This window comes from Hyperolius riggenbachi, chromosome 5 (assembly GCF_040937935.1).
Source record: "Hyperolius riggenbachi isolate aHypRig1 chromosome 5, aHypRig1.pri, whole genome shotgun sequence".
Lineage (NCBI taxonomy): Eukaryota > Metazoa > Chordata > Amphibia > Anura > Hyperoliidae > Hyperolius > Hyperolius riggenbachi.
The window spans coordinates 62351285-62495463 of record NC_090650.1 but is presented as its reverse complement, the minus strand read 5'-3'; the positions used below and the strand labels follow the sequence as shown (position 1 = coordinate 62495463).

The following is a 144179-nucleotide window of genomic DNA, read 5'->3' as shown; positions in this document are numbered from 1 at the left end:
GGCAGTGTGGCAGCAGAAGGTAATTCTGTGTACCCTGGCAGTGGGAAACACAGACAGACAGCAGCAGCAGGAGGAATGGAGGAGTAGTGTGAGTGTGGCAGCAGGCAGGCAGCGTGACATAATAGCCCTGGCACCTAGCGGTGATACCAGGGCTGTAAATAAACACAACAGGAGGTCCCAGACAGCGGTCGTGCAGCCCACATCGTGTCCAATACACAACTGGGACAACACAGTTTTCAACCCGGGCACCTCAGAAAAATTAAACCTTTTTTTTTTTTAATGGTTTTTTGGTTTTGTTTGTACAACCAATTACACAGATATATAGCTATTGTTTGACGTAATAGCTGGTGGCAGAGTGGCAGCAGAATGTAATTCTGTGTACCCTGGCAGTGGGAAACACAGACAGACAGCAGAAGGGCAGTACACAGCAGCCCACTGTAGGTGTAAAATGTGTGGCTGCAGGCAACGTAATAGTCAAACTGAACCAGGCTGGCTTAGTGAGCAGGAGCCAGGAGGTGGTAAAGGGTGGTAAGGCACATTAACGATGGTTCTTAGCCAGTTCATGTCCCCCTCTCGCCGACAACAGGGGCCAGGAACTCGCCTTCCACCCACGCCTGGTTCATCTTGAGAAACGTCAGTCTGTCCACAGACTTGTGAGACAGACGTGAGCGTTTCTCGGTGACCACGCCACCAGCTGCACTGAAGCAGCGCTCGGACAGCACGCTGGAAGGGGGGCAGGACAGCACTTCCAGGGCGTACTGCGCCAGCTCGCTCCAGATCTCCAGGCGCTTGACCCAATACTCCATGGGATCAACAGGGGCATCGCTGTCAAGCCCGCTGTAGGACCCCATGTAGTCAGCCACCATGCGGGTCAGGCGCTGGCTGTGACTGTGACCGGAGGAGGATGCTGCTGCATCATGCACCTCCTCTCTAGTCACTGCTGCCGGAGCCTCTACAGTCCTGTAGAGCTCGTGGCTGAGAGACAGCAGGTCTGTGGGGCGCTTGCTGCTGGATGCAGGCACCTGCTGCTGCCTCTGTGCTGGCTGCTGGACAGTGGGGGTGGAAGGCTGGGGGAAGGCTTCCTCCAAGCGCTCAACAAGGGGCTGCTGCAAGCTCCTTATTTGTTGCGCTGGGTCTCCTCCTGCGGGCGGCAGGAACTGGCTCAACTTCCCCTTGAGGCGTGGGTCCAACATCATGCTGATCCAGATGTCCTCCCTCTGCTTCATCTGGATCACCCTGGGGTCCTTGCACAGGCACGCCAGCATGTGCGCTGCCATTGGGAAGAGGCGGGCCACGTGTGCTGGCACCTCGACGGCAGTGCTGTCCTCCTCATCCTCCTCCTCTGCCGCCTCATCCTCTCTCCACCCCCGCACCAACTCAGCTGTGCTGTGCTGATCCCCCTCATCAGCAGCAAGGTCAGGGACCTCCACCAAGTCCTCCTCCTCCTCCCCCTCAGAGGTGGACTGTGCAGCTGCTTGCCGCTCCTGCTGGTCCAAGGCTGCCGCTCCCTGTTCCAGCAAAGCATCGAGGGCCCTGTTCAGCAGACAAACCAGGGGCACCCACTCGCACACCATAGCATGGTCCCTGCTCACCATGTTAGTGGCCTGCAGAAAGGGAGCCAGCACTAAGCACACCTGCTGCATGTGCCTCCAGTCATCATCGGGGACGATGGACGGGATGTTGCTGGTCTTGTCCCTTCTCCGAGCGGCGGAAACAGTGGCCAGGGCAAGGTACTGGTTGACAGCGTGCTTCTGTTCAACCAGACGCTCCAACATCGCCAGGGTGGAGTTCCAGCGAGTCGGAACGTCAAGGATCAGCCGATGGCGTGGCAGATCCAGCTCCTTTTGCACGTCTTCCAGGCTCGCACAGGCTGCAGCCGAGCGCCGGAAGTAACGCACAACGTTCCTTGCCGTTTCCAGCAGTTCGCCCATCCCCTGGTAGGTGCGCAAGAACTTTTGCACCACCAGGTTCAGCACGTGGGCAAGACAGGGGATGTGGGTCAGGTTTCCCCTGTCTATTGCGGCAACCAGATTGGCCCCATTGTCGGCCACCACCTCTCCGACTCTGAGGCCTCTGGGGGTCAGCCAAATCCTCTCCTGCTCCTGGAGTTTGGCCAACACATGGGTTGCCGTCAGCTTGGTCTTCCCAAGGCTGACCAAGTGCAGCAGCGCTTGGCAGTGGCGGGCCTTCACGCTGCTGCTGAGGCGGGGGGTTTGGCCAGGTGTGCCGGAGGATGGCAGAGGATCGGAGGAACCTGCTGCAGTTCCCCTGACCCTGCGGGGTGGCACCACCCACTGTGTTGCTGCTGCTGTGCCCGCTGCTGCTCTCCCATCCTCACCCCCTTCCACCAAGCTGACCCAGTGGACAGTGAAAGACAGGTAGCGGCCTGTCCCGAAGCGGCTGCTCCAGGAGTCCATGGTGACGTGGACCCTTTCACCAACCGCATGCTCCAGCCCTCACTCCACATTGGCCATCACAAAGCGGTGCAGTGCAGGAATGGCCTTGCGGGCGAAGAAGTGTCTGCTGGGGAGCTGCCAGTCTGGGGCTGCACAAGCAAGCAGCGCACGCATGTCGCTCCCCTCCTGCACAAGCGTGTACGGCAGGAGTTGGGAGCACATGGCCCGTGCCAGCAAGCCGTTCAGCTGCCGCACGCGACGGCTGCTGGGAGGCAGAGCCCTAACCACCCCCTGGAAGGACTCGCTCAAAAGGCTCTGGCGTGGCCTTTTGCTGGCACGGGAATCAGCAGACACAGCAGAGGAGGCCACTGAGGACTGGCTGCCAGAACAGGTCTCAGTGTCGGCGGCAGGAGTTGCAGAGGGGGGAGGAGCAGTGCGTTTCCGCACTCCTGCTGGTGCTGCTGGAGGAGCAGGAGGTCGGGTGGCTGCTGTTGCTGCTGCTGCTGAAGGCTGTGCAGTGATGGGTGTGGTGCCACTGCCAGCACCAGATGCCTTCAGCCTCTGGAACTCCTCATGCTGGTGGAAATGTTTTGCAGCAAGGTGGTTGATGAGCGAGCTGGTGCTGAACTTTAAGGGGTCTGCACCTCTGCTCAACTTCCGCTGACAGTGGTTGCAAGTGGCGTACTTGCTGTACACTGTGGGCATGGTGAAAAAACGCCAGATTGGTGACAAAAACGACCCCCTACGGCATGGAACCGCTGCTGCCTGTCTCCCTGTGGTGGTTGGGGGGGGGGGCTTGGGTGCGGCTGGTGGTGGTACTGGCAGATGCTGCTGCTGCTGCTGCTGAGCCTGAGACACCAGCAGGCTGTGGGACCTGCCTACTGCTGCCAATGCTTGCAATGATGCGCCTCCTTGCAAGGCCCACAAGCGCATCCTCCTCCTCCTCCTCAGAGCTGCTGAGGACGACATCCCCTGGAGGTGGTGGCACCCAGTGTTTGTCTGTCACCACGTCATCATCATCATCATCATCCTCCCCCTCCTGAAACATGTCCTGCTGGGATGATGACCCCCCAAACTCCTCTCCTGATGCATGGATGGGCTGCTTGACTGTCGCCACAGTCTTGCTGTCCAATCCCTCATCCCCCAAAGTGCCCATCAGCATCTCCTCCTCCAAATCGCCAACAACAGCAGACAATTGACGCATCATGCCTGGGCTCAAAAGAGTGCTGAGTGACAGGTCGGCGACTGACGGTGAACTGGCCTCCTCCCCAGGCCCTGCTGGGCGGCTGCTGCGAACAGGGGTGGTGGTGGTGGTGGTGAGGGTGGAGGCCTCGGATGCAGAGCTGATGGTGGGCTGCTCATCCTCCGTCATCAGTTGCACCACAGTGTCTGCATCCTTTTCCTCAATGGGACGTTTCTGACCCGGCTGGAGGAAAATCGGAGCAGGTGCTACACGCTGCTGCTGCTGCTGTGTCTCTGCAGCGTGAGTTGCAGATGCTCCTGCTGGGCGGCGCCCAAGGCATCCACGGCCAGTGGCTATGGGAGGAATGTTAGCCACTGACGCTGCTGCTGCAGAACTGTGCATGGTGGCGCGGCCGCGGCCGCGCCCGCGGCTTGCCACAATGCTGCTCCCTCTCCTCCTGATTCCCTTGCTGCCCTTCCCCTTGCCCAAACCGCGCTGGCTGCCACTTCCAGACATCTTCGATGTTTTGGGCGTAAACACAAAAGTTTTTGAAAAGGGCGGATGAAAAGTGGGGTACTTTAATGGAGTGGGTTGGTGGGTGAGGTGACTGAGTGAGTGTCCCGACTCCCTAGTACAGTAAGTAAGTAGTAACAGTCAGGAAGTACAACTAGCAGTTACAATAATCAGTAGTAATCACAAGGAAATAGAGTGTGTGTACACTACAGACAGTGAGTGCACGCACGCGCAAACACGCGCAGGAGCTGGCCTATGAACAGAGAGTGAGTGAGTGTCCCTAGTACAGTAAGTAAGTAGTAACAGTCAGGAAGTACAACTAGAAGTTACAATAATCAGTAGTAATCACAAGGAAATAGAGTGTGTGTACACTACAGACAGTGAGTGCACGCACGTGCACACACGTGCAGGAGCTAGCCTATGAACAGTGACTGAGTGAGTGTCCCTACTACAGTAAGTAAGTAGTAACTGTCAGGAAGTAGAATTTACAATAATCAATCAGTAATCAGAAGGAAATAGAGTGTGTGTACAGTACACAGACAGTGAGTGCACACACACACGCAGGAGCTAGTAGCCTATGAACAGTGACAGTGAGTGTCCTAGTACAGTTACAGTATATAACTATTCAGAAGGAAATAGAGTGTGTGTACACAGACAGTGAGTGCAAGCACACGCAGGAGCTAGCCTATGAACAGTGACAGTCAGTGAGTGTCCTAGTACAGTTACAGTATATAACTATTCAGAAGGAAATAGAGTGTGTGTACAGTACACAGACAGTGAGTGCACACACACACGCAGGAGCTAGTAGCCTATGAACAGTGACAGTGAGTGTCCTAGTACAGTTACAGTATATAACTATTCAGAAGGAAATAGAGTGTGTGTACACAGACAGTGAGTGCAAGCACACGCAGGAGCTAGCCTATGAACAGTGACAGTCAGTGAGTGTCCTAGTACAGTTACAGTATATAACTATTCAGAAGGAAATAGAGTGTGTGTACAGTACACAGACAGTGAGTGCACACACACACGCAGGAGCTAGTAGCCTATGAACAGTGACAGTGAGTGTCCTAGTACAGTTACAGTATATAACTATTCAGAAGGAAATAGAGTGTGTGTACACAGACAGTGAGTGCAAGCACACGCAGGAGCTAGCCTATGAACAGTGACAGTCAGTGAGTGTCCTAGTACAGTTACAGTATATAACTATTCAGAAGGAAATAGAGTGTGTGTACAGTACACAGACAGTGAGTGCACACACACACGCAGGAGCTAGTAGCCTATGAACAGTGACAGTGAGTGTCCTAGTACAGTTACAGTATATAACTATTCAGAAGGAAATAGAGTGTGTGTACACAGACAGTGAGTGCAATCACACGCAGGAGCTAGCCTATGAACAGTGACAGTCAGTGAGTGTCCTAGTACAGTTACAGTATATAACTATTCAGAAGGAAATAGAGTGTGTGTACACAGACAGTGAGTGCAAGCACACGCAGGAGCTAGCCTATGAACAGTGACAGTCAGTGAGTGTCCTAGTACAGTTACAGTATATAACTACAATACAAAATACAATCACTAAGTAGTAAAGGACAGCAGAAATACTGTCTAATACTATCTAATACTGTCTAATACTGTCTAAATACTAATGAGAAATAAACTAACAGAGGACAGGAGGACAGCTGCCCACACAGGCAAGGCCCTGAGGCCTAAAGCTGTAAGCCTGCAGCAGCTGTCTGAGTCTCTCTCTATGTAACACAAAAGCTACTAACTAAAATACAATGTCTATCTAACTAACAACAATATAGGTGTGTATAGGAGGTGTATGTGAGCAAAAACGCTAGGTAAATGACCACAATAGAGCTCTTGCTAAGCCAAAGCACAAAGGAGCAACTCTCTCTCTATGCAAGTCTCAGGCAAGGACGGAGAAACGGAACATGGCGGCCTCTATTTATAGGGTAGGGGCTGGCCAGGGTCCCCCTCTGTGATTGGCTGCCGTCAGATGGCCTGGGAGCCCTCTGATTGGCTCTAAGGACATCAATCTGGGCTATGACGCTATTCGAGCTCTGTATTCGAGCTCGAATAGCTCGAATAGTGAATGGGCTATTCGGGTTTACTCGAATAGCCCATTCGAATAGCTGCAGCTATTCGGAGCTCGAATACCGAGCTCGAATAGCTGGAAAAGAGCTTGAATATTCGAGCTACTCAAATATTCGAGCTCTGCTGAGCACCACTACCCATAAGTCCGTCGTCCTCCCTGCGCTTCAAACAGCTTGCACACGTCCTATTGGAAGCATTGCAAGCCTCACTATGCGTGTTATAAACTGTTCTAATCACCTTTTTCCGGCACCAGCAACTCATCAGCAAGAGTTGCACACACGACTCATCACAGCAAGCAGGAGATAGACTTTCTCAGGCTTCTTCAATATTCACGTTATTTATTCAGGAAACAGAAATACAGATAGATACAGTTCATCATATCCTAGCCACGCCAATCTTCATGTTGCGTTACAAGCTTCTTGATTAAACTTCCTGCTGAAGTCAATCAGGTACCTTGTTTCTAAACTACGTTACACTAGACTACCTATGTACAGCATACATTATATCAGATTACATATAGAATGAAAATACTTAGAGGTCCTAGTCAGCATTTAGAGCTAGTGTGAAAGTAAGAAGCAGAGTGAGCTCCGATTGCCCACCCAGGTTTTAATACCGACTAGGAAAGAGTTAAATGTAACATCATCTTCGCCATCCTAGACCAGACTATTGGTTGAGCCCCCTCGTGGTGTCATAATACCCACCTACTCGATTAATATTCAATGTCACCTTTCCTTTACTTACTGGAATCTGGTATTTTGTTAATCATGGCCTATGTTGATTGTTCTTGTGGTGTACGTGTTGAGGTCAGTGTAGGCCTGTGGCCTTCTTTCAGGAACATGTTCTCTGATGTTCTCAGTATCTTCTTGTTTATTCAAGCAGACACTGAGATGCCTCTGCCTGCATCACAAGAAACTCTATTTATGTAAAAGACATACTCTGCGGACAAGCCTTTTTACCTAAACTCAGGCCAAGTAACTGAGGCCTACTTAAATTCTAACAATGCGCACTTCCTCCTTCAAGCAGAAAGGAGGAAGTGCATGGTGGTAAGGATTGTAATGCATCCTGCAAGCTGTCTGCAATGCATAGAGGACCGTGTACATATTGGTATCCCCTTCAGATCCAGCCACACGCCTAAAGCAATTAAGGCTCATTTAAATCACGAATTCGAGTCCTTAGGAACTCATAACTACTTGTGAGCCCATGCCTACTCCCGAACATTAAAAGTTTCCACCTACTGGTCTATAGTTTCCTGGCACTGATTTTTTTTTCCCTTCTTGAATAAGGGGAAACCATCAGCTGTACGCCAGTCATAAGAAATTGACCCACTTGAAAGAGAATCACAGAAAATAATATAAAGTGGCTTAACGATAACTGAGTTAATAGTACAAAATACAAATATTACGCCTATTGTTAAGAGTTGTTTCTAAAAAGTAAAATAACCCCATTTGGATTTATTTTTAACATTTAAAAGGCGGAAGGCAATGTTAATAATAATCTAGACAAATATTTGTTGAAAGTAACTAGAGTAACGCTTTTGGTCCCCTATTCTGTGTATTATAGGTATGTAGGTACTGATTCCATTCATCTGTTTTCAGCTCTTTACGATACTTGCTCTCTCTTCTAAATGTTGTTTTTTCCAATTATTTTAGTTAAAAATGACCACAGATGTAACAAAGCACAAGAACATTCACAATCCCAAGTGTTAATTTGTAGATATTCCAACAAAAGTAATAAGTAATATCCGCACTGCAGAAGTGAAGCAGAGATTTCCTTTAATCCGAGGATAATAAATACTATTTTGTCCCCGGCATGTGGTGTATCTATTTAGAAAGCTAATAAAAAGCATTGTTGTGGCAACAGCCAAAAGCCATCATTCCACGGTGATTAATGAGAGCGTGTCTGAGTAAGGAGAGCCGAGGAAGTTAATGAACTATATCACAATGATAGCACTCTGAACGCTTTGTATAGGGCTCTGGGGGTCACATTAATAAATTACGTGTTTATTCAAAAGAAATGTCTGTTTACATAGGGCTTGAAATGTGTTCTGATGTGCTTAAAGAACAATATTATAATGATCAGGCTATTTAATTGGCAAACACATTTGAATTTCAGATTTAATATTATGGCCATTAACATAACCATCTCACAAAAACTACACAAACAAAGAAACAGAAAGCAGATGAAATTGTTTGTTTTTCATTATTTATCTTTTATTATTTTGTATATTTATTTATGTTTTGATTATTTTTAATATGTATGTATACAGTAGACAATTTGGGAGTCAGCAGCTAGTGGACAAAATGGGTGCTGCCATCGACATCAATACAAAGTATGGGCAAGCAGGCTCCCAAGTGGAAATTTGGTGCCTGATAATGTATATCATTACTGCAAGTGAATGATAAAATATTACTTTTGCAATATCTGACTTCCTTCATTTTAACTGCGTAAAGTTACCTTACATTTATATTTTGTAATATACAATTTTTTAATATTCTTCAAATATAATGTATAGGTTTTGCTATATATTATTTTGTTTTATTTTGTATTTTGTTTTATTTAGAATTACTTCCTTCATTCTATTTTGATCAACTCCTATAAACTTTGCATTGTTGTTTATAGTTTAGTTCATAGTGGGAGGGTTTTGAGGTATGGTGAGGTTTGTGCAAGGAGGGGTCGGTTAGGGTTAGGCATCAGGAAGGTTAGGCATCTAGGGGTTTTGCAAGGGGGGTTGCTATGGTTAGGTGTCAGGAAGGGGGTTTGTGTGTGTGTGGGGGGGTGGTGGTTAGGGTTAGACATCAGGAAAGTTAGGCATCTAGGGGGGGTTGTTCAAGAGGGGTTGGTTAGGGTTAGGAGTCAGGAAGGGGGTTTGTGTGGGGGGGATGGTTAGGGTTAGGCGTCAGGAAGGTTAGTCATCTAGGGGGTTTGTGCAAGGAGGGTTGGTTAGGGTTAGGCATCAGGGAAAGGGTTTGTGTGGGGGGGATGGTTAGGGTTAGACATCAGGAAGGTTAGGCATCCAGGCAGTTTGTGCAAGGGGGGCTGGTTAGGGTTAGGCATCAGGAAGGGGGTTTGTATGGGGAGACAGCTAGAGTTAGACATGTCTAACCCTAACCATCCCCCTACACAAACACCCTTCCTGATGCTTAACCCTAACCGACCCACTTTGCACAAACCCACCAGATGCCTAACCTTATACACATACATTGTATGACCCTTACAAGAAGGACCCTCAGGATGTGAGGGTCACAGTGGGTTTGGCAAGGGAGGGGTGTGAACACTGGGGGCCGCATCAAAGTCTTGCTGGGGGGCCCAATGATTTATAGTAATGCCCCTGAACTTATCTTAAAAACTGTAGCTCAGTAGCAGTTGCATTTTTCATACTAGAAGTGACTTAATGTAATGTGTGTGTTTATATACTTAACATTCCATACAATCTGCAGCTTCTCATGTGTAGATTATGGAACCATATTAATCCCTTCATACAAACTATTAATATAGGCAACTATTAAATATTGACCTGAGGAGTCAAAACATGCTCTCCAGAAATGACTTCACAGCTCAGTGTGTTCTGGTGAGGAATCCCCAAGTAATAGGATAAAATCGCCAAACATCAACAAGAGGAATGTTACAGTGATAGTAACCATGAAGAGACATGCCTCATTCCTGGAATTCCATGTATGTGAATGATTTGTTTATATTATGGAAACCCTCCCTTTATCCCACCAACGTCAGATTTTTCAGGGAGTGTGGAACATTCCGCTACAGCTATTCAGCTGCAACAATTCTCAGAGATGGGATAATTCACCCGTACATAAAACATAAAGTGCTACATGTAAACTCTGGTTTCCTCCCACATCCCAGAAACATACACATAAGTTACTCGGCTTCCCTATAAATTGGCACTAGACTAAAATGGCCATATAACTGGGGTAGAGATTCGATTCTGAGCCCCTTTGAGGGACAGTTAGTGGCAAGGTTTTATAAATGGTAAAGAGTGCTGAAGAAATCAGCGCTATATAAATACTAAATAATAATATAGGTAAGAAACTAAAAAATGTCCTTTCTACCAATTAGAAGTTAGGACCATTGAGAGCATACATTGGAGTCCAGCTTCATGATATCTTAGTTTAAAGCAGGGATGTCAAACTCAATAATGTAAAGGGCCAAAATCTACAACCTATTCTAAATCGCAGGCAAAATTTTTATTAAAGGAAACCTCAGACAATGAGGACAGAAGAAATTATACTTATCTGTGCCTTCCTCCAGCCCCATGAACTCTGATGGCTCCCTTGTCGTCCTCCTGGGTGGCTCCATTTGTCTGCAAGCCTTCCCGTTAGTCTCTATGCATAATACCTCGGGCTCCTGAGGCATGTCAAGTGATCAAGTGAAGGAACTATTGGCGGGGACTTGGATCCAGGGAAGGGGCCTCATGCCAATTTCGCTGGGGGAAGGGAGGTCCCGTGGGTTATTGCTGCACTCTGTCTCAAACTGACAATGTTCAGTCAGCTCTCAAAGGCCACATAAAATGTCAAGAGGGCCACATTTGGCCCATGGGCCTTGTGTTTAACATCTGGGGTTTAAAGGGAACCTGAAGCAGGATGTATGGAGGCTGCCATATGTATTTGCTTTTAAACAGTACCAGTTGCCTGGCAATTCTGTTGCATTCTAGTATCAGCAGTGACTGAATCACACACCTAAAACAAGCATATAGCTATTCTTGTCAGAAACATCTGATCTGCATGCTTGTTCTGGCTAAAAGCATTAGATGCAGAGAATCAAAAGGACAGACAACTGGTATTGTTTGCAAAGAAAATAAATAGGGATGGGACGAATCCACAATTTTTTCGAATCCGAATCCGAATCTGAAAAGGTTCTCGAATATCTCAAACCTTTCAAATCCCGAATCTCACGAATCTTGTACAAAATAATTGTGTGATATATGGAAGAAACATAGTAAGGTACAGTACATTGTGCCCCTCAAAAAGACAAACAGAATGCGAGTATATTACTACTTTTCTTACTGTAGCAAGATGTCTGTGGTGGTGTCTCTTTCCTACTTTGGAGGCAGCTTGTGTGAGGCTCAGGCAACAGCAGCCATCAGCGAGTATCTGGCTTGTGTGGGACTTGGACTGCAGGCATTCATAAAGGGAGAAGGGTAGGAAAGGTTCATTAAGTTCAACCACCAAACCTTTTCTCAAAGAACAAGCACATGATAATCAAAATGACAGTATAGGTAGCTTCTGGTAAAGGTGCCCCCAGTATAGATAGCCAGGCATAGGTCCCCCCAGTATAGATAGACAGGTAGATAGGTCCCCCCCAGTGTAGGTAGCCAGGCATAGGTCCCCCCAGTATAGATAGCCAGGCATAGGTCCCCCCAGTATAGATAGCCAGGCATAGGTCCCCCCAGTATAGATAGACAGGTAGATAGGTCCCCCCCAGTGTAGGTAGCCAGGCATAGGTCCCCCCAGTATAGATAGCCAGGCATAGGTGCCCCAGTGTAGGTAGCCAGGCATAGGTCCCCCCAGTATAGATAGCCAGGCATAGGTCCCCCCAGTATAGGTAGCCAGGCATAGGTCCCCCCAGTATAGGTAGCCAGGCATAGGTCCCCCCAGTATAGATAGCCAGGCATAGGTCCCCCCAGTATAGGTAGCCAGGCATAGGTCCCCCCAGTATAGATAGACAGGTAGATAGGTCCCCCCAGTGTAGGTAGCCAGGCATAGGTCCCCCAGTATAGGTAGCCAGGCATAGGTCCCCCCAGTATAGGTAGCCAGGCATAGGTCCCCCCAGTATAGATAGACAGGTAGATAGGTCCCCCCAGTGTAGGTAGCCAGGCATAGGTCCCCCAGTATAGGTAGCCAGGCATAGGTCCTCCCAGTATAGGTAGCCAGGCATCGGTCCCCCCAGTATAGATAGCCAGGCATAGGTCCCCCCAGTATAGATAGCCAGGCATAGGTCCCCCCAGTATAGATAGCCAGGCATAGGTCCCCCCAGTGTAGGTAGCCAGGCATAGGTCCCCCCAGTGTAGGTAGCCAGGCATAGGTCCCCCCAGTATAGGTAGCCAGGCATAGGTCCCCCCAGTATAGGTAGCCAGGCATAGGTCCCCCCAGTATAGGTAGCCAGGCATAGGTCCCCCCAGTATAGATAGCCAGGCATAGGTCCCCCCAGTATAGATAGCCAGGTAGATAGGTCCCCCCAGTATAGATAGCCAGGCATAGGTCCCCCCCAGTGTAGGTAGCCAGGCATAGGTCCCCCCAGTGTAGGTAGCCAGGCATAGGTCCCCCCAGTGTAGGTAGCCAGGCATAGGTCCCCCCAGTATAGGTAGCCAGGCATAGGTCCCCCCAGTATAGACAGGTAGATAGGTCCCCCCCAGTGTAGGTAGCCAGGCATAGGTCCCCCCAGTATAGATAGCCAGGCATAGGTCCCCCCAGTATAGGTAGCCAGGCATAGGTCCCCCCAGTATAGGTAGCCAGGCATAGGTCCCCCCAGTATAGGTAGCCAGGCATAGGTCCCCCCAGTATAGATAGCCAGGCATAGGTCCCCCCAGTGTAGGTAGCCAGGCATAGGTCCCCCAGTATAGATAGCCAGGCATAGGTCCCCCAGTATAGGTAGCCAGGCATAGGTCCCCCCAGTATAGGTAGCCTGGCATAGGTCCCCCCAGTATAGGTAGCCAGGCATAGGTCCCCCCAGTATAGATAGCCAGGCATAGGTCCCCCCAGTATAGGTAGCCAGGCATAGGTCCCCCCAGTATAGATAGCCAGGTAGATAGGTCCCCCCCAGTGTAGGTAGCCAGGCATAGGTCCCCCCAGTATAGGTAGCCAGGCATAGGTCCCCCCAGTATAGATAGCCAGGCATAGGTCCCCCCAGTATAGATAGCCAGGTAGATAGGTCCCCCCAGTATAGATAGCCAGGCATAGGTCCCCCCAGTGTAGGTAGCCAGGCATAGGTCCCCCCAGTGTAGGTAGCCAGGCATAGGTCCCCCCAGTATAGGTAGCCAGGCATAGGTCCCCCCAGTATAGGTAGCCAGGCATAGGTCCCCCCAGTATAGACAGGTCCCCCCCAGTGTAGGTAGCCAGGCATAGGTCCCCCCAGTATAGATAGCCAGGCATAGGTCCCCCCAGTATAGGTAGCCAGGCATAGGTCCCCCCAGTATAGGTAGCCAGGCATAGGTCCCCCCAGTATAGGTAGCCCGGCATAGGTCCCCCCAGTAAAGGTAGCCAGGCATAGGTCCCCCCAGTATAGATAGCCAGGCATAGGTCCCCCCAGTATAGATAGCCAGGCATAGGTCCCCCCAGTATAGGTAGCCAGGCATAGGTCCCCCCAGTATAGATAGCCAGGTAGATAGGTCCTCCCCAGTATAGGTAGCCAGGCATAGGTCCCCCCAGTATAGATAACCAGGCATAGGTCCCCTAGTAGGCCGCCCGCCCGCCCGACCTCACGTAGGCCAGCACCCGACCTCCAGCCGACCACCAGCCGACCTCCACCAGCAACGTCCCCCACCAGCAACGTCCCCCACGGGTGCCCCCGGACATACTGTACCTGTCGCTGTTCTGTCTGTCCACGCCTTCCGATCTATTCCGTCCGTCCACGCCGGGTCTTCTCCGTGAAAGCGACGTCTAGAGGCAGGGCAGCGTCAACGTCATCACGCGGGAGCGGGAGCGACGCGCGGATGGACGCGAGGTCGGAGGTGGTCGCGATGACGTCACAAGCGGCGCAGGTAATGTATACGCGTGCGACGAAATGTTGCGGCGGGTTGCGCGGATTCGTCGGATTCGAATGCGCGCAAATGGCCTGGGGATTTGAATCCACGAATCTCGAATCTTTCCTAAGATTCGATGGATTTGTGGATTCGCCGGATTCGAAGTCCCATCCCTAAAAATAAATATATCAGCCTCCACAAGGTTATAATAAGCCCCTCATCCTTGCCCCTGTCCTGCAGACTCCTTTCATGTTGTAGAATATGCAGGCCAGTTTAATTCAGGTGGCAGAACCCAACTGTTACAACTTTGGCCACCGGCTCCGGTGTTCCCATGGGCAACTCAGCACACAAGTGACCCCCCCCCCTTTCTCCCCACTAACAGAGCTCTCTGTTAGTGGGGTCTGATCACTCCAGCTGTTTTTTTTTTTATAAATATTTTTTATTTATTTTTTAATAAATTTGGCAATTTGCCTACATTTTTTACTATTTTTTTTTATTCCCCGCTGCCAGCCAATCACCGTAATTAGCTGTCATAGGCTTCAGCCTATGACAGCCGATCACTTTCCTGCCTACAGAGGGGACAGCCGTGTCACACAGCTCTCCCTGTACAGCACTGACTTAGATCGCAGCGCTGTACAGGGTTATTAGACGGCGGTTTTGCTGGATCACTGCTGGGAGACTGAAGGCGGGGCAGAGCTCCGTCATCAGAGCGGAGATGCGTGCAAACCCTTTTCCCAGCCATTCACGCCAATCGGCGTGGAGTGGTCCTGGGGCTGCCGCCACGTTCACGCCAATTGGCATGGAGAGGTCGGCAAGAGGTTATCTAATAAACAAAAGTAAGGCCTTAGCCGGTTACCAGAAAACTACTAAAGCCCTAGAGGTGTTACATGTGTATGTATAAGTGTATAGCTACAAGTGAATGGCTGTTCAGTGAGTTTAAGAATTTCAAAAGTTCAGTTCCAAAGGGAAAACATATTTTTTATACTAATCAACATGATTGATTTGAGTATTTGCCTGGTTCAGTGTGGAGTTTAACTAGGCTTAAAACAAACCTGAAGCGAAAATAAACTTATGAGATAATGAATTGTATGTGTAGTACAACTAAGAAATAGACCATTAGTAACAAAGAAAATATTCTCGTATTGCTTTTCAGTACAAGAAGATTTAAGAAATGTCAGTTGTTATCTATGCAAAAGAGCTTCTCTGAGCTTTTCCACCCAACTTGGGTGGAAGTCTGTCCTGTTTTCTGAAGCACTTATCTCAACCTATCTCTCACTGTTCCTTCTTTGCTTAAAGTGTACCAGAGACCTCGCTATGCAAAGTTTTTTTTAGTTACCCGGGGCTTCCTCCAGCAACCATAAGCACAAATGTGTCCCTCGCCATCCACCCGCGTGCCTCGTCTGCAATAATCCCCGGTAACTGGTTTAGTCGGGTACAGCCTGGGTCTTCTGTGCATGCACAGACCTCCTGCACATGTGCAGTAGACCAAGACTGCCGCAACTGAGCCAGATACCAGGGATGATTGCCACTAAACGGAGGACTGCGGGAGGACGGTGAGGGAGGCATCCGTGCTTATGGGGTTGGAGGAAGCTTTGGGTAACTAAAAAACTTTGCATTGCAAAATCTCTTTTTTACTTTAAGGCTTTACTGCAGGAAAGGTAATTAGTCTGTTTTATACCTTAAAATACAGAGCGTGGTTTGCAAACTACAAATATGACAGAATGATGCAATGTTATAAAAAAAAAGCTATATAACTGAAAATAAAAATATGAGACTCTTCTTATTTACTACTAATGTTCTATTAATTATCCTTACTACACATACAATTCATTATATCATAAGTTGTTTTTTTTCAATTTAGTGTCACTTAAAAACCAAACTAACCTTGAATAACTGTTCAGTCGGCATCATGATATTGAAAACTTGCAGCTGGAATCCCAAAGATGCAATTACTAAGAGCAAGCTTTGGTAAATTAGTTGAGTGATACATTTGAGAGTGTATTTTTATCGATTTTTTACATTTAAAATGTAACTTTTTACCAAGATATACCTCGGTTTTATTTAACATCGGACACTAAAATTTAAATCCATACAAGGTGTAGACTTGTTTCTTCAACTCAGTTAATATCACAGATGATGAGAAATGAGGTCCCCACCATGACGACCTCTTATTTCTTGTATTGATTGGTTGAGCTGCAGTTCATCTCCACATATTGATTTTATTTTTTTTATTTTCATTTTTTTTTTTTACAGAAAAGTCTTTTCTAATTTCATCTTCTTTTAGATCGTATCCTTCTGACAGAGCTCCTAGGCTCTATACTTTATGATATGATTACCTAGTAATCCTAGTCATTTCAACACTATTATTATTATTATTATTATTATTATTATTGATTTATAAAGCGCCAACATATTCTGATATGCTGTACACAGTAAGAAACAAACAAAGGGTACACAATAATGTAGTATGGTATTCACCAAATATCAGGGCCGGATTTACCATAAGGCACTGTAGGCACGTGCCTACAGGCGCCTGATGATAGAAAGGCGGTTCACTCCCCTCCTTGAGCACCTCCCACTTTCACTTATTTATACTATTCTGTGCTATAATTTTTTCTCTCAGTTTCTTATGCTTGGTACACACTATGAGATTTTCTGGTCGATTTACTGTCAGATCGATTATTTTCAACATGTTCGATTTGCTTTTCAATCAATTTCCGAGCATTTTCCGATCAGTTTCCGTTCACTTTAATAGGAAATGCTCGGAAATCGATCGGAAAAGCAAATTGAACATGTTGGAAATAATCGATCTGACAATAAATCGACCAGAAAATCTCATAGTGTGTACCCAGCATTAAGATGATGCCCCTTTTACACCTAAGCAGTGCGGTAATTGCATGGCCAACCCCCCCCCCCCCCCCCCCACATACACACATGCACAAATGCAAGGCAATTGTTACGCCCACCATCTACTGTAGCTCTGTACATAGTACATAGTACAAAGCCAACAGTGGGGAGCATGCATACATGACATGTTCAACACATTGTACAATCAGTTTGCTTTGTTTGACACATCACCAGTTCTAGTACATGTTCATATGATGAGTTATAGCATAATAAGAAACACTAAGGGGAGGTCCCTTCCCTTACACTCACGGATGAGATTCAAAGGCCGAAACGGTTCTGGCCACTTGTTAGTGTTCCAGGAAAGGATCGGTATCATGGTTAATATTCATTGAGAGAAGCACTGTCTTAAAAGCTTGCTATGTAAAAAATGGCATTTATCAGGAAATCAATTGTTCTTTTGCAGATTATTTGCAGTCATTACATTCAAGTAATACATCTTAAATTATTCCTCACACGGCCTATTCAATAGTAGCTAATCAGCTTTCAGTTCATAGTAGTCAATAATGAGCAATCTAAAGAAAGACAGATCCGAGATGGATGATTGATGTGTGGTTGCTATGGATACCACACATTACTTACTGCTCCTTGTTTCAGAGTACGAGCGTTCTATTCAGGCTCCTTTAAATTCTCTCTAATGAGCTCATCAATGCTTGAAAGTGGAAGTGAAAGAATCCTGCAGTTCCAGGGCTTATTTCATGTGCTGGTGGCTTTCACTTCAGGCTCCTTTTACACTTGTGTGGTGCGATTCTCCCATGGTAAGAGAGCCTGCCACAGGAGAACCATACTGCACCAGAGCCCCTTTCACATTACCCTGTGGCAGATAGGTCTGACATTTTATGATTGGCCTATATACCTTTTCGCTCTGTCTCCATGTGTTTGTATACAGGGGATGGGTGACCCATTAGAATAGAGAGGCAGGCTTCCGTTTGTTGGTAGCTTTTTGATTGGCTGTGTTCTGTTGAAATGCCGTGCTTCCAGTTTTCCGGTCGCCCAGTTCGCTCCTTAGCCAGACCTGATTGGGGAGAACTGACTTGGTGCCGTCTTCCATCAGGTCTGGCTTCCCTCTGGACAGTGTCACGCCTCTATGTGAGCCGGCCTGATCCTGATTGGTCGACACAGTGCTGTCCTTTGTCTTGATTGGCTGATTGTTTGGAGCCTTTATACTGTATAAGGTGCAGATTGTTGATTTAATTTCTCAGGCTACACTGACTTGAGAAAGGGAGGATACTCCTCCCGAAACGTTGTCTCTATGGCATGTTAGCCTATTCTATTTAATGCACTTTGGATCATGCCTTAACATGTAAATAAAATAACTTATACTTTGTATAACAGATGGTGCTGGATCATCTTTTGGAATTGTAGGAGACCTTACCTGCATAATCTTTTCATAGTGTTCAAAATCTGTTGGCCTTCATACTACACTCGGGCAGCACGGTGGCGTAGTGGTTAGCTCTCTCGCCTTGCAGCGCTGGGTCCCTGGTTCGAATCCCAGCCAGGGCACTATCTGCAAAAGAGTTTGTATGTTCTCTCTGTGTCTGCGTGGGTTTCCTCCGGGCACTCCGGTTTCCTCCCACATTCCAAAAACATACAGATAAGTGAATTGGGTCCCTCTAAAAATTGGCCCTAGACTGCAGTACTTACACTACATAATAAAGACATATGGCAATGGTAGGGATTAGATTGTGAGCTCCTTTGAGGGACAGTTAGTGACAAGATATATATATATATATATACACTGTACAGCGCTGCGTAATATGTCGGCGCTATATAAATACTAAATAATAATAATAAAAAAAAAAGTGGTAAAATAGGCTAATAATTGGCCGGTCAAAGCTGGATGTGTGTACGCTCCCTAACACAGTGTAGAAGTGTGATGGATTTCCTAATATTCCTCCTCCTTATCCAAAATGCAAAATTAAAAAGCTGGACTTAAAGGGAATCTGAAGAGAAAATAAACTGATGAGATAATGAATTGTATGTGTAGTACAGCTAAGAAATAGAACATTAGTAGCAAAGGAAATACTCTCATTTTGTTTCCAGTACAGGAAGAGTTAAGAAACTGCAACTGTTATTTATGCAAAAGAGCTTCCCAGAGCTCTCTGACCCAACTTGGATTGGAAGCAGTCCAATTTTCTTAAGCACTTCAAAGAAACAGCGAAACAAAGCTTCAGATAAGGTTTAACTGCAGGGAAGTTCAAAGGGTCATTACCTCTGCTCTGTTTCAAAGTTTAAGATACAGTGTGTTGTTTGTAATTGCAAATATGACAGAATGATGCAATGTTATAAACAAAACCTATATAACTGGAGATAAAAATATGAGACTATTTTCTTTGCTACTAATGTTATATTAATTATCCGTACTACACATACAGTTCATTATATCATAATTTTTTTTTTTTTTTTTGCTTTAGTGTCACTTTAACCTGGATTCCATTTCAGTTTAGATTGTTGTACTTTAGTCTCCACGTACACAAAATGTTATTTCAGTCTAACACCTGCAAAATATACATTTCCTAACTTGCACGAGCTCGGAATTGTTTATGTCTCATGATTCTGTTTGTGCAGATTTCCTGGAAATTTTGAACATCTTTCATTGTAATCGCATCACTTTATTGTTTAATTCAGCGTATTCTGACTCATGCTTCTCTGTAAAGCTATCTCAGAGAAGCCACAAGCAAACTCAGGCCTGCATGTGTTAGGAAGTACTTTTCTAGTGAAATCCCCAAACGACCTCCAGTCCTCACGTACGGTGGGCCAGCAAGAACGGGCATGCCTGTTATTCTGGATATGCCAAATGCCATGCAGGTCCGGGCATAAGATGAAGTGATGGAATGATCTTTTGATTCATCATTATGTCTTTCTTTATAGCCATGCATGGGTGCAACTATATGTAATTAACATTTTATGACACTGAGAGGACATTATGTTATTTTTATATCGAGCACAAGATACTGAGTGGTCCCAGACATCTGTGATCATAATCTAATCAGTGGTGGCGCCACACTGGGGCATGCTGGGGCACTGCCCCCCTTAGCCCGGAATCACTGTGCCACCCTAAGTGCCCCCCCCCCCGAGCAACATGCAGTTAACTGTTTCCAGGCTTCAGGAATGTAAACTGAACAGAATAGGGTCTGTATAAAACTCTCCATGCCAGCCTCAGTTACAGTAGATAGTGTTTTTTTTTATATAACATTGCATAATTCTCTAATATTTGCAGTTTACACACTACTCAGCATTCTAAATGATTTTAAAGGGCAGGCTAGTGAACTTTTGAACTGTCCTCTGCAAGAAAAAAAACAATACAGTGACTGACACTTGAGATAATAAGCTTCAGAAGACAGAGCTCTCTGCGACTTTAAAAGTCATGGAGCTCAATGGCATTTTTTGCATAGATAACAACTGGAGTTTCTTAACTCTTCTTGTACTGGAAACAATATTAGACTTATGTCTCTGCTCCTAATGTTTTATTTCTTAGCTGTACTACACATACAAATCATTATTAGGGATGCTCATTCGGATTCCCCGGAAATGCAATTTCCGAAATTCCGATCGGAAATTGCATTTCCGCGTCGGAATGCGGAAATTGGTAATGCAAGTGCCGTAGGCGGATTTCCGCCGGAAATTGTGGAAATTTCCATCGGAAATCGCGGAAATTCCACCCGATTTTAACATCGATTTTCTCAAAAACTATAAGGTCTTTTTGAAAACCTTTTTTTGCATTTTGTTCACAAGATTCAGTTTAATAAACCCTGAGTCTAGGACTTAAGGGGGCTTTTCTATTAACCGCTAAAGTCGGCGGATTTTTACTGTAATGTAAAATGCAGAAAATCTGCATCTGCCTGTTTTCTGCATTTAACATTACAGTAAAATTCCACCGACTTTAGCGGTTAATAGCAAAGCCCCCGTAAGTCCTAGAAACACCAAATTTTCAGGGTTTATTAAACAAAATCTTCTGAACAAGATGCAAAAAAAAAGTTTTCAAAAAGACCTTATAGTTTTTGAGAAAATCGATGTTAAAGTCGGGCGGAATTTCCGCGATTTCCAGCGGAAATTCCGCATTGGAATGCGGAAATTGGTAGCGGGAAGCGGAATCGGTAATTGGTACATGCCGGAATGCGGATTTACCACGGAATCGGAAATTGGCATTCCAACCATCCCTAATCATTATATCATATTTTTTTTCCGCTTCAGTGTCTTTAAGTAAACCGAGGTTCTTATCTATTTGCCATAAATACCTCACAATCCTTGAAATATTTCTTGTAATTAATGTGTTTGGATGACACTTATCTTTGCACAAATAATCTCTCTACCTCCTTCTGATTGGATGTTCTAACATTGTCAGTTAACAGGAATAGAGTCCGAAGAAGGCTTACTAGCTGAAAGCTTACTGATTTTCTTTTAAATTAGCAAATTAATGGTGTTAACTGGATTTAAAACTTCCTGTCTGTAAAATACAAGCTTTAGTCTGCAGCGATGCTTAGCTATAAAGATAAGGAACTGCGCACACAGTGTTTCTCTTCCTCCTGCTTCTTCCCCCTCCCCTTGCTTATAGAGTCACAAAGGCTGGGGGTTGGAATGATTTGTTTGTGATCTGTCCACACAGGAGCAGCTTGCCTAGCAAGTAAGGAATAAAGCATGTAAGCTTTATTCCTTCCATAATAGCACCATCATTTGGACAATCTGCTCTGCTGAAAAGCTTCTGAGTTCTGTTTGTGATATTTACATTTGGTTCCTATCATTGCTGAACTAGTTAGCCTTCATTTTATCACCTAAGTTAGGAAAAAAATATCTAACGCTTGCCATACAAACATTGATTTTGATCACCCAAATGGTACCAGCCAGCCATCGTTCCCCCCCTTTGTGCCCCTCAACAGATTTGAAGTTGGAGCCGCCGCTGACCATAATTGCAGGCTAGAAAATATGGAGTATGGGACACAGCGATAAGTTTATACTCAACTTTGGAGGCAAGGAGTGCCAAATAGCATATATGAAGAATAGAGCGTGCGGCAGCAGCCAGGAAGAGCAGATGAGAACCAAGGCAGTGCTGGAGTGGGTTAACATGTTCTACTGTGCTGTTCTGCAACACAGGAAGCAGGGCGAGGAAGGGGGGGTGTGGTGCATAAGGGGTGAAGATGTTTTTTGGCAACACTTTAGGAAGTATTTTCTTCTTTGCTGGTGGCTTAAAAGGCACTTTATTTCCAATGTGAAAATATCATCTAAAAGAAAATGTAGGAGAAAAGGTGAATTGGATTGGACTCATTTCCCTTAAAGGACTTACGAGGCGAAATTCATAAAAAAAAGTGAAAAGTGAATTACCTCATTGCAAAAGCAGACCTCAGGGCAGACAAACAGCACCTTGCTTGTCATTATTGCTTTATGAGCCTAATCCAGTCTTCATTACAGGTCCCGGCCCTCCCCAGGGTCGCCTTATAAGAATCGGCGCTTTAAAAATTATCTCCTGCGCAGCTCTCATAGCCGGAGCTGCGCAGGATTACAGTCCCGCTAGTGTCCGCCCTCTTTGTGCGATCTATTATAGGTCATGTGGGCGGCTCCACATGACCACCCACATGACTTACTACACAGTGCCAGCTAGCCGCGCCCCCTCAGCAGAGAATACAAGTGCTGAGCGAGCGAGTCCTCACCAGTAAACCTCTGATCTGCTGCATGCTTGTTCAGGGGCTATGGCTAATAGTATTAGAGGAAGAGGATCAGCAGGATAACCAGGCAACTGGTATTGCTTACTCGGAAAAAATATGGCAGCTTCCACATCCCTCTTGAATTAGTTGTCCTTTAACTTTCAGAATTTATTTGTCAGAATAATGTGAATTCCAAACTCAAAATTGTAAAATTTCAATGTAAAATTCAGAATTTGGATCACTCCCTAGTAGTTACACTCCTGTCCAGGCCCGGATTTACATCACAGGAGTCTATAAGCACAGATGTCCTGGCACCCCCTAGACATCGCCCTTCATGAACCTACAAACCCCCACCAAACTGCAAGTGGTCTGGCCCACATGTCATTTCTCCCCAAGTTCCCTTGCCAGTCATAGGTAGCTACAGGAGCCCCTTAGTATTAGGTAGCCAGTGCTATCCTCAGTATTACTAGAAATGCTACCATCTGAAGGGAGATCTGGTCAGTGAAATTCCGAGACCCAGGTGAGTAACCTCTCATAACTGAATGAGTAAATACACTCCGATTGGGACTTCGCATAGGTAAGGCAGGAGGGAGGCACTATAGGAGGGGACTAAGTTGCCTTTCCATCATCAGGCGCCTGTAGGCACGTGCCTATAGTGCATTATGGTAAATCCGGCCCTGCTCCTGCCACACAGGAAGTAAAGACAGAAACAGCATAAGACCCCCGAACAGATGTCAACCACATTTTACATTGTCAGAAGCTAAAATTTCCCTGTGCTCAATATTTTAAGAACAGAGTCATCTGGCATTAAGTCTTAACCACGAACAAAAAGAACACATAGAAAAAAAAAATCAATGCTAAAATACCAGCGTTAGGGAACCAGTGAGAGAACGCAGCATATGGAGCAGTTTTACCTTCACCGACCCTGGAAATGCACTTGGGATTCAGTCCACAGCAGTAATGTTGGAAGTATGTGAGATCAGCTGAACTTGCTGTATTAAATCAGATCATATACACCAGCAAGCGTTCCGTAGGTCAGAGTGATGGAGACGTACAATGTGTTAATGACATACAGCGCTTGTTAAATAGCGTTGGCCTCTATCCAAAATGAAATTGATCTGACCAGGTTGGTTTTCCTGCCATTGAAGAGCAACAGGGGAGATCTGTAACTAATGCTTGTATTACATGTTCGTCTCCCCTTTCTTTTGTTATTCTTCAACATAAATAAAAGATTATTTAAACATACAAACTGAAAGATCTTATTCCCTAAAATATTTCATCGCCATAGGGGTTCGTGTTGGGAAAGTACGAAAAAAACTCTCGTGAGATTGATTAACACTATTGGCAGAGATGTGTGTTTCCTTCACCGCTGGTGATAGTTTTTGAACCACTGACCTAACTTTCCGCACCTGTCATTCACCGGAATCCTGTTCTCCTTACTGTAGACAGGGGCATTGGTGAAATAAAACTACTAAATCCTTGTGGTTCTGGTACTAGTTCACCATGACTTAACTATGCACTCAATGAAATGCTGATCTCCCAACTGCAGAGCCATATTAATCCATACGTTCCACTGATGAAGGCCAATTGAGCCTGAAACAGCTGTCTGCAATGCAAATTGGGTTAGCAAGGCTGTGTAAAATGAAACTATAATCAGAGGTTCTGGATGTGCGCTTGGCTTTTTTTAGGGGCATAAAGGAATGATTTTCTTATTCATTCACTAAGTAGGGGTGATGCATCATGGGAGTTCTTCTTTGCTCATACATAGGTGACATTTTCCCATCTTATCAATAAAATGCCTTTGAAGTGACCAGCAAGCAAGAAAACACTCAGAATAATTGTAACAATACTCTTTCATCTATACTTTGGTATTTTTTTCCATTGCAGAGTGCTGAAAAGTTATTTTAAACAGAAGATGAAAATTATATCCTAAAAAAAAATAAATAATAAAACTTAAAGAGACTGTAATTAAAAAATGAGACCCTGGAGGGTACTTACCTCAGATGGGGAAGCCTCTGGATCCTATCGATGCCTTCCCCGGCCTCCTCCATTCCACGGTGGTCTTGCTGGGCCCCTCCGAAGCCACAGCCGACAATTTGTCAAGCTGTCGCGCAGGTGAAGTAGCGTCTGCAGTATTTTCCTTTCCCAGTGCAGTAGTGGCTCTCAGCTCGGGATAAGGATGGAAATAGCCCTCCCAATCATGTCTGCTCTACTGCGCCGGCGTCTTGCACCTGCGCAGTAGAGCGGACCCGACTGGGATCGGCTATTTCCACCTGATCCTGAATCGAGAGCCTATACGCCTGTGCTGGAGCCGGAGAAGGTAAATATTTACAAAGCCGCCGTTCGGAGTGGCCCAGCAAGACCACTGTGGGACGGAGGAGGACAGGGGTGGGGAAGCCTCAATAGGATCCAGAGGCTCCTCCCTCCCAAGATAAGTACCCCCCCAGGGGCACATTTTCATGTTACAGGTTTTCTTTAAGGTGGCCACTAACCATACATTTTGTTGAAAGATGGAATATGAACAATCCTTTGAATGAACGGTTGGAAATTACCGTTTGGGACCACTAATGCACAAAAATCTCCTAGATAATCTGATCAGATTGACGGGATTGGTTCAAAATTTGATTTCGAAGATTTTTATTCCATTAGTGGCCACAAACAATCATTTCCGATCATTCACATAAAGAATCATTTGTAAATGATCAGTAAATTGTATCGTTAGTGGCCACCTTTAGGAGAACAATTGATTTGGATCAAGCCTAATATCCTTTAACCTTAATACATATGGAGTTATTTGTATTTTGTCATTATAGAATAATAATATATTATATTATTGTAGCCACCTAGCTGTCATATTATCGGATTATACACTTCAGTGGCCATGTTTATTTAAAGAGAATCTGTATTGTTAAAATCGCACAAAAGTAAACATACCAGTGCGTTAGGGGACATCTCCTATTACCCTCTGTAACAATTTCGCCGCTCCTCGCCGCATTAAAAGTGGTTAAAAACAGTTTTAAAAAGTTTGTTTATAAACAAACAAAATGGCCACCAAACCTGGAAGTAGGTTGATGTACTGTATGTCCACACATAGAAAATACATCCATACACAAGCAGGCTGTATACAGCTTTCCTTTTGAATCTCAAGAGATCATTTGTGTGTTTCTTCCCCCCTGCATCTCTCATGCACTGAAGTTTCAGGCTGCTCTTTTTTCTCCTGCAAACAGCTTTGCCTTTGTCTGTAATTCCTCAGTATGTGAAAGCCCAGCCAGCTCAGAGGACAATTTATCCAGCTTGTAAAAGATAAGAGAGAAGATAGAAGCTGCTCTAACCTAAATAATACACAGGCAGTGTGCATAGAGGGGCCTGGAAGGGGGAATTCATAGCAGAACCACAACACTGAAGAACTTGGCAGCCTTCCAGACACAGGCTGACAAGTCTGACAAGGGAAAGATACATTGATTTATTACAGAGACTGTGATAGCAGAAAGTGCTGCAGTAAGCCAGAACACATTAGAATAGCTTTTGGAACTTGTAGGATGATAAAAAACAGGATGCAATTTTTGTTACGGAGTCTCTTTAAGGACATTTGATCTACATTCTCCTTGTCCAATAAGTTAATTATAACGAAAACTAAATCCTAACACCCAATTAAACTGGTTTTCAACTGCCTAATAGAATTGCTGTGTGTAATATATTGCTGGCATTTTTACACTGGATATTTGATATCACAGTATTAGGCATTTTAATGTTCTGTTTATTCCATGTATCTACCCAGAGAGGAATTTTACTGCAGCATTCCTGGATTAGTATGTTTCTAATTTGTCTTAATCCTCTTGATTACATCAAGACACGCCTGTCTCTTAAATGTATTCTGCCATGAAGTAACATTATGTGGCTGTGCCATAATTATTATTTGCTGTTATATTCGTATCATATATAGTACAATAGCGAATGCAAAAGACTTTTAAACCAGAAACAATTGTACTTGTTAAAGTTAAAGTGTAAGGCCTCGTTCGCATCTGCTGCGCTGAAAAACGTGTTAAAGCACGTGGTAAAAAACGCATGCGCTTGTGCGCGCTTTAGTGCGCGTTTTGGTGCGTTGCGCTGCGCTTCTTTAAAGCACGTTTTGCTTACTGTAGCAGCAGCAGTTGTCGATAAAACTTTGTTTTTGTATGTAAATGTATTTTTTCTCCAATTAGGGGTAAAAAACGCATGCGCTTCTATGCGCTTGTACGCGCTTCTATGCGCTAAAAAAAGCGCACCCATTCACTTGCATTGATGTGCGCTTTCCAGCTCGACGCACAGAAATGCATGCAACACTACGTTTTTGTAACGCTGCTCAGCGCAGCACATAGATGTGAACCAGCTACATTTAGTTACATGGAAAAATAAATACCTTGCTGATCGCACAGGGCAGTGCGCTGTGAAAAGCACACAGAAACGGCCCTGATGTGAACGAGGCCTAACTGTGGGGCATAAAATCAAAAATCAATTCCTTATTTTTTTCTGGTAAACAAATAATAAGGATACTAACCAGGCAATCCAAACGTTAAAATCACTATTACTTTTCTTGTAGATAAATGATCATTCCCCAGTTTACCTAACTCATATTTGGTACACTCAAAATTTGGTACACAAAAAGGAAGTTGCAGGGCATGCTGGGTTGTGCTTTTTTCCTTCTCTACCTCAGACTTAACTAATGCAGCCTGATTGGCTGAAGCCTCTTTCCCCCTTGTTTTCCCCTCTCACACCCCTGTTCCTCTCTAATTGGCCAATATTGCACTTTCTATAGTGAAGGGCGGGCAAATCAGACAGAGGAGAGTAAGTAAGGAAATGACATCTGGATTGGTTTTAAAATAGCCACAGTTAGAATGGGAAATGCTAAGAAGGATTTTCTCTTTTTTTTACTGTAGAAAAATCACGAAAATCAAAATGTGGACAGTGCAATACATATGTAAGTAGAGCAATTATTTATCTAATTATATATGTGGGTTTTTTTCTGAAATAGTATGGCTGACAGCTTCTCTTTAAAGGAACTCTGAGGTAAAGAATAAATAGGGACCCTGATTCAAATTCCGCGGAATTGAAATTGCTGCATTTCTCATCGTAAATCCGAATTTCAATAAAAAAAATTGGAGATTGGAAATTGGAATTCCACGGAAATCCGATTTACCGCAACTCGGTAATTTTAGCCCAATCACAGAACTCGTAAGCATTGGACCAATCAGAGAATGGAGAATTTTTCTGCAAAATTTTAATTTTAGACCAACCACAAGACTGATTTTCCGCTTTTACCAGTTCCTTTTTTCCATTTTTTCTTCTTTTTATCTTTTTCTTTTATCCATTTGCTGAGGATAAAGTGGAGAAACGGTTACAGCCTCTAACAAGTATGAAATACTGTCTTTGTTAAATTTATATCCGAGATGGAAAACATCGCTTTTCATCAGAAATCACAGACTTGTCCTTTCATACAGCACTAGGGCTAAGCTATGTGGTTTGAGACAATAATTCTGCAAACAGTGGTATAACAAAATTTGGAGGGGGAAGTGGGGGTTGGACATGAGGAACAGCTGGGACCCATAAGGTCTTATCTCTTCCACCTTGGAATGGTTCTCGTTTAGATAAGTGAGGGAGCTTTGTCATAGACTGCATAATGTTATACAGTTCAGTGTAGGTATCTAGGATCTCAGATGTCTTTTGTATTTTGATATAATATCCTGCTGTACCTTGATGGGATTTTTTGGGGAGATTACAATGCAGGAATTATTTGCTTCTACAAATACTGCATGTGTATTTCATAAGGGCGCTGTCCTTCCTCCATTCATAGTTAATGTGTCTATTCATCATTGCTAAAAGATTTGTATGACCTTCACTCTTGAAGGTAATACCGTTCCTGCGGTTTCATAATTCATGAGACATCATTTTACATGCAAACATTTTAGAATATTTTCGGCTTAAGTGCTTCCAAAACCTCTTTGCGATGTGATGGGATGTACAGCACATGACAAAGCCCTAACGAGATGGCCGCATAATAGAAATAGCATGAAGTAGTGCTGAGAAGCGAGGCCTATCTTAACATCAGCAGTAGGGATGGTCGGAAATTACCAGCAGAACAGACATTTCTGATATACCGATCGGAAATCGACATCGGAAAATCCGATTGACTGCAACTCGGTAATTTTAGGCCAATCACAGTCCATGGAAGCATTCAATGCATCAGGGAATGCAGAATGTGGCCACGGTAATTATAAACCAATCAAAAGACTCGGATACTACTGAGTACTTTCAAGTCTTCTGATTGGCCTAAAATTTACCAATCAAAAGACTTGGATACTACCGAGTACTTTCGGGTCTTCTGATTGGCCTAAAATGTCGGAGGTTTTCCAATTTTTGTGGTAAATCACCTCTTTCTCTGATTGGTCCAATACTACTGAGTATTTCCAATTGTCCATTTTCCAATTTTCCATTTTCCAATTTACCATGAAATCTCGGAAAATCCGAAATACTCGGTAGCATTGGAGCAATCAGAGAATGAGATGCTTTACCGCGAAAATTGGAAAACCTCTGAAATTTTAGGCCAATCAGAAGACTTGAAAATACTCATTAGTATCCAAGTCTTTTGATTGGCCTATAAATACAGTCGCAATCCGATATCCGTTTTAAAAATTCTGCATTCTCTGATTGGTTGAATGCTCCTGAATTCGAAAGTATTTAACCAATTAACTGTTTACACATATATTGTAATGTAATTTTGTAAGTAATGGTTTTTAACCTCCTTAGCGGTAATCCTGAGTCAGGCTCGGGACAGAAATCCACAGCTCAGAGCGGTAATCCCATGTCTGAGTGAGTTATATGCAGGAGCTGCTGCAGGTCTCTTTGTGGTTTGTTTGTTTTTTCCTGTTTTGCACGACTTGTAGACGCTAAATCTGGGAATAATCATAATGAGGTTAACGAAATCCATAATATCGTGCAGGTGCGTAACTAGAAGTCACCGAGCCCCCCTGCATGAATTTGGATGCCCCCCGCTCAGGGTCGTTTTGGGGGGGCGGAGGGGCCGCAGCATGAGGGAAGAGCGTTGGACATTAAGAAAGCCCCTCCCCCCCGCAGGTGCAGGGGCTGCATCCCCAATTGTTACACCCCTAATATCTTGCAATGTTCATATAAATTACGTTCCATCTGCAAAATATTACAAAATTCGTAAAAACCCAATATGTTTTGGGAAATTGGAAATCGCATTAAAGGGTAACTGAATAGAGGCCAAGGAGAAGTAAATCATGACCTAAACCAATAAGGGGAGATAATCCATGACATAAGTTTGGTGAATGAACTCCTATGTCATTGCATGCCATAGACTGACAGGGAAAATGAACTCTAATTTCCAGAGTCTGCTCATCCTGAATAGTTGCTTAGTGTGGAAAATGTGATACATATTTCAGGTGTCATCTGGATCATGGCAGGAGACTGAAATGGTTTTATATGTATACTAGAAGCTTTTATCAAAGACATGATGTGGCTGTCGCTAACACAACTGGATCAGTATAGCAACTGACACACATGCAGAGCCTTGAAGCATTGTTATAGTTCTACTTGCTGTGGGATGTTTGTTTGTGAGTTCCCGAAGTGAGTAAAGACAATACCTGGTTTCCCAGAGTGCACTGGAAGAAGAAGGCATATGATGACCTACTCTAAGCTAAAGCTAAACATCATTGGGAAGGTGGGATACCATACCAATATACAGCAATATATAGCTACTAGCCATCCCGCGTCGTAGCATACGCCGCATCTTCTATCTATCTAATAGAGTACGTGCCTCAACCTTGAAGCAAGAACAATAAAGGTGGGTACACACATCAGATAAAAGTCTGTGGAAAAATGAAAGATCACAGACTAATTTTACCCCCTTCCATGTAGTATCAGAGCCACACCTACACAGTCTATTCTATTGAGCTGCACTCCCCATCAGATAGAAATCTTTGCAAGATGCTGCACACACAGATGCTGTACACATTCAAAAGATCAGTATCTGCAAAAGATCCGTTCCTGCAAAAGATCAGTACCTACAAATTCATTCATAGTCTATATTTTCATGCGGATTATTGTGGACATTTTTCTGCATAAGGGCATAGGCATCCGCATCCAATGAATTTTCGATGCTGGTCGAAAACGCAAATATTTCTGAAGATTTTCGTGAAAATTCGCCCAAAAAAACGAAAGCAGGATTTTCGATGCGAAAATGACTTAGCCGAAAATTCGCAAGCAACACTGCTACATGCTACATTAGCACTATCCAGGAGCGCCACAGGAAGGATTCCCAATGCCCCCTTTTTATACAACCGGAGGGACCGCGGGGTCCCAGGCTCTCTCACTGCCTGGGAACCACAGCGGCACCCCGGAGGGGGAGGCTAGGTGCCGCAGGCGCCCCCCCCCCAAGCGTGGCCAGCGCAGGGGAGGGCCGTCTGCACCCACCTCCCAATATTAAAAACAGGCACTTACCTTAACGTCTATTGCGTTCTGCTACATGCGCATTAATTTTCTCATGGAAAGCATTTTTTGCAGTTTGTATCCTTTGGAGGCAGGTGGTGGATGGCTTGCTCCGGTGGTGTGAGCCCTGGAGTGAGTTGTCTGCACCTGTCCTCCCCCCCCCCTCTGGAGTGCTGTATGTGAGCCAGCCCTGAGCTCTAAAGCTCGGGGTGACCCATGCTTCACTCCTTACTCATGTGGTGCCCCCAAGTTAATGCGCATGTAGCAGAACGCAATGGACGTTAAGGTAAGTGCCTGTTTTTAATATTGGGAGGTGGGTGTGGACGGCTCTCCCCGACGCTGGCCACGCTTGGGGGGGGGGGGTCGCCTGCGCCTCCCCCTCCGGGGTGCCGCTGTGGTTCCCAGGCAGTGAGAGAGCCTGGGACCCTGTGGTCCCCCCTGTTGTATAAAAAGGGGGCATTGGGAATCCTCCCCATGGCGCTCCTGGATAGTGCTAATGTAGCATGTAGCAGTGTTGCTTGCGAATTTTCGCCTCGAAAATCCTGTTTTCGTTTTTTGGCGAATTTTCACGAAAATCTTCAGAAATATTTGCGTTTTCGACCAGCATCGAAAATTCATTGTATGCGGATGCTTATGCCCTTATGCGGAAAAATGTCCACAATAATCCGCATGGAAATTCAATCTATGCGGACGTTTATACGGAAAAATGCCCGCAATAATGCGCAAGAAACTTCTCTGAATGCGGGCGCTAATGCCCTTATGTGGAAAATGTCCACAATCATACGCAAGTAATGCGAAAATGACTGGCCTTAGGCGAAAATTAACGTGAAAAAATTAGATGGAAAATTTGCCTGTCAAAACGAAATTAGGCGAAAATTCGGTAAAAATTTATCGAAACAAATTTTTGCATTTTCGCTCATCACTGGCATGTAGCAGGGCGACCACTTTGTGGTATTGGTTTTTTGACCCTGCATAGTTTGGCATGCAAAAGCAAATGCATATTTGCATGAGCATTGCCTCATGAATAGCCAATTAGGCCAGATTTGCAAAGCCAGACTTGCTAGGGTGTAGGCCTCTTTTCCACGGACAGTTGATAGGCAGTAAAATGCCTCTCAAACTCTTACAACTGCTCACTACTGCCTGGTAACAGCTTGCTGCTGCCTGGTAACTGCTTACTGCTGCCTGGTAACTGCTTACTGCTGCCTGGTAACTGCTTGCTGAGCACACAGCTCAACAGTCCGTGGAAAAGAAGCCTAAACCTTGGTGTTTGAGCACGCATACATTTTCTCATGCAAAGTACTTCTTCTTCTTGCTTGAAGGTTGAGGCACTTACTCTATTATATATATAGATAAGAAGTGTTAAACTCTGATGCTAAAACAAGGAAAGGTAATACAAAACTGGGAATAGTTCAGTGTACGCTTTTAAATGTTGTCGCAGTGCCCCTTTAAAACCTCACCAGGAAGGGATTTCTAGGTAGGTGATGCATGGCCACCCTGTCACTCTATAGTAACATAATGGTGGAATTAGGTAACTCCCCCCCCCCCCCCCCCCCACACACACACACACAATAACTGCAGTAGGCAACCATTAGTTTAAAGGGAACCTTAACTGAGAGGGATATGGGTGTTTCCTTTTAAACAATACCAGTTGCCTGGCAGCGCTGCTGGTCTATTTGGCTACAGTAGTGGCTGAATCACACACTTGAAACAAGCCTACAGCTAATAGAGTCTGACTTCAGTCAGAGCACCTGATCTAACAACAGCAAGAGAAAAGCGTCCGGGCACCAGTGGATTGCAGAAAACACCTTTATTCCATCCTCAGTACGAAGATTAAAAGTTCGATGTTATAGCCTAACAGTCTGTTTCGCAAAGTCTAGCTCTGCTTCCTCAGAGGCTATAACATCGAACTTTTAATCTTTGTACTGAGGATGGAATAAAGGTGTTTTCTGCAATCCACTGGTGCCCGGACGCTTTTCTCTTGCTGTTGTTACATTGGATCTTCAATCTGGAGGCACAGTGGGTACACCGTCCCCTCAGTGGTCAACCAATATCTAGTGCCAGTCCGCCCTTTTGCTCTTCTTTTTCAAGAGCACCTGATCTGCATGCTTGTTGAGGGGCTGTGGCTAAAAGTATTAGCGACACAGGATCAGCAGGAGAGTTAAGCAGCTGGCATTATTTTAAAAAGAAGAATCCATATCCTTCTCAGATAAAGTGGAACATCAGCCTAAACAAACATACTGTCATTAAGTTACATTAGTTATGTTAATTAAAATAGATAGGTAATATAGGGCCTTATCCTATTCAAGGTGATAAGTAGCTTGCAGATGCGAGCTACTTATCACCTTGCCATCGCGCGAGGATTACCGGCAAATCCTATTGCCCATATCCTTCGCGCGATGGCCGATCGTTAGGGAGCATTACTCAGGCGAAAGCCTGAGCGATGCTCCCTTTTACCGAGCGATGGGGAGTGAGGTTTACGCTGTGGCGCTGTCCATCAGCACCACGGCCTCACTCCCCACACATGCGCACTCGCCCGGCTAACATCCGCCGCCATCTTCCGCCGCAGCATCTGGGGGTCTCCTTTAATAAGGAGACCCCCAGAGCTCCCCGTCGGGTCGCCGCACAGTTTAGAAGCCCCCGCGCAGCTCTACACCGGCACCCCTGTCATACGTACCGCCGCCGATCACCCGCCGCCTATCGCCGCAAAATCCGTTGCGTAATTACAGTGTATCTAACACTGTAATTACTGTCCGCATCGAAGGAGCCCGGGCAAAGCATCTTTGAATCTGCAGCCTGGGCTCCCCATTGGTCCGCTGTCTGAGCCATTTTATTGGTTCAGACAGCGGACCAATGGGGAGCCCAGGCTGCAGATTCAAAGATGCTTTGCCCGGGCTCCTTCTATGCGGACAGTAATTACAGTGTTAGATACACTGTAATTACGCAACGGATTTTGCGGCGAGAGGCGGCGGGTGATCTGCAGCGGTATGTATGCCAACAGGGGTGCCGGTGTAGAGCTGCGCGGGGGCTTCTAAACTGTGCGGCGACCCGACGGGGAGCTCTGGGGATCTCCTTATTAAAGGAGACCCCCAGATGCTGCGGCGACGATGTGCGTTAGCTAGTTTAGACCTGCTTTTTGCAGGTCTAAGCTAACGCTCATGTCTGCCGGGAAGCATCGCTTCCCGGAGACATGATAAGGGTAATTGGATTCGGTGTTAAGAACTCGCTGGGTGATTATATCGCCCAAGCGAGTTCTTTTCCGCCTGGGGGGTCTAAAGTTTAATTAGATTAGGCGATGCCCCCATCGCCTAAGTTTAGTAACTCGCCAGTGCTTAGCGCTGGCGAGTTCAGCAATAGAATATGGCCCATAATCTCTTACCCACCCTGTTTTAAAAGAACAGGCAAATATTTGTGATTTCATGAGGGCAGCCATATTTTTGTTTGAAAGGAGGTGACACAGGGAGCATAAGACACAGTTCCAACTGTCCTGTGTCCTGATCATCACTCCCAGTTGCTAAGGAACGAGAACAACATCAGAAATCCCATCATGCTTTGCATAGCATCAGGGGGAAAATGCCTGGGCAGTTTTCTTTGAAGAGGCGGAGCTTAGCTTATGTGCAGCTAAAAATGAGGCTTTGGTAAGAAAAAAAAAGTTCTGATGCTGTGAAACTGTTAAAGAAACACAAAGCCTTTTCAGTGCTGCTGAGTAGATTTTTAGTCTGGAGGTTCACTTTAAGGTTCCCTTTACGGGGCAGACTTGCAGGCCGCATATAGCTGGCTCTTGGGTCCTGCTCCAGTTTCAAAGTTTCCCACTATGGATGCACTGCCTCTGCTAATCAGAACATGTTAATGTGGCTCACAACCCACCCTTATTCTTTGGGTTGAATAGTGGATGGTGATTCAGACTATGGAGACGGGTTATGATTTGAATGCAACTCACCTAACAATGAACTCTAATGTCCATGTATGTTAGGCCTTAAAGCTCTTTTTTCCCCTTCATTTTAATTCTAAACCCTATTACTAATATAAAATGACTATGCATGCCCTTTAAATAAACAGAAAGAGGAAATTAATTGAAGAAATGGATCTACGTGCTGACATATAACAATATGTAGCAGTCACTATTTCTAATGTAAAATGCTAAACTTTTCCAGCTTTTTTATACCAGCTGAAGATGACCTAATAAAACATTTTCTAACCTTTATTCTTTGTTCACCAAACTACAGACCTTTACAAATCCATGTAAAAATCAGACGCCACATCAAGTATTTCCTCTAAAGTGCAGAGCCTACTCTAATCTAAAACTACTAAACCCGAGACATTTATAGCATCGAATAAACTTAGTGTAATCCTTCCTAAGGATGCTCATCTCTATTCTGCACAATGGAAATTTGCGCATTTCCAATCAGAAATTGGCATTTCTGATCAGAACAGAAATCAGAATTCTGTGGACCGGAAATCCGATTTACCACAACTCAGTAATTTTAGCCCAATCAGAACTCGGAAGCTTTGGACTAATCAGAGAATGCAGAATTTTTCCACTAAAATCGGATAACCACGGTAATTTTAGACCAATCACAAGACTGATTTTCCAATTTCCCTAAATTTTTTTGTTGTTTTTTTGCATTCTCTGATCTAAAAAAATGACAAATAAAATTCTCCTCAGAAATCAGAAAATCGGAACAAAAAAATCAGAAATAAGGAAAACCAGAAATCGGCATTGGCGAAAATTGGAATTTTTATGCAGAATCATTCAGAATTTTAGTCTTTATCTCCTTAAAAGGAATCTAAATAAAATATGCGCTTATTATGTTAAATGCTTGTTAAAAGGAGGAATTAAGGTGTCCATACATTATCCATACATCGATATACAGCAGATTTCATCATAATGGTTGAATCTGGCAGAGATCGATGCTGCAGTATGGCCGCCTGATTGCTTTGCTTGATTCAATGAAGCAGGCATACTGGAAAGATCTCACACAAAAAGGCTAGGTTGGGTGTATGGCGAAGACGGCGTTCAATATTTTGATGATTTACAGACCTGGCCAGTCTCCCCCATGTAATGTTTCTCCCCCACAGGCCCATGGCGAGTGTGGAAGCAGCTCACTTAATGAGCACTTGCCTCCTTTAGCGTCTTCTCTCCATTGCTGCTGGGGGAGCCTGTACCGCATAACCCTGTTCCCCACCGAATCTGCACAGAATCAACAGTGTTTCCCCACAGGTGAGTCGGGGAGGAAATGCTGCGTATACTTTCAATTTTTTGCCGCCCAAATTGCACTGTGTTCTTTTACACGCCTTGGAGATATTTGCAGCACATACCCAAATGCGTAGTCGTGCATTGCACAGCTAAATGATCTGCATGCATGCTCGCATCATTTAAGTCCTTTAGGACCGCGGCACGCCAATGGGCATGCATGTGGCAGCAGTCCCAGAACCGCCTAACGCCGATCGGCGTAATGTCCTGGGGCTGGCTTTTGCAGGAGATCACATGCATGCTGCGCGCACATCTCCGCTTTTCAGTCTTCCATTGGAGACTGTTAGACAGCGAAACCGCAGTCTATTTACTATGTACAGCACTGCGATCTAAGGCAGCGCTGTACAGGGGACAGCTGTGTCACTCGGCTGTCCCCTCCAGATGGACAAAAGGGATCCTCTGTGATAGGCAGAAGCCTATCACAGCCGATCGCACTGAATGGGAAGGAGGGGGGAAGAGGGGAAAAAATAGTAAAAAATATTAGGAAAATAAAGAAATAAATATTTACAAAAAAAAAAAAAAAAAAAAAACACCTGGGTTGCTCTGTTGGTGGGGAGAAAAGGAGGGGGGGGGGGGGGGTCACTTGTGTGCTGAGTTATACAGCCCTGCAGTGAGCCCTTAAAGCTGCAGTGGCCATTTTTGTGAAAAATAGCCTGGTCTTTAGGGGGGTAAAGCCTGTGGTCCTGAAGTGGTTAAAGTGTCAGCGTACATTCTGCAAGATGCACTCCGGATAGTGGAAACTGGCCCTTTTCGCATGACAGCCAATACAGCGCATACAAAGCAAGGCAACTTATGTACATCTGGAAGCTGTACTCCTGTGTTTTCAGGCAGCTCATTTGGAGGCTCATAACCAGGGCCGGATTTGTCCTCTTTACTGCCCAAGGCCACTGCCACCAGCTGCCCCCCTTCAGTATAGGTAGCAAGATGACCTCTTCCCCAGTATAGGTAGCCAGATGACCCATCCCCCCTTTCCCTCCAGTATAGGTAGCCAGATGACTACCTTAATCCCTCCTCCCCCCCCCCCATTTCAGTATAGGTAGCCAGCTCACCTTCACACTGCAGCAGACATCAGTGTCACTCATTCCTCTACTTATCTCCAGTGCAGAAGCTTCCTTTTCCTTTCCATCTTGCAAGCTTGCAAATGCTGTACCAGTTTAGTCTGCTGCTTTGGTGCCCTTGCTCCCGTGGTGCCCTAGGCCATGGTCTAGGTGGCTTTGGCCTAAATACCGCCCTGCTCATAACCAGGGCCGGTTTAAGCAACAATGGGGCCCCAGGGCAAAATAAACCTAGGGGCCCCCCCAACATATGCCCCAGAACAAAAATCGGCATTAGGGGACCTTTTTTGCAGCTGGTATAGTGAGGGTGTGAAGTCCCAATCGGTCGGAGCTCCACATTCTGGCTATCCCAGCCTGCATGGGGGACAAGGGGTTAAAAAGTTTCAGGAGCGGGGACTCCACATAATTTTTTTTTTTTAAATTCCCGCACTCTAAACATAAAAAAAAATTGGGAAAATAGAAAAAAATGCCAGGGATCTTCATACAGCCATATTGCGGCTGTATAGCGATCCCTGGCCAAAGCGCTGCGGCTGCGTATAGGCCCCCTGGAAACCCCGTCAGGAAATTTATTGCGCTTTTGTTTGATGCATGTAAAATTACACTACCGTTAGGCTTGCTACTAAAAGTGACATTTACCGCATTTAAAAGTATACTTTTTTCCTTCGAAATTTTAAACTCAATTTTCTCAAAAACTATAAGGTCTTTTTGAAAAATTGTTTTTTTCTCTTATTCCTAATGATCTCCTTAACATATCTTGCAAATTTAGGGTTTCTAGCATTTAAGGTGGATTTGCTATCAACCATTAAAAGTTGGCAGGTTTTTAAATGTGTATTTTTTTTCCTTTGAAACTTTAAAATTGATTTTCTCAAAAACTATAAGGCCGATTTGAAAAAAAAAATTCCTCTTGTAGCCACTGGGGGCCCCTACAAGCTCTGGGGCCCTGGGGCAGCTGCCTCCCCTGCCTCTATGGTAGCACTGGCCCTGCTCATAACACAGAAGGAGCTGGCATGCCCTTTTCTTATTTGCATTTCTGTTGCTCCTTTATGCCTGATCTATGGCTTGACTCTTTATTTAACAGCTATGAATCAAGCTGCATAAAGTTGCAGATTAGAGAAGCAAATATTATGGAGTTGAGATGAGAGTGCTTGTTTTGTAACTCCAGTTCTAAGATTAGTATGTGTCAGTTCTACATAATATGCAGCTGAACTGAAGAATTGCCCAGAGGCATTCAGCACATATTACACCAAATACTGTTGCCAGTGTTAACAGAATATAGCTTGATCCATTTTAAGATGCCCTTTATTATTATATGCTTTATGTTGTCAGTGAAGTTTATTCTAGTCCATTTTTAATACAAGTTTGCACTGATTTTTTTTTAAATATTTATTTCTTGCAGTTAGTGTTCAGTTAGCATTTATATCATTTTAGTCACAATCCCTCTAGTTGTGCTGGAGGGGTCTGTAATTTGCAAGGACCAAATAGGGGGAAAAGACCAAGGTATACTACGCTGACACAGGAGAAGGGTGCCAAAAAAACTAAAACAAAACCCCTACCATGTATATTCTGTAAAGACTTGGCTTTAGAATAAGCCATGGTTATCTACAAAAAATGTAAGCAGCACTGAAGCCAGGGACAAGCAGAGTTGTCGCCAGGGTAGGATGAAGTTGTAGAGCAACAACTTCCTGGGATCCAGAGTACGGTCCCCAGGCTTGGATTTACCTCACAGGAGCCTATAGGCACAGATGTTCTAGAACCTTAGACTTCTCCTTCATGAACCTACAAACAACCACCAAACTGCACCGTAAGTGTACTGGCTGTCCCTTCTCCCTTACTTCCCTTGCTCGGACTCATAGGTAGCTGCAGATGAACCTTAGTATTAGGTAGCCAGAGGTGCCCCTGACTGAAGGGAGATCTCGTCAGTGGAATTCTGTGAGCAAGGTGAGTAGCCTCTCATTTACACTCTGTTCAGGATTCTGCATAGGTAAGGCACAAGGGAGGCATTGGGGAAGGAGGGAGCTGCCTCTCCATCATCAGGCTCCTGTAGGCACATGCCTACAGTGCCTTATGGTCAATCTTGCCCTGAGGGTGGCTAAAAGCAGGTATGCTGCCATCAAGCTGTTCTGACCAAAATCATGCTCGCCATCTACACCAGTGTTCTGCATGAATAAAGAGGGAAAAATACTAACTGGCTGCCTGGGCACCACTTGCAATTAGAAGCATGTGAAATACCGGCAACCAGCTGAGTGGAGGGCCGATTGGTCCAGAGGAAGAGGTCAAAGCAGCTCTCACCTAGTTCCCTCTGCTCAGCTGTATGCACATCTTGTCCCAAGCTGCATTTTTCAAAGAGAGGTAAATCTTTTTAAATTGACTGGTTTATGTTATATAAAAAATAGTTTTGCGTTACTGTCAATGTTTTGTAGAAAGCACAAGATTAAAAAACATTGCAAACACAGAAAAATACTCACTACCCACAGAGGATGTCTATGTCAAGAGTCACAGAAATGAACCTTAGAAATTGACCTCAGTGATTTTGTAACAGTGTGTTCAGCATTAAAGGGAGCATAGAGAGCTGTAAATTGAAGAATTGGCATCTATTCTATGTTGTCTTTTACGCTTCCAGAAACCACAGTGAGGGCGGAAAATAATGGTTTCCCCTTTCAGTCCTTCCATACCCAAATACAGCACACATAGCAGACCTGTGTATGTGTATAGCACATCAGCAAATGTAAAATAGTTTGTATTTCGTGAGGAAAAGAAGATAGTAAACCATGTTTCGCCTTTTACACAGAGCCTTGTGTGTGAAAAAAGGATGCTCTTTTTGCCAGAATAAAATTTGAATTAAATTTCACCACAAATTTACTGATAAAAGTGAACTACTCAGATTATTGACAGCACATGATATATCATCATGTAATGCTCTATTCAACAAAGACTAAGGGCCGGTTCACGCGGACGGCAAGCCGCGTCGCCCTGTGACATCTCGTTCAGAGGGTGGTGGTACAGCGATCGTTGGCTTGTCCTTGTGATCTGTGGTTTTCATCCCAGCAAGGGGACATGAAGATGCGATGACTGTATGTGGCCAGCATTGGTTCATCAAAACTATAATATCCAGTTTTACTTGTACTGGCTGGGAAGCTGAGATGTAAGAATGCACTTGTGCTGATCTGAACCCTAAACAGAAATCAAAGATTTCAAGATGAATTAATAGACCTAGAGACCACAAAACAGAAAGCAACAGACAAGCTGATCTATGTTATCGATCTCATCTATACACACGTATAACTTAAAGGAAACCAGAGATGAGTACATGTACAAGTTTTATAAATACCTGGGGCTTCCTCCAGCCCCATCCGTATGGATCGCTCCCATGCCGCCGTCCTCAGCCTTCTCCAGCTCCGGTACTGGGTCCCGTAACTTTCGCCAGTTGCAGCCAGTCTGAGCATGTGCAGTGCGCTCCTCCGTCTTTCCATCTCTCCCCGGCAGTGATGGGCTGAAATTTCGCATCGAAATTTGCATTTTTGCATTGTAATCGTAATGCGAAATTTCAGGGAAAATCATAATTAATTTTGTAGGTAATAGTAGTATCTCATAATTTTGCTTAATTTTCCGCGTAATTTTCATGCAATTTTGTGATATTCTGTGCCGACTTTGGCAGTTAATAGCAAAGCCCCCAAGCATGCCATTGCTATCAAAATTGGTACATATGTATATCAAGGAGAATATTGAGTACAAGTCATTCTTTCAAGTTTAAAAACATTTTTCTTTGCATTTTTGAAATTGGTTTTCTCAAAAACGATATGATCTTTTTGGAAAATTATGTTTTTCCCTTGTACCCACTATTCCCATTAACATAGGTAGCAATTTTGGTGTCAGTAGCATATATGGGGGCTTTGATATTAACCTCCAAATTCTGCACAAAATGACGTGAAATTTTGTGAAATTACGCAAATGTTTATGCAAAATTATGAATGACTATGAAATCAATTTCGTTTGCAAATCGTAATTACGTAAAGGCGTAATTGCAAAAATGTACACGAAATTTTGCGAAATCGTAATTTTGCTAATTACGATCATCACTGCTCCCTGCGGCTGGGAACGTTCTGCCCACGCAGAATGCTCCTAGCCACTGGAGAGAGACGGAGGAGCGCACTGCACATGCTCAGACCAGCTGGCCGAAGTAACGGGACCCGTTGCAGAAGCTACAGAAGGCTGAGGATGGCGGCGTGGGAGCGATCCGTGCAGATGGGGCTGGAGGAAGCCCCCGGTATGTAAAAACTTGTACTTTTAATCGTCTCTGGTACACTTTAAAGGAATACTATCAATTCACATATTTTTTTCAATTGACACAGGAATTGTTTGGGAAGTGCTGCTAAGGGCTCTTTCACATTAGGTTGTCTGCCTGCGGCGTGTCGTCGGGTATCTGCGGTGCGACGCAATCAGCGGCGGTAGCTGGCAATTAAACCCGACGGAAAACGCCGGCTCGCGGGTGCGTTGGATGAAAAACTGCGCCCGGGTGCGTCGGAACCGCAACGCATCGAAACGCAGCGTCGGGTGTGAAAGGTAAAATGAAAGTCTATGGACTTTCATTTTACCTTGGTTAACGCAAACGTTAGCCGTTTGCGTTAACGCACAAAATCTGCCCTAATGTGAAAGAGCCCTAAGTACTGGTGTATACATTTTAGTACATTTAACTTCTTTGTTTACTGTTAGCAAAATACTTTCAAACTTTACTGACGCCAAAACTGATGGCTGACTGAGCCATGAGGCGAGGGGAAATTCCCGTCACACTTGATCAGTTAACTCTATCTGTAGCTCTGTGTGGGAGAGAGATTAAGCTCCCAACAGCTGCAGCTGCCTGTGTCCTGTGTTTCTGACTGACGTGTCTGAAGAGAGCAGAGGAAATGTAACTAATTGTCACAGCTTTTCATACTGTTTTTGCTTTCAGAGTTTGATATGTTTGATATTTGCTTTCTGTAGTCTGATATGCAACTCTGGCTGTGCATTGAAGCAGACACCCCTTCTGCAATTGATTTGTCCCAATATAGCTAAATCCTACCCTCAATAAATTACAGCTTTTGCCTCTGATATTTAACATGAAAAGTAGGAAAATGTCTACACAGCTACTTAGACATTATTTGTACATTGTCATTTTAGAACACTTGGGTATCGATAGTATTCCTTTAAGTTCAGTTGTGCAAGAGATGTTTGTATATTTAAAATTATAAGCACCTGAGGAGACCTCTGTTAGGCAAGGTTCATGCTGATCATTGTGAAAAGAACTACAAGTTGTTGTTTTTTTGCATTAAAACTTGCATTTGTGTGCACATTTTCGCATGTGTGTTTTTTAAAACGTTGAAAATGCATATTTCTGGTGTGTGATTCTCCAATGACTTTCATTGGATGTGCAGCGAACGCATTTTCGCACATTCGCAAAATGCATGCAAATTTGGATAAGAGTGGACACTGCCTAAATGTTTATAAATGATTATATAGCAAGAATGGAAGCTGAATAATTCAATTTCATGTCTATAGTTATAACCTCCCCCACATTCATCTCCCTTTGCCAGTTACAAAATAAGATGCTTGACATTTTCTCTCTTTGCTAATTTCTAGCTGCAAAATAATGTGCTGAAATGGTTTATTTCTGTCCTGATGACTCCATAGTATATTCTCATTAGCAGAAAATTCCTGGGATGGTTTCCCTGTTGAGTGCTGGGATTGGCTGCATATGTGCAACGCTGGTGACACCTAGTGAATAATAATGGTCGGTAACTACATAAATGAAGCTGGTTAAATGGAACCAAGTTCACGTTTACGTAATTGGGTCTTCTCATATGTAAATGATAATAATAATAATAATAATAATAATAATAATAATAATAATAATAATAATAATAATAATAATAATAATAATAATAATAATAGAAATAATATTAGCACATTAGGTCACCAGCAGCCTATGCCAATTCTCATTATTACCTTTTAGCTTACTGCCTCTCCTATCTGAATGGGCAACTATTTTTAACTATTATTTCTGGCAGCCATTGCCCACACATCTTGTGTATTTTGTTTTTTTTGTTTGTTTGTTTGCTTTTTCCGCCTTTCCCAATGTCTTTTCATTTCTAGCATTTTGTATTGCATATATGCATATTTTAGGGCTTTCTTTTTCTTTTTTTTTTTTTGGTTATTTAAAATCACATGTTGACTAATATGACTATGTTACCATTATTTGTAGTGTGGGGCTCTCCGTTACCTTTTTGCAAGCTATCCAAATCTGTGATCTGGGACTCCAGGTTGCATTAAGTTGATATGACAACCAACTTGTGAGATGTAATTTGTTATTTCTTTTTTTCTTATTGTTTTTACTTACTCTGTACTATAATATGGTTTGATAATAATAAAGTATTTTGAACCTTTTCAACATTTACAGTTGTATGCTCCTTTGCTTTAGGGATGTACCTTTTAGATTTCTTTCATTTTTATTTGCAGTGCTGGGAATTCTTTAGCCCCATCCTTCTACAGTCTTCTATTACCAGACTCAGCGAGGAGCCCTACAGGACAAAAAGTTATATTTGTATGCAAATTGGTAATCTGAATTTTTTTTTACAAAATGCCTAAAACATGGCTTAATTGAAGGTAGAGTGAATTAAAAAAAAAAAAAAAAAAACACAGCCCCTGATTAAATACTCTTTTCTCTTAAGTTATGTTTTCTCCTCTGTTTCTGAGGTCAATGAAGACTGGGAGGTGGACTCAGTTACCTAGGGCCAGATGCAATAAATTGTGTAAAGTTAATATTACCTGCTATTACCGCAGATGGAGCAGCACCCGGCAACCTGTTAGCCACACAGGTGTTACCACAGTAATGTGCATGTTGCTACAGTAATGTGCATTTCCACAGAAACGCCAGAGGAGCTAAGGGGATAACAGGCACTGCTTCCGGTGCACAGCAACCATATGCAGTATATTGCATTTAGCTCCTGTACTTGTGGGTGGCTGCCTGAATGGGCCATGAAGAATGTGGCCCAAAACAGCTTTGTCTCAGCCCCTCTGCCTGTTTCTGTGGAGACACTTGCTTACTGCCAGTGCATTTTTAGGCATAGGCAGTACAGGCCATTGCCTGGAGTGCCATTGGTCCTGGGGAGCTTAATGCCCCTGGATTAAGCCCCACCCCTAAATGAAGCCCTGCTCCCTGACTAAGCCTCATCTCCACAGGTGTTCTATTACCTGCTTCTGCTGTGTGTGCCACAGCAGGAAGTTCTGTGTCCTGAGGAGCAGCAGGGAGGGGGGGGGGCACGGGGGGAGCTGGCTCCATGCAGGTCACCACAGGAGGGGGGTAGGCATCACAGGGTTTCTTGCCTGCAGTGAAAAAACGACTAAAAACGCCCCTGCTTACTGCACTGCTCTCAGTAGGCTGTTGCCACAGCAACATTATTTTTTTTATATTAAAGCCTGGTTCCACTGCAAAAGAAAAGTGCACAGGTAAACACACATGTTTTTCTGGGCGTTGCTGTGAGATTTTTGGAAATGCCCACTCACTTGTACCGAAAGAAGATGGTTTTAGGTAGAATGGTCCCTGGGCAAAAATGAATGTGGGGCTGCTTACATATTCATACTGTATGGACAGTAAACGTGTGATCCCCTACATTACCTGACTTGTCGGCCCCTAAGGAGCTTGAGTCCCTGTGCAATAGCCCAACTTGATCCTATGGAGGCACAGGCCATGGTACTGAGTGGTACAAAAATGCAATTGCTCCAAGCATGCAGTGCATTTGTACATGGGAGAAAATCAGATTGCACTTATTGAAATGAAGTATGATTGGCAAGGTGATGCAGCTGCATTTTGCATCCATGCCCTAATTTCATGCAATAGCTGTCATTTATGTGGATGCTACGGCAGCGCGGTGGGTTGGAGGGAGGATGGACGGTTAAGGTTAACCGTGTAGTGGTAGTATAGGAGGAGTGGTTAAGGTTAAGCCATAGAGGGGGGTGGTTAAGGTAAGGCATCAGGGGTAAGGTTAAGGTTAGGCATCGGGAAGGGAGGAGCATTAGGCTGGGAGGGATGGTGGTTAAGGTTAGGCATTGTAAGAGAAGGTGGTTAAGGTTACGCATTGGTAGAGGGAGTTTTCTGTATGAGAATAGGGTTAAAGAGTTAGGATTAGATGTAGTAAAACATTGGCATCATTTATCAATATTTTACTATCATAATTTCCACTGCTAAGCTGCTAAGTAGTAAAATATCAGTAAATTTAGCAGCCGCTATTTAGCGCAAACCAAATTTCCAAGTGCTCTTTTTGCAAGTATGGCCCTGTTGGGCCCGTCTTAAACCAGGTCTTCAGTGTGGTCATAAACTCTGCATTTCGTATTGAAATGCCACTAATTTACTTTACTGGAACTGGACTTTGAATTAACTTTAAAAAAAACTGCTGTTTCCTTCTGGTAACTTTTAATTTTATGTTATCTCTAAAGGAAACCTAAGCCAGGAGAAAAAGTTGACATTTACTTACCTGGGGTTTCTGCTAGCTCCTCATAGTCTTTGAGGTCCCTTTGTTTCCTCCAGGTCCCCTCCGTTGTTCAGCTGTCACCCCAACTAAGGTCTGTCACCTGCTACAGTGCATGGGCTGTGCCGGCCGTGCTCCTGTTTGCTCAAGCGCCGTAGCCGTAGTTCATAAAAAACGTATAACTCTGCATGTGTTGAATGTTCCCAACCAAAGTAGCGGGATTTAAGGAGGTGCGTAGCCCGGACAGTGCATGCTCTGTAGTGCAAAACCAAGCCAGATTAACCACGTCCGAACAGCGGTAATTGAAATATATGCCCTGTTTATGACTGCTTATTCCAGCCAGGGCATAGATTTCAATCACCGCACCACGCAGACTTGCCACTACCAGCCAATTGTGTTGCTTTCCCGTTGTTGCAGACTACTTGCTCTGCCATCCCTATGACAGCAGAGCTCTGTGAGCCGGTCAGGAATCAATTTCATTGGCTCCTGACCCCGTGATCACTGTGAACCAATCTCATTGGCTCACAGTGGCCTGCAGCGGCGGGTAAGCAGTGTGAACGGCGAGAGTGGTGGGTCTGTGCAGCTTGATGATGGTTGACCCCGTTTTTTGATACCAGTAGTCTCTGGTTCTTAAAGGGAACCTTAACCGGCGGGGAAAAATAAATTCACTTACCTGGGGGCTTTCCCAAGCCTCCTGCAGCCGTCCTGTGCCCGCGCCGGTCCTTCGGTGCCCTCCGGTCTCCCTCCGCCGCTAAGTTTCGTTTTCGGCCGACCGCCAGTCGTCCTCCGGCAAAGCGTCCTCTTCTTCCGCATTCCCCGTCGTAAAGAGCCGTAAAGCGTGTCCGCATGACGCCAAACGCTAAGGTGACCTTTAAGGGGCCCGGACTGCTGGTACGCAAGTGGTTAATTGGGGTGACAGCGGAACAACAGAGGGGACCCGAAGGACACTGAGGAACCTTAAAAACTATGGGAGGGCTGAAAGAATCCCTATGTAAGTAAAAGTTAATTTTTTTTTCTCCTTGGCTTACTTGTCCTTTAATGAGTTGATGAATATCCTCCAGCTTGTGTATTGTGCTAGCTTAGAGGGTCATTAACACTCTTGAATTTTTTTGGGAACGCCATCAAACAATTTGCCTGATCTTAGCTTTTTTTCCCCTTCTCAGTAAATGGTTTCTATGTTCCTCGAGGGATAAAAATAAATACCCTCCTAGCTGCAGGCATGTGAATGAAATGTATTTACTAAGCTGACACTGTCACTGTTTCTCATTGCTGAGTATGTGAAGGAAGCAGCTGGACGCGCTCTGTCCTCTCCAAGCCGCTGCTTCCTTTCCACACAAGTCGTATATTATCAGTAAGCATCTGTTTCCTTTTCTAGATCACGTTAGCAATTTTTTTTCTTTTTGTAATGGGAAGTTTCCCTTTGCCTGGACTGATGTTGCTGCTGCTCAGTTCAGGTACCCCGTTTTCCCCAGCTGCATTCTATTTTTGGCTACATTCAATTTGTCACAATAAAAAATTATTTTCAATCTGCCCTTTAACAATGGCTCATTAAAATTGCAGAGAACTATGTCTAAACATCCCTTTGTGTGTTTTGTTCTCATACATATACTAAACATTCGTTTTATGTTTATTGAAGTTGATTTATGGGCATTAGGAAAAGAGGTACCGTAGTTTTCCATAGTAGCTTGATTCTTTAGTTAACTGTTAGTTGTACGTTGTAAGACTTAAAGAGGCACTCCAGGCTAAAAAGATAACTGATAAACAAACAAACCCACAGAGCACAGGCATAGCCAGGGCTACAATAGGAGCAAAGGGGATAACTGCCCCAGGGTTCCAGCATCCATAGGGGCCCCCAAGTGTCCCCATCACCCCACTAAATTATGCAGCCAAGCACCCATTCCCTCCTCCCCCACAGCATTATGGAGGTAGGCACACACCCACCTTGTCTGAGTTCAGGGGGGCCCCCAGGTTACTTTTGCCCCAGGGCCCCATTTTAGTTAGAACTGTCCCTGGGCATAACTACAGGGGAGCAGGGGGGCACAGAGCTGGAAGGGAAGCTCAACTACCAATTTCCCCAACTACACTCCCTCTGATAAAAGGGTCTATCCTTCATATCAGGTGATTTTGTAGCTACGCTTGTTATGGTTGTGACTGTTACTGTTTACACATTTTTTTGTGACCTGTGCAAGATGGGCACCCAGTCTGTGAGAGTCACAAGTGGTTGACAAGGTAGAGGGTGTAAATATGTGGCAGGGGCATAAACGTTTTGCTGGCGGGGCCCATGTTTAATAGTTACGCCCCTGCCAAAGAGTGTACATTAATGATCTTAAAATAGACTTCTGAAATAGTCTCCATCTTCCTGGAATCCTTGAGAGCCTGGTACTCAGTATGTGACTAATACATTGGTTAGCTGGACAAGAAGCAAAGAAGAAGTCTTCCCAATTTGAGGATAGATGGCAAGTAAAAGAGAAAAAAAAGGGGCAATTTCACAGGGGCAGATTTGTCACAATGACTGGTTGTTAGAAGTTCCAACTGTCATGGCAACAATCTCACGAGGCTGCTGCCACCAGTGGTAGAGCAACACACTGAAGTAGTCAAGGGTAGACTTTAAAGGACACCCGAGGTGAAAATAAACTGATGAAATAAACAATTGTATCTATCTTCCTTCTCCTAAAAATGACTTTCTAAGATATTCCACAGTTGTATTTTATATTTAAATCTACTTTTTAAGTTTTTACTGTTTTATTGTTTTTGCTCAATGAAACATTAATTGAAGTATGCCAGAGCTAAAATCTATGAACTATTGACCCCTTTTATCTATTTCCTGCTCTCAGAAGCCATTTTCTGCTAGGAAAGTGTTTTATAGTTGTAATTTCTTATCAGTGAGGGTCACACTGTAGTCTGACCCAGTCCTGACTCAGGAACTGCCACTTACATACCTGATGTTTAACTCTTTCAGGCAGAGAAATAAAGGAACACAGCCTAGTTATTAGTGTGCTAGGCACTGTACATACACATGTCTGTCTCATCATGTCACATGTCACCTCGGGTATCCTTTAAACCTGGCTGGCCCCTCTAGTCATGTCCCCTATTACAGCACCATTATATGATTCCATGTGTAGCGCCTTCAGATTCCCAACATGGTTTAAATCCCCAATGTGGTATCTTTCAGAGTCCAGTTAAAGTGAACCGGAGATGAAGCACCCTCAAGTATTTTACCAGATATATCAGTGGGAACATTAGAGAACACACCTACCATGCTCTCTGTTTCATTCTTCACTGCTCAGCCTGCTTCTAATTAGCCCTGATAAAATCCCTGACTGAGCATTCAGTCAGACTTTGCTCAGGAATCATTATAGCTGAGTCATTATAGCAAAGCCAGAAGGGGGCAGGCTTGGGCTTGAAAAAACATCAGAGAAGACAGACTCAGCTATAGTGATTCCTGAGCAAAGCCAGACTGAATGCTCAGTCGGGGATTTTATCAGGACTGCTAACTAGCAGGCTGAGCAGTGAAGGATGAAGCAGAGAGCAGAGTAGGTGTTTTCTCTAATGTTCCCACTGATATATATGGTAAAATACATGAGGGTGCTTCGTCTCTGGTTCACTTTAAGTGTTCTCCATTGCCCCTGTACTGCTCTCTAGGGATGGCTGGAAATGCCCATTTCCTATTCTGCGGAAATTCTGATTTCCGTTTTTCCGATTTCCCATTTTTCTGATTTCCGATTTTTGAGTAGTAATTTATTAGTCATTTTTTGAATCAGACAATACAAAATTTTTGAATCAGACAATACAAATTAAAAAAAAAAAAAATGTAAACAACGGAAATCAGAAAAATGGAAAATCAGTCTAGTAAAAAGTCTAAAATTAAAATTTTGCTGAAAAATTCTGCTTTTCTGATGGGTCCAATGCACCTGAATTCTGTGATTAGCGGTAAATCAGATTTTCGCAGAATTCCAATTTCCGTTTACCAATTTCTACATTCCGATCAGAAATGAGGAAATTTTATTTCCACGCAATCCAAATGAGCATCGCTAGTGTTCTCCATAGCCTCCTAATCACTGCCTAGGCGTTCTCACGACTAGGCAGTTACTAGGCATGAAAAGGTCCAGGCAGTGAGAGGACAAGAGTGAGCTGACAGGACAGGTAAGGAAATACTTCAGCAGACTTCACTCCACTGTCATGGGGAAGGAGGAACAGGAAGTGTCCACGAGAAGGACCCTCTGGAGTCATACGCTTTGGTTTCTATCATTGGATGCAACTAGTTGCTAAGCAATAGTCTTGATTTGGACGTATTTTTAACACATTTTCACATATATGAGTATATGTGCAAAAAGTTACGGGCATGCATGCAAAAATTCATTTTCAGCAAATTAAATGAAGCCAATGGGCATGAGAAAACACATTTTCACATTGATTAATATTTCAGGAAACTACACGTGACGTAAATGCGAAATTAGACATTCTAATTACAATTACGTGTTAAATTAATTTTGCAATAGTTTTACATTTCACATTATGATTTTGCATCGTAATTTGCATCACTGGGAAAAAATACTAATATGCATAGAGCACTGGTTAGTCCTATCATTAGATATGTTATGGTCATCAGATCTAGTGTTGGGCGAACAGTGTTCGCCACTGTTCGGGTTCTGCAGAACATCACCCTGTTCGGGTGATGTTCGAGTTCGGCCGAACACCTGGTGGTGTTCAGCCAAACTGTTCGCGTTCGCCCGAACGGCTCAATTCCTGGCCGAACCTGGCCGAACAGGGCCCCTGTTCGGCCGAACAGGGCACTGTTCGGCCGAATACGGCCCCCCTATGGGGTCGCAGGCATAAGGGGGGAGCATGCCCCGATCGCGGGGGGGGGGTCGGAAATTCCCCCCACCCCCTCCGCTAGCGCTCCCCCCTCTGCCCGCTTCCCCATACAAAAGTTTAAGGAAAGTACCGGTGGTAGTGGCACTGTGGAGTGAGGAGGAGGAGTCCGGAGAGTGACGCGTTGAGGGAGGCCGGGCAGCGGGCGTGAGGTCAGAGAAAGGGCGGAAGTACCACAAGGGTACTACCGCTGAACCGCCTGCTGCCCGGCCTCCCTCAACGCGTCACTCTCCGGACTCCTCCTCCTCACTCCACAGTGCCACTGCCAGGCCATCCACTACCACCGGTACTTTCCTTAAACTTTTGTATGGGGAAGCGGGCAGAGGGGGGAGCGCTAGCGGAGGGGGTGGGGGGAATTTCCGACCCCCCCCCCGCGATCGGGGCATGCTCCCCCCTTATGCCTGCGACCCCATAAGGCCCCCAAAAGCGGGATGTTCGGGGAGTTCGGGGTTCGGCCCGAACATGCCGAACATCGCGGTCATGTTCGGCGAACTTTCCCGAACCCGAACATCCAGGTGTTCGCCCAACACTAATCAGGTCCACCAGGCCTTGGTGCTCACAAGTCGGTCTTTTTTTCTACCAGCTGCAGATACAAGCAGCACAACAAAGGCCAATCTTTTAAAGTGGATCCAAGATGAAAAACTAACTATAGCACATAACTTGTCTACATATCTGATCTAAAATGTAGATAGTTTGCACAGCAAATCTAGCTGCAAACTGCTTCCACAGTATATGATTATTTCTTCCTGTGATCAAATGAGAGCAGCCATGTTCTGCTTGTCATCATTACGCAGCCAAGCTGCTCTGCATCTCCTCCGCCCAGTCTGTGAAAACTCCACTCCTCTCTCCTCCACTCTCCGCCACTCTGCCTCTGGAATCTCGTGCATGCTTCAACAAAAGCCTTCTCCTCTCCAGGCTAACTCCCATGAGCACTTGCAGTATGGGACTCAGAATGCCTAGGTGCTGGAGTAGCTGTGGGGCGTGGATACATTCATTTACATGCAATTAAGTAATAAATAAAATGTAAAAAGACAAATTTGGAGGGAAGAATGCCCAATAAACTCTCAGATCCACTTTAACCCCCAGAGACCCAAATAGGCATCCGGGTTGTATGACTCCATGGCCAGACTTCATGTGCTGCGTGATCTGGTTTGCATGTATTCCTGTATTGCCTTATGTATGTCACCCCTAAATATTGTCTGTAACCTTAACTAATGTACAGCGCTGCTTAAAATGTTTGCGCTTTATAAATACAATAAATAAACAGGCCAATTTACACATTCAACCATCCAATAGTGTTGCAGAACTGAACAAGAGGACCCATTAGTAATGTACATGAGGTTTTAAAAAGAAGAAAATGGCGGAGGGTTTATTTTTGTAGCCTTTTGTACCTGTGTCTCTGGGTAAGCATGAAGTACATTGTTTTCTTCTCAATTTGACCACAGTGTGGTTACACAGTTCAGCTGCCCAGCTAATACCAAACCATTACACAGAAGTTTGGGGATCTCCAGTAGCAACTATAGTGACTACTATGGGAGCCAGGGACCTTTCCTCCAGGGCCATTTGTAGACTCTCACGCATACCATGATAGCTCTCCCTGGGCTCCTATTTTCCAAGTGACAGCTTCTACCCCATGCAGAGTGATAGGGAGTTCTTAAAAATAAGTATAACTCCCCTTCTCCCCCCCTCCTCCCAGGTCTTCTCCTCTTCTTTAGCTACTGACCCCAATTGCTGCACTTTGGTAACGGATCCTGCTGCTGGTCATATTGCCAACATAAGGTCTCATCAGTGATCTATGTACAGTGGAGCTGAGTAAATGGAATGTAAAAAGGAGGAGAAGACTTGAGTGGCATGAGCCATGAAAAAGTGATTTTCGTTGCCCTTGTGACTTGAGGCTGAACTTCTTATTTGGGGAGGTGAGAGGATGCATTTGTTAGGGAGCTTACGCTTGAAATATGGGGGCTATGAGACTACACTTGCTATAGGAGGTGAATGAAGCTATGCTTATTATCAGTGTTGCTTGATAAATGCTATTTTCGATTTAGAGAAAATATTTGCAAAAATATATTGTTTTTTCACAATATGGTCAAAGCAACCACATTTTTCCTTCTGATGTAACTATCAAAAAAAAAATGCAAAAAAATCATTTTTACCTCAAATGTTTGTGAAAAGAGTGAAAATCACAAACGTATTACAAAATAAGGTACTTATCCGTTAGCCGGGCGCATCCGGCAGGTGGCGCTAATTACTATTCCCCCTCCAGGCCGACATGGATAGTAGGGAAAGATGTAACTCTGGTGGAGTTTTGTCGCCACCTAGAGGATGCGCCCGGCTAACGGATAAGTACCCAAAATAATTATCAATAGCATTTTCGCTCTAAAGTTGAATTTTACATTATTTTTTGAGAGAATTCATGCAAAAAAAAAAAATCATCTGCAAATATTTTTGCTCATTACTGCTTATTATATGCAGGCAAAAGGTTGCACTCAAAGTATACGACTCTATAAGTGTGCATTGGGAGGACATTCAAAGAGGCCGCACATCTTGTAGTAACGTTCTTGCAGCCACACACTTAGTTGCTGAACACACAATGGAGCCACTAAGGGTTACAGTTGCTGAATGGTGAATAATGCATTTTTTAACACAAAAAGAAACCCCTTTATTATTATTTTTTTATTCTATTCGCTATGAGTGCACAATGTGTTGCTGTGAAATGTATTACTACAACCTGTCCCTGAACTGTGGCTTGCAGCTCATTTCATACCTGATTGAGTTCAGCTGTCTGTGAAGCGCTGTCCTTGTGGGAGTATCAGCTGTTTCATAATAAAGGATTGCTACAGCCCTAGGAATCAACATTTACACAGCCCAGCAGGTGGAAGAGAGCAGTGACATAATCCTTACATCATACGTTTCACATGGCTGGGATTATAACCAAGCGAGACCATGAAGCCCCACACCTGCATCCCTGAGCAGAGGGGAGAGGTAATATGGCTGAATGAGGCATCTTACACCCTACATCTGAGTGGAATTATGTTTTCAGGACATTAAGACATGCTTTAAACCTAAAATGTGTATCAGGGGTGCTGGCAAATTTTTGCTAAAGTCATTTTCGCACTGAAAATGCTATTTTCAATTATAGAGAAAATATTTGCAAAAATACATTGTATTTTTGCAATATGGTCAAAAGAAACAAAGGTACTTATCCGTTAGCCCAGAGTCGTTCGTCGCAAGAAAACAAACAGTGGGGGGATACGCATGTCCCCGCAGGCTGCCAGCATTGTATAGAAGCCAGAGGAGGGCAAAGTGGGAGAAGAAGACGAAATACATATTAGTTCCCATTAACAGTTATTGTTATGTGCCGTATCAATGCAATTAGCGCCACCTGCGGCGCTTCCATTCACACAGCACTATGTTAACTAAGCATGAATGAAATTCGCTACAACAGCGCCACCTGCCGGATGCGCCCGGCTAACGGATAAGTACCGAAACAAATTTTTCTTTCTAATGTGCAAATTCACAGAAAACATGAAACATAGGTAATTTTTTCAGCAAAAATCGTGAAAGGAACGCAAATCGTTTACATTAGTGCACAAATTCACAAAAAAATTGATTGATTGATTTCTAATGGCAATTTTGATCGAAAGTCGAATTTTACATTATTTTTGCAAAAACTAATGCAAAAAGAATATCTGAATTTGGGTGCTCTTTTGGATACCACGGAATAAACATTTCTGCATTTAGGATCGGAAATCTGAATTTTCATCCGGAAATTGGGAATTGGATTTTGCCAGAAATACCGCATTACCGCAACCTGGTAATTTTAGCCCAATCATAGAGCTCAGAAGCATTGGCTCAATCAGAGAATGCAGAGTCAACTTGGAAGTATTTGGCCAATCAGAGAGGCAAAAAATAATCAAAAGAAAGATTCCTCAGAAAACAGAAATCATCAGAATCGGTAATCGCCATTTGCGGAAATTGGAACTTCTGCAGAATCAGAAATCAGTATTTCTGACTATCCCCAGCCATCTTATGGCAGCCATTATATAATTATATTATTATTACTGATTTATAAAGCGCCAACATATTCTATGGCACTGTACAAAGTAAGCAACAAACATGGGGTACATAATAATAGAGAAAATGATGTACACCAAATATAGACACTTACAAAAACAAGTTAACCCCCTTGGCGGTATGAAATTTTTTTTTTAAATCATGTAGCGAGCCCAGGGCTCGCTACATGATAGCCGCTGCTCAGCGGCATCCCCCCAGCCCCGCCGATCGCCTCCGGCGATAGGCGATCAGGAAATCCCGTTCAAAGAACGGGATTTCCTGGAGGGCTTCCCCCGTCGCCATGGCGACGGGGCGGGATGACGTCACCGACGTCAGCGACGTCGGGACGTCATTGGGAGACCCGATCCACCCCTTGGCGCTGCCTGGCACTGATAGGCCAGGCAGCGCAGGGGTCTGGGGGGGGGGGCGCACGCTGCACCGGATAGCGGCGATCGGGCGCGGGCGATCGGGGTGCTGGCGCAGCTAGCAAAGTGCTAGCTGCGTCCAGCAAAAAAAAAAAATATGAAAATCGGCCCAGCAGGGCCTGAGCGGCACCCTCCGGCGGCTTACCCCGTGTCACACACGGGGTTACCGCTAAGGAGGTTAAAGTACTTCCTAAACTCAACCCATGTACTTACAGGGGTACACATACACTATGGTGAAAACCTAGGGCATAATGGATAATACTTTTTCCTAGCAGTGCTGGGTCCTTAGTTCAAATCTTGGCCAAGACACTATCTGTATGAAGTTTGTATGTTTGCCCTGTGTTTGCATGGATTACCTTCAGGTAGATACAGGTAAGTTTATTGGCTCCCTTAAAAAAAGGCCTTAAAGGGGCACTATGATGAAATTGATGAGAGCTGGTTTAGTCCAACACCTGTCGCTTCTGTCAGATTTCTACTACCTACTGTAAGTGACAGCAACATAGGAGAAAATTAATTTATGGCTCATTTTACTCTGGAAAAAATGTACTTCTTATTTGTTTATGTTTGCACATATTTTCAATTTTAAAATTGTTTGTCAAAGTGCCCCTTTAAGGTGCCCATATAGCTACCGATTTTGTGACCCAAAAGACCATTCAGTGCGATAATTCTATTGAATCAGATGAAAATTAGTGCCACAACAAGCATGCCCAATCGATAATTCGAACAATTTAGGGCCGGAATTAGTGGAATGTATTGATCAAGCATGCTGGAAAGATCTCAGTTAAGAGCTCTCAATTGGGTGTGCAACAGTAATGGCGTTCGATATCGTGACGACCCACGAATGCTATGGACCCCTGGCTGCTGTCCCCCAAGTGTAAATGTCCGTCTTGGTTCCTGTGCAGTGTGAAATCTCTCCTGTTTTACAGCCCCAACTCCCAGGCCTGATCTGCTGGCACCCCCATGTGGCACCAGGTGCATGACGTCACACACACACACCATGTGATACACATGCCATGTGGTGGCACTTGAGGGTGACAGAGGAGGAGGCCAGGAGTCATCACAGTGGGACAGGTGAGATTTTCCAGGACACTGGGGGGGGCGTTTACACTTGGGGAGCGGCCAGGCAGACGGCGGAGATACAATACAATACAATAACATTTTTTATAGCGCTTTTCTCCCATAGGACTCAAACGCCCAGATGGGGTCGCTGGGAAGATTGCTGAATCGGGAATCAGTCTGCAGTGTACAAGCAGGCATCAGATCTCTGTCCAATCAGATTTGATCAGACAGAGATTTGTCTCTTGGTCGATCTGCCCACACATCGCTCAATGTATGAGCACATTTAGATTGTAATGAATATTTGTATATGGTAGATATAAGACTATAAGCCCCTTTGAGGGACTGTTAGTAATGTAATCATGTCAGTGCTAAATTAATAACAATAATATTAATAGTATTGTTCGTTGTTCTCGTAAAAGTGTGTGTGTGTGTTCACTAATTAATGTATTGTCTGGTGTTTTATGTAAAAAAAAAATACCCAAAACTTGTATGTAGAGTTGATCTATAGTCTTGCAGTCTCTTCACAGGTTTCTATGGCAACCGGCATTTAGTGCAAGCTAACCTACATCCAGCGCATCCTCTTTATCTCATTCTTAGGTCTGACTCAATTGTCACCTTGTTGCCTGGCAACATAGTACATCTTTTGCTCAGCTGCTGTGATATCGATTGTTTGTTCACAATGCTGAAGTTTATTCTGTACATCGGCTTAAAGCGATTATCAGTCTGCCTTTATTTCCATAAAGAGTACATGACACCTGTGTAATTGCTTGCTCTGGAGACACAATGGCTTCCCGTATTTTCCATGGACATGTATGAAATGTAAACATCTCATATATTTAAGCCTTGCTGGAGGAAACAACCTTGCAGCTGAGTAGGCAGCAGGAATCACGACCTCTATCTGTACGAGGACTCTCTTGCTTTATCATGATAATTGCAGATAGTTTATGGTTTTTCGTTTTCCTTATTAACTTGTGCTGTTTATGATGAGTTTATTCTTTGCATAAACACCGTCTGAAAGAGAGAATCAATAAGTAGATTATTTTTTCATTGCTTAATGATGCCTTTCATACAACATCAATTCAGATGTCAGTGATGAGAGCAAAGCAGGACCAATTGAATGATATGTCCAGAATACAGCAACTTGTGGCGACTACAAATACGTATTATGATAATAACTACTAACTCAAATTCTGTGTACCTGGGCAGGTCCTGCTACACATTACACAAGTGAGCTTTACATTTACCGTATTTGGCACTGTATAAGAAGCACTTTATCTCCCCCAAAAATGGGGAGAAAAAGTCCCTGCGTCTTGTACGGCAAATGCAGGGAATTCCCAACTTACGAACGCCGGTCGATATGAACCGGCGACCTGCCACGATGCCAGGGACTCCCTGCATTGTTCCCCCTTCTGTCCCCAGTGTGTCCACTCCCTCTCTGTGCCGCCACTCCCTCCCACTCCGTGTCTCCCCTACTTACCCCATCTCTCCTGCTCCCCCTAGTAGAAGTGTAGTGGCAGTGTGTCTTACCTAATCCATGGCTCCCGCGGGGATCACAGACCTCTCTCCTCTCCCGCACTTCTCCTCTAGTAATGGCTTTTGCTGATCACGTCATCAGCAGAAGCCATCAGCAGGGAGAGCCGTGCAGGACAGGAGAGGTCTGCGCTCGCCGAGGGAGCCATGGATTCGGTGAGAGATGCTCCCTGGACACTGCTAATTATACATGAGGGGAGCAGGAGACATGTGTGGAGTGGACACACACAGTGGAGGGAGCAGACAAACGGAGGGGGAGCGGACACACTGGGTACAAAAGGGGGACAAACTGGGGACAGAAGGGGTCATACTGTGTGCAGAAGGGGGACACACTGGGGACAGAAGAGGCCACACTGGGGACAGAAGGGTACACATTGAGGACAGAAGGGGCCACACTGGAGACAGAAGGCGACACATTGAGGACAGGAGGGGACATACTGGGGACAGAAGTGGAGACAGAAGGGTGCCACGCTGGGGACAGAAGGGTACACTTAGGGGATGGAAGGGACAACACTGAGGACAGAAGGGGACACACTGATGACAGAAGGGGACACACTGGGGGCAGAAAGTGACACATGGAGGACACATGGGGACACAAAAGAACACCAATTGGGAGAGAAATGTACAGGACAATCCTGGAACATGGACACACCAGGTTTAGTATATTATTTTCCCTGGGTTTTGCCCTCGAAAGCTAGGTGCATCTTATATTCTGGAAGCAAATTCCGGAATACTACACTGAGCATGTGCAGTATGTCCGCTTGAGCGCTTATTTCATATGGGGTTGCCAGGGAAGGTGGTCACAAGGCGCCCAAGCGGACATACTGCTTATGCTCACATGCCCATCCCACTGCCCACTAGACTGTAAGCTCGTAATGGCGTGGACCTCCTCCTATTGTTTCTTATTTTACTGTAGTTTACCATTTGAACGTATAACAACTTTAGTGATATCTCAATTCACACATAAACTATGTATATACAGTATGTATGTACAGTATGTATGTATGTATCTATTTGTATTTGTATTACTTGGTATACAGTGGGCTTGATTCACTAAACCGTGATAACTCAAATATCACACCTTATCAAAGATCACACCTCATGAAAAGATATCACACCTTATCAAAGTCATCACACCTTATGAAAATATATCACACCTTCTCAAACTATCACACCTTATGGAAAGATATCACACATCACCTTATGGAAAGTTATCACACCTTATCAAAGTTAACACGCCTCATCAGAGTAACATAGCGAGCGCTACGAACTTATGCCTGCTAATTGGCAATGGCACTCGTCCTGCCCTGAACCCCCGCGGGTTCGTAGTGCTCACTATGCTACTCTGATAAGGAGTGTTAACTTTGATAAGGTGTGATAACTTTGATAAGGTGTGATATCTTTTCATAAGGTGTGATAACGTTGATAAGGTGTGATATCTTTTCATAAGGTGTAATAACTTTGATAAGGTGTGATATCTTTTCATAAGGTGTGATATCTTTTCAGAAGGTGTGATATCTTTTCATGAGGTGTAATATTTGAGTGTGTCTTGAACTTCTCATGTATATATGTTCCCCAATATTTTGTTTTGTACTATATAGAGCGCTACGGAATATAAATAATTAATAATAATAATAATAATAATGCTCAGCATAGTATGTCCGGGTCAGAAGGCACTGACATTGCCAACCAAGAAGTAGAGAACTTGGATAATTACCAAAGAACGGAAGGAGCCGTGGCACGGGAGGTGCAGTGAGCATCTACACAACTCCCCCACACACACATTAGGCGTCCTTTTTGAAAATATGTATTACTAAGGTATCCTTTAAATATATCAGGGGTCAAAATGAATGTCAATATCCTTCACAAACATGGCACAGTGCCCACTGTTACATGATGATCTATTCTGGCTTTTTTTCCCAACACGAAAACAAAGCCTTGTGCAGCTTTAAAAGACAGTAGAAACTAGGAATACATTTGTATAGAGGATGTGCAGTTTTAACTAGTAGTGCTCAATGTTAGCTCTGCCAAGTGCCAAGGCATTGTTTACATGGGATGTGTATTTTCTTCCTGTGCTTGTGTAAATTTCCTGCAGGTGCTTCAACCTTCCACACACACATCTTATTACATTAATGAGTATTTGTCTAACTTGTATAATTAGTTGTAGTAGCAGCGGCTATGGCAGTAGGATTAAAGCAAACCTGTGACATTAAAAAGGAAAAAAATTAGATGCTTGCCTCAGTAGAGGAAATCTTCCGGAGGCTTCTCCGTTCATCCTGATCGCTGGGACCAGTGTTGGTTGCAAACGTCATTTTTGCAAAGAAAATGCCAGTTTTGAGAAAATATTCAGGAAAATAAATTGTATTTTCACAATATGGTCAAAGAAAACAAATTTTTCTTTCCGATGCGAAATCATTTATTTTTAGTGCAAACGTTCAAAAAAAAATGCAGAAAAAAATCTACAAACTTATTTAAAAATTATTTTCAATGGCATTTTCACTCAAAAGTCGAATTGTACATTATTTTGACAAAAATGTATGTGAAAAGAATATCGGCATGTTAGCTCATCACAGTGGCGTTCCTACCGTCAAGCGGCAGGGGCGGCCCGCACCGGGTGTCTTGATGCTTAGGGGGTGACACCCGGAGTCCTGTGTTGCCGCCCCTGCCGCCAGTGCACATGTTGTGCAAATTTGGGATTTTACACCCCCCCCGTGGCCGTCCCCGCTGACAACCTATGTGTGTCGTCCCCCCCCCCCCCCCCCCCCGGGGCCTTCCCCGGTGACAGGCAGGACTCAGGAGCAGCCCAGCTTCAGACCTCCGACCAGCCGGCGACCAGTATGCGGGCGCTAGGACCCAGCGGACACCGCACTGATATGCGGAAGTGACATCACTTCCGCATATACGGCGTGGTGTTCACTGAGTTCGGTGCGCCCGCATACTGGTCGCCGGCTGATACTGAGGTCTGAAGCTGGGCTGCTCCTGAGTCCTGCCTGTCACCGGGGAAGGCCTGTGAGGTGAGGGGGGGGGGGGGGGTAGGTTGTCAGCGGGGACGGCCACGGGGGGTGTAAAATCCCAAATTTGCACAACGAGTGAAGGGCACCTGTCACTATCTAACCTGGGGGGGATCCCTATTACTATCTAACCTAGGGGGTCCCTGTCACTAACTGGGGGTCGCTGTCACTATCTTACCTGGGGCAGTGGGGGGTCCCTGTCACTATCTAACCTGGGGTGTCCCTGTCACTATCTAACCTGGGGGGTCCCTGTCACTAACCTGGGGGTCGCTGTCACTATCTAACCTGGGGGGGTCCCTGTCACTCTCTAACCTGGGGGGGTCCCTGTCACTATCTAACCTGGGGGGGTCCCAGTCACTAACTAACCTGGGGGTCGCTGTCACTATCTAACCTGGGGGGGTCACTGTCACTATCTAACCTGGGGGTCACTGTCACTATCTAACCTGGGGGTCGCTGTCACTATCTAACCTGGGGGTCGCTGTCACTATCTAACCTGGGGGGGTCCCTGTCACTAACCGGGGGTTGCAGTCACTAACTAACCTGGGGGTCGCTGTCACTATCTAACCTGGGGGGTCCCTGTCACTATCTAACTGGGGGTCGCTGTCACTAACTAACCTGGGGGGTCACTGTCACTATCTAACCTGGGGGGTCGCTGTCACTATCTAACCTGGGGGGTCGCTGTCACTATCTAACCTGGGGGGTCCCTGTCACTATCTAACCTGGGGGGTCCCTGTCACTATCTAACCTGGGGGGTCCCTTTCACTAACCTGGGGGGTCGCTGTCACTATCTAACCTGGGGGGTCCCTGTCACTATCTAAACGGGGGTCGCTGTCACTAACCTGGGGGTCGCTGTCACTAACCTGGGGGGTCCCTGTCACTGCCTAACCTGGGGGGTCCCTGTCACTGCCTAACCTGGGGGGTCCCTGTCACTGCCTAACCTGGAAGGTCCCTGTCACTGCCTAACCGGGGGTTGCTGTCACTAACCTGGGGGTCGCTGTCACTATCTAACCTGGGGGGTCCCTGTCACTATCTAACCTGGGGTCGCTGTCACTAACCTGGGGGTCCCTGTCACTATCTAACTGGGGGTTGCTGTCACTATCTAACCTGGGGGGTCCCTGTCACTATCTAACCTGGGGGGTCCCTGTCACTATCTAACCGGGGGTCGCTGTCACTAACCTGGGGGTCGCTGTCACTAACCTGGGGGGTCCCTGTCACTATCTAACCTGGGGGGTCGCTGTCACTATCTAACCTGGGGGGTCCCTGTCACTATCTAACCGAGGGTCGCTGTCACTATCTAACCTGGGGGTCCCTGTCACTATCTTACCTGGGGGGTCCCTGTCACTATCTAACCGGGGGTCGCTGTCACTATCTAACCTAGGGGGTCCCTGTCACTATCTAACCTGGGGGGGTCCCTGTCACTATCTAACCTGGGGGGGTCGCTGTCACTATCTAACCTGGGGGTCGCTGTCACTATCTAACCTGGGGGATCCCTGTCACTATCTAACTGGGGGTCGCTGTCACTATCTAACCTGGGGGGTCCCTGTCACTATCTAACCTGGGGGTCGCTGTCACTATCTAACCTGGGGGGTCGCTGTCACTACCTAACCTGGGGTTTCCTGTCACTATCTAACCTGGGGGTCGCTGTCACTATCTAACCTGGGGGTCACTGTCACTATCTAACCTGGGGGTCACTGTCACTATCTAACCTGGGGGTCACTATGTAACCTGGGGGGGTCCCTGTCACTATCTAACCTGGGGGGTCCCTGTCACTATCTAACCTGGGGGGGGTCGCTGTCTAACCTGGGGGGGGGGGTCGCTGTCTAACCTGGGGGGGGGTCGCTGTCTAACCTGGGGGGGGTCGCTGTCTAACCTGGGGGGTCGCTGTCGCTATCTAAACTGGGGGTCCCTGTCACTATCTAGAATTCAAATATACCAGCACTCCAGCTTTCTCAAAGAATCACGCTCTTTTATTGATATTGGTAACCACACACGCCTTGAGAAAGGGGGACCCTGCGAGGCCCCGAAACAATTGTCGGTCATTTCTGTGGATATGTTAGCTCAATAAAAGAGCGTGATTCTTTGAGAAAGCTGGAGTGCTGGTATATTTGAATTCTGGACTTATACTTTGGTGGTTTGCCTATACCACAATACCAAGCACCCTACCTAAGATGGTGTGCCCAGTCACAACTTTTCCTGTTCCTGTCACTATCTAAACTGGGGGCACCAGTCACTAGCTGAACTGGGGGGCACCAGTCACTAGCTGAACTGGGGGGCACCAGTCACTAGCTGAACTGGGGGGCACCAGTCACTAGCTGAACTGGGGGGCACCAGTCACTAGCTAAACTGGGGGGCACCAGTCACTAGCTAAACTGGGGGGCACCAGTCACTAGCTAAACTGGGGGGCACCTGTCACTAGCTGAACTGGGGGGCACCTGTCACTAGCTGAACTGGGGGGCACCTGTCACTAGCTGAACTGGGGGGCACCTGTCACTAGCTGAACTGGGGGGCACCTGTCACTACCTAAACTGGGGGGCACCTGTCACTACCTAAACTGGGGGGTACCTGTCACTACCTAAACTGGGGGGTACCTGTCACTAACTGAACTGGGGGGCTCCAGTCACTAATTGAGCTGGGGGGCTCCTGTAACTACTTAAACTGGGGGGCTCCTGGCACTACCTAAACTGTGGGGCACCTCTCACTACCTAAACTATCTAGGCCAGCCAGCCCAACATAACCACCAGCCAACCAGCCCAGAATCACTGGCAAAAAGGCCACAGCATCACCACCAGTCAGGCCAGCATTTACTTCAACCAGCCAGTCCAGCCACAGCATCACCGCCAGCCAGCCCAGCCACAGCATCACCGCCAGTCAGGCCACAGCATCACTGCCAGGCCTTTCAGCTCACACATCATCGCCAATCCAGACAAAAATAGTATTGCCAGCCAGGCACAGCAGCCAGTAGAGGAGAATTCAGAAGCCAGGTGAGAGGTGTCTACCATATTAATGGGGCATTTTGCCTATTTATTTGAAATGCTGTCTATTTATGTGCCTCATGACTGCTGAATTTGTCTTGTTGGTGGCCTCATGGTTACTGGATTTGTCTTTTTGGGGGCCTCATGATTTGTTGTGGGCCTCAAGATTGCTGAATTTGTCTTGCTGGGGGCCTCATGATTGCTGAATTTGTCTTGTTGGGGGACTCATAATTTATTGGGGGCCTCATGATTGCTGAATTTGACTTGTTGGGGGCCTCAAGATTGCTGAATTTGTCTTGTTGGGGGCCTCATGATTTGTTGGGGGCCTCAAGATTGCTGAATTTGTCTTGTTGGGGGCCTCATGATTGCTAACTGCGAGACTATGGGAAAAGCGGAATCAACCTCATATGAGACAATAGCATTGAGGCCTGGAACCCACTGAAAACCGCAAACGCAAAACGCAACCGCTAGCGTTTTGTCTGAGCGGTTTGCAAGCGGATTCATGCGCGTTTTTGGTCGTGTTTTGCAACATTGTATTTTTTTCCCCAGCGGGTGCCTAGCGTTTTGCGTTTTTATCCTGATTGGTCCTGTGAATTATTTTTCATTTTGTTACAGTGTGCTGAACCGCAAAACGCTAGCAAAACCGCTCAGTTTAGGTTTTGCTGAGCGTTTCCGCTAGCGGTTCAATACTTTACATTGAAGCGCTAACGCTCCCAAAATGCTGCACGTCCTGCGTTTGCGTTTCTGGGAAATGCAAACGCTCCTGTGGAAGTTGCCCCATCCATTAACATTAGCCCAGCGTTTTGGCAAACTGCTAGCGTATCGCAGTGCTGCCAAAACGCTGCCAAAAGCGCTCCTGTGGGTTCCAGCCCTAAAGGAGTTATCCGGGCAGTTTTAATAAAATTAACCGGGGGCTTCCTCCAGCCCCAAGCTCCCAGGACCTCCCTCGCCGCATCTCTGCTCTCAGCCGTTCGCCGGAGCTCCGACCCGGTCCCCGGCGATGATGTCAGAGCGACCTGGAGGTTGCTCTGTACTGCGCCTGCGCGATCGGCGCTGTCAATCACCGCCACGTGGGCCGGAGCGGACTGCGCAGGTGGTAGTAGTTCTTAGCCTCCGGCGAACGGCTGAGAGCAGAGATGCGGCGAGGGAGGTCCTGGGAGCTTGGGGCGTTCATTTTATTAAAACTGCCCGGATAACTCCTTTAAACCTACTTTTTTTTTTTTTTTTTTTTTTTAGCTTTTTAAAACAGAAAATAAAACTGGGGGGGTTTTAAAAAAAAAAATACATTTTTCAGGAGTAGGATGGATGAAATTGTTTATCTTCACAGTTTATTTTCAACTTGGATTTTCCATAATGTTCATGTATGAGTTAAAATGTTTGTATTTAGTTTAAATTGCTGTTGGCACTTTGCGATAGATAAGTGACTTTTCGCCACCACTGTCCTAATCTAATGTCCCACCATTGCTAAGTTCATGTAAACTAGTCTCCACCCGTGACCACACCCACATTTTGGTATATGACCACACACATTTTTTGCGCAACGTAGCCCCAATTACGGGGGGGCAGGGCTGTGGAGTCTGAGTCGAAGAGTCGGAGTCTGGGCAATTTTGGGCACCTGGAGTTGGAGTCGGAGTCGTTGATTTCATAAACTGAGGAGTCGGGTGATTTTGGTACAAAATCCACAGCCCTGTTAAGTATTAAGACTAAGGAGTCGGAGTTGAAGCTATTTTGGGTACCCGGAGTCGGAGTTGGAGTCGTGGTTTCATAAACTGAGGAGTCGGAAGATTTTTGTACCGACTCCACAGCCCGGGGGGGGGGGGGGGGGGGGTGACTGTGGATAACCAGCACCGGGTGCCAAATACCCTAGGTACGCCACTGGCTCATCACTAGCAAGGACCCTCTTGTCATTCATGGCCACACTCCCATTTATAAACAAGCATGGCTGCGCAATACAGTTACACTGTTGGCATCATGACAAGTGCCTACGCAGTAGCATGGAATGGAACAGGAGATGTATGTTAGGAGAAATAATACAAATCTGTGAAGATTAAATTCCTGTATAATGGTAGAGAGGCCCTGTGGATCCTTCTATAATTCCATAATCAATTGCTCTTTACTTGATTGGCAGTTTCTCTCTCCCCGCTTTGGAACTTATCTTTGCCTTAAAGGACAACTGTAGTGAGAGGTATATGGAGGCGGCCATAGTTACTTCCTTTTAACCACCCTGGCGTTCTGATAAGATCGCCAGGGAGGCTGCGGGAGGGTTTTTTTTAAATTAAAAAAAAACTATTTCATGCAGCCAACTGAAAGTTGGCTGCATGAAAGCCCACTAGAGGGCGCTCCGGAGGCGTTCTTCCGATCGCCTCCGGCGCCCAGAATAAACAAGGAAGGCCGCAATGAGCGGCCTTCCTTGTTTTGCTTACACCGTCGCCATAGCGACGAGCGGAGTGACGTCATGGACGTCAGCCGACGTCCTGACATCAGACGCATCCGATCCAGCCCTTAGCGCTGGCCGGAACTTTTTGTTCCGGCTGCGCAGGGCTCAGGCGGCTGGGGGGACCCTCTTTCGCCGCTGCTCGCGGCGAATCGCCGCAGAGCGGCGGCGATCGGGCAGCACACGCGGCTGGCAAAGTGCCGGCTGCGTGTGCTGCACTTTATTTGGGGCAAATCGGCCCAGCAGGGCCTGAGCGGCAGGCTCCGGCGGTACTGGACGAGCTGAGCTCGTCCATACCGCCCAGCTGGTTAAGCAATACCAGTTGCCTGGCTGTCCTTCTGATCCACTTCCTTTAATACTTGTAGCCGTAGACCCTGAACCAGCATGCAGCAGATCAGGTGTTTCTGACATTATTGTCAGATCTGAGAAGATTAACTGCATGCTTGTTTCTGGTGTACTTCAGACACTACTACAGCCAAAATGTTTACCAGGGCTGCCAGGCAACTGGTATTGTTTAACAGGAAATAAATATGTCAGCCTCCATTTACATCTCACTACAGTTGTCCTTTAAGGGATACACATTTTCCCCAGTTGCACTGGTCTCTTCTCACTTGCTGCTATTCAGTCTGTTGGTGAACAGATTCCGTTATTATTATTTAGTATTTATATATTTCAAGCCAACTTCTTCCGCAGCGCTGTGCAGAGTATATTGTTTTGTCACTTAACCAGAGGCGTAGCAATAGGGGGTGCAGAGTTAGCGACCGCATCGGGGCCCTTGAGCCAGAGGGGCGCTCCCTCAACTGCAGTATTAGCTCTCTATTGGTCCTGTGCTCATAATAATCACTTCTATAGATACTTTGAATAGTGGTAATTATTAAAAACTGTTCTCCATCCCCTTCTTGCACCTCTGACACTGTGGTTGTCCTTGACAGGTTTTGGTGTGCCGTATCAATTGTTATGTATAGAGTGCTTGGGGGGCCCCATTGTAAAACTTGCATTGGGGCCCACAGCTCCTTAACTGTCTGTTTATGTGGTGTAGTGTATGTATAGTAGTCTAGGGCCAATTTAGGAGGAAACAAAATAACATATCTGTATGTTTTTGGGATATGGGAGGAAACCGGAGTGCTGATAGTGCCCTGGCTGGGATTTAGCCTGGGGACCCAGCGCTGCAAGGCGAGAGTGCCAACCAGTATGCTACCATGCTGCCTGATTTCATCCAGAATAGTCCTTAAAGAGAACTTGATTCTCATGTTTAGAATCGTATACTTATCTAAGAAGAGAGAAGGCTCTGGATTCTTCCCTCATTGTTCTCCGTTCCCCTGTTGCCGAGTGCAGACCCTACAAAGATTACCAACAAGGGCTTCTTGGTAATCTTATTAGGGCTATGCTCCTCTTCAAGAATGAGGCGCAGTACCTCTGTGCCTGCGCAGAATGCTCCAGGCTACGCGAGCGCGATCGCAAGCTCACACAGGCACAGTAGATGCCGACCTGGCGAGGTCAGCATCTGCAACGGATGGGATCTGGGGACAACAGAGCTGCGGCGAGGGACATAACGGCTTTCAGGGGCTGGAGGAAGCCCCACGTAAGTAGATCTTGTATTTTTTGTTTGTTTGTTTTTAGCTTGGATGTATCCTTTAAAGCGGACCTGAACTCTGAACGTCCTCTCTGCTCTAAAAGATACACAACTGCATAATAACATTAAAAAAAAATATTTCTTTGTTACAGCCGATACAAAACCTAAAATGAATCTGCACTGTTTCTACTTCCTGATTCATGGAAGCAGACATATTGTTAACAGCCTGTGGTTTTAAATGAGCTTATCTGCCATCTCTGCAGTGGCAGACATGTGATACAGGGGAGAGATCAGATTACACTTTGGCACACATGAGGGGGAATTAAACAGCATACAGAGTGCATTTCTCTGTTTTCCTTCTGTCACGTGTGAGAATTCAGGCCCACTTTAATTAGGAAATTGTGATTTTTCTTATACCTGGTAACCATTGTCAAATAATACATTTCAAACATGATATATTCTGTTTACCCTCTGAATGTTCTTGGACATCTCAGGGAACTTTTTTTCGTTTTTACAACTTACATATTTTACTTTATTTTGCGATTGGCACTCGCCCCGCAGCAGATGGATAACTTGTGCACTTCTGACTACAATTTCCTGGACTCAGATTCTCTGCATTTTTGTCTGCTGATAATTTGACCCATCAAAGTTTTGACTGCAGGCGCAGCTCTGGGACTGTGACACCAGCACAGGTTGTACAACAGAGCTGTCCAAATGCTGTTCTCAGGGCGATGGCTGTACGTTTCTAAAGCAAACATAAAATGTTATCTGACTAGTGTATGATCAAGTCAACCTGTTTCCAATTTTCTATTCCAACTTCCTAACAAACTAATGTCAAACAAAGAAAATCATTTAGCACATTTTTTTCTCAAACCTGTCCTCGTAACTCTCCAACGATGCATGTTTGTAGGCAATCTCCCCTATGCACAAGTGGTGTAATTAGCGTCACGGCTAGGTGGATTCCATGTACAGTAGCTGAGACACTAATTACTCCACCTGTGCATAGGTGAGGCTGCCTGCAAAACATGCACCGTTGGGGAGTCACAAGGACAGGTTGGAGAAACACTGATATAGCATATAGAAAAGTCACTAAAAGTAGTGTACATCTGCTCCCCTACCTCCTGCAGGGGGTAAATGCTACATACAGCATTTGACAACTTAAAGCGCTATTAAACTCTGACATAATATGCAATAAAAATGTGTTTTCCCACTTGTATCACCCATACAGTTATCATATTTGCTTTCGTGCACAAGTATTAGTATTCATTTACAAATTACAAGTTCCCAAAGTATAGTTTATTTGCTCTGAAAGCTGCCATTGAATTTTATTCATAACTGGTGTATTTGTATTGTAATGTACCCAGTAATGATTTCTGAGCTGCTGTCTGTGTTCTGGACACATAAGAAGGAGTTTTTGCACTGGCAGGGAATGTTTACATTCTTCAATTGCTACAATTAAGTAAACACAAAATAATGTTATTACCAGTTCGGATGCGGCTCTCACTGCAGGGAGCTTTCTATTGAAAAATCCTGTGTTTAACTGATTGAATGCTGTTCTGCTAAAAAAAAAATAAAAACATTTAAAAAATGTGGTATTATATTATATGCTGTAAATAATCTTTTAAAGCATAAATAAAGAAATGCTGGGTTTCATACCACTTTATATAAAGTAAAATACCTGTTTTGTTTTTTTAACCTAGAATACTGGTTATATTATGCAACTTAAGTTGCATGATATAACTACACTCCCCGTCCCTCTCCTGCTGCAGCATCAGTCTACCTGTATAGTTGTTGCTGGGTGGACAAGTTAAGAGGAAAGTAAGCTCAGGTTCCTTACAAGGGAATTATGTACACAAAATCAGATATGGAAGTTGGGGCAAAGAAAAATTAGTTGAAATAGATAAGATCTTATTGTGTGATATAGAGAAGGTAGTGTTCCCCGGATACAATCCGTGATCCCGGCATAGCCGTTCTTCACAAGCATTGTTTTTATTATCCGACATCATGATCCGAATCCGTGATTAGGAATCGATCACAGAATTCAAACACGGATGCGGCCGTTATTTCGCGTATTCAGAGAAAATAGCCATGATTTTAAGCTGAAAAGCTGCCGACTATAGGGGTTAATAGCAAAGCCCCCTTACATGATATAAATACCACATTTGCTGGTTATATTAAGTAGAACAGTGGGAACAAGGGACATTTTTTTTCCCAAAAAGACCTTATAGTTTTTGAGATAATCGATTTTAAAGGTTCAAAGGAAAATAGTATACATTTAAATGCAGTAAATGACAGTTAATGTATTAACCACACTTACATGTATACTTTTTTCCTTTGAAATTTCCTTTGAACCTTTAAAGTCGATTATCTCAAAAACTATAAGGTCTTTTTGGGAAAAAAAATTCCCTTGTTTCCACTGTTTTACTTAACATATCCTGCAAATGTGGTGTTTCTAGAAAGTAAGGGGGCTTTGCTATTAACCGCTAAAGGCGGCAGGTTTTGGCGGGATTTAATCACAAATACTTTTCATTGGAAACTTTAAATTCGATTTTCTCAAAAACTATAAGGTCTTTTTAAAAAAACGTTTTTTTACGTTGTAGCAACTGATCTCCTTTATAACCCATGCAATTCTGGGGATTGGATCATGTATGGGGGCTTTGCTATTAACGTTAAAGTCAAATACAGATCACGAACTTATGATAACGGATTTTACAGGCAATCACGGATTAAATCCAAGTCGAATTCAAAGTCAGTTTCAAATCCGGATCACAATCACGGCTTATCCAGATTTTGGGACTGCCGTGGCCGGATTTATTTGAATCCGTAATTGGGGGTATACGAGCAACACTAAGAGAAGGTAGGAGCAAATTAGATAAATTAAGTCAAGACAAGACAAAGACAAAACAAAGACAACACCCTAGTAGAGATGTGGCCGAACCGTTCGCCGGCGAACATCTCTGAATCCCTGGGGGCTTTACTACTTCCGGGTCGCTCTCTGACCCAGAGTAGTACGCCTGCGCTCATGCTCATGCGCAGAGAGTGCCCGGCAACAGGAGCGCAATCTAGGACGCGCTCCGCCGGGCAGCGCAGGCGTACTACTCTGGGTCAGAGCGACCCGGAAGTAGTAAAACCCCCAGAGATGTTCGCTGGGCGAAACAGTTTGCCACATCACTGGACCCTACACAATTTTTTTTTCAAAAAATAGTACACACTGGGTGATATCTTATTGCAGGTGATAAGTAGCTTGCCAATGCATGAGGATTACCCGCAAATCCTATTGCTGGTTTCACTTGTGCGATTGTTAGGGAGCAGTACTCAGGCGAAAGCCTGAGTGATGCTCCCATATCCCGGGCGATGGGGAGCGATATTTTGCACTGTGATGCTGTCCTTCAGCACCATGGCGCTGCTGCTTCATCCAGTCAGGACATGCACACGGCTCACCAAACATCCACCGCCATCTTCCGCCGCTACGTCTGGGGGCCTCCTTTAATAAGAAGACGCTCATAGCTCCCTGTTGGTCTGTCCACCTTTGCCTTATGCCCCTCACAGCTGTGGCAGGCACCCCCATCCAACTTACCTGCACCCGACAAACACCCGCCACCAGTGGCGTAGCTAAGGAGCTATGGGCCCCGGTGCAAGTCTTACGTGAAGCCTCCCCCCAAGCACTCTATACATAATAATTGGTATGGCGTACCAAATCCTGCCAAGGACAGCCACAGTGTCAGAGTTGCAAGAAGTGGATGGGAAACAGTGTGTTAAGGATTACTACTATTCAAAGCATCTATAGAAGTGAATATTTCCAACACAGGACCAATATAGAGCTAATACTGTGATAGAGGGTAGACCCTCCGGGCCCCTCTGGCCCAAGGGCCTCGATGCGGTCGCTACCTCTGCACCCCCTATTGCTACGCCACTGCCCACCGCCCCTGACTGCAAGTCTAGACAATGGACCAATGACGAGCCCCGGCAGAAGCTTCAAAGATGCTTTGCCGGGGCTCAAAGATAATTTCAGCGACTGGACTAGTGACCGGGGTGGTGGATGTTTGGTGGCTGCAGGTAAATTGTTCGGGGTGCCTGCCTCAGGGATTAAGGCAAGGATCATATTACAAGTTTGGTCACCATAATCCCTACACCCTGTAACAAGCGTAGCAGCAACAACATCTAACCTGGAGGACAGACCTCTGGATCACAGGTAGGGAAGGTAAGTTGTTGGGCCTCCAAAGCTCTAGGCCCCTATAGTGATAGGTACAAATTTCACATATTCGTAATTGTGCATTGTAATTCGCAAATGTGATGAAAAAAAAAAGTTTGCAAACTTTTGGGGAACTCGTAATTATTTTGTTTGCAACCACAATCAGGAACTGTAATTTTGCGTACTTATGTGAAATTTCATATAATTTTGTGCCGACTTTTAGCGGTTAATAAAAAATGCCTCCCATACATTCTATCGTCATCAAAAATGTTAGAAGACATATTGGGAACAAGTCAAAAAAACAATTTTTCAGATCAATCTTGTAGTTTTTGTGAAAATTGTTTTTAAAATGCAACGGAAAAATGTTTTTTAAACTAGCATTTAAGTGTAAAAAACATATTTATTTTGCATTTTTAAAATCTATTTTCTCAAAAACTATAAGGTCCTTTTGTATATCTTCCCAATATTCCCTTTAACAGACGCAACAATTTTGGTGATGACAGCATGGATGGGGGCTTTGCTATTAACCACTAAAGTCAGCACGAATTTACATGAAATTTGGTGTGATTGTTTGTAATTAGCAGGTTACAGTCTTCACTTTATGTCTCAAGAACTGCTCTCCCCTAGATACACCTCTGTTTCCTACGCTAGACTTCCCACAGACTTTTCTGCCGCTATGAGAAAACGCTGTTTTAAAGCTTCTCAGTTGCTTTATAAATTCCTAATCTCACCAGGCGTTGCTACAGAACTCGATTTTTCTCTGACGTTAATGGGGAATTTCTTCTTTTTTTTTTACTTCAGAGGATAGGATTTACCTTTACATTCTGTAATGATTTGGTTTCCTTCTTTTTCTCTGGTTGGTATCCTTGAGTACTTTTTCCCCTATTACCACATAATGGTTGCTGTTTATTTCCGCTCTTCCTTTGACACGAGAATCAATAAGACTGTTCCGTATTCTTTTGTCGATAATGATAGTCTGTGATTGACTTTGCTTTCCTTGCCGGTTCTTCCCTTGTGTATCTAACCACTGGCTTGTGTGGGAATTGTGCCCTCACAATGACCAAAATTATCAACTGAACACGATTCCTCTACTCTTTCTGCATTGTTATTCCTCTCTGTATCCTCTCCAAACCTCTTCACAACGTCATCGCTGCTCCTTGTCTGCCTTCCATTAAAATCTCCCAAGATTATGATAGAACCCTGCGCCTCATCAATCCTTTCCTGCAGCATCTCGAAGTTGTGTTTACTGCCCACATTATCTTTTTTGGGGGGGCCTGTATACTATTATTATTGTAAATGGCTTGACATGGTGCTCCAAATTAGGATACAAAATCATCACTCTTTCCTTACAGCGAACTGAGCACATGTCGTTACATTTTTTTTTAATGAACCCCCTCCCATAAGAGAGGTGCATACGTATTAGTATGCTGCCGGTGAGCTTGGCGCAGGGTGAGCCAAATAACAGCTCACCCTGCTGCCGCTCAAATCCCTGGCAGCGTTAAATACTATTCCCCCTTCAAGACGTAACAACTCAAGGTAAGAGTAGATCGGAGTCCAGGCAGAACCCTTAATTACCTTTATGCACCCCGACACTGTAACATTACTGCTATGGCGGCACCTAATTTCAGCACTCGGCACTGAGCACCGTGCAATGAAACTACCTGTTGTAAAGGGAGGATTGTAATAGTGTGTTGTTTGGTGGGGTGGTCAGGGGTTGGGATGATCGTCATTAATTACCTACTGGGGGCTGCTCTTCTGGCCTCTAGTTTGTATGGTAGCTCAGACCTTCTCCATGGAAAAAGCCCACACTGCTGCCGTGTTTCCACTTCTCTGGCGAAAGTGTCCGCCGCAGCTCATGCCAGTAAATGTAGTGCGTGGATGTGAGTACAGAGATGGGGATTTCATTTTTTTTTTAAATGTAATGACAGGAGCTCAGTTTACTCTAACATATTCCCATCTTTTTTCTATTTATTAAATTTTTTTTTGAAAGAATAATTTGTATTGATTTTTTTAAAGAAGAATAACAACAACATGGTCAAGAAGAAACTTGTTGACACCTTAACAACAAAACAATTAGCGTGACTTGTCATCCAGAGACAGGTTCAAACAACCATAATATTACAACAGCAAAATACAGTATATCATGTCCGAGAGCCCAAAATGGCCCTGGTCCAATTGGAGCCCTTGTACCCCCTATTCTTTAATTTGATTGTGAATTTGGTTTGACATCAAACAACCTACAGCACATTTAGCTTTGTTTGTCTTTCTCTTGTCAGAATAAAAAAAAATATGGTTCCTGTTTAACTCCAAACAGTGTTGGCTCTTATTTTTGGTATCTATGCCCCATACGCAATTCACCTTTTCTCCTGCGTTTTTTCTCAGGTGATATTTCAACACCTTGGCCCATATGCAGTTCACTTTTTCTCTTGAGTTTTGGCCTAGGTGATATTTTTAAACTTGTCAATAAAATGCCTTTTAAGCCACCAAAAGGCAAAACAATGCTCAAAATAACATTGATAGTACTTTTTTACCTACTTTTTTAGTTGAAAAGAGGGCACTCTTACTGTGAGCTGGAACGTAGGACAGGAAGACGTTTACTTTGTAGATGTAGCTCGTGGATTGTGAGCGAAGTGAGTATTTGATTATTCCCTTAGCGGCAACATGTAGAGGGGGGATGAGCGGGCCCCTCAGGTGCCTGGGCCCAGTTGCATAGGCGACTTCTGTGACTGTGGCCCCTACACCCCTGTTTCGAACAGAAATTGGCATTTCCAATCAAAACAGAAGCGAAACTCAGTAATTTTAGCCCAATCACAGAACTCGGAGGCATTGGATGAATCAGAATACAGAGTGAACTTAGAAGTATTTGGCCAATCAGAAAATGCAAAATAATGACCGGAAAAAAAAAGAGTCCTCAGAAATCGGAAAATGGAAGTCAGAAATCAGATTTTTGCAACTCGGTAATTTTAGCCCAGTAACAGAACCCGGAAGCACTGGACCAATCAGAGCATGCAGAGTCAACTCAGAAGTATTTTGCCAATCAGAGAATGCAAAAAATGACCCAAAAAAACTCATCTGAATCGGAACACGGAAATGCCCAGAATCGGTAATTGGCATTGGCAGAAATTGGAATTTCAGTGGAATCTGAAATCGGCATTTCCAACCATCCCTACTAACAAATCACAGGTGCTAACTTGGTTGAGGAGATTTGCGTAAAATCACAGCTCATCTCTGCTCTTCAAAGTACACTGATCGAGAAATGGCTAACTATTCAAATACTCTTTTCTTTCATTTTCTCTAAACACTTAAAGAATACAATCACAAAGCACATCAAAGGAATAATTCTACGTTCCATATTAAAATGTTTACCGTATTCTTCTGTTTTGAATTTCATGCGCCGACATTATCTGCTTCATAAATCAGACTGAAATAACAGCCTTCTGTCAGAATTGCTTATGTATTCATTTGCGCTATTTGAGTAAATTACATGGCAAATTACATAACGATATTTGTCAGGAGATCATTTGGATTTCTTAGTAACGACACTGATAATTTAACATTTTCACATTTCCATCTCTTGCTGATATTATTCGTGCGCATATTTCAAGTTTGAAACCTTGGCATTGTTCAATCAAAATGGTAATGAGCAAAACTGTTTTGATTTGGTGCTATGCTGATCAGACAATACGCAGATCCAGCTGAACTCGTGTTTGTACGACGTGTGCTATTCAGCAAGCAATATATCTAAAAACTACAGAGCAGAATATGTAACCATTAATCAAACTTTTTTACATACATATTTTAAAAAGTATCTGAAGTTACTCTGAAAACCCGACTCCAGAAAAGCATTTTGTTCTAAGTTTGGGTGGAATGGAAATGGGTAAAAACCTCTTTGACATTTTCAGGGTCGGATTTCTGGAAATGTCACAAAGGCCCGGGCCTTCGGTCTGGTATCAAAGCATGTGAAAATTAAAGTAAACCAGTAAGGAAAAAAAGGGTTTCTGGAAGATATTTACCTCGGGAGGGGGAAGCTTCATCCTCTTCAGCCAGCTCCTTCCAGTGCTGGCTCCCCCGTAGCAATATTGACCATAATATTTACTTTTGGCAGTGTGCGTAGGCCCACTAGCAGCCTCCTGCTCAGGTTCCGGCGTAAATCGTATGCGCAGTAGAGTGGACCCAATCGGGCAAGGCTAAGGGGAAGAGAGAGGGGAAACCTTTTAGGATCCAGAGGCTACCACCTCCTGAGGTAAGTACCCCCCAGAGGCACGTTTTCCCTTCAGGTGCACATTAAATAACTGGGAGTAGCAAAAATCCTTCTAGAAAACATAGTTACAGAAATCAGCAATCAGTGAGAACGTTACAGTAAAGCGCTCAGACACTTGAGATCAAACATCATCAGCAACAACAATTTTACTGAAGAAATTAAAACTAGGATTGCTGAGTGAAGAGATCGTTGATTCGCTTTTTTCCCCAGTTCGTTTTCTCTGCGATGGCACCAAATAAAAAAAAATATAACTGCCGGTAAAAACAGTATATAGCAGGCATGTTGTAATGTGTGCGCAGTAGAGTGGACCCAATCAGGCAATGCTATTTTCACTGGAGGCCATCAGAAAGACGCTGCTGCATCTGTGCACACCACTGACAAGCCCTTATTGATGGAACGTTTGTGGGGTCATAGCGCTGGATCCCCTCTATTGAGGAGGACAGGGGAAGCCTTTTAGGACCCAGAGTTTTCCACCTCCTGAGGTAAGTACCCTCCAGGGGCACTTTTTCCCTTCAGGTGCAAATTAAGTAACTGGGAGTAGCAAATATCCTTCTAGAAAACATAGTTATAGAAATCAGCAATCAGTGAAAACGTTACAGTAAAGCACTCAGACACTTGAGATCAAACATCATCAGAAACAACAATTTCACTGAGGAAATTAAAACTAGGATTGCTGAGTGAAGAAATCGGCTGCTTTACTTTTTTTCCCCAAGACTAGTTTTCTTTGTAATGGCTCCAAATTAAAATAATATGTGTTGGTATATACAGTATATAGCAGGCCTGTTGTAATGTGTGGCTGTGAAATATGGACATTAAAGCTATAGATAGATTGAGAGTCTTTACAGAAAGGATTCAAGACCAATTTATGACCCAATACTGGAAAATGGAATTTGGAGGAGAAGAAAGAACAAAGGGCTGAATGATATATTAGGTGACGAAAATCAATTTTGTAAAGTCTACAGGATAAGATAAATTGGACTTGTCTCCAGAATGGACATGTTTTACACACGGCAGTATGTACACACTTTAAACATCTGTCACCAAAAATGAGAGCTGTACAGGAACCCTACTTAGTTCCCAACTGAGCGGTGTGTACAGCTCTATGGAGAGGGGAAGGGTGGAATCAGGGGCGTAGCAATAGGGGGTGCAGAGGTAGCGACCGCATCGGGGCCCTTGGGCCAGAGGGGCCCCGAAGGGTCCACCCTCTATCACAGTATTAGCTCTCTATTGGTCCTGTGCTGGTAATAATCACTTCTATAGATGCTTTGAATAGTAGTAATCCTTAACACACTGTTCCCCAACCCCTTAGCTACGCCACTGGGTGGAATTGTGAGTGCCCCATGGTGTGAGAACTTCCAGGAGAGATGATTTACTCTAGAAGATCTCTTAAGAGGAGGCCAGTAACATTGACCTTTGCATACTTTAAATTTCTGGACAAAACTACCAGGAACAAACATTTCAGCCAAGGAAAAGCTAAAGTGTGCACCTAATGTAAGAAGCTGCTGACTTTAGGAAAAAGTCATCCTGTGTAATACAATGTAACTATGGAAAGATGGATATAATTTTAAAGCGCTCTTTCTCCTCTTTCTGACGACCCCTAAATCATCACCCTACGCCTATTAGTTTTCTCTATTTTCGGGATCGAAATCACAGCTGCGGCAATTTCAATCGCAAAGGGCGGCGATTTATATTTCGTTGGAAAGAGGAGAAAGAGAGCTTTAAAATGATATGCATCTTTCCATAGTTTTGCACTGCTCGGAGTCCCTTTAAGGATCACAGGTTTTTTCCCTTAAAAACCAAAACAACTTTCACATTTCAGCACTCTTCCCATTCATTCAGCGATAACTTTATTGTTACTTATCACACTGAAATTATCTATATATAGTTTTTTTTCGCCACAAATTATGCTTTCTTTGGGTGGTAGTTTTTGCTATAAAATATTTTATTTAAAATGCATTGTAAAAGGAATAATAAGGAAAAAAGGAAAAAAAATGATTATTTTTCAGTTTTTAGCCATTATAGTTTTAAAATAAAATGTGCTTTGGTACATAAAACCCACACATTTTATTTGCCCATTTGTCTGGTCTATTACAATGTTTAAATTATGTCCCTAGTACAATGTATGGTGATAATATTTTATCTGGAAATAAAGGAGCATTTTTCCATTTAGGGATTTTTAATACTTTTTCACTTTTTTTGCAAAATTAACAGTGATATACTCTTATGACATCCGTATTAGAAAAGTCCCTAAGGTAACTATCTATTTGACATTCCTGGACGTGAAACTCACGTCCAGGAAGCCATGTGCGCTGCTGCGCGTCCACGCGGCCGATCGCGCGCGTGCACGCGCGCTCCCGGCCGGCGGTTTGTTAGCCAGTGAATCAGTGAATCGGGCAACGGTGCCCGATCACTGATTCCTCTCCCCCGTAGAAAAAGCGACAGCTTCTCTTGGAAGCTACGCTTTTTCTGCTTCCTATGTCGCTCTAAGCGTACGTGGTACGCTTAGAGTGACGTCACTGTAAACAACTCATGGCTGCCATCTTGTGGCCAAAAAGTAAACTACATCTAAATGTTAAATAAAAATAAAAATACACATATATTTACAAAAAAAAATACAATTTCAATCCCACCCTCCCAAAAATACCCACATAAAATGTTTAATTCAAAAAAACAAAAAAACATTACAATTAAAAAAAAACCCACAAATATTTACCTAAGGGTCTAAACTTTTTAAATATCTATGTAAAGATGAAATATTTCTTTTTTTTTTTTATTATAAGCTTGTAAATAGTGATGAATGCAAAATGGAAAAAATGCACTTTTATTTCCAAATAAAATATTGTCGCCATACATTGTGATAGGGACATAATTTAAATGGTGTAATAACCGGGACAAATGGGCATATACAATACGTGGGTTTTAATTATGGAGGCATGTATTATTTTAAAACTATAATTGCCGAAAAGTGAGAAATAATGATTTGTTTCCGTTTTTTTCTTATTCTTCCTTTTAAAATGCATTTACAGTAAAGTGGCTCTTAGTAAAATGTACCCCCCAAAGAAAGCCTAATTGGTGGCGGAAAAAACAAGATATAGATCAGTGCATTGTGATAAGTAGTAATAAAGTTATAGGCTAATGAATGGGAGGTGAACATTGTTCGGATGCATGAAGCGAAAAACGACTGAATGCGAACTGGCTATTTATGTAAAAAAAATTAAATGATGTAATTTTTTTTATTTGTTTTTTAACAAGTGTTTTATTTCTATAACTGTGGGGCAGGGTTGGAAGGGGTTAAAAATAATAAAATAAAAAAAAATAATAATAAGCTTTCTATGTACAAACAGTATAGTGGCATAAATAGGTGTATTTTACTTTTTGGCCACAAGATGGTGCTACTGAGACCGTGTTTCTATTAATAGAACACAGTCGAACAGGAAGTGTCGGGTCTCAGAGCTTGTATCACATTTACAAGCTCTCCGAAGACACTGAACGGTGATCGGGATTGAGAATCAAAAGATTCTCACATCCTGATCACAGATGGAGGGGGCTGCGACGGTGGATCGACGGTAAACAGCGCAGGCATCGTGAACGCGACGGTAAGGCAGCATTACGCATATCTACCCCCCTGATCCGCACGTGTAGTTTAAAGGGGCGTGGATATGCGTACCAAGGATCCTAAAGTGGTTAAAAAACATGGAGAATAAATAGGCTCCTTTTCCAGTGAAAATCAAGATTGACCTTGCAAATGGGCTGTGAATCCTGTGATGCAATTGTGATCCTTTTACACTGAGCTCATTTCAGAGTCTGCCACTACAGTCAACTGATCACTGCCTGCCTGCCACTAGATTTGACCAATGGCTACCGGACGCCATTAGAATAGTTGATTAATAGGGATATTTGGAAATACCCATTTCTGATTCTGATTTTCGCCAATGCCAATTTCTGTTTTTCTGTTTTCTGATTTTTCCATTTTCTGATTTTCCATCTTTTTTTATTTCAGATCTTCTGTTTTCCTGATTTTTGAGGAGTATTTTATTAGTATTTTCTGCATCAGAGAAGGCAAAAAAATGAAAAAAAAAATTGGAAAATGGAAAATCGGAAAAATGGAAATTCGGAAAAATGGAAAATCAGTCTTATGTTTGGTCTAAAATGACCATGGTGATCCGATTTATTCTTTGATTTGTCCAATGCATCCGTGTTTTGTAATTAGACTAAAATTACCAAGTTATGGTAAATCGGATTTCCGCAAAATTTCACATTCCATTTTCCAATTTCCAAATTCCGATCAGAACTTCCGATTTTCGATCAGAAATGTGGAAATTTCACTGTAATCAAGTCAGGTAAGTATCTGAATCTAATTTGCCCCATCCAAAGTAGTGGTATAGTCCCACTAAAGCTTCCTTCTGTGCTTTTTTTTTTTCCAGCTAAAACTCCGGTGTACCCCCAAGTCATTGGCATCTCCTCCAACAACGGATTGAAATAAAATCAAGGAAACGCTATTGCCACTGATTTTGATTGATCCACTTTCAATCTGAAAATGTATCCATATCGCCTACCACCACCTTCATATCTCTAAAATCTACTTATTACTACCTGCCTGAGATTAGAAACTATTTATCACAATTTTTATTCATATAATGTTCTTGTGTTTTGTATTATCTGCTTGCTGTTGGTAATATCTGCCTATATTTGATAAATTATATGTGTCGTTGGTAATATCTGCACAATGCTGGTTTTCTCTACTTGTCTTTGGTAATATCTGTCTTACCTTGTGTGGTTTTAGTTAATGAGAAAAAGGGGGCATGATGTAAGGGGTGTGGCCTGTGCTAAGGGGCAGAGTTTAGGACACCCGTGCTTATGTGCCTACAGGCTCCTGAGCTGTTTATCCGGGCCCTTGGATGCCTTCCTTTTTTCCAGGGAACACACTGCAACTTAGCACTGTTAAACTAGCAGGGGCTTAGGAATAGCCCTTGAGACCTCATGCCATCGCAGAGGGCCCAGAATCGGGGGGGGGAGGGAACGCAGTCCTGTAGAGTGGCAGGGGAGAATTATACATTGATGTCCCATGACAAGTCGCATGCTGATTGGCTGGCTGCATGGCACTTACAAACTGAACAGGAAGTGAAGAGGGTCCTGTATTGCCGGCTGGGAGCAGGTAATGTATATCACTCCATTCCACTGTCGCTCTGCATTATGTACAGAACTGGAGGGGGCCCAGCCAGTAAATCTCAGTAGGGGGGCTTGGAAAGTAGCCTTAGGGCATGTTTCCATTACATGTGGTGCGAAGCGGCTAATGCATGACAATGGAACAGCTTACACTGCGTGCATTGTGTGCGGAGCAATGTGGAGCGTTCCGAGTATCTGCAGCATGCTGCCGATTTTCACACAGCCGCATCCGCCCGCCATCCCCTCCATACACATTGGGAGATACAGAAGTGACGCGAATGTCAGCGGAAGTGATGCGATGTGGCAAGGTAGCTGCATTCGCATCACTTTATCAATGGAAAAGGGCCCTTACTGAATGTTTTTGCCACTCACTACCAGCAAATATAGCTGTAAATAACATAATGGACTAAAGAGGGGTTTGGTGTTGGGGATGTTTATCTCTGTCTCTCTGAAACTGGGTGACAGCCAAGCATAGGCAGGTTGGAAGCATCAATCCAGCAAATTTCCTTATTTAATCAGCTTAGCCAGCTTCATTATTTCTACAAGGCTTTGGTGACAAATGGGTTAATTTAGTGCCTGACGGAGGAATTTCAGTTTGACGTAATCTAATTTCTGCAGTTCAGCGGGGGCCAAGTAACTGCTATAAAAGGTATGAAGCTATCTGAGGACATCATCCAGGCTTCTGCTATCACATTGCATAAAATCAAAGCGAGCCTGCTGCATTGTCTGAACAGAATCCTCTTGGTAAGGACAGCATGACATCTGAGGTTCAGTGGCTGGATATTGTATAGTAGCTGGATAGTGTACTGGAAAAGGGCTCTGTCTCTGGCATAGGTTCAATACCCATTCAGTAAGGAGTCCTTGGGCAAGACTCCCTAACACTGCTACTGCCTACGGGGCTCGCCCTAGTGGCTGCAGCTCTGGTGCTTTGAGTCTGCCAGATGAAAATCATGATATAAACATGACCTTGCAGCGTTACTCTGCTCCCCTCTAGCTACTCTCTCCCCTCCCTTCCCTTATACCAGTACTGCCCCCCTCCACCCAAAATAACCAGTGACCGATACCCCCCTTACACTTAACATTCCAGACACCCCTTCTTAACCTATAACCGACGGACTAACACAGTGCTGGAATGATACAACTTTTATTCAGTATCGGCCACAAAAGTGACAAAATGCAATACAGAAAAAACCATAAAACATCATCATAACAATAATAACCAAAAATCAATAACAAGTCATAATAAATACATACATATATATATGAACAACAACAGACCAAAATATATATATATATACATACATATGCATACAACAAATAACCCAACAACCTAACCCAGAATCCTAATCCCTTTGCTAGGAACACAAATTGAGGGGCAACCACCATGCATGAAACCAAAAGACTCCTAGCCGTGACCTGGGCTCAGAAGTCTCTGTGGGCTTACATGCCACCAATTTGTCCATTTTTCAACCTTACTCGCTCTGATGGCTTCCCCGCAGAAGCCACCCCACCAATTCCCTCTGTTGCCCCTCCCACCAGCACGTAACCACCACCTCTAGCAAAGGGACTTCCGCCCATTTCCCCGCGCTAGCGAACGCATGTACCCACCGCACACCACAGGCGCCATGGCTTGCGGCAACTGACTGACCTAACTACTAAAAACCCTTAGCTAAATCCCCCCTCCCCCAACTGCCTCCTAAAAAGGGGGGGTGGGTGGGCCGTTTGCTCTTGCTGCCTGTCCGGAGGTAACTGACGCTACCTCCGTGCGCGCCTGACTAAACCCCGCCCCCACTATTTCTAACTACCCAATCCCCTCTGCCTGCACTAAAATTCCCCTGACTAAACCTCCCCCCCAGAAACAAGCCCCAGCAAACGAGTTCCGTTGAACTCGCAGCGGTCATGCAGTGCTGGCTGAGGGCTTAGCACTGTTCTTGACCTTGCAGCGTTACTCTGCTCCCCTCTAGCTACTCTCTCCCCTCCCTTCCCTTATACCAGTACTGCCCCCCTCCACCCAAAATAACCAGTGACTGATACCCCCCTTACACTTAACATTCCAGACACCCCTTCTTAACCTATAACCGACGGACTAACACAGTGCTGGAATGATACAACTTTTATTCAGTATCGGCCACAAAAGTGACAAAATGCAATACAGAAAAAACCATAAAACATCATCATAACAATAATAACCAAAAATCAATAACAAGTCATAATAAATACATACATATATATATGAACAACAACAGACCAAAATATATATATATACATACATATGCATACAACAAATAACCCAACAACCTAACCCAGAATCCTAATCCCTTTGCTAGGAACACAAATTGAGGGGCAACCACCATGCATGAAACCAAAAGACTCCTAGCCGTGACCTGGGCTCAGAAGTCTCTGTGGGCTTACATGCCACCAATTTGTCCATTTTTCAACCTTACTCGCTCTGATGGCTTCCCCGCAGAAGCCACCCCACCAATTCCCTCTGTTGCCCCTCCCACCAGCACGTAACCACCACCTCTAGCAAAGGGACTTCCGCCACCAGCACCCCAAAGGTGATACCTTACCTTTGGCGTGCCCGCCAAAAATCCGCAGCATATTCAATCTTCTCTTGTATGAGTAGATTAAATATGTCCATCCCGACGTTTGTCAGATGAACCCCGTCTCGCTTAAACAGCTCCCTCCGCCCCTCCAGATTGACATGCCGCGCTACTAGACCGCCTCGCCCCCTCACAAACTTCGCCACGGCCCTGTTAACTTTAATTCTAACCTTGTCAATCGCCCTAAAGCTCCGAGCGTACCGCCACCGAAAACGCGGTATAATCTCTGACCACACCAAAATTAGCCCCGGCGCAGATTCCAGCATAGCGGACAGGGCGGAAACCATCTGTTTCACGAGTACCCGCAATGGTGTGAGGCCAAGATCATTACCACCGGCATGAATGACCACAACGTGCGGAAATCCCTCCCTTTGCAGCATTCGGTAAAAAACCCCCAGCAGGGCCTCCCAGCGCAATCCCCTCACACCATTCCAGGATAACAACACATTATTCGTTGAAAATCCCAGCTGCTTTCCGTTCCGTCGGACTCCAGCCCTTTGCTCCGCCCAATATATGAAGGAATGACCGATCAGCCAAACCTTACACACCGAAGAATCTAAATAAACAAACAAACAAAAAAAAAAATTAACATTAGCCAGCCAAACCAACATATTCAAAACCCGGCTGAGTAAACCTCCCAAATTTTTTTTTTTTTTTATATATTATTATCAGTAAGCCCGAACCATAACATCATTAATTCCACCACCCCCGGCATCTACGTGCCCCCAGCCATCAGTCTATCGTAAATCACAACCTCTGAACCCGAGAGGGACGAACATACAAAAGAAACCTCTGGGATTGCCACCTCCCAATCCTCTTAACCATCTCCGGGGACAATCCCAACCTAGTGGCGGCCCCGATCCGAAAGGAGTGTGAACCATACTCCCTTTCCGGAAGCCCCACGCGTTGTAAACATAAGCGCAGCAGTGCTGTAAACTGAAACCTTGAGAGCGGGGACCCATCTTTGTGCATTAATAAAGAACCATCCTTTTCCGGCCTCACCTCCATAAACTGACTCCATGCGCTCACCGGGCATGTGTCGCACCCAGCCAACGGGAACAACTGTATTGTTGTACCCCGACCCGCTTGATCCGTTTTTGACTTACGAATGCACACCGCCACCGCCTCCCCTTGTCTCCAAACATCGTTTACACCCAACCCCCCTTGTTCCCGGCGATTTTTACTAACTAGCTCGCCTATCCGCAACGCCCCAAAAAAGACCAATGAAAAAGCTAGCTTGAACAAAAGTGACTCGTAAACCGACGAACACACCGACCCCAACTGCCCAACTATACCCCCCAAAATTTCCCAAGAAATTGGCCTACGCTTGTCCCCCCTCCCCCCACCCAAATTCCTCTTCAAACCTTTAAGGGCCTGCCTGATCGCGAATAATCTCGTAAAATCGCCCCATTCCAACAGTTTTGCTAAAAAGGAAAGGGCAGCCAGGCGTTTAGAAATTACTGCATGCGATAAACCCGCTTCCAGCCAAGTGCCCATAAGCCAGCGCATCAAGTCTTTCCTACCTTCCTCGGAATCCGGGAACGCCAAATCGCACTTCCACTTGAACCACATGCACCATACCTTGTGATAGGCCTCCCAGGTCGACACCGACACCGATCGCCTCACAAACAGCCACAGCGCGTCTAAATTATCCCCCAAAGGCAAGACGGGCAGTCCTCTCCTACCGCTTGGGCTTCCGGTGCCAATTCCCGAAAACGGCTCCACTGTAAACGAGAAAGGGAATCGGCGATACCGTTAGACACGCCCGGGATGTGAACTGCTGATACCTGCAAGTTAAACTGTAAGCAAAGCAGTACTAAACGACGAAGAAGCTTTACCACCGGAACCGAGGAAGCCGACAAGGAGTTAATTGCTGACACCGCAGCCATATTATCTGACCGAAAACGAATAGATCGATTGGTTAACGACGGACCCCATAACTCCAGAGCCACCACCACCGGGAACAACTCCAGAAAGGCCAGGTTCCTGACCAATTCCGTCCCACACCAGCTGCGGGGCCATTCCGCAGCACACCACCTCCCCTGAAAATAAGCCCCGAAACCTACCGACCCGGATGCGTCCGTAAACAACTCAATTTGATCGTTCGACACAACCGATTCCATCCAAAATGCCAGACCATTAAAGGAAGAGAGAAATTCAGCCCACACACACAGATCCTCCGGCAATTCCCGAGTGATACGTATAAAGTGATGTGGCTCCTTTACACCACTCGTGGCCATAGCCAACCGTCTCGAAAAAACTCTGCCCATCGGTATTACTCGACACGCGAAATTTAATTTACCGAGGAGAGACTGCAGGTGTTGCAGGGTGACTTTGTTTGCTCCCTTAACCTCCAACACCAGCCGCAGCAAATCACTCACTTTATCCGCCGGTAAACGACAGAGACGTTGACTCGTATCAATCTCGATGCCGAGGAACCTCATCACCGTCGCTGGGCCCTCGGTCTTGTCTTCCGCCAACGGTACCCCAAATTCTCGAAAAGTGCGCTGAATTTCCCTCAACACCAGACTGCACATTCCAGACTGAGCAGGTGCCACCCAAAAGAAGTCGTCTAAATAATGTGTGATCGAGGAGAAACCCGTCTTCTCCCTAATCACCCATTCCAGAAACGTGCTGAACGCTTCAAATAACGAACAAGAAATAGAACAACCCATGGGTAGGCACCGATCAACATAGAATGCTCCTCCAAAATGACAGCCCAAGAATCTCATGCTCTCCGGGTGCACCGGAAGCAGTCGAAATGCCGATTCTATGTCTGTCTTTGCCATTAAAGCACCCTGTCCTGCCTCGCGAACCATGTGCAAAGCTACATCAAAAGAAGCGTAAGACACAGAGGATAGCTCCTTTTCAATGCCATCATTTACTGATTCACCCTTTGGGTACGATAAATGATGTATTAAGCGGAACTTTCCGCTTTCTTTTTTCGGCACAACCCCTAGAGGTGAAACCACAAGCCCCGGAATAGGAATTTCACAAAATGGACCCGCCATTCTGCCCAGGGCCACTTCTTTTCCAATTTTTTCCCGCACTACATTAACATGTAATCTGGCCGATTTTAAGTTTCTTTTTGACAGAGGCCCAGACTGCACTGCCGATGGAATTCTAAACCCCTCTTGAAACCCATCCCTCAACAACTGTGCCGCAACCCGATCCTTATAACTATCTAACCAGGGACCCATCGCCTCTACCCTCACCGGCGTCGTCCCTCTTTCCAAACCTGTCTGTCCTTCCCCCGGGCCCACCCTTTCCTTTCTTAAAGCACCTGCTAACTGGGTGTGCCCCCCCACAGAAAGAGCATTCATGCTTAAACTTGCAATTGGATCCCCATTTGCAGGTAGCATCATTAAAGGCCCAGCACAAACCCTTTTTTCCTCCACCGACTGCCCCTGCACCTGCCGAGGCCCCGCCTGCCTGAAAGGGCTGCGTGCCCGTAGCCGCGCTGTAAACTCCCCCCTTTCCACTCATGACCCTTAACCAAATTGCAATGTCTTTGTGATGCCAGTCCAAGTCTGGCTGGACAGACATGCGCTGACGAAACTGCTCGTCATAACGCAGCCAGGCTAACCCCCCATAAACTCTATGGGCCTCCCAGATTGCATCAAAATAACAAAATAGGGGTGTACACTTTTCCGGGGATTTTTCGCCTATCACGCTACCCAAGATGGTGAAGGCCTGCAACCAATTACCGAAAGTCCTGGGGATCAACCTATGCCTCCTCCTATCCTCATCCTCCTCCTTTCTGTGCTCCTTCCCCTTCACCCACTTTTCAATATTAAATCGCTCCAGTGGCAGCAAAGTGAAGATATCGATATATTCCTTTCGCCAAATTTTTTCCTTTACCTCGCTTTTTAGGTGCGCCCCCAGAGGACCCTCATAACAAATGTATGCATTACCTTTTGCTGAATCCGAAATTGGGATCTTCTTTCCCCCCCCTTTTTCTGCCGTGACCTCCCCGTGAACTGAAGCCATTGCAGATGCCCCTTCCAAAGAGGAGCCTACCTCGCCATCACCCGAGGCAGCCGCAGCAGCCGCGGGTGCCCACACCCTGCTCACGTTTTCAACCACCGCCCCCGAGGGTAATGAAGTGGCCCCCTGGAACTTGTCTAGCAATGACCGAACCCCCCCGATAAAGTTTTGCCATTCACTCCGACCCTCCCCCCTAACCTCTTGCATGTCAGATATGGGAATGATAGAAAGTGACTCACCCTCAGAATGCGCGGGTGTATCAGGCCCGCCATCCGGTGCGGCTCCCGCCGCCGCCATCGTCCGGCCCGATGAGACCTCCGCTTGTCCTGCTTGGTCCTGCTGCGTCACGGTTGCCGAAGAGGGGGACCCTCCCTTGGGGCATGCACCAGCTGAAGAAACCTGGGGAGGAAAAACAGAGCGAGCATCACCCGGCCCCATGAAATTTTGCCAGCCTGGGCCCGCATAAGGCGGAATCCAACCCATACCCCCCGCCATGCCCTGCCATTGCATGGGTCCAAACTGAGCCCAGGGTGGATGCTGGCCCCAAGGCCCGGGGAAGAAATTTCCCCAGGCTTGTTGGGGAACATGGCCACTGCCTCCGAAAGCCTGACTCGCATCTGCGCTCCCCCCTAAACCTGACCCCCCAAATGCCGCCGGAGGACCATAACCCCACGGAGGAATGCCCGCTGGTGTTGGAACAGCTCCCCCGGCACTACTAACCCCTCCAGATGTGCCTACCTCATCACCCCTACCACTCGCCACTGCCGGGGCCTGTGAAGAAACTGGGGCCTGTGCGGGGACTGAGGCCTGTGCTGCGACCGGGGCCCGTGAACTAGGGCCTGCCCGGGGGGATCCTCCCACCCTGCCTTGCTGTGCTCCCCCTTTTTTGCCCCCTTTCTTCCCCTTGCTCTTTCCCCCCGCAACCTGACCTGCTCTCCTCCCCCCCCCCCCCGTGGCGCTGGACCCCGAGGTCGCCGCTCCCCCTTCCCCTGGTGCACTGACCTGATGGCTGGAAGTGCCAGTCGGAGGGGCGTCCGATACGCTGCCTGCCTCCGCTGCACGCTTGTTCCTGGCAGCCGGAGGGGATGGGGAGAGGCGATCCACCGCCCGCTTTGAGCGCCGAGGCCTGGATGCCGCGCGCCCGCCGCTCTCCTCGGTGCCCGCGTCGGAATCCGCCATGGAGGAGGAAGCCGCTAAGGCTCCCCTCCAATCCACACCCCGCCGATCTGCCTCCTCTCTTAACTGGCGCAGTGCGCCCGAGATGTCCCCGCCGTCCATCCTGGCCGTGTGCTGCGCCGCTCAACCCGCTGGGCCTAAACTGCTGCTACTGCTGCTGCAAGAGCAAACAAACCCGTTTGCTCTTGCTGCCTGTCCGGAGGTAACTGACGCTACCTTCGTGCGCGCCTGACTAAACCCCGCCCCCACTATTTCTAACTACCCAATCCCCTCTGCCTGCACTAAAATTCCCCTGACTAAACCTCCCCCCCAGAAACAAGCCCCAGCAAACGAGTTCCGTTGAACTCGCAGCGGTCATGCAGTGCTGGCTGAGGGCTTAGCACTGTTCTTTCTGTGTCTAAGGTTTATTTTACCTATGTTGCATAGCGTGAGATTCCTCCAGGAGACTCCGCCCACAACTAAGGTGATACCTTATCAGATTAACATACAGAAATATAATTTGATTATTAAATATAATTTTCATCCATGGGTATTAATACAGTAATGTAAAACAGAATGCAGAAGATTTTAGCAAATTGTATAAAATTAAGTTATATGAGCTATCAGCAGACAGTAGCCAGCTCACACAAAATATAACTATTCCCTGTGTATCCTCAAGAAATATTTCCGCTTGGCTGCTGCATTCAACAGCCAATCAAAGATAGTCAACAGCTGCCAAAGGAGAGTCACAGCTGGTCATACGCAGCTGGTTAAAGCAGCAGGGACAGCCATATTATCCCAGGAAAAAAAACACATTTATAAGTAGATACTTACATATGTATTGTGCTGTCCAAAGTAAACTTAATTCAGTTAATTTAATATAGAAAATACAAAGAAAACTGTTCCAGGCATTTTCCATCTTCACTGCCTCTGACTAATATAATTTCCTCCCTTACTTTTTTTTCCCTCCTAGAAACTGCACTGTCATATCTAGCTTGCTTTGTAAACACATGAACACAGTATAGATCGTATTTCAGCAGCTTCTGCAGAGGGGTGAGGTGAATTTCCCTTCTCAGTCTCATGTCACACTGAACTGTCCTCATCCAATCAGTGAGGAGCAGGAATGTGGGAGGGGAGATAACACGCTTCCATCTCGCTAGCAATGTACTGGGCAGAATGGAGACAGGCTGACTGAGATTCATTACAGCATACACATTTATGATTATATTGGAATGTTTGCAATGCAGACTGCATGTAGACTACATAATAAACACAAAGCAGTGAGTAAATGGAATTTGACTTTGTGGCTGACAATCTTGCATTAGTGGGCACCTTAACCTATTTTAGTTCCTGGACGTAGAAACTACGTCCAGGAACCATGTGCGCTATCGCGCGCTCCCGCGGCCGATCGCGCACGTGCACGCGCGCTCCCGGCCCACGGTTCGTTAGCCAGGCAATCAGTGAATTGGGCTATGGTGCCCGATCACTGATTCCTCTCCCCCGCTGAAAAAGCGACAGCTTCTCTTGGAAGCTGCACTTTTTCTGGCTGTTGCCTCCCCCATGCGTCTCTCTAAGCGTGTTACGCTTAGAGTGACGTCATGTAAACAAACTACAAAAACTACAAAAGTAAAACTACAACTAAAAGTAAAAAAAATAAAGATTCAAACACACATTTACATTATAAATCTCTTGTTTACATCCCACCCTCCCAAAACTACCCAAATAAAATGTTTAATATAAAAAAACAAAAAACATTACAATAAAAAAAAACATGTAAATATTTACCTAAGGGTCTAAACTTTTTAAATATCAATGTAAAGATGAAATATTTCTATTTTTTTTTTTTATTTTAAACTTGTAAATAGTGATAGATGCAAAATGGAAAAAATGCACCTTTATTTCCAAATAAAATATTGTCGCCATACATTGTGATAGGGACAGAATTTTAACGATGTAATAACCGGGACATATGGGCAAATACAATACGTGAGTTTTAATTATGGAGGCATGTATTATTTTAAAACTATAATGGCTGAAAACTGAGAAATAATGATTTTTTTCCGTTTTTTTCTTATTCTTCCTATTAAAATGCATTTACAGTAAAGTGGCTCTTAGCAAAATGTACCCCCCAAAGAAAGCCTAATTAGTGGCGGAAAAAACAAGATATAAATCAGTTAATTGTGATAAGTAGTGATAAAGTTATAGGCTAATCAATGGAAGGTGAACATTGCTCAAGTGAAAACGATGGAACGCGAATGGGTTAAGTCTGTGTGTGCCATGTGCTTTTTTTGTGTCTTTGTGTGTGTGTGTCTCTGAGTGTGTGTGTGTCTCTGAGTGTGTGTGTGTCTCTAAGTGAGTGTGTGTGTCTCTGAGTGAGTGTGTGTGTGTCTCTGAGTGATTGTATGCGTCTCTGAGTGAGTGTGTGTGTCTCTGAGTGATTGTATGCGTCTCTGAGTGAGTGTGTGTGTGTCTCTAAGTGATTGTATGCGTCTCTGAGTGAGTGTGTGGGTCTCTGAGTGATTGTATGCGTCTCTGAGTGAGTGTGTGTGTCTCTGAGTGATTGTATGCATCTCTGAGTGCGTGTGTGTGTCTCTGAGTGAGTGTGTGTGTCTCTGAGTGAGTGTGTGTGTCTCTGAGTGAGTGTGTGTGTCTCTGAGTGAGTGTGTGTGTGTCTCTGAGTGATTGTATGCGTCTCTGAGTGAGTGTGTGGGTCTCTGAGTGATTGTATGCGTCTCTGAGTGAGTGTGTGTGTCTCTGAGTGATTGTATGCGTCTCTGAGTGAGTGTGTGTGTCTCTGAGTGAGTGTGTGTGTCTCTAAGTGAGTATGTGTGTCTCTGAGGGAGTGTGTGGGTCTCTGAGTGATTGTATGCGTCTCTGAGTGAGTGTGTGTGTCTCTGAGTGATTGTATGCATCTCTGGGTGAGTGTTTGTGTCTCTGAGTGAGTGTCTGTGTCTCTGAGTGAGGTTGTGTGTCTCTGAGTGAGTGTGTGGGTTTCTGAGTGATTGTATGCATCTTTGAGTGAGTGTGTGTGTCTCTGAGTGTGTGTGTGTCTCTCTGAGTGAGTGTGTGTGTCTCTGAGTGAGTGTGTGTGTCTCTGAGTGATTGTATGCGTCTCTGAGTGAGTGTGTGTGTGTCTCTGAGTGATTGTATGCATCTCTGAGTGAGTGTGTGGGTCTCTGAGTGATTGTATGCGTCTCTGAGTGAGTGTGTGTGTCTCTGAGTGATTGTATGCGTCTCTGAGTGAGTGTGTGTGTCTCTGAGTGAGTGTGTGTGTCTCTAAGTGAGTATGTGTGTCTCTGAGGGAGTGTGTGGGTCTCTGAGTGATTGTATGCGTCTCTGAGTGAGTGTGTGTGTCTCTGAGTGATTGTATGCATCTCTGGGTGAGTGTTTGTGTCTCTGAGTGAGTGTGTGTGTCTCTGAGTGAGGTTGTGTGTCTCTGAGTGAGTGTGTGGGTTTCTGAGTGATTGTATGCATCTTTGAGTGAGTGTGTGTGTCTCTGAGTGTGTGTGTGTCTCTCTGAGTGAGTGTGTGTGTCTCTGAGTGAGTGTGTGTGTCTCTGAGTGATTGTATGCGTCTCTGAGTGAGTGTGTGTGTGTCTCTGAGTGATTGTATGCATCTCTGAGTGAGTGTGTGGGTCTCTGAGTGATTGTATGCGTCTCTGAGTGAGTGTGTGTGTCTCTGAGTGATTGTATGCATCTCTGAGTGAGTGTGTGTGTCTCTGAGTGAGTGTGTGTGTCTCTAAGTGAGTATGTGTGTCTCTGAGGGAGTGTGTGGGTCTCTGAGTGATTGTATGCGTCTCTGAGTGAGTGTGTGTGTCTCTGAGTGATTGTATGCATCTCTGGGTGAGTGTTTGTGTCTCTGAGTGAGTGTGTGTGTCTCTGAGTGAGGTTGTGTGTCTCTGAGTGAGTGTGTGGGTTTCTGAGTGATTGTATGCATCTCTGAGTGAGTGTGTGTGTCTCTGAGTGTGTGTGTGTCTCTCTGAGTGAGTGTGTGTGTCTCTGAGTGAGTGTGTGTGTCTCTGGGTGATTGTATGCGTCTCTGAGTGAGTGTGTGTGTCTCTGAGTGATTGTATGCGTCTCTGAGTGAGTGTGTGTGTTTCTGAGTGAGTGTGTGGGTATCTGAGTGATTGTAAGGGTCTCTGAGTGAGTGAGTGTGTGTGTCTCTGAGTGATTATATGCGTCTCTGAGTGAGTGTGTGTATTTCTGAGTCAGTGTGTGGGTATCTGAGTGATTGTATGGGTCTCTGAGTGAGTGTGTGTGTCTCTGAGTGAGTGAGTTTGTGGGTCTCTGAGTGAGTGTGTGCATCTCTGAGTGAGTGTGTGGGTCTCTGAGTGAGTATGTGTGTCTCTGAGGGAGTGTGTGGGTCTCTGAGTGATTGTATGCGTCTCTGAGTGAGTGTGTGTGTCTCTGAGTGATTGTATGCATCTCTGGGTGAGTGTTTGTGTCTCTGAGTGAGTGTGTGTGTCTCTGAGTGAGGTTGTGTGTCTCTGAGTGAGTGTGTGGGTTTCTGAGTGATTGTATGCATCTCTGAGTGAGTGTGTGTGTCTCTGAGTGTGTGTGTGTCTCTCTGAGTGAGTGTGTGTGTCTCTGAGTGAGTGTGTGGGTCTCTGAGTGATTGTATGCGTCTCTGAGTGAGTGTGTGTGTCTCTGAGTGATTGTATGCGTCTCTGAGTGAGTGTGTGTGTCTCTGAGTGAGTGTGTGTGTCTCTAAGTGAGTATGTGTGTCTCTGAGGGAGTGTGTGTGTCTCTGAGTGATTGTATGCGTCTCTGAGTGAGTGTGTGTGTCTCTGAGTGATTGTATGCATCTCTGGGTGAGTGTTTGTGTCTCTGAGTGAGTGTGTGTGTCTCTGAGTGAGGTTGTGTGTCTCTGAGTGAGTGTGTGGGTTTCTGAGTGATTGTATGCATCTCTGAGTGAGTGTGTGTGTCTCTGAGTGTGTCTCTCTGAGTGAGTGTGTGTGTCTCTGAGTGAGTGTGTGTGTCTCTGAGTGATTGTATGCGTCTCTGAGTGAGTGTGTGTGTCTCTGAGTGATTGTATGCGTCTCTGAGTGAGTGTGTGTGTTTCTGAGTGAGTGTGTGGGTATCTGAGTGATTGTAAGGGTCTCTGAGTGAGTGAGTGTGTGTGTGTCTCTGAGTGATTATATGCGTCTCTGAGTGAGTGTGTGTATTTCTGAGTCAGTGTGTGGGTATCTGAGTGATTGTATGGGTCTCTGAGTGAGTGTGTGTGTCTCTGAGTGAGTGAGTTTGTGGGTCTCTGAGTGAGTGTGTGCATCTCTGAGTGAGTGTGTGGGTCTCTGAGTGAGTGAGTGTGTGGGTCTCTGAGTGAGTGTGTGTGTCTCTAAGTGAGTATGTGTGTCTCTGAGGGAGTGTGTGGGTCTCTGAGTGATTGTATGCGTCTCTGAGTGAGTGTGTGTGTCTCTGAGTGATTGTATGCATCTCTGGGTGAGTGTTTGTGTCTCTGAGTGAGTGTGTGTGTCTCTGAGTGAGGTTGTGTGTCTCTGAGTGAGTGTGTGGGTTTCTGAGTGATTGTATGCATCTCTGAGTGAGTGTGTGTGTCTCTGAGTGTGTGTGTCTCTCTCTGAGTGAGTGTGTGTGTCTCTGAGTGAGTGTGTGTGTCTCTGGGTGATTGTATGCGTCTCTGAGTGAGTGTGTGTGTCTCTGAGTGATTGTATGTGTCTCTGAGTGAGTGTGTGTGTTTCTGAGTGAGTGTGTGGGTATCTGAGTGATTGTAAGGGTCTCTGAGTGAGTGAGTGTGTGTGTCTCTGAGTGATTATATGCGTCACTGAGTGAGTGTGTGTATTTCTGAGTCAGTGTGTGGGTATCTGAGTGATTGTATGGGTCTCTGAGTGAGTGTGTGTGTCTCTGAGTGAGTGAGTTTGTGGGTCTCTGAGTGAGTGTGTGCATCTCTGAGTGAGTGTGTGGGTCTCTGAGTGAGTATGTGTGTCTCTGAGGGAGTGTGTGGGTCTCTGAGTGATTGTATGCGTCTCTGAGTGAGTGTGTGTGTCTCTGAGTGATTGTATGCATCTCTGGGTGAGTGTTTGTGTCTCTGAGTGAGTGTGTGTGTCTCTGAGTGAGGTTGTGTGTCTCTGAGTGAGTGTGTGGGTTTCTGAGTGATTGTATGCATCTCTGAGTGAGTGTGTGTGTCTCTGAGTGTGTGTGTGTCTCTCTGAGTGAGTGTGTGTGTCTCTGAGTGAGTGTGTGGGTCTCTGAGTGATTGTATGCGTCTCTGAGTGAGTGTGTGTGTCTCTGAGTGATTGTATGCGTCTCTGAGTGAGTGTGTGTGTCTCTGAGTGAGTGTGTGTGTCTCTAAGTGAGTATGTGTGTCTCTGAGGGAGTGTGTGGGTCTCTGAGTGATTGTATGCGTCTCTGAGTGAGTGTGTGTGTCTCTGAGTGATTGTATGCATCTCTGGGTGAGTGTTTGTGTCTCTGAGTGAGTGTGTGTGTCTCTGAGTGAGGTTGTGTGTCTCTGAGTGAGTGTGTGGGTTTCTGAGTGATTGTATGCATCTCTGAGTGAGTGTGTGTGTCTCTGAGTGTGTCTCTCTGAGTGAGTGTGTGTGTCTCTGAGTGAGTGTGTGTGTCTCTGAGTGATTGTATGCGTCTCTGAGTGAGTGTGTGTGTCTCTGAGTGATTGTATGCGTCTCTGAGTGAGTGTGTGTGTTTCTGAGTGAGTGTGTGGGTATCTGAGTGATTGTAAGGGTCTCTGAGTGAGTGAGTGTGTGTGTGTCTCTGAGTGATTATATGCGTCTCTGAGTGAGTGTGTGTATTTCTGAGTCAGTGTGTGGGTATCTGAGTGATTGTATGGGTCTCTGAGTGAGTGTGTGTGTCTCTGAGTGAGTGAGTTTGTGGGTCTCTGAGTGAGTGTGTGCATCTCTGAGTGAGTGTGTGGGTCTCTGAGTGAGTGAGTGTGTGGGTCTCTGAGTGAGTGTGTGTCTCTAAGTGAGTATGTGTGTCTCTGAGGGAGTGTGTGGGTCTCTGAGTGATTGTATGCGTCTCTGAGTGAGTGTGTGTGTCTCTGAGTGATTGTATGCATCTCTGGGTGAGTGTTTGTGTCTCTGAGTGAGTGTGTGTGTCTCTGAGTGAGGTTGTGTGTCTCTGAGTGAGTGTGTGGGTTTCTGAGTGATTGTATGCATCTCTGAGTGAGTGTGTGTGTCTCTGAGTGTGTGTGTGTCTCTCTGAGTGAGTGTGTGTGTCTCTGAGTGAGTGTGTGTGTCTCTGAGTGATTGTATGCGTCTCTGAGTGAGTGTGTGTGTCTCTGAGTGATTGTATGCGTCTCTTAATGAGTGTGTGTGTTTCTGAGTGAGTGTGTGGGTATCTGAGTGATTGTAAGGGTCTCTGAGTGAGTGAGTGTGTGTGTCTCTGAGTGATTATATGCGTCTCTGAGTGAGTGTGTGTATTTCTGAGTCAGTGTGTGGGTATCTGAGTGATTGTATGGGTCTCTGAGTGAGTGTGTGTGTCTCTGAGTGAGTGAGTTTGTGGGTCTCTGAGTGAGTGTGTGCATCTCTGAGTGAGTGTGTGGGTCTCTGAGTGAGTGAGTGTGTGGGTCTCTGAGTGAGTGAGTGTGTGGGTTTTTGAGTGAGTGAGTGTGTGGGTGTCTGAGTGAGTGTGCCTCTGAGTGAGTGTGTCTCTGAGTGAGTGTGTGTGTTATTAATTAAATGAGAAAATTATCTCTTTTCGCCCCTGTAAGCCAGGCAAGCATCCAGAACTGCTGGTGTATAGCAAGCCTATAGCTTTAAATATTACACAGCCTAACCAACCCCACGTGTAGACAGCCTGTTTCGGGCTTTTGGCCCTCATCAGTACATGGCAGGGATTGATATGGCTGTATGGGATAGGGCTTGGACCAGTACAACAGAGTAACCAAGCAGCTTGGGGTGACCCAAACCACTTGGAATGTATAGGGGGGTAAAATAGACAAAAAACCCTCCTACTAATAAGCAATGCTTGATGAAATTGGCCTTCTTAAAACAGAAGGAAATTTGCAATAATTCAACTATAAGTGAAGACAGCCTATACAGGCTGTCTACATGTCTACACTCAGAGACCCACACACTCACTCACTCAGAGACCCACACACTCAATCACTCAGAGACCCACACACTCAATCACTCAGAGACACACACACTCACTCAGAGATTAGAGATGTAGCGAACGGTTCGCTGGCGAACGGTTCCAGGCGAACTTTGGTGGTTCGCGTTCGCAGAGAACCGGGAAATTTTTTTCAAAGTTCTGTTCGCCCATAGACTTTAATGGCCGCCGAATTTAACGGTTAATAGCAAAGTCCCCTTACATACTGTAGTAGAAACACCAAAATTGTTGGGAATGTTAAGTGGAATCGTGGGAAAAAGAGGAAAACATTTTCAAAAAGACCTTATACTTTTTGAGAAAATCAATTTTAAAGTTTCAAAGTAAAATGAGCCGATTCATAAAAAAAAGAACCGATTCATTAAAAAGAACCGGATGATTCAAGAACCGTTAGTATAGCAGAGAATGCGTCCTGAGCAGGATGTGAAGCTGCCGGCTTCGCTGCTGTCTCTCCCCACCTGCCTGCACCTGTCACCCTCACCTAGCCTAGCACCCAGTGCACCCATGGGTGCCAGGCTAGGTGAGAGTGATAGGTTAGGAGGTGGGGAGAGACAGCAGGAGCCGGCAGCTATGCGTCCAAAAGGACGCATTCTCTGCTATGTGGGAGGCATCGGAGATCTTCAATCAACTTAATTGAAGATCGCAACATAAGAGGATACAGTTCGTTAGATCATTTACCGTGGATATTGGCGTGGGAAAACTTTTTTAAAGGTACAGGTAAGTATTTATGGTTAATTTAGAATAATAAAATACTTTTCTCGTGGTTGTGTTTTTATTTCATTTAACCCTTTGTGGAAATGGGTAAGGGGTACTTTGTACCCCTATACTCATTTCTCCTGGGAGAGGGGTTGGCATCTGGGGTCCCCTTCTTAAAGGGGACTCCCAGATGCCACCATGAAACCCCCCAGGGAGTCGTCGCCCCCACCTCCTCCTGGGGTACCGGAGGTGGGAAAGAGCCCCTTGTCCATGGATTGGACAAGGGCTCCGGGGGGGGAGGAGGGGAAGGCTTGGCCGCCCTTCCCCCCCCCCCCCCGGAGCCCCCCCATACCATGGACCATGCGGGCTGGTATAGCTCAGGGTGCGAAGCCCCAGTCGGCCGGGGCTCCGCATTCTGGCTATCCCAGCCTGCATGGGGAACAAGGGGTTACAGAGGCTCGGGAGGGGGGACCCCACGCCATTTTTTTTTCAGATTTCCCACACACAGCAAATAAAAAAAATAAAAACATTTTTTAAAGGACTTCCAAGGCCACAAATGTGAAAAAAAGTTAAATACCTTTTCATAATCTATATCCATTGAGGACGCCATCCGCACCCTCCCGTTAATTCCGCCATGGCTCCAGAACTAATAATGGCCCTGGTCGAGTCCCGACCCCTCTGAACGGGTCAGGTTCTCAACTCATTCCCCCCTCAATATGGCCGCCACAGATTGCCGCGGCTGCATAGTCCGCATAGACGCGATTGCGGCTGCGCAGCTCTAGCACTTCCTCCCGATGCGTCCGATGTACGCATATTGATGATGCGGCGGGAGGAGGGCCTAGAGCTGCGCAGCCGCAATTGCGCCTATGCAGACTGCACAGCAGCGGCAATCTGTGGCGGCCATATTGAGGAGGGAATGAGAACCCGACCCGTTTGGAGGGGTCGGGGGCCCGACCAGGGCCGGTATTACTGCGGTAGCCATTGGGGAATGAAAGGGAGGGCGCAGATGGCGTCCTCCATGGATCTGGATTATGAAAAGGTATTTAACTTTTTTCACATTTGTGGCCTAGGAAGTCTGTTAAATATTGTTTCCTGCTATCTTTTTAACATATCCTGCAAATTTGGTGTTGCTAGGATGTAAGGGGCCTTTGCTATTAACTGCTAAAGTCGGCGGGTGATGATGATAATTAACCAGAATTATAGGGGTGCAAAAGTGCTGAATTCTGCCATAGGCTTCCACTAGGCTCCCTATTTCACTTTCAAAAATCTCAAATCTTTTCAAAGGGCCATTGCCCTTTGAAATGGTGTGAGATTTTGGAACGTGAAATAGGAGACCCAATGAAAGCCTATGGGGGATTTTACCACTTTTGCACCCCTGTCGGCCGCTAGCCAATCGGAAGAGGCAGAGAGGAGAGGGGCTAGAAAATTTGCCACTGATGAGCCTTAGCTCAGCAGTGGCAAATTTTCTAGCATTGTAGGGACTCTTAGGAGGATCATGACTGGTGAGTTTCGGGCCCCTAGGCCTAAGAGGTCATAGCCTAGGGCAGGGGTGCCCACACTTTTTCGGCTTGCGAGCTACTTTAAAATTTGCCAAGCCCAGGAGATCTACCAACATTTAGGTAGCTAGGTATACGTGCCTTCAGTATAGGTAGATAGGTATAGGGGCCTTCAGTATAGTTAGCCAGGTATAGTGTAGTTAGGTGTGGGTGCCTTCAGTATAGTTAGCCAGGTATAGAGTAGTTAGGTGTAGGTGGCTTCAGTATAGTTAGCCAGGTATAGTGTAGTTAGGTGTAGGGACCTTCAGTATAGTTAGCCAGGTATAGAGTAGTTAGGTGTAGGTGCCACTCACCTCCCTCCAATTCCAGCGGCAGTGTCTGGGGCTCCTCCTGGTCTCACCTCCTTCAGGTGTCAGTGCAGATGCGCAGCATAGAAGAAGACTACGGTGAGCGAAGGGGGCGGCGGGCAGCGTGCGCTGATGCTTTGTGCCCAGCACCGCCCCCAGCTATGATGTCACGGCGTCTTCCATTCCCGCTGCACCGCCCCTCTCCTCTCTGCCTCTTCCGATTGGCTAGCGGCCGACAGGGGTGCAAAAGTGGTAAAATCCCCTATAGGCTTTCATTGGGTCTCCTATTTCCTGTTCCAAAATCTCACACCATTTCAAAGGGCAATAGCTCAGCGGTGGCAAAACTCACCAGTCATGATCCCCCTAACAGTTCCTACAATGCTAGAAAATTTGCCACTGCTGAGCAATTGCCCTTTGAAAAGATGTGAGATTTTGGAAAGTGAAATAGGGAGCCAATGAAAGTCTATGGGGGATTTTACTACTTTTTCACCCCTGTAACTCTGGTTTGCAGAGATGTAGGGAACCCATCTTTGGAGTCCAAGTGTAACAATATGTCTTCTACCTGCATGAGACATTTCGTGAGATTCAGACGTTGCTAATGGCCATGGCTGCGATTTATGTACGTCAGAATCACCACCATTGAAATTGCCCAAATAAACAGGTTTTTGTGACCCTAGGCTATGACCTTTTCGGCCTAGGGGCCCAAAACTCACCAGTTATGATCCCCCTAACAGTTCCTACAATGCTAGAAAATTTGCCACTGCTGGCCAATTGCCCTTTGAAAAGATGTGAGATTTTAGAAAGTGAAATAGGGAGCCAATGAAAGCCTATGGGGGATTTTACTGCTTTTGCACCCCTGTAACTCTGGTTTGCAGAGATGTAGGGAACCCATCTTTGGAGTCCAAGTCTAACAATATGTCTTCTACCTGCATGAGACATTTCGTGAGATTCAGACGTTGCTAACGGCCATGGCTGCGATTTATGTTCGTCAGAATCACCACCATTGAAATTGCCCAAATAAACAGGTTTTTGTGACCCTAGGCTATGACCTCTTCGGCCTAGGGGCCCGAAACTCACCAGTCATGATCCCCCTAAGGGTCCCTACAATGCTAGAAAATTTGCCACTGCTGAGCCATTGCCCTTTGAAATGGTGTGAGATTTTTTTAACTGTAAATAGGAGGCCCAATGAAAGCCTATGGGGGATTTTACCAATTTTGGACCCCTATAACTCTGGTTTGCAGAGATGTAGGGAACCCATCTTTGGAGTCCAAGTCTAACAATATGTCTTCTACCTGCATGAGACATTTCGTGAGATTCAGACGTTGCTAACGGCCATGGCTGCGATTTATGTACGTCAGAATCACCGCCATTGAAATTGCCCAAATAAACAGGTTTTTGTGACCCTAGGCTATGACCTCTTCGGCCTAGGGGCCCGAAACTCACCAGTCATGATCCCCCTAACAGTTCCTACAATGCTAGAAAATTTGCCACTTCTGAGCAATTGCCCTTTGAAAAGATGTGAGATTTTGGAACTGTAAATAGGAGGCCCAATGAAAGCCTATGGGGGATTTGACCAATTTTGGACCCCTATAACTCTGGTTTGCAGAGATGTAGTGAACCCATCTTTGGAGTCCAAGTCTAACAATATGTCTTCTACCTGCATGAGACATTTCGTGAGATTCAGACGTTGCTACCGGCCATGGCTGCGATTTATGTACGTCAGAATCACCACCATTGAAATTGCCCAAATAAACAGGTTTTTGTGACCCTAGGCTATGACCTCTTCGGCCTAGGGGCCCGAAACTCACCAGTCATGATCCCCCTAAGGGTCCCTACAATTTTAGAAAATTTGCCACTGCTGAGCCATTGCCCTTTGAAATGGTGTGAGATTTTGGAACTGTAAATAGGAGGCCCTATGAAAGCCTATGGGGGATTTTACCAATTTTGGACCCCTGTAACTCTGGTTTGCAGAGATGTAGGGAACCCATCTTTGGAGTCCAAGTCTAACAATATGTCTTCTACCTGCATGAGACATTTCGTGAGATTCAGACGGGGGCCCGAAACTCACCAGTTATGATCCCCCTAACAGTTCCTACAATGCTAGAAAACTTGCCACTGCCGAGCTATTGCCCTTTGAAATGGTGTGAGAATTTGGAAAGTTAAATAGGGAGCCCAATGAAAGGCTATGGGGGATTTGACTACTTTTGCACCCCTGTAACTCTGGTTTGCAAAGATGTATGGAACCCAACTTTGGAGTAAAAGTATAAAAATATGCCTTCTACGTGCATGAGACATGTCGTGAGATTCAGACGTTGCTAACAACAATGGCTGCGATTTATGTTCGTCAGAATCTCCACCATTGAAATTGCCCAAATAAGCAGGTTTTTGTGACCCTAGACTATGACCTCTTTGGCCTAGGGGCCTGAAACTCACCAGTTATGATCTTCCTAAGAGTTCCTACAATGCTTGAAAATTTGCAACTGCTGAGCCATTGCCCTTTGAAAAGATTTGAGATTTTTTAAAGTGAAATAGGGAGCCTAATGGAAGCCTATGGCAGAATTCAGCACTTTTGCACCCCTATAATTCTGGTTGGTTATCATCACCCACCGACTTTAGCAGTTAATAGCAAAGGCCCCTTACATCCTAGCAACACCAAATTTGCAGGATATGTTAAAAAGATAGCAGGAAACAATATTTAACCTCCCTGGCGGTAAGCCCGTGCTGAGCATGGGCTATGCCGCCGGAGGGCACCGCTCAGGCCCGTCTGGGCCGATTTGCATAATTGTTTTTTTTGCTTCACACAGCTAGCACTTTGCTAGCTGCATGTGCAATCCGATCACTCCTGCTACCCGCTGATCCGCCGCTATCCGTCGCGCCGCAGCTGCCCCCCCCCCCAGACCCCGTGTGCTGCCTGGCCAATCAGTGTCAGGCAGCGCTGTGGGGTGGATCGGAGTCCCCTTTGACGTCACAACGTCGATGACGTCAGTGACGTAATCCCGCTCGTCGCCATGGCGATGGGGGAAGCCCTCCAGGAGATCCCGTTCTTTGAATGGGATCTCCTGATCTCCGATTGCCGGAGGCGATCGGAGGAGCTGGGGGGATGGCGGCTATCATGTAGCGAGACCTTGTCTCGCTACATGAAAATTTTTTTTTTAAATAAAACGGCTTTGCTGCCCCCTGGCGGATTTTTAATAAACCGCCAGGAGGGTTAAAGGACTTCCGAGGCCACAAATGTGAAAAAAGTTAAATACCTTTTCATAATCCAGATCCATGGAGGACGCCATCCGTGCCCTCCCGTTCATTCCCCCATGGCTCCCGCAGTAATACCGGCCCCGGTCGGGTCCCGACTCCTGACCCCTCCGAACAGGTCCAGTTCTCATTACCCACTCAATATGGCTGCCACAGATTGCTGCTGCTGCGCAAGCCGCATAGATGTGATTGCACCTGCGCAGCTCTAGGGCCTCCTTCTGCCGCATCATTAATATGCGTGCATACATCGGACACATCGGGAGGAGGACCTAGAGCTGCGCAGCCGCAATCACATCTATGCGGACTGCGCAGCTGCGGCAATCTGTGGTGGCCATATTGGTGGGGGCCGGAATGAGAACCCGACCCGTTTAGAGGGGTCGGGACCCGACCGGGGCCGGTATTACTGTGGGTGCCATGGAGGAATGAACGGGGGGGGGGGGGCAGATGGCGTCCTCCATGGATCTGGATTATGAAAAGGTATTTTACTTTTTTCATACTTGTTGCCTCATAAGTCCTTAAAAAAAATAATATATATATATATATATAGCGGTGCTCATAGTTCAGTCAGTAGCTAGTAGAAGGTGAGGTGTTTTTAATTTCATTTCTCCCATTTAGCTGACCCCTGGGCTTTTGGCATGGTTCCCACTAGAACGCTGATAAAAACTAGCATTTTTGCCTGGTTAGAGTAGGACTCACCAGATCAGGGACACTTTGGCGCAGTTGGTGAGCTTAAACGCGTTAAAGCGTAACCAAGAGCCCCTGTCACTATTTTCCTGTTGTGTGCTGCAGCACCCTCTGTATTTATATATTTCTTATGGAGATTGGGGTTCTCCAGTGCTGCGTGCATGCTTTGCATAGTATTGCATAAAATTCGGTTTGTGCTGCTCATCCCTTGGCTTATATTATTTTCCCCTGTGAGCGTGCATAACCACGCCCATCTCTAGCACAGTTAAGCATATAAATGAGCGGTGCTCATAGTTCAGTCAGTAGCTAGTAGAAGGTGAGGTGTTTTTAATTTCATTTCTCCCATTTAGCTGACCCCTGGGCTTTTGGCATGGTTCCCACTAGAACGCTCATAAAAACTAGCATTTTTGCCTGGTTAGAGTAGGACTCACCAGATCGGGGACACTTTGGCGCAGTTGGTGAGCTTAAACGCGTTAAAGCGTAACCAAGAGCCCCTGTCACTGTTTTCCTGTTGTGTGCTGCAGCACCCTCTGTATTTATATATATATATATATGGTCCATGGTATGGGGGGCTCCGGGGGGGTGGGGGGGCTCCGGGGGGGGGGGGGCAGCCAAGCCTTCCCCTTCCCTCCCCCCCGAGCCCTTGTCCAATCCATGGGCAAGGGGCTCTTCCCCACCTCCGGTGCCCCAGGAGGAGGTGGGGGCGACGACTCCCTGGGGGGGGGGTTCATGGTGGCATCTGGGAGTCCCCTTTAAGAAGGGGACCCCAGATGCCCACCCCCTCCCAGGAGAAATGAGTATAGAGGTACAAAGTACACCTTACCCATTCCCACAAAGGGGTAAATGAAATAAAAACACAACCACGAGAAAAGTATTTTATTATTCTAAATTAACCATAAATACTTACCTGTACCTTTAAAAAAGTTTTCCCACACCAAGGGTTAAATGAAATAAAAACACAACCACGAAAAAAGTCCTTTAATTTTCTTAATGAACCAGAAATACTTACCTGTACCTTTAAAAAAAAATTCCCCACGCCAATATCCTCGGTAAATGATCCAACGAACTGTATCCTCCTATGTTGCGATCTTCTATTAAGTTGATTGAAGATCTCCAAAGCCCCCCACCCACATAGCAGAGAATGTGTCCTTTCGGATGCATAGCTGCTAGCTCCCACTGTCTCTCCCCACCTGCCTGCCTGCACCTGTCAACCCCCACCTAGGCTGGCACCCAGTGCACCCATGGGTGCGCTGGGTGCCAGCCTAGGTGGGGGTTGACATGTGCAGGCAGGTGGGGAGAGCCAGCAGCGGGAGCCAGCAGCTTCACTTCCTTCCGAGGACACATTCTCTGCTATACTAACGGTTCATGAATGAGCCGGTTCTTTTTAATGAATCGGTTCTTTTTTTTATGAATCAACTCTTTTTTTTTTTACTTTAAAATCGATTTTCTCAAAAACTATAAGGTTTTTTTGAAAAAAATTTCTTCTTGTTCCCACTGTTCTTCTTAACATTCCCAGTAATTTTGGTGTTGCTAGCTTTTAAAGGGGCTTTGCAATTAACCATTAAAGTCGGCGGGGGTATATTTTCCCACGGTCAGAAGGAGAATTTACATTGAAACTTTAAAATTGATTTTCTCAAAAACTATAAGGTCTTTTTGAAAAAAAATTCCCTCTTATTCCCACTGTTCTTCTTAACATTTTCTGCAAGTTTGGTGTTTCTAGCTTTTAAAGCGGCTTTGCTATTAACTGCTAAAGTCGGCGGGCGCATAATTTTCCCACGGTCAGAAGGAATTACTTTAAAATTGATTTTCTCAAAAACTATAAGGAATTTTTGAAAAAATGTTCCCCTCTTGTAGTCACTGAAAGATCTCAGGTGTTAGACACCTTGAAACATCTTTTCCATCACTTTTCTGGCCAGCATAAATGTTTCTAGTTTTCAAAGTTCGCCTCCCCATTGAAGTCTATTGCGGTTCGCGGAAGTTCATGCGAACCGAACCTTCCACGAACCCTGTCTACCCCCCTCACATTGGAGTAGGGAAGCCTCTGGATCATAATGAGGCTCTTCTTCACCCTCTGGGATCCAGCTCTGGCAGTCCCCAAACAGCGGGAATGTAAATATTTACCTTCCCAGCTCCAGCGCAGGTGCAGTAGGGGCTTCCCGATGGGTTTCAGCATAAATAGCCGCCCCAATTGGGTCCTCTCTACAGCCACAGCCAACAAGTTTGGCAGGTGTATTTTTGGGAGCTGCCAATGGATCCCGGAGGGTGAATTGGATTGGGGAAGCCTCATTGGGATCCAGAGGCTTACCCCTCCCTAGGTAAGTACCCCCAGAGTCTGTTTGCTTTTGTAACAGTTACTTACTTTTTAAGGCTGGGAGCACTGCATTTTTTAGTGGTGTACTCCTGAAAGACATACATACAATGGATACTCAGAGCTTACCTGTATTCCCTTGTTATTTCCTGTTCGCATTTCAAGAGTTAAAATTACATATTATATACATTTATTTGTTTGCACACAGACTCCTGATAAGGATAAAGTGTTGGAAGCTTCAAATGGTAATTAAATCTCTCTTCTGGGAGCTCAATGAATCAGATTCTCCCTCTCACTAGCAGACTGGGCCAGGTGCAGAGTGCACAGCGGAGCTTTAAGGATCACTCACCTGCCCGGGATCCAGCGGCAGCAGCCCGTATTCTCTGTTTCCTCCCGGGGATGGTGACTGTGCACTGCAGTCAATGTGAGCAGGGGGTCTTGGAGGATGAGGCCCACTTCCTGCTACACTGCAGCAAACACGCACCTGTGAGGACTGTCCACTTCCAGATACTCTCTGACCACATCCAGAATTTTACCTCCACAGATGAGGAGAGGAAACTCTACATCCTACTGGGGGAAGAGGAAACAACCGTACAAATAGCTGCCCGATATGTCAAAGCCTGCCACCAACTGAGAGGAACATGATACAACATGGACTGTATACACCCAATACCCCCCTATGGACTATATATCCCAGCCCCCCTCCTCCACACCCTAAGGACTACATCCCCTAACCTCCTATACCCTTCCCTTATTCCCACAACCCCCTCCCCATGTTAACGCTTTGTTTTGCTTCAGCAATGCTAAATGTATTTGGTCCTGCCAATAAAGCTTTTTTGGATTTGGATTTGGATGAGCGCTGCACTCACTTGTGCTGAAGTAACAGAGCAGAGTGTGTTCCCCTGGCTCTAGTCCCACAGCGCCTACCAGTTACACTGTGATTCTGGTGTCAGTTACACAGTTACTAATACACTATTTACAGTGGGTTGCAAAAGTATTCGGCCCCTTGAAGTTTTCCACATTTTATCATATTACGGCCACAAACATGAATCAATTTTATTGGAATTCCACATGAAAGACCAACACAAAGTGGTGTACACATAGAAGTGGAACGAAAATCATACATGAGTCCAAACATTTTTTACAAATAAATAACTGCAAAGTGGTGTGTGCATAATTATTCGGCCCCCTTTGATCTGAGTGCAGTCAGTTGCCTATAGACATTGCCTGATGAGTGCTAGTGACTAAATAGAGTGCATCTATGTGTAATCTAATGTCAGTACAAATACAGCTGCTCTGTGAGGGCCTCAGAAGTTTTCTAAGAGAATATTGGGAGCAACAACACCGCGAAGTCCAAAGAACACACAAGACAGGTCCAAGACAGGTCAGGGATCAAGTTATTGAGAAATTTAAAGCAGGCTTAGGCTACAAAAAGATTTCCAAAGCCTTGAACATCCCAAGGAGCACTGTTCAAACGATCATTCAGAAATGGAAGGAGTATGGCACAACTGTAAACCTACCAAGACAAGGCCATCCACCTAAATTCACAGGCCGAACAAGGAGAGCGCTGATCAGAAATGCAGTCAAGAGGCCCATGGTGACTCTGGACGAGTTGCAGAGATCTACAGCTTAGGAGGGAGACTCTGTCCATAGGACAACTATTAGTCATGCACTGTACAAAGTTGGACTTTATGGAAGAGTGGCAAGAAGAAAGGCATTGTTAACAGAAAGCATAAGAAGTCCCATTTGCAGTTTGCCACAAGCCATGTGGGGGACACAGCAACCATGTGGAAGAAGGTGCTCTGGTCAGATGAGACCAAAATGTAACTTTTTGGCCAAAATGCAAAACGCTATTTGTGGCAGAAAACTAACACTGCACATCACTCTGACACACACCATCCCCACTGTCAAATATGGTGGTGGTGGCAGCATCATGCTCGGGTGCTTCTCGTCAGCAGGGACAGGGAAGCTGGTAAGAGTTGATGGGAAGATGGATGGAGCCAAATACAGAGCAAACTTGGAAGAAAACCTCTTGGAGACTACAAAAGACTTGAGACTGGGGCGGAGGTTCACCTTCCAGCAGGACAATGACCCTAAATATAAAGCCAGGGCAACAATGGAATGGTTTAAAACAAAACATATTCTAACACATTCTATGTGTTAGAATGGCCCAGTCAAAGTCCAGATCTAAATCCAATCGAGAATCTGTGGCAAGATCTGAAAACTGCTGTTCACAAACGCTGTCCATCTAATCTGACTGAGCTGGAGCTGTTTTGCAAAGAAGAATGGTCAAGGATTTCAGTCTCTAGATGTGCAAAGCTGGTAGAGACATACCCTAAAAGACTGGCAGCTGTAATTGCAGTAAAAGGTGGTTCTACAAAGTATTGACTCAGGGGGCCGAATAATTACGCACACCCCACTTTGCAGTTATTTATTTGCAAAACATGTTTGGAATGATGTATGATTTTCAATCCACTTCTCACATGTACACCACTTTGTATTGGTGTTTCATGTGGAATTCCAATAAAATTGATGCATGTTTGTGGCAGTAATGTGATAAAATGTGCAAAACTTCAAGGGGGCCGAATACTTTTGCAACCCACTGTACTTCTGTTACTAATACACTATACACTTCTGTAGAATACTGACTGTACAGTGATCAAAACAAAATAACTCACGCCAGCAGGACATTAAAGGCCACCTGAAGTGAGTATTTATTTCCTTTTGAACAAAACCAGTTGCCTACAGTTCTGCTAATCTTTCTGTTTAAAATTGTTTGAATCACTCGCTTGAAACAAGCATGTGGCTAATCTTGTCAGATGTTTGTCAGAAACATCTGATCTGAATGATGTTCAGGGTCTATGGCTAAAAATGTTAGAGGCAGAGGATCAGCAGGACAGCCTGGCAATCTGCATTGTTTAAAAGGAAATAAATATGTCAACCTCCATATCCCTCTCACTTCAGGTATCCTTTAAAGAGAATCTGTAACGACAAAACGTCCCCTGGGGGGTACTCACCTCAGATGGGGGAAGCCTCAGGATCCTAATGAGGCTTCCCACGCTGTCTGCCGTCCCTCGGGGGTCTCGCTGTAGCCCTCCGTACAGCGGTGACGTAATATTTACCTTCCTGGCTCCTGCGCAGGCGCTCTGGCAGCTGTCGGCTCCGAAGGAGGCGGAAATACCCGATCGCCGTCGGGTCCGCTCTACTGCGCAGGCGCAAGTCTCCGGCGCCTGCGCAGTAGAGCGCACCCGACTGAGATCGGGTATTTCCGCCTCCTTCGGAGCGAAAGCAGCCACAGCGCCCCCGCTGGAGCCTGCAAAGGTAAATATTGAATTGAACAGTCGGGCCTGTCGCCGGCTGTTCGGAGGGCTGCAGCGAGACCTCCGTGGGACAGAGGACGGCGTGGGAAGCCTCATTAGGATCCTGAGGCTTCCCCCACCCTAGGTGAGTACCCCCCAGGAGACGTTTTTGATGTTACAGAGTCTCTTTAACCTCCTTAGCAGTACCCCCGAGTCAGGCTCGAGGCTGGAAATCCGCAGCTCAAAGCTCAAACCCCAATTCTGACTTGTGGCAGCTGCCGCAAGGTTATTTAGTTTCAACTCACCTCCCCCGGGATCCAGACGCCAGCAGCCATTCTTCTTCCTGTACTCTGAGGCTATGGATCCCTCTGGTGAGATTGTCGTCTGTCATCATAACGACAGTCAGCGATCTCACTATAGGGGTACAGCTCCACCTAGAAGATGCGTGCGCGGGGGGGGGTGGGGGGGGGCTGCATCGCTGGATCCCAGGGAAGTGAGTAACATGTAGGGGCTGCTGCAGGCTTTCTGGTGGCATGATTGTTTCCCACTTTTAGGGTCTTAAAGAGAGTCTGAAGCGAGAATAAATCTCGCTTCAGACCTCATAAATAGCAGGGGCATGTGTGCCCCTGCTAAAACGCCGCTATAGCGCGGCTTAACGGGGGTCCCTTCACCCCCAAATCCCCCTCGATACACCCGGGGAGCGCTTCCTGGTTGGGGCAGGGCTAGCCGCCGCAGCCCTGCCCCACGCGCGTCTGTCAGCGCGTATCTCCGCCTCTCCCCCGCCCCTCTCAGTCTTCCTTCACTGCGCCGCTGACAGACGCGACTGGAGGCAGGGCTGCAGCCGTTAGCCCTGCCTCCAGGAAGCAATAAATCACGACCAAATCTGCGACCAAGTGTCGCAGTGGTCGTTTTGGGGGTGAAGGGACCCCCGTTAAGCCGCGCTATAGCGGCGGTTTAGCAGGGGCACACGTGCCCCTGCTATTTATGAGCTCTGAAGCGAGATTTATTCTCGCTTTAGAGTCTCTTTAAAGAGGAGCTCCGGTGAAAATAATGTAATAAAAAAGTGCTTCATTTTTACAATAATTATGTATAAATGAATTAGTCAGTGTTTGCCCATTGTAAAATCTTTTAAATCCCTGATTTACATTCTGACATTACATGGTTACATTTTTACTGTTGGCAGGTGATGTAGCTGCTGCATGCTTTTTTGCCAGTTGGAAACAGCTGTAAACAACTATTTCCCACAATGCAGCAAGGTTCACAGACAGGAAACTGCCAAGAGTACGTACTTTTCTTGTTTCTTGTGGGAGGGGTTTCACCACAATATCAGCCATACAGTGCCCCCTGATGATCCGATTGTGAAAAGGAATAGATTTCTCATGTAAAAGGGGGTATCAGCTACTGATTGGGATAAAGTTGAATTCTTGGTCGGAGTTTCTCTTTAAAGCTTGTAAAAAATGTGCACAGCTTTTACTGACAAGACTACAGGATTAGCTGCATGTTTGTTTCTGGACTGGTATTGTTTAAAAGGAAACACATATGGCACTCTCACCTCGGGTTCACTTTAAAGGATGAACAATATGGAGACTACTATATTTATTTCCTTTTGAACAATACCAGTTGTCTGGCAGCCCTGCTGATATATTTGGCTGCAGTAGTGTTTAAATAACACCAGAAACAAGCATGCAGCTAATCTTGTCAGATCTGACAATAATGTCAGAAACACCTGATCTGCTGCACGCTTGTTTAGGATCTATAGCTAAAAGGATTAGAGGCAGATAATCAGCAGGATAGCCAGGCAACTGGTATTGTTTAAGAGAAAATAAATATGGCAGCCTCCATATCCCTTTCCTTACAGTTGTCCTTTAATAGTAATGCATATAAATATATATAAAAAACAGCAGCTGAGCCTTGCTCAAAGCTGCTCCATCCAGCAGGAATCTTTTACAAACAGCTCTGTGCTGCTCCATGCACCCTAACTTGGATGGCTGATCCAGCAAGTTAAACAGGAAGGAGGAGCCAGTGCAGACTACTCTTGGAGCCTATGTGGAAGGTATAGCAGCCATGGCACCACCTGGCATACCTGCCACAGCTTAGTTATGTCTCTGCTGCTGCCTCACTATTACACCCCTCCCCCTGATCTCCCAACCACACTAGTACCTCAACTCAACCTCCACCAATCCGGTTCACCCACCAAAATGGTCTCGTCACAAATTTGGTTCTCCACCCCACCAGTCCCCTTGCCACTTTGGTTTAACTACCACACAGCTTTCCACCACCACTCTACCCCACCACTGCTGGTACATCCACTATGCTGGTCTCCCTGCTCTGCTTTCACTGGTTCCCCTCTCCACAGTTATAGGCTGAAGCACATGCATAGAGTGGACTCCAGTCGCAAAACCACATGAAGACTAAATGATGAAGGTTGCAGCAGTGGTCAAGCAAAGGCAGCTGGAATGAGGAAAGGTAGCTGTACCAATTACCAGGGACTGTATTAGGTAAAACCAGTAATTCCTCGATTCTTGAAGGAACCCACTACATATGCGCGTCTGCTGCGGATTGCATGCTTTTATGTCCCCTCAACTCTCTTCCCTCCACTGCTTTGAGCGCAATAGTTGGCAGCAGGGCCGGTTCTAGACTTTTTGCTGCCTGAGGCAAACTTGTGAAGATACGGCCCCCGATTTGGAATGATCGCACAGCATCCCAACAATTTACTCTGCTTCATTTAATGTTCTCACATGACATGCTGCAGCTCAACACAATAGCACACTGGCTGGCTGTGAGTCTTTGACAAACAAACTGCTCACCCTCAGCCACTCCATTCCTCCCCAGTCAGGACAACAGTGCCACCTCCTCCCTTCTGCTGTGCAAGTCAAATGAAACACTGCTGCTCTCCTGCCTCCCCCCTCCTCACTCAGTGTCAGACTTCTCACACAGCACAACAAGCTGCTTTCTTCAATGATGGCCTCTTTACCTCGTTCTCCTCTTGCTTCTCCTCCAACTCTGACTGCATGATGTTAGTGTAAACACAGTACAAAAAATGCTGCCCCTGTAATCTGTGCTCCTGATGCAAATGTTTCACCTTGCTTCATGAGAGAATCGGTGCTGGTTGGAAGTTGTAATAAGCACGTGTAACTACTGTATGTGCCAATGCCGTGCATATTACAACTGCCTTTTAGTTATATACATAGGGACCTAGGCAAAAATGAACACGGAGATCTCACAATGACGGGTTAACAAAACCAAAGGTCCTAGCAAATGCATCTGTATAAATATACAATGTATGACCAATTCTGATAACGTAAACTTCTAATATAGTAAACTACTTTTCCTGGTCCCTTGGAGATTACTATAAAGGGCTTCTACTGTATAATGATATCAGAGTATATTCTTGCTAAGCTAAATGATAGTTTGGATGGCGTTTATAACTAATGCTGCTCAAATCCGGAACCGGGAGATACCCGGATAGTTACTATCCGGATATCTCCCCGTAAACCTGTGCGGGGTGGGCGGGGTTTTCAATCTTGAGCGAGGAGAACGCCAGCGCATACCACTAAGGCTGCATCCGAAATGACCACCAGCTCAGTGTGCAGCACCTAGATAGATTTTCTGCACACTTCGCATTCAATTCAGATGCAAATCATATGCAAATCTGCTACTACTTATTATGCAAACAGGAAACTCAGGAGGAGGGGCTGGGAGCAGCTAACCTGACAGTTACATAGTTACAAAGTTAAGAAAAGGTGGGGGGAAAGGCTGCACATCCCTAAACACATGCTGCAATTGAATGGTTAATCGCACAGGCATACACCGCCTCTGCTAGACTGAAAAATGCATGCCCTGCATCCAAGACAAGTGCTAACATTTATTAAACTAGGAGGAACTTTAGCTTCCAACATAGTTTGCATGCAAAGTCTTACCTGTCTGACGTCTTCTTCAGTCGTCCTTCGGCCCCTCCCTCAATGCTCTCCATGCGCGTCACGTGATTACAAACACTTCCTCCTTCAACCCGGAAGTAGGAAGTGTTTGTAATCACGTGACTGCCGCTTGGGTTGCATCGTGGGAGGCACAGAGGGACGGACGAAGAAGACGTCAGACAGGTAAGATTGACCCCCCCGCCCACCCCGCACAGGTAACTGGGAGATATCCGGATAGAACTATCCGGATGTCTCCCGGTTCCGGATTTGAGCAGCTCTAGCCCTCTGCACTCAGGCTTTGAATACACTAGGTGGTGCGTCAAAGGTTACGTTTTGCTGCATATGCGTTTGTGCATTTTTTTGTCATAATGAAGTGCGTTTTGAGTGTGTTGTGTGTTTCATACATGCATTTTGCTTGCGTTTTACTGCGTTTTACACATATGAATGGCATGTGTGGTTTTGTGCGTTTTGTATACTGGAAAGTTTAATGCAGGGCCGGATTTACCATAAGGCACTGTAGGCACGTGCCTACAGGCGCCTGATGATGAAAAGGCGGCTCACTCCTGTCCTCGAACGCCTCCCTCCCTCTTTCCCTATGCAGAGTCCTGATGAGAGTGTAAATGAGAGGTTACTCACCCAGCTCTCGGCATTCCACTGACGAGATCTCCCTTCAGTCAGGGAAACCTCTACCTTCCTAACAGTTTGAGGCAACTCTAGCTACTTAATACTAAAGATAGCTCTGACTATAATGGGCAAGGGAAGTAAGGGAGAAGTGACAGCTGGGACAGCCAGCACACTTGTGGTGCGGTTCGGCGGGAGTTTGCAGGTTCATGGAGGGCAAAGTCTAGGGTGCCAGGATATCTGTGCCTATAGGCTCTTGTGATGTAAATCCGGGCCTGGTTTAATGGTTAAGTGGTGGCTGGATAATGTAATGGTTAAGGGCTCTGCCTCTGACACAGGTGACCAAGGTTCGAATCTTGGCTCTGGCTGTTCAATAAGACAGTAGGAGACCTTGGGCAAGTCTCCCTAACACTGCTATTGCCTATAGAGCGTGTCCTAGTGGCTGCAGCTCTGGCGCTTTGAGTCCGCCAGGAGAAAAGTGTGATATAAATGTTCTGTGCTGTGATTGTATGCGTTTCTGATATGCGTTTTATGCAAATGTTTTGGAATGTCGCTAGTATAAAAACACATTTTCATCCTCTCTCACCACTAGGAAATTAACAGGAAACGAAAATACATTATCAAACTTGTTTTTTTTTAATACAAAAACGCATAAAAAAGGCAATACAAACGAAATAAGAAGCTATACCTGTGTGTCATAATTGACATACATTGTGTGCGTTTTAAATGCGTTTTGGAAAAATATGCAGCAAGTTTTAAAAAAAAGCACATTGCAAAACGCAAACAAAGGCATTTTTTCATGCGGCAATTGACTTACATTATGCGTGTTAATGCTAGCGTTTTACGTAATGCTAGCGTTTCTGCTGTATGTTCCTACCGTCGGTGTCAGTATGTGCAGCTTGGTAAGATGCGCTACCATTTATTTTCTACTTTGCATAATATTTCCAAATAATATATTGTTGCCATTCAAAATACTAGGAAGATCATTTAAATGTTGTGATAGCGAGGACAAATGGGCAAATAAAATATGTGTTTTTGTCTACAGTAGCATTGTTTATTTTAAAACTATAGGGAATAGAATGTGAGAAATAGTGATTTTTTTTCATTTTTTCCTTGTTTTTTTTTTTAAAAATGAATAGAAAACAAAGTAATAACTGCAAACAAGTATCACCCCCAAAAAGCCTAATTTGCAGTGAAAAAAATAAGATATAGATCATCTAAGTGTGATAAGCAGTGATAAAGTTATGGCAAAATGAATGGGAATAGGAAATTGCTACATTACTGCAGCTAGTTGGTCAGCTGATCTGCAGGGGAGGGACAGTTGCCTGGCACATGCAGCCGTGAGACTGGCCGTGACAATGACCATGAGACTGGCCGTGAGACTGGCCGTGAGACTAGCCGTGAGACTGGCAGTTGATAAAGCAGTTAAGAATGGCAGTTGGTCCTCATTCACATACAAGCCATCGATCAGGAAACATCTCAACGGATTTTCTCCTGCTTCTTTGGTTTTCAGTGAATATTTGTGACTTCCAGTCAATTTTTTTTACTCCAAAGCGACATTTCTAGTGACTCACTATCAACCAGTGACATTTTTAACCAGTTTTGCTCATTTTTGACCAAGATGAGTGCCAGACAAGACACCGAGAGGTAAGTGGAGCCACCAGAGGCCATCAGAGAGCTGAAGGGGGATGGAAAACCAGTGAGGAGAGCCTTGCTACTAATTCTGGGCTGCATGGGGGCCTTTTATTGCCTGATTGTGGGATATTCATCTTTTGGTGACATGTGGAGTAGGTAGGCCTTAGGACTAGCTTTCTCCTTGGTGACAGTTGGAGTAGCCTAGGGAAACAGTAAATTCGGGCGCCTGAGGCTAGTGGACAAATCGGGCGCCGCCATTCACTCCTATAATAAATATCGTTTAATGGGCGCCCGATAGGAAAAAAGGGCGCCGGTGAAAAATAACGTTTTAAAAGCGGCGCCCGGAGACTTAATGTTTTATTACTGCTTCTCATGATTACACATTATTTAATGATTTATACATTTTTAAATATTATTTTTAAACGAAAAACAGTACAATATTTTTTTTCAAACATTATTTTTAAACGAAAAACAGTACATTTTTTTACATTATTTTTAAACGAAAAAACCAACAGGGGGGTCTTAGGTTTAGGCACCAACAGGGGGGTCTTAGGTTTAGGCACCAACAGGGGGGGTCTTAGGTTTAGGCACCAACAGGGGGTCTTAGGTTTAGGCACCAAAAGGGGGGTCTTAGGTTTAGGCACCAACAGGGGGGTCTTAGGTTTAGGCACCAACAGGGGGGTCTTAGGTTTAGGCACCAACAGGGGGGTCTTAGTTTTAGGCACCAACAGGGGGGTCTTAGGTTTAGGCACCAACAGGGGGGTCTTAGGTTTAGGCACTAACAGGGGGGTCTAGGGGTTAGGGGTAGGTACAGGGAGGGTTACTTAGGCACCAACAGGGGGGGTCTTAGGTTTAGGCATCAACAGGGGGGTCTAGGGGTTAGGGGTAGGTACAGGGAGGGTTACTTAGTAATTATTTTTTTTTAACGTTATTATACGTTTCAGTATTTAAACGAAAGATTAACGTTTTTACAATTGCCGATTTAATGCACATTATTTAATGATTTATAACTTTAAAAAACATTAATTTTAAACGAAATACAGTACAATACATTTTTAAACGTTATCCATGCTTATCGTTAAAAACCCGGCGCCCTTTTTTCCCAGCGCCCCTTTTTAACGTACGCGTAGCCTAGGTAGGGCTTAGGCCTAGCATCAGAGCTAGATCATACAAAATGTAAAGCTAGGCAGTTGCCTAGGGCATGGGGAGAGTCTAGGGGCCTGGTGGATGCTAGCCCCCATCAAATCTTACTAAAAAAAAACAGGTGACCATCTGCGGTGTGTAAAAACAGCTATCTTGCCAAGGGCCCAGTGGCGTAGCTAAGGATCTTTAGGCCTCAGTGCAAGTTTTACATGGGGCCTGCCAAGCATTCAACAACATAACAATTCTTATCTGCAACAATACCTGGCAAGGGCATCCACAGTGTAAGAGGTGTAAGCAGAGGAGGGGACAGGTCATTAATGATCATCACTAGTCAAGGCATCTATAGAAGTGATCAGTAACAGCATAGCACCTTAGAAGGGCAAATACTGTGGTTGAGGGAGGGCCCCTAGTGGGCCCCTCTGGTCCTGGGGCCCCAGTGCAGTCACAGCCCTTTTCACCCCCTATTGCTACGCCACTGCTAGGGACCCATTTCATCTAAATGTATTTCTGGTTACATCAAAAACACAGGAAAAATCATTATATGTTTGTATGACAATGTGATACATGCAATGTTGATTTTAGACTTTATAGTCTCTGTGGGAGCTCGTTCACATTACAGGCGTTTTTGCCATTTTTTAAGCGCTGGCGATTTTCAAAATCGCCCTGAAAGCGCTTGTGCAATGATTCCCTATGAGACAGTTCACATCTGAGCAGTTAATTTCCGATCCGCTCAGAAAAGCGGTGCCTGTCCCATTTTGCGATGTTGCCTTAATGGAAGGTATAGGAAAAACGCAAACGCTCAGAATATCGCTTTGTGCAGCCATTGCGTGAGCGTTTTTGAGAATAAATACATTGCATTTATTGTTTTCTGGATCAAAGAGTTGACTGCCTGACTGACGTCAAGAAGTGAAATAACGCAGTCGCTCTGCAAAAGCAAAAGCACCAAAGCATCAGTCATGTATGGAGGTTTTACACCACTCCCCCTCTGCTGTGGCCTGCACCCCCCCCCCCCATTTCTAATTGCCCCTCTGCTGTAACCTGCAATCTCCCCCCTCCATATTTTACAAGTATCATGTAGTATAAAGATAAGAGGAGGGGATCTTGTCGTAGAATAAAATAGCAATCAACCAAACAAATCTAATATGACTTCAGATCAGTGATGAGCGAAAATGCAAAAATAATTTTCTACGAATTTTCGCCTAATTTCGTTTCGACAGGCGAATTTTTCGATCTAATATTTTCGCGTTAATTTTCACCTAATGCCGGTTATTGTTGCGTTAAAGTCGTAGTTCATCGCGTATGTATTTCCGCGTAGTTGTAGTACCGCTATGCGAAGCTTCGCCACGCATTTATTAGCGGATTATTGCGGACATTTTTCCGCATAAGAGCATAAGCGTCCGCATATAGCCACGTTTCTTGCGGATTATTGCGGACATTTTTCCGCATAAGGGCATAAGCGTCCACATACAGTGAAGTTTCTTGCGGGTTATTGCGGACATTTTTTCACATAAGGGCATAAGCGTCCTCATACTTCAATTTTCGATGCTGGTCGAAAACGCGAATATTTCTGAAGATCTTCGCGAAAATTTGCCAAATTCGAAAACGGGATTTTCGATGCGAAAATGACTATGGCGAAAATTCGCAAGCAACACTGCTTCAGATGCCCATAAACTATACAAATTTTAGCAATTGATCTTCCAATAGACAGGGTTTGGATAGTGTTGATGGTGCCAATTGACAAAAAATGTAATTTAATTGATCTATTTTGTGGATCGATTCTATTTGAAATGATCAGATTGGTTACATTTTGTATCCCATGTATGGGCCCGATCAATTCCTTCTAAACTATTTGTTCTGGTCACCATTATGGAATTGGAAGGTCGACCATTCGCTAAAATGATATCGTCAATGGGCACCGAAACTGCTTATTACTCAAGTAGGGTCGGCTGTAGGTGAGGAGACGCCGGTGTAGGCAGAACTCTGATCTCTTCACACGGCTTTATGTTTAGGGATGCGCTCAAAGTAATTGTTGTATCCAAAGTATTTTTTGCATCAAAATGTATATTTTCACCTGGTGCAAAATTTTTTAAAAAATGATCGCCAACAAATGTATGTTATATGAAGGTGTTTTCTCGTATCTATTGACTTCAATTAATTTAGCAAAAATGTGCATGTCTGTGTATTTTCACATATATTCTCATCTGTGCGCAAATGTCATCATCATGAGAGACAAAATCGGAGGGGACTGGAGTGGGTGCAACAGAGGAATAGAAGGCTGAAGAAGCAGAGACTGGGGTAAAGGAGGGAAAGTGGGGAGAGATGGAGGACAGAGAGAAAAGCAGATGGAAAGCTGCATGCAAAAGTCAAGAGTGTGTGGAAGACATGATTCAGCAATCTGCTATATTGGATAAATAAAAAAGCATCAATAAACAATCACTATTGTTCTGCGCCTCCTGCTCACTTGTCATCACCCTTCCCCTCTCTATAGAGCAGAATGGGTTATAGCCGACCAGCATCTCTGTACAGCAATCATCAAAATACAAGAAATACAGTGCTCAACTTCATGTGAAGTAAAAGGAAAATGGATCACCCAATTAAAGCAACAGTATCTTCCCACAGAGCAGGGAGTACCCCACTCTAAAAGCATGAATCGGGGGGACCCCTTTACCTAATGGCATAGCCCTAGAATGGAGACCGGTCTCCCACACACCACACAGCCCCATCACGCATAGCTCCCAACTGTCCCTCTTTCGGAAGCCCTGTCCCTTTGTCCCTGTTTCCTCCTCATTTGTCCCTCTTTCAGGACATTGTCCCTCTTTTTATGTAAATATATATATATATTTCTCTACTAAAAATGTGTTTGACTCTAAACTTTATTCCCATCCTTTAAATTGATATATTACTTACTTTTAAAATGTTAAAATAAAGGAAAATGAACCAGGATAGAAAGGACCAGTGTGGTTTGAATTATAAAACAACATATTTTCCTTATGAAATCTTTATGGTATGCGTGACTAGGGGTGTGACGGGGTGTGGCTTGTGTCCTTCTTTCTCATCTCAAAAAGTTGGGAGGTATGCACAACACAAGCCGGCAACGCATACAGTGTGTTGAGCCCAGCGCTAGGTAGATTGCAGATGTCAGTGAACTGTGTATGTACAGCAGCACAGATGACATACGGATCTCACCTCTCTTCAACAACCGCTGTCTGCAGGATAGTAGAGTGTGTATCCACCAGCCAAGTGACAGTGACTCCAGTGGCGTAAGGATGGTAAGGGCAGCTCACATGCCCACCGCAAACACAGAGCTCCGTGTTTCAACCACATGGGTCGCGAGGTCCAGCCGTATGCAAATGTATGCAGCTTAAACATGAACCAATCAAATCCTGCTGAGCTAAAATTTGAATTTTCAAGCTGCATACTTTTACATACAAAATTTGCACAATTTTACATCAACTGGAAATGATGTGCATCTCATTGACCATTGCTACTCCCCAGGGCCGGGACAAGACTTCCCAGCACTAGAGGCTGGGATTCCAAAGTGCGCCCCCCCCCCCCTTCTTCAAAGGAGGTAATTTAAGCAACTATAGGTGCCCATGTTAACTTCTATTAAATTCTGTTAAATTACTGGCTGTAGCTAGTAATTTGGGCACTGGGGACACACAATAGCTCTGTAGAGGAACTCTGTACATCAGGGACAATAGAAAAGCCTTGGTGGAGTTTTTCTAGCTGTGGCGGGTACTGGTAGTGGCGAGAATAGCGATGATGGTACTAAAATCATTCTGCCTTCTTAATCTCAAGTATGATTTAAATGTATGCCAATCACCCAAAAAAAAAAAAAAAGACAAATACACACAGTAATTACACATACACTGTACATACATACACTGTATACACACACTGTACTTACACACACACTGTACATACACACACACACACACACTGTACATACACACACACTGTACATACACACACACATACACACACACACACACTGCACATACACACACACACATGCATGCACAAACTGCACATACACACTGCACATACACACACACATACACACATGCATGCACAAACTGCAGAGGCGTAGCTAGGGTTTTCAGCGCCCGGGGACAAAGACTATTAATGCGCCCCCTAAGGTGAAGGGTCGTGACCAAATGTGGGCGTGGTTATGGGTACTCCACATTTGGTCACGCCCCTTCAAATGTACATGGAGGTTAGCAGGCTCACGCTCACCCACCCTCCCTCAGTATGTACCTTCCAGCATGTTCCAAGACAAATTCAGCAATCATGAGCCCCCCACCCCCATCAAGACAAATTCCGCAATCATGAGCAAACATGAGGCCCCCAACAAGACAAATTTAGCAATCCTGAGGCCCCCAACAAGACAAATTCAGCAATCATGAGGCCCCTAACAAGACAAATTCAGCAATCATGAGGCCCCTAACAAGACAAATTCAGCGATCTTGAGGCCCCCAACAAATCATGAGGCCCCCAACAAGACAAATTCAGTAACCATGAGGCCCCCAACAAGACAAATTCAGCAGTCATGAGGCACATAAATTGACAGCATTTCACATAAATAGGCAGAATGTCCCCTTAATATGGTAGACACCTCTCACCTGGCAGCAGTTCCGCCAAAATACACATAATCTGACAGCAATGCTTGCCCAAAAATAGGTAGCCCCAGGTCTATAGGTGTCCCCAGAATAGGTGGCCAGCAGTATAGATGTCCCCAGAACAGGTAGCCAGGGGTAGAGATGTCCACAGAACAGGTAGCCAGGGGTATATGTGCCCAGTATATGTAGGCAGGGGTATGCGTCCCCAGTATATGTAGCCAGAGGTATATGTGCCCAGTATATGTAGCCAGGGGTATAAATGCCCAGTATATGTAGCCAGGGGTATATGTACCCAGTATATGTAGTTAGGGGTATATGTGCCCAGTATATGTAGGCAGGGGTATATGTGCCCAGAGTAGGTAGCCAGGGGTATATGTGCCCAGAGTAGGTAGCCAGGGGTATATGTGCCCAGAGTAGGTAGCCAGGGGTATATGCCCAGTATATGTAGGCAGGGGTATATGTGCCCAGAGTAGGTAGCCAGGGGTATATGTGCCCAGAGTAGGTAGCCAGGGGTATATGTGCCCAGAGTAGGTAGCCAGGGGTATATGTGCCCAGAGTAGGTAGCCAGGGGTATATGCCCAGTATATGTAGGCAGGGGTATATGTGCCCAGAGTAGGTAGCCAGGGGTATATGTGCCCAGAGTAGGTAGCCAGGGGTTTATGCCCAGTATATGTAGGCAGGGGTATATATGCCCAGAGTAGGTAGCCAGGGGTATATGTGCCCAGAGTAGGTAGCCAGGGGTATATGTGCCCAGAGTAGGTAGCCAGGGGTATATGCCCAGTATATGTAGGCAGGGGTATATGTGCCCAGAGTAGGTAGCCAGGGGTATATGTGCCCAGAGTAGGTAGCCAGAGGTTTATGCCCAGTATATGTAGGCAGGGGTATATATGCCCAGAGTAGGTAGCCAGGGGTATATGTGCCCAGAGTAGGTAGCCAGGGGTATATGTGCCCAGAGTAGGTAGCCAGGGGTATATGCCCAGTATATGTAGGCAGGGGTATATGTGCCCAGAGTAGGTAGCCAGGGGTATATGTGCCCAGAGTAGGTAGCCAGGGATATATGTCCAGTATATGTAGCCAGGGGTATATGTGCCCAGAGTAGGTAGCCAGGTCAGGTGTCCCCCTCCCCAGCAGGAGGGGAGCAGCGCAGAGAAGAGCTGCTCTCCCTCCCTCGCTGTCCCCTCCAATGTCCGGGTGGCTCAGGCTGGCAGCGGCGGGCGGAACTTACCTCCGTCTCTCGCAGCGCCGGATGGATCTGCCGCTACTCTGGTCTGGTCCAGACCAGAGCAGCGGCTGCGCACTCGAACTTCCGGCCGGCGCTGGAGCGAGACGGAGGTGAGTTCCGCCCGCCGCTGCCAGGCCAGCCACCCGGACATTGGAGGGGACAGCGAGGGAGAGAGAGAGCACCTAAGGTGAGGGAAGGAGGGGGGATATGGCCCCCCTTCCCCACCGTCCGCACAGCTCTCCCTCTTCTCTGCGCTGCTCCCCTCCGCCGCAAAAAAAAAAAAAACCCACAGCTCAGCCAGGCTGAGGGCGCCCTCGGGGACCAAGCGCCCCGGGGCACTTGTCCTACCCCGACCCCCCCTAGCTCCGCGCCTGACAAACTGCACATACACACACACACACACACACACACACTGCACATACACACACACACTGCACATACACACACACACTGCACATACACACACACTGCACATACACACATGCATGCACAAACTGCACATACACACACACACACACACTGCACATACACACACACACACACTGCACATACACACACACTGCACATACACACACACACTGCACATACACACACACTGCACATACACACATGCATGCACAAACTGCACATACACACACACACACTGCACATACACACACACACACACACTGCACATACACACATGCATGCACACACTCGTACACACAGTACATACACATACACTGTACATATACACACACCTGCAGTGGTCTCAATCTAAATCCCTCATCTACTCTCACATCACGAGGGCAGGCACTGCTGACTGTACTGAGAACACATCACATCAAGTCACAACTATTTGATGTGTGTGTGATTCCCTCTCTGCCTCTTTGAAAGCCCCCTTCCCCCACCATACCTGCATCTTCTCAGGCCTCCATGTGATAGCAGCTGGGTGGTCTCTGGCTGTTCCATTCATCAATGAGCAGAGATCCGCATTTATTGCTGCCTGAATGATAACAGGGGGTCCCTGTCCCTTCTCACAGAGTCCAGCTAGTTACATCGCAGACAGACTCACATGTTGTCCACAGTGACAGGCAACTCTGCAGGAAGCCATAAGACAGGAGTTCCCGTACAGCAGAAGTCGGCTTCCTGCTGTTGCCTAGCGACCCCTTACACACAGCCATGCCTGTCATCTCTTTGATGACAGCGTGGCTGCAGCTCAGAACAGGCGGTGCTCTTTGCTATATAGAACAGAGGACTCGGAGAGATCATAGAGCAGGAGGGGAAAGGGCAAAAGAATGGGGCAGCCGCGGCAGGGAGAGTGCAGAGGAATGCGCCCTCTAGTGGAAGCGCTCAGAGGCTGCAGCCTGTCCTGCCTCTGCCTCGTCCCGGCCCTGCTACTCCCCACATCAAATTTACCTGAAGACAGTTGCATACTGGGCTCTAGACTCCTTGCTGGGCCTCATCATCGCTGGCGCTGCACTTCAGACAGAAAAGTCCACATATACAGCTTTAAAAAAATTATTTCTGATCCTAATTTAAGTTAGTTAGCTGCAAGGTTCAATGCAAAATGCAATCACTATGTAAAGTATTCTGCAGTCTGCCTCCTGCCCAGTGCAGTGCTAATCAATCACAGTCAGTGTGTCAATCATCATTCTCACTCTCACATACATATCATTAGTCAGACTCAGTCACTAGTGGCACAGCACCACGTCACCAGCTCAGGGCGGTTGTATGTCGGTGTATGTCGGTGTATGTCACCCAGTCAGTCATCAGCCTGCCAGCCAATGATCGGCCTGATCAGCCAATTTATTTATTTAGTATTTAAATAGGGCCACCATCTTACGCAGCACTGTACAGAGTATATTGTCTTGCCATTAACTGTCTCTGTTTCTTAGTCTAGGGCCAATTTGGGGGAGGGGGGGATAAAAAAAAACAAAAAGAACACAATTTTTTTTTTTTTTTTACAAAATGTTGGTCTATTTTGATTAATATAATAAAAACTAAAAATAGCAGCATCAGTAAATTCCATCAAAAGAAAGCTCTATTTGTGAGAAGAAAAGGAGGTAAAATTCATTTGGGTGCTAAATTGTATGACCGAGCAATAAACCGTTAAAGTTGTGAAATGCTGAATTATAAAAAGTGGCCTAGTCACTACGGGGGTATAAACCTCTGGGGCTCAAGTAGTTACTGGCCGTGCCTTTGCGATAGGCAAATTGCATGCAATCCAAAAATTGGATCAAAAAGCTTCTGCCAGTGGAAAAGGTCTTAATGTGACCATGGGGAAAGCTTTTATGGTGTGGGTAAGGGTAAGCAGAGTAAGCATGGGCTGACCCCAATACCAGATACTGTGGCTGCTATGGCAGTACCTATGTCCTGAGCAATGGGGGAGTGTATCAAGCTGATGGGGTGTGAGCAGGCAGCTGTCAGTCTCTAAGGAATGTATGAACTGAAAAGTCATGTTTTTTTTTTTTTTTTTTTTTATAAAAACATATTTTAGGGCATAATTCATTAAAAATGATGTTTAATGTTTATACAAACTGTGGCTCAGCTAGGACTTTTTTTGGCAGACAATATTTATTGCCTACATTCGGTATAATAGCCGAATATCTCTGGAGAGGTTTTAGCAAATCACATCCCAGCTAGGACTTTTGTAGCAGATAAAGGGGGATTCTCATTGGTTCACTAAGTGATGGATAAATGAGGATTCTCCATGGTGAGAAAGGCTTCCCATTGGTCTATTGCAATTGAATGGGGATCCTCATAATGCTTCTCCCCTGCAGCGGCCTGAGGGGCAGTGGCAGCCGTGGTGGGGGACTAAATGGCAGTGACAGCGGGAGATCACATGCACAATGGTGCGTAATGTGACACTGCAACGGGGCACAGTGCATCCAATCAATATGCGCTGTAAATGTACCATTGTGCATCCGGCGCAGTGTGAACCCAGCCAAAGTTTAATGCAATCAATGGCCTCAATTCACTAAGATCATGCTGGATAATAAGGCAAGAGAAAACTTGCCACCACACAGTGAGAGAGTTATCTTATCTCTTCATTCCTTAAGTTACCTCCTCTGTAGTTAAGTTACCTCCTCTGTAGTTATTTTAAACTTTAACTTTAGAATTCTGGAGTTATTTTAAGGATTAAACAGTTAACTTAAAGAGGAACTTCAGCCTAAACAAACATATTGTCATTAAGTTACATTAGTTAGAACAGGCAAAGGTTTGTGATCTCATGGGGGCAGCCATCTTTTTGGTTGAAAGAAGGTGACAAGTAGCATGAGACACAGTTCCAACTATCCTGTGCCCTGATCATCCCACCCAGTTGCTAGGCAGCGTGAATAACAACATAGGAAATCCCATCATGCTTTGCACAGCATCAGGGGAAAAAAGCCTGGGCGGTTTTCTTTGGTGGGGCGGAGCTTAGCTAAAAATGCAGCTAAAAATGAGACTGCTATAAGAAAAACAATGTTCTGATGCTGTGAAACTGTTAAAGCAACACCGAGCCTTTTCAGTTCTGCTGAGTAGATTTTAGTCTGGAGGTTCACTTTAAAGACAGAAGAGTTAACTTTAGGTTTGCCTGAGATAAAATGTTTCCTGAATACTACATGCCTCATCACCATGGTGATAACTTTAAAAATGTTATTAAAGACAGGAGATAAGCTTAGTGAATTGAGGCCAATGTAATCATAAGTGTAGTAAACTGTGGCCACTGGGTAGTAGTATAAAGCCAATAATACCAAAATATTGTAGTATAGTTAGTTCCAGTATATGGCATGTGAACATCTATGTGTACAGTGCTGCCCATAGTTATTTGTACCCCAATAAAGGCTTTTCTATTGATTATTTAGAAGGGTATGAATAATTTTGGGCAGTAATGCCTCTTGTACATCGTCTTATTATCTTTTGGGAGACACCTATGTCATTTCCTGTCAAAAAATTACTTGCTGGTTGAATAAAAGTAACTTTAAGTCAAAATTTGCCAGGGGTATGAATAATTATGGGCAGCACTGTAAGTACACTTTATTAGATTATAAGATTTAGCTTTAGCTCCTCTAGCTCTGGGTGCAATGTGGTTTTCCAGGTAACGTGTGCGTTCATATGCGATATACACATGCATTGCCCAGAGCTGTGCTATGTATGTTAATGGACATTATCACAGGAATGCTTTAACTTACACTGTGTATTTTACATCTTCTCCTACAGAGCAAACACCATCAGCTTCTCTCCATCTGATTCCCAGGATGGGAGAGTCATGACTGATGGGTCTGGATCCTCCCCAGACTCTGACTTTGCAGTGCCTGCAGTGCCTATCTATTATGCACCTGTGCCAACTGCAAATGAGAGTTTCACCATCCACACTCTCTCCATGGCACAGGTTGCAGAGGCCTTGGATGGGGTTGATGAAACATCTCCATCACCCACCAGTGATCTGACTGCACCAGCTGCAGCAGTCCAATCCAACCCTGCACAGCTTTTAGATAGGCCTGCAGAGACACCTACACCACCGAGTCCCATTGTGTCATCTGAGTCTGCCAGCACACTCAGAACACCTGAGACTCCGAGTCCCATTGTGTCATCTGAGTCTCCCAACTCACTCAGTACACATGAGTCTCCGAGTCCCATTGTGTCATCTGAGTCTGCCAGCTCACTCAGAACACAGGAGCCTCCAGACCCATTCAGAACACCTGACAATCCCATCCGAATCAGACAGAGAGGACCTCGCATTCCCTCTCCACTCATCACTCCTGGAAACGAGGATGTGCCGTACAGGAGTGTGAAGTGGGAGAGTGGGACAGACACCGACCAACCAGCCAGGGCCGGTCCATCAGATTCTCAGAAGCCAGCCACCATCACAAGAGAGATGAGGAGAGCCTTCTACAAGCTCCTTGGTGAGATATTTAACCTGTTTAACCATTAGAAAAACCATTATCTTCATTACAGCAAAGCCATTTCTATAACATACCACGATTCTCATATTTTACCGTTTTGTCTCACACAGATGACCGCGCCATTGAAATCTTCCTGGAACATGATGGATGCAAAAGAGTTTCAGACAAGGTAAATATTAGCAAATGTACCATAGAAGTCTTGGTTTGTCTATCAGTAAAAGCTAATTGTCTCTGTATTTGTGTTTCCCATTACAGTACCTGCTTGCCATGGTGCTCGTCTACTTCAGCAGAGCTGGCCTTTCCATTGCCGAATACAACATCCAGAACTTCTACGCTGCTCTGTAAGTATATGATGTCTTCTTCTCATGCATATTTTCACATAGCTGACAGTAGAGGAGTAACTTATATCGGGGGGCTCCATGACACCCTCCTTCTCTCTTCTGCCATGGGTCTGGTAGCATATAGATATACAGTATATAGTTAGAAATGCAAATAGGTATGTTTTTATGGCACATTCTTTCTATTCCATCATTTTTTCAGGTTCCTGGCCAACCAGATGGAAGAAGACATCCCATTCTATTACTCCATCTTCCTGTTCGCCGACTGGTACTTCAGCAGCGAAGAAGACTTCAAGGAGGCCACGAAGACCCTCTTTAGACGGATGAGATTCCGGGCCTGGGTCAGTCGTGAGGAGTGCCGCCATGTAAGTAAAAAAAAAATCTAAATCCTAAACACTAATCTGTCACCACCCAGCTCTACCTCAAGAGCCCGGCATCTCTTCCTGCACTCATCTAATCACCCAATGCAGGAGATGCCGGGCACTAGGGGGAAAACGAAGCGGTGACAGGAGGACACATAGTGCTGGACTATGTCGGAGCAGGTGACATTATCATGGTATCCACCGTACTCTGCATAATGTCAGCTGGGGGAACAGGACAGGACACAGGATGGAGAGAGAGGGGGGAAACCACTAAACACCAGGGAAGCTCTATACAGGTTTTCTTTAGCCTGTATCTCTGGGAACAGAATTTGGGTACCCCATAGGCGTCCATGGGGAGGGTTTTAAGGTTAGGTGTGGGGGGTTAAAGCCTTACTTCAAACGAGTTATAGTTACCTGTGCTTCCTTGTCCTTCAAAGCCATCCTGAAGACCCCTAATCACCCGACTTCTGCCGCATGGCCCCACCTGGATATTTTTGGATATTTTATAAACGTGAAGTACTGCTTTTATTTGAAATCGATAAACAAAATTGCACTCACATTTTAAAAAAGCATTCATTAGCATGTAAACAGGGAGTCACGTGTTTCTGGGACCTCTCCCCCCGCTCTTTGGCTAAGGTTAGGCATGTGCGAGGGGGGGGGGGGGGGCATTTGCATCACTCTCCAGTCTAAAATTAAAATCCAGCAGCCTTCTTGTAAAATAAAGTTATAATAACCTGCACTGCCTTGTCCCTCGAAGCCATCCTGAAGACCCCAAATTACCCGACTTCTTACTTTATAAACGTCTAACATGTATGTTTGTTTAATTCCCTTAGGTCATGAAGAGACTGAGTCATCGGGGATGGAGAAGAAAGAGAATGGACCATCATGGCCTGGCCCATCGGGATTTCCGACTGACCACAGAGGAATGCACTGCTATGGAACCAGGGAGCGGATATGTCTGTGACCAGTGTTCTAGGTCCAGGCCCCGCTCCTGGTGTTGCATCATGCAGTGATAGTTACCTCCTGCCAGGTCAGTTGCAGCTCCTGTCATCTCCATCCATGTCCTGCAACTCTTTCCATCCTGTCCAGCGACTTCCATCACCTGCAGTGAAGTGATTCATGCAGGCTCTGACATGGAGTCCAACATCAACAAGCTCATACATTTCCATCCTTCTCATGCAGCTCCTCAGAATTCATCCATCTGCTGAAGTTGCTGCTGTCATCTGCACTTAATATCTTTCTGCCACAGTGTCTGTCAGCGTTTCCATCTCCTCCTGCTCCTGGCTTTTCCTACATTCTTACTCATTTCCTGCAGTACCTGTCATCACCTGCAGTGAGCGACTTCTGCAGCCATCAGCTGCAGCTCCTATCTTTTCCTGCAGTGCCTGTCATCATCTGCAGTGAGTGACTTCTGCAGCTGTCACCTGCAGCTCCTATCTTTACCTGCAGTGGCTCCTCTACTGCAGCGAGCGACTCTTACAAATCATTTCCTGCAGTGCCTGTCATCTCTTGCAGTGATCTTCCCCTTTAATGTATTTCCTGCAGTGACTCCTCTACTGCAGTGAGCGACTCATTCAATTCATTTCCTGCTGTGTCTGTCATCTCTTGCAGTGAACTTCTTCTTTAATTCATGTTCTGCAGTGTCAGTCATCTCCTGCAGTGAGTGTCTCCTTTGTCCACCGTCATCGATTACAGCCCCAGCCACCTTCAAATATCATTGATTACATCTTCTACCATCTTGAACCACCTTTGCTTGCAACTCCTGCCATCTTGAACCATCTTTGCTTGCAGCTCCTACCATCTTGAACCACCTTTTCTTGCAGTCCCAGCCATCTTCCACCATCATTGCTTGCAGCTCCTGCCATCTTGAACCATCTTTGCTTCCAACTCCTGCCATCTTGAACCAATTTTGCTTGCAACTCCTGCCATCTGGAACCATCTTTGCATGCAGCTCCTGCCATCTTGAAACATCTTTTCTTACAGTCCCAGCCATCCTCCACCATCATTGCTTGCAGCTCCTACCATCTTCTGCAAACATTGTAGCGGCAATGGGAACCTGGGAAGGGGGGGGGGGGTGTTAGTGTTAGGAAAGGAGAGGTAAAGGCTAGCATTAGGATGGGGGGGGGGAGGTTAGTGTTAGGAGCAGAAGGGGAAAGGCTAGTGTTAAGAATAGAGAGGGGGAGGTTAGTGTTAGGAGAGGAGAAGGCTAATGTTAGGTGTAGAAATGGGAGGTTAAAGTTAGGAGAGGGGAAGGCTAGGGTTAGGAGTGGAGAGGGGGAGGTTAGTATTAGGAGTGCAGAGGGGGCAGGTTAGTATTAGGAGAGGGGATAGCTAGTGTAAGGAGGGGAGAGGTGGGAGGTGAGTGTTAGGAGTGGATAGGGGGGATGCTAGTGTTTGCAGTAGAGAAGGGGGAGGTGAGTGTTAGGAGTGAAGAGGGGGGAGGTTAGTGTAAGGAGAGGGGAAGGCTAGTGTTAGGAGTGGAGGGGGGGGGGGATAGTGTTAAGAGGGGGGAAGGCTAGTGCTAGGACTGGAGAAGGGGAAGGTGGGAGAGAAGAAAGCTAGTGTAAGGAGTGGAGAGGGGGGAGGTGAGTGTTAGGAGTGGAAAGGGGGGAGGCTAGTGTTAGCAGTAGAGAAGGGGGAGGTTAGTGTTAGAAATTGTCAGGCTGGTGTTAGGAGTGAAGAGGGGGAAGTTAGCGTTAGGAGAGGGGAAGGCTAGTGTTAGGAGTGGAGGGGGGTGTTAGTGTTAAGAGAGGGAAAGGCTAGTGCTAGGACTGGAGAATGGGAAGGTTAGTGTTAGGAGAGAAGAAGGATAGTGTTAAGAGTGGATGGGGGGAGGTTAGTGTTAGGAGATGGGAAGGCTAGTGTTAAGAGAGGAGAGAGGGAGGTTAGTGTTAAGAGAGGAGAAGGCTAGTGTTAGGAGAGGAGACGGCTAGTGTTAGATGTATAGAGGGAGGAGGTTAGTGTTAGGTAGATTAGTGTTAGGAGAGGGGAAGGCTAGTGTTAGGAGAGGAGAGAGGGAGGTTAGTGTTAGGAGAGAAGGTTAGTGTTAGGAGTAGAGAAGGGGAGGTTAGTGTTAGGAGAGGGGAAAGCTAGTGTTAGGGGTAGAGAAGTTGAGGTTAGTGTTAGGAGAGGATAAGGCTAGTGTTAGGTCTAGAGAGGGGGGAGGTTAGTGTTAGTAGAGGGATAGGCTGTTGTTAGGAGGAGGGGGGTAGTGTTAGGAGAGGATGGGGTGGTATTGCTTAAAAGCATATTGTAACTAGTGTAGCACTATTAGGGTGACTAGCACCATTCAGAGTAGGCTAGCATAGTGTAGTGTAGGGACCCACCCTAAAAGAGTCTACCGTGACGTGGTGGGTGGGCTTACAATCCTACTGCTCAAAAAGTTTTACTTTTCTTCAGTTGGATTAACCAAAAGACTCTTAATGTTTGGATCACTAACCATCCTTTTTTTACCCTACAGTGACAATTCACAGTTCCATTTACTGGAACTGATCCTGGGAATTGCATAAGGCCACAAGGAACCAACCGTGGCAACCTCCTAGCCATGAAGGCAGGGCCTCTATAAGTTCTGCTGCTCATAGATGATGCACCCTTGGAACAGTTCTTCACTCAATTCAAGGTGCATCACTAGTGGGATGTAAAACTAATTTAGGACTCAACTTCATGGCTACAATTACCTCGGAGCTTTCTCCAAGACCAGCTGATCTTTGCTTTTCAAATGAGGTGACTATTTCTTATTGAGTAATTATGTGCGAAAGTGGCGATCGGGGACAGGCAATGAGTTATGAATAAAAGTGGCAACCATTTCTGCTGATCGTCACTTAGAATAGGAACAATGCAATATATGGAAAAGAGCCTGTAATCCTTTTTCCCTTCATAGATGTTATTTGACCACTACAGATGTAAAGTGAAATTCAACACGGTAGTTTTCTTGCTCTACTATAAGTGTGAACTCCTTTTAATTTGAACTGGATTTTTGCACAGGATAAATCACATTCAGAAGATTCATGATTGATACATAGTTAATCAGGTGTCATTAATTTCCAAATTTGATTAGCCGAGAAAAAAGTTCAGGTTCTGCCCACCTCCCGTGGAGCAAAAAATTACCTCATGTCAAATGAACATCTCATCCCTAGCAGGGGTAACACCTGATTATAGAAACCTTCATAGATTGGTGACTACTGCAGGGGGTTTCATAGCTGCGGATCAGTGAATAATGGCGCACAGTGCCTATGCATACAAATGGCGCCGCATTAAAAAGATACGCTTATCGCTATTTATCGTTAGTACTGCATAATAATGGCGCACAGGGAAAAAAGAAGAAAAACGGCACACACTAACGTTATTTATCAATAGTGGCACACACTAACGTTATTTATCAATAGTGCCGTCCATTTGCCAAATAGCAGACGTTATTGCCCACAGTAACGTTATTTATCAATAGCGCCCTACATAAGCCAAACTGCAGACGTTATTTAACTGCAAAACGGTGAATGGATTTAATGTAACACTGTCAAGGTTAGGGTTAGGTACCACTGGGGGAGGGGGGGAGTCTTAGGGTTAGGCACCATCAGGGGGGTGGTTAGGGTTAGGCACCACCAGGGGGGTGGTTAGGGTTAGGCACCACCAGGGGGGGGGTCTTAGGGTTAGGCACCACCAGGGGGGTAGTTAGGGTTAAGCACCACCAGGGGGGTAGTTAGGGTTAGGCACCACCAGGGGGTTTAGGGGTTAGGGATAGGTACAGAGAGGGTTCTGTGTGTTAACGCTAAATAACAATAAGGCTTTAACGTTAAATAACAATAAGGCTTTAACGTTAAATAGCGATAAGCAGCAAACGGATTAGTGGCAACACCGTGTGCCATTATTCGCAGGCGCCATTTTCAGATGGATCCCCATAGCTGCCATAGACTGCAACACAAGGTAGGGGCTATGCGGCGTCGAGTGGGTGATTTGAGTGATTTGAGTGCCTGCTACAGATTACACACCAGCTCCATTCGAGCTCTGGATATCGGGTCTTCCTTGGGCACCAGCAATCGGGGAACAGCTCTGCAATTAAGCTATTAGTAGCCTAGCTCCAGATTTCAGATTTTTTGTGGGGAGGCAAGGATAATCGGAAGTGGCTCTGGAGTATGGCTACTAGTAACTGAGCTCTGGATATCGGTTTTGTTTGGATGTGAACCGTCAGATGTCTTTTTATTTGTAGGGGTAGGTTCATGTCAGGCCTAGGTAGGGGGCTTATGACTGGGAGTTAGTGTTAGGTGTAGGTAAGTGGTGTTTGGCATAACTACAGGGGCTGGTGTTAGGATTAGGTAGTAGGGACTGCAGTGGTAGAATAACTTCACTTTATCGATAATCTAATTATCGGCTTTATTCTACACCCATATTAAAGAGGAACTGTAACCAAGGATTGAACTTTATCCCAATCAGTAGCAAGGCCGGATTTATACTTTTTTACCCCTAGGTAAGATCGCAGTGCTGTACATGTAAACAAACAGTGTTTTTTCACTCTAACAGCCTGCCTGCCTGCGATCGCAGAGCTCCGCTCCATCAGTCAGCAGAGATGCGAGCACATCCGCGTGTGATCCCTGCTAATCTCTTCCCCCAGGACTTGACGCCAATCAGCATTAGGCGGTCCTGGGGGAGCCACTCTGTGGCTGCCGATTGGTGTAATCCGGTCGCAAAGTGTTTAAAGCAGAACTCTGGTAAGTATATAAAAACTCATCTGTGGGAAGAAAGGATACTTTTCAGAACTCGTCACTCGCCGTTTTCCTGCAGTAATCCCTGTTCTTTTGGCAACTTTCATAAATTAGCTTCTGGACATACTGAGCCACGCAAGCGCAGTATGCTCTTTCTTCTATGCTGTGCCCGTGCTGAATGATGTCATTATACAGAAGGGCACTTGCTCCTGCTCCTGGCATGTTGTAGAGCGCGCATGCATGCCAGGACACAGGAGAAAGCACCCTCCTGTATAGTGACTAAAGATGGGCCGAACGTGTTTGCCGGCGAACGGTTCCAGGCGAACCCAGGGTGGTTCACCTTTGCAGAGAACCGGGAACCTTTTTTCCAAAAAGTTTGGTTCGCCCATAGACTTTAATTGGCCGCCAACTTTAGCGGTTAATAGCAAAGCCCCCTTACATATTAAAAACACCAAATTGTTGGGAATGTTAAGTGGAATAGTGGGAACAAGAGGAATTTTTTTTTTTCAAAAAGACCTTATACTTTTTGAGAAAATCAATTTTAAAGTTTCAAAGTAAAATGAGCCGATTCATAAAAAAGAACCGATTCATTAAAAAGAACCGGATGATTCATGAACCTTTAGTATAGCAGAGAATGCCTCCTGAGCAGGACGTGAAGCTTCCGGCTCCGCTGCTGTCTCTCCCCACCTGCCTGCACCTGTCACCCTCACCTAGCCTGGCACCCGGTGCACCCATGGGTGCCAAGCTAGGTGAGGGTGACAGGTGAGGAGGTGGGGAGAGACAGCAGGAGCTAGCAGCTAGGCGTCCAAAAGGACACATTCTCTGCTATGTGGGAGGCATCGGAGATCCTCAATCAACTTAATTGAAGATTGCAACATAAGAGGATGCAGTTCGTTGGATCGTTTACCGTGGGTAACTATTGACGTGGTAAAACTTTTTTAAAGGTACAGGTAAGTATTTATGGTTAATTTAGAATAATAAAATACTTTTCTCGTGGTTGTGTTTTTATTTCTTTAACCCTTTGTGGAAATGGGTAAGGGGTACTTTGTACCACTATACTCATTTATCCTGGGAGGAGGGTGGGCATCTGGGGTCCCTTTCTTAAAGGGGACTCCCAGATGCCACCATGAACCCCCCCCCCCCAAGGAGTCGTCACCCCCCGCCTCCTCCTGGGGCACCTCCTGGGAAAGGCTTGGCCGCCCCTCCCCCCCCCCCCCCCCCCCCCGGAGCCCCCCCATACCATGGACCATGCAGGCTGGTATAGCTCAGGGTGTGAAGCCCCAGTCGGCCGGGGCTCCGCATTCTGGCTATCCCAGCCTGCATGGGGGACAAGGGGTTACAGAGGCTCGGGAGGGGGACCCCACGCCATTTTTTTTTTCAGATTTTGCACACACAGCACATAAAAATAATAAAAAAAATTAAAAACATTTTTTAAAGGACTTCCGAGGCCACAAATGTGAAAAAAGTTAAATACCATTTCATAATCCAGATCTATTGAGGATGCCATCCGCACCCTCCTGTTCCGCACCCCTTTTTTCACATTTGTGGCCTAGGAAGTATTGTTTCCTGCTATCTTTTTAACATATCCTGCAAATTTGGTGTTGCTAGGATGTAAGGGGCCTTTGCTATTAACTGCTAAAGTCGGCGGGTGATGAGGATAACCAACCAGAATTATAGGGGTGCAAAAGTGCTGAATTCTGCCATAGGCTTCCATTAGGCTCCCTATTTCACTTTCAAAAATCTCAAATCTTTTCAAAGGGCTATTGCTCAGCAGTGGCAATTTTTCTAGCATTGTAGAGACTCTTAGGGGGATCATGACTGGTGAGTTTCGGGCCCCTAGGCCAAAGAGGTCATAGTCTAGGGCAGGGGTGCCCAATCTTTTTATGGCTCGCGAGCTACTTTAAAATTTGCCAAGCCCAGGAGATCTACCAACATTTAGGTAGCTAGGTATACGTGCCTTCAGTATAGGTAGATAGGTATAGGGGCCTTCAGTATAGTTAGCCAGGTATAGTGTAGTTAGGTGTGGGTGCCTTCAGTATAGTTAGCCAGGTATAGAGTAGTTAGGTGTAGGTGGCTTCAGTATAGTTAGCCAGGTATAGTGTAGTTAGGTGTAGGGACCTTCAGTATAGTTAGCCAGGTATAGAGTAGATAGGTGTAGGTTCCACTCACCTCCCTCCAGTTCCAGCGGCGGTGTCTGGGGCTCCTCCTGGCCTCCCCTCCTTCGGCCGCGCTGGCTAGAGTCAGTGCAGATGGGCGGCATAGAAGAAGACTCCGGCGAGCGAAGGGGGCGGCGGGTAGCGTGCGCTGACGCATTGTGCCCAGCACTGCCCCCCGCTATAAAGTCACAGCGTCCTTCATTCCCGCTGCGCCGCCCCTCTCCTCTCTGCCTCTTCCATTTGGTTAATTGGGTCTCCTATTTCACGTTCCAAAATCTCACAATATTTCAAAGGGCAATGGCTCAGCGGTGGCAAAACTCACCAGTCATGATCCCCCTAACAGCTCCTACAATGCTAGAAAATTTGCCACTGCTGAGCAATTGCCCTTTGAAAAGATGTGAGATTTTGGAAAGTGAAATAGGGAGCCAATGAAAGCCTATGGGGGATTTTACTACTTTTGCACCCCTGTAACTCTGGTTTGCAGAGATGTAGGGAACCCATCTTTGGAGTCCAAGTCTAACAATATGTCTTCTACCTGCATGAGACATTTCGTGAGATTCAGACGTTGCTAACGGCCATGGCTGTGATATATGTGCGTCAGAATCACCACCATTGAAATTGCCCAAATAAACAGGTTTTGTGACCCTAGGCTATGACCTCTTCGGCCTAGGGGCCCGAAACTCACCAGTCATGATCCCCCTAAGGGTCCCTACAGTGCTAGAAAATTTGCCACTGCTGAGCCATTTCCCTTTGAAATGGTGTGAGATTTTGGAACTGTAAATAGGAGGCCCAATGAAAGCCTATGGGGGATTTTACCAATTTTGGACCCATGTAACTCTGGTTTTCAGAGATGTAGGGAACCCATCTTTGGAGTCCAAGTCTAACAATATGTCTTCTACCTGCATGAGACATTTCGTGAGATTCAGACGTTGCTAACGGCCGTGGCTGCGATGTATGTACGTCAGAATCACCACCATTGAAATTGCCCAAATAGGTTTTTGTGACCCTAGGCTATGACCTCTTTGGCCTAGGGGCCCGAAACTCACCCGTTATGATCCCCCCTAACAGTTCCTACAATGCTAGAAAATTTGCCACTGCTGAGCCATTGCCCTTTGAAATGGTGTGAGATTTTGGAACTGTAAATAGGAGGCCCAATGAAAGCCTATGGGGGATTTTACCAATTTTGGACCCCTATAACTTTGGTTTGCAGAGATGTAGGGAACCCATCTTTGGAGTCCAAGTCTAACAATATGTCTTCTACCTGCATGAGACATTTCGTTAGATTCAGACGTTGCTAACGGCCATGGCTGCGATTTATGTACGTCAGAATCACCACCATTGAAATTGCCCAAATAAACAGGTTTTTGTGACCCTAGGCTATGACCTCTTTGGCCTAGGGGCCCGAAACTCACCAGTTATGACCCCCCTAACAGTTCCTACAATGCTAGAAAATTTGCCACTGCTGAGCCATTGCCCTTTGAAATGGTGTGAGATTTTGGAACTGTAAATAGGAGGCTCAATGAAAGTCTATGGGGGATTTGACCACTTTTGCACCCCTGTAACTCTGGTTTGCAGAGATGTATGGAACCCAACTTTGGAGTAAAAGTATAAAAATATGCCTTCTACGTGCATGAGACATGTCGTGAGATTCAGACGTTGCTAACGACAATGGCTACGATTTATGTTCTTCAGAATCTCCACCATTGAAATTGCCCAAATAAACAGGTTTTTGTGACCCTAGGCTATGACCTCTTTGGCCTAGGGGCCCGAAACTCACCAGTTATGATCTTCCTAAGAGTTCCTACAATGCTAGAAAATTTGCAACTGCTGAGCCATTGCCCTTTGAAAAGATTTGAGATTTTTGAAAGTGAAATAGGGAGCCTAATGGAAGCCTATGGCAGAATTCAGCACTTTTGCACCCCTATAATTCTGGTTGGTTATCATCACCCGCCGAATTTAGCAGTTAGTAGCAAAGGCCCCTTACATCCTAGCAACACCAAATTTGCAGGATATGTTAAAAAGATAGCAGGAAACAATATTTAACCTCCCTGGCGGTAAGCCCGTGCTGAGCACAGGCTATGCCGCCGGAAGGCACAGCTCAGGCCCCCCTGTGCCGATTTGCATAATTGTTTTTTTTGCTTCACACAGATAGCACTTTGCTAGCTGCATGTGCAATCCGATCGCCGCCGCTACCCACCGATCCGCCGCTATCTGTCACGCTGCAGCCGCCCCCCCAGACCCTGTGCGCTGCCTGGCCAATCAGTGTCCCCTTTGACGTCAGGACGTCAATGACGTCGGTGACGTCATCCCGCCCGTCGCCATGGCGAATGGGGAAGCCCTCCAAGAGATCCCGTTCTTTGAACGGGATCTCCTGATCTCCGATTGCCGGAGGTGATCGGAGGGGCTGGGGGGATGCCGCTGAGCGGCTATCATGTAGCGAGACCTTGTCTCGCTACATGAAATTTTTTTTTTTTTTTTAATAAAACCACCAGGAGGGTTAAAGGACTTCCGAGGCCACAAATGTGAAAAAAGTTAAATACCTTTTCATAATCCAGATCCATGGAGGACGCCATCCGCGCCCTCCCGTTCATTCCCCCATGGATCCCGCAGTAATACCGGCCCCGGTCGGGTCATGACTCCCGACCCCTCCGAACAGGTCGGGTTCTCATTCCCCACTCAATATGGCCGCCACAGATTGCTGCGGCTGCGCAGTCCGCACAGACGCGATTGCACCTGCGCAGCTCTAGAGCCTCCTCCTGCCACGTCATCAATATGCGTGCATACATCGGACACATCGGGAGGAGGACCTAGAGCTGCGCAGCCGCAATCGCATCTACGACCGGGGCCGGTATTACTGCGGGTGCCATGGCGGAATGAACGGGGGGGGGGGGGCGCAGATGGCGTCCTCCTTGGATCTGGATTATGAAATGGTATTTAACTTTTTCATACTTGTGGCCTCGTAAGTCCTTTAAGAAATAATAATAATATATATATATTTATTTTTATGTGCTGAGTGTGGGAAATCTGAAAAAAATAAATGACGTGGGGTCCCCCCCTCCCGAGCCTCTGTAACCCCTTGTCCCCCATGCAGGCTTGGATAGCCAGAATGCGGAGCCCCGGCCGACTGGGGCTTTGCACCCTGAGCTATACCAGCCCGCATGGTCAATGGTATGGGGGGCTCCGGGGGGGGGGGGGGGGGGAGGGGCAGCCAAGCCTTCCCCTTCCCCCTCCGGAGCCCTTGTCCAATCCATGGACAAGGGGCTCTTCCCCACCTCCGGTGCCCCAGGAGGAGGTGGGGGCGACGACTCCCTGGGGGGGGGGGGTTCATGGTGGCATCTGGGAGTCCCCTTTAAGAAGGGGACCCCAGATGCCCACCCCCTCCCAGGAGAAATGAGTATAGAGGTGCAAAGTACCCCTTACCCATTTCCACAAAGGGTTAAATGAAATAAAAACACAACCACGAAAAAAGTCCTTTAATTTTCTTAATTAACCAGAAATACTTACCTGTACCTTTAAAAAAAAAATTCCCACGCCAATATCCTCGGTAAATGATCCAACGAACTGTATCCTCTTATGTTGCAACCTTTTATTAAGTTGATTGAAGATTTCTGAAGCCCCCCACCCACATAGCAGAGAATGCATCCTTTCGGACGCATAGCTGCTAGCTCCCGCTGTCTCTCCCCACCTGCCTGCCTGCACCTGTCAACCCCCACCTAGGCTGGTTCTTTTTTATGAATCGACTCTTTTTTTTTTACTTTAAAATCGAATTTCTCAAAAACTAGAAAGGTCTTTTTGAAAAAAAAATGTTCCTCTTGTTCCCACTGTTCTTCTTAACATTCCCAGTAATTGTGGTGTTGCTAGTTTTTAAAGGGGCTTTGCAATTAACCATTAAAGTCGGCGGGGGTATATTTTCCCACGGTCAGAAGGAGAATTTACATTGAAACTTTAAAATTGATTTTCTCAAAAACTATAAGGTCTTTTTGAAAAAAAAAAATCCTCTTATTCCCACTGTTCTTCTTAACATTTTCTGCAAGTTTGGTGTTTCTAGCTTTTAAAACGGCTTTGCTATTAACTGTTAAAGTCGGCGGGCGCTTAATTTTCCCACGGTCAGGAATTACTTTAAAATTGATTTTCTCAAAAACTATAAGGTATTTTTGAAATTTTTTTCCCCTCTTGTAGTCACTGAAAGATCTCAGGTGTTAGACCCCTTGAAACATCTTTTCCATCACTTTTCTGGCCAGCATAAATGTTTCTAGTTTTCAAAGTTCGCCTCCCCATTAAAGTCTATTGCGGTTCGTGGAAGTTCATGCGAACCGAACCTTCCGTGGCAGTTCGCGAACAGGGTTCACGAACAGGAAAATCGGAGGTTCGCGACATCTCTATCAGAGATGCACACACTCACTCAGAGACCCACAAACTGTGTAATATTTAAAGCTATAGGCTTGCTATACACCAGCGGTTCCGGGTGCTTCACTGGCTTACAGGGACAAAGAGATCATTTGCATATTCAGTAGTGGTGCATTGTGGGTAACCACAAATGTTCACTTATAGTTGAATTATTGCAAATTTCCTTCTCTTTTAAAAAGGCAAATTTCACCAAGCATTGCTTATTAGTAGGAGGGCTTTTCGATCTCTTATTCCCCTATATATTCCTAGTGGTTTGGGTCACCCCGAGCTGCTTGGTTACTCTGTATTAATGAAATGATTGAGCATTTACTGCATATGTGTATGAATTGTTTTCTTTAAAAAACGCTTTTAGATTGCCGTTTTAGTTTTTTTTTAATTGTTATTAATTGTTCTGTGACAAGTGAGAAATGTTCACAGAGTGGAGTACAAAAGGGTAGGGTTAATGTATGCTAATGTCACCTTTGTGTAACTGAATAGAAGTATCTGTAAAAGGCTGTAATAAAGCACTGCTACAAGGCCATATCCTTTGTTTTACTAAATCTTTGGCCTATTTTCGCACATGGCAGGAATCAGATCACTGGGATTTCTTTTATAATAGAAGAATACTTTAGAATATAACTATGCAATTAAAATGGAAAATCAGTTCAAGGCCTGTTATTTTCAGATAATACTAAAGCACCTGAGCTAGTATAGAATATATACATTTTTTTAAAGAAATGCAAGCTCTAATAGGGTTGATTCACAAAACCACAATTAGACAATACTCATATTATGTATCCTTCCTTATCTGATTCAATTTACCATTTACAGTGGGTTGCAAAAGTATTCGGCCCCCTTGAAGATTTTTAACATTTTTTAACATTACTGCCACAAACATGAATCAATTTTATTGGAATTCCACATAAAAGACCAATATAAAGTGGTGTACACATGAGAAGTGGAACGAAAATCATACATGATTCCAAACATTTTTTACAAATAAATAACTGCAAAGTGGTGTGTGCATAATTATTCGGCCCCCTTTGATCTTAATGCAGTCAGTTGCCTATAGACATTGCCTGATGAGTGCTAATGACTAAATAGAGTGCACCTGGGTGCAATCTAATGTCAGTACAAATACAGCTGCTCTGTGATGGCCTCAGAGGTTGTCTAAGAGAATATTGGGAGCAACAACAACGTGAAGTCCAAAGAACACACAAGACAGGTCAGGGATCAAGTTATTGAGAAATTTAAAGCAGGCTTAGGCTACAAAAAGATTTCCAAAGCCTTGAACATCCCACAGAGCACTGTACAAGCGATCATTCAGAAATGGAAGGAGTATGGCACAACTGTAAACCTACCAAGACAAGGCCATCCACCTAAACTTACAGGCCGAACAAGGAGAGTGCTGATCAGAAATGCAGTCAAGAGGCCCATGGTGACTCTGGACAAGCTGCAGAGATCTACAGCTCAGGTGGGAGACTCTGTCCAAAGGACAACTATTAGTCATGCACTGTACAAAGTTGGCCTTTATGGAAGAGTGGCAAGAAGAAAGGCATTGTTGACAGAAAGCATAAGAAGTCCCGTTGGCAGTTTGCCACAAGCCATGTGGGGGACACAGCAACCATGTGGAAGAAGGTGCTCTGGTCAGATGAGACCAAAATGGAACTTTTTGGCCAAAATGCAAAACGCGATGTGTGGCGGAAACTAACGCTGCACATCACTCTGAACACACCATCCCCACTGTCAAATATGGTGGTGGCAGCATCATGCTCGGGGGTGCTTCTCTTCAGCAGGGACAGGGAAGCTGGTCAGAGTTGATGGGAAGATGGATGGAGCCAAATACGGGACAAACTTGGAAGAAAACCTCTTGGAGACCGCAAAAGACTTGAGACTGGGGCGGAGGTTGACCTTCCAGCAGGACAATGGCCCTAAACATAAAGCCAGGGCAACAATGGAATGGTTTAAAACAAAACATATCCATGTGTTAGAATGGCCCAGTCAAAGTCCAGATCTAAAGCCAATCGAGAATCTGTGGCAAGATCTGAAAACTGCGGTTCACAAACGCTGTCCATCTAATCTGACTGAGCTGGAGCTGTTTTGCAAAGAAGAATGGGCAAGGATTTCAGTCTCTAGATGTGCAAAGCTGGTAGAGACATACCCTAAAAGACTGGCAGCTGTAATTGCAGCAAAAGGTGGTTCTACAAAGTATTGACTGAGGCGGCTGAATAATTACGCACACCCCACTTTGCAGTTATTTATTTGTAAAAAATGTTTGAAATCATGTATGGTTTTCGATCCACTTCTCCCGTGTACACCACTTTGTATTGGTCTGTCACGTGGAATTCCAATAAAATTGATGCATGTTTGTGGCAGTAATGTGACAAAATGTGGAAAACTTCAAGGGGGCCGAATACTTTTGCAAACCACTGTATGTCTGCTACTTATATGTCTTGATTCATTATTTATGTCTCATTATCTGTTTATCTCAAGAATGATCTTTCCTTATAGGTCAAGTGAAAAGGAAGGTGAGATACAGAAAGATTATTCAATCTACCCTGGTATGATCCCCTGGTATCATATCAGTGGTGTAACTAGGGTGGAGCCAGGGCTAGACGGAATATGTTGGCGCTTTATAAATCAATAATAATAATAATTTAGGACAAGGCCACCTAGGCCATACTGTAGGGCACCAAAGCAGCAGGCTAAACTGGTGCAGTATTTGTAAGCTTGCAAATGCTGCAATGCAGGGAGTGCCTGACCACAGTACTTTGCTGCTAGCCGCCTGTGCAGCATCCACCTTGCTCTCTGTGCACGTTTGCATTGTGGCAGGCGGCTATGGACTTGGGCAGCATCGGAGATGGAAAGGAAGAGGAAGCTTCTGCACCGGAGACGAGTGGAGAAATGAGTGACACTGTTGGGTGTGAAGGCGAGCTGGCTACCTAAACTAAAAGGGGGGGGAGGGATTAGGGAGTCATCTGGCTACCAGTACTGGAGGGGGAGGATTCCTCAGGCTACCTATACTGGAGGGAAAGGGGGAGGGGTCATCTGGCTACCTATACTGAGGGTGGGGGGGTCATCAGGCTACCTGTACTAGAGGAAAGGGGGAGGGGTCATCTGGCTACCTATACTGGGGGAGGGGTCATCTCGCTACCTATACTGTAGGGGGGCGGCTGGTGACAATGGCCTTGGGCGACAAAGAGTACAAATTTGGGGGGGGGGGGGGGCAACTACCAACCTCCCCTTTCTCTGATACTCCAGATCAGGAGTTTTTGTGGCTGCACATGTTATTGGTGTGAAGATCATGATGGCCACACTTGTTTTATGAACATTATAAGATGGATTCCCAGGCTGTGAGGGTCACCAAGGGGAGGCAAGGGAAGGTTTGTCAGTATTATGGGGCCCCATAACATTTTTGGCCCCATGATTTGTAGTTACACCCCTGTATTATATACTGTATATTATATCGTATTTTTTTTCTCTGCAGATGTAATATCGGCAAGGAAGGAATAAAGGTAGCTACACAGGGTAAATGGTTGCCCAATGCAACTGTTTACACACTGTACTAATACTGGGTAGGGTCATAACTTGCCCAACCTTCTTGCCATGGATTCCCCAAGATGTTGGAAACATTCCTCTGAGTTTTTGGTCTACAAAGACTTGGTTGCATCTCATACTTTCTGTAAGTTTGTTAGCTGCACATCCATGCGATGAACTCTCTACTCTACCACATCCCAAACCACCATTAGTTTAGTATGTTGACACAGGGGAAATTAGGTCTGTCAAGTTCTGCTGTAGACACCATATGCTTATTTTACCATTCCTATGCAGAAATCACGATTCATCAGAGTGAGCTAAATTGTCCAGTTTTGGTGAGTATGTGGCCACTGTAGCCAGCTCCAGCTCCAGATTTTTTTTTTTTTTCTTTTAGTATAGGTGGCCATATTGCCCTAGTATTAGGCATCCCTCCACCCAGTATAGGTAGCCAGATGTGCCCCCATTATTACGATCCCCACTCACCACCATATGCAGAGTCATGTGTGTCGTGTGACAATT

The 144179-nt window shown here is 45.5% G+C and overlaps 2 long non-coding RNA genes across 7 annotated transcripts; both read right to left on the bottom strand.

Moving 5' to 3' along the window:
* Window positions 1-40094: 40094 nt before the first annotated feature.
* On the bottom strand, window positions 40095-56641 carry LOC137519627 (uncharacterized). Its single transcript, XR_011021050.1, has 3 exons — window positions 56598-56641; window positions 43672-43763; window positions 40095-40383 (listed from the first exon to the last, which is right to left on the bottom strand). It is a non-coding gene; the product is annotated as an uncharacterized lncRNA (long non-coding RNA).
* A 184-nt stretch (window positions 56642-56825) lies between these two features.
* On the bottom strand, window positions 56826-123460 carry LOC137519626 (uncharacterized). Of its 6 annotated transcripts, none has more exons than XR_011021048.1 (6): window positions 123213-123460; window positions 105913-105953; window positions 88088-88247; window positions 75845-76018; window positions 69123-69198; window positions 56826-57130 (listed from the first exon to the last, which is right to left on the bottom strand). It is a non-coding gene; the product is annotated as an uncharacterized lncRNA (long non-coding RNA). The 6 variants fall into 6 exon arrangements; XR_011021049.1 differs by lacking the exon at window positions 105913-105953 and adding an exon at window positions 68162-68384; XR_011021044.1 differs by lacking the exon at window positions 105913-105953.
* Between the last annotated feature and the right edge of the window lie 20719 nt (window positions 123461-144179).